Raw genomic sequence first — 144,179 nt, forward strand, 5'->3', positions numbered from 1 at the left:
GGTTGGGGGGGAATCTATGTATGACAGGGTGAGAGGAATGATAGTAAGGTTGGGGGGGTTCTGTATATGACAGGGTGAGAGGAATGATGTTAAGGTAGGGGGATTCTGTATATGTCAGTCAGGGTGTGAGGAATGATATTAAGGTTTGGGGGGATTCTATGTATGACAGGGTGAGAGGAATGATAGTAAGGTTGGGGGGGTTCTGTATATGACTGGGTGAGAGGAATGATGTTAAGGTAGGGGGATTCTGTATATGTCAGTCAGGGTGTGAGGAATGATAGTAAGGTTGGGGGGGATTCTATGTATGACAGGGTGAGAGGAATTATATTAAGGTTGGGGGGATTCTATGTATGACAGGGTGAGAGGAATGATAGTAAGGTTGGGGGAGGTTATATGTAGTAATAAATAAGGTTGGAAGGTTCTATGTATAACAGGGTGAGGAATTACATGTACATACAAAAAGGTTGCGGGAGTTGGCTAGCAGTTAATGTGTACTGGCAGTAAGGTGTGGAGGGGCTGTCAGTACCAGCAGTGATGGGGGGGTCTCTGACATACAGCAGCATAGTGTGTGTTGGGGGGTGCAGGCCAGGGTGTGACTGAGCATTTCATTCATTTCTCCATTCACCTCGATCTGTGGAAGAGAATTTTAAAACACCAGCAGCACCTCCCTGTGATGGTACCCCCTTCCCCCTCCCCCACCATACCGAACCTCCTCCTCCCCCATGCCAGTCTCTCCTCCCCTCTCTCTCTCCTGGATCCCCCTAGAGCTGAGTCAGGCATTCGCCTTCCCTTTCACACCATTGCAGCACTCAGCCACTGAACAGCCACATCCTGCACCCAGCTCAGCACCATGGCCAGCACCGTGTCAGGTAGGACTGAGCCCCCCACCTGCTAACCCCCCTCATCCCAGGGACCCCTGGATCCCCAGCCGTTTATATCTTCCCTTTCATAAAATATCTCATACAGGTCATGGGATGATTGGCTGCAATCTATTCAGAATCCTTAGATTTTAGCATTTCTGACAGGATGCTCAGGGGAGCCCTAGGGTGTGGTGGGTGAAGGGCATATGGCTGGGCAGCCCAAAGGAATGGGCATTTAATGCGCATTTCATAGAGATTGAAGCATTTTTTCCTGCAGAAACGCCCTCCATGTATCAGAGGTGGATACAGGAGAAGTGGGAGCTGGAGGGATGGGCTGGGGAGACATGCAATGTGTTACAATGTATCATGTGTGTGCACATACACAGGAACAGATGTACATGTGTGTGTACCTGTATGGGGGTGGATTGATGGATAGACACATACATAGATATGATTGTAATTCAGAATTAGGGGACTGGACCTAGTGAATGATTTGTGAGACATTTTGTTTAATTTAGGCTTTTTGATTTTGGGGGATTCTATAGCCATCCATCTATTAAGTATGTATAAATATTAAGCAATTATGATCATACATATTTCCTGTAGAAACATGCATATTTATTTGCACACTATGTGTGCTTTTGCCAATACACTTCTTTCTTCCCCCATTTCATATTATATATTATTATTATTATTATTATTACTCCTCTAAATACCGAGACACGTATTCAAGAATCCATGAATCCAAGAATCCACCAACCCCCAATTCCAGCTTCACTGCGGGGTGATCTGTCAGCTGCATCACTGGGACTACCCATGTGGGAGTCACTGCAGGCAGCCACATGTTGAACCCCCATTCTGCTATCCACTGGCAAGGATAGGGTTAACCCTCCAGGCAGTCATTCACCCTCGGGGTAGCATTACACACAGTTGGGTGATGGGTTTTTCTGACATATTCTATTCTTCCAGGGATTTTATTTTATTTTTTTCACACTGTAAATATACATGTCTCACCAACCAGTGGGATTCTATTCTTCCAGGGATTTATTTTATTTTTTTCACACTGTAAATATACATGTCTCACCAACCAGTTGCATGCATTTCAGGGTGTGGGGGGATCTGGAGCCGTGAATGTATTAGGGTGGATTTTCATATCCCCATCCCCTCTCCCTATTGTGTCTCTCTGCCATGCGTACTGAGCATGGACACCCCACAGCAGCATTGTGAGCAGTGGGTGTGGATAGGAGAGAACACAATAGGCAGGAGATGGAAAGGGGGAGATTGGCTAAATTGAACGCAGTCCAGGCACGTTATGAAAGGCTGCCTATTCTCTGTTCACATGGGAGCTGGTGTGAGCCAGATAGATGGGGACTTGGCAGATCTAAGCATACAGGGCTGCTGTCAGGCTGCAACTTCTGTCACCCTTAGGCAGAGTATGATGGCTGAGGTTCATGTCATGTACCTGTCATGTACCGGTATATGGAGCTGCAGGGGTGGGCAATGGGTGTCCACTTACAGTCTGATATGGCTCTGGGATTAGCCAAGAATTAGCATTGTATTTTGCCCTGCCTGGAGCCTTGCCATATTCACCATTAGCTTCTATGTAAAAAGGGGGGTCTATATTCTGGTTACAGCAAGGATATTGGAGGGAGGAGGAGTGCATAGCATAGTGCAGGTGGGTGTGGTATGTATATACCTCTATTGAGTAATATACCAAATACTATAGTATACTACTGCAGCCAGGTGTTTAGTGTATGCATCTGTACGGGTCACTATATAGCAGCCAGGTGTTTAGTCTTCTAGGCCTCTATGGGGTCACTATATAGCAGCCAGGTGTTTAGTCTTCTAGGCCTCTATGGGGGTCACTATATAGCAGCCAGGTATTCAGTCTCTGCCTGCATGGGGTGACTATGTAGCAGGCAGGTATTCAGGCTATGCCTCTATGGGGGTCACTTTAAAGCAGCCAGGTATTCAGTCTATGGGATTCACTATATAGCAGGCAGGTATTCAGTCTATGCCTCTATGGGGGTCACTTTATAGCAGGCAGGTATTCAGTCTATGCCTCTATGGGGGTCACTTTAAAGCAGCTAGGTATTCAGTCTATGCCTCTATGGGGGTCACTTTGTAGCAGCCAGGTGTTCCAGTTATGCCTATGTCCTTCAGTATGTTCCTCTGTGGAGGTTATACCAAAACACTGCAGCCAGATAATCTGTCTGTGTATACCTCTATGGGGGTCTCAGTACAGAATGTTAGACAGATAATCTGTATATACCTTTATGGGGGTCTCAGTATAGAATATCGGCCAGATAATCTGTGTATACCTTTATGGGGGTCTTAGTAAAGAATATCAGACAGATAATCTGTATATACCTTCATGGGGGTCTCAGTAGAGAATATCAGACAGATAATCTGTATATACCTTTATGGGGGTCTCAGTATAGAATATCAGACAGATAATCTGTTTATACCTTTATGGGGGTCTCATTATAGAATATCAGCCAGATAATCTGTGTATACCTTTATGGGGGACTCAGTATAGAATATCAGACAGATAATCTATGTATACCTTTATGGGGGTCTCAGTATAGAATATCAGACAGATAATCTGTTTATACCTTTATGGGGGTCTCATTATAGATTATCAGCCAGATAATCTGTGTATACTTTTATGGGGGTCTCAGTATAGAATATCAGCCAGATAATCTGTATATACCTTTATGGGGGTCTCATTATAGAATATCAGCCAGATGATCTGTGTATACTTTTATGGGGGTCTCAGTATAGAATATCAGCCAGCTAATCTGTGTATATCTTTATGGGGAATAGAAAAATCTCAGGCACTCACTGCGAATTGTATGCCAGCCAGATTTATTGAATAGTATAGAATAGCAGCCAGATATAGATTGAGTGAAAAATAACTCTTATATAAACATATTAATTAATATGTGTGCTGTGTGCTTCTAAAATGATGCTAAATAAATCAGTTTGACAGCACCTGACGCAATTAATTTAAATCCCCCACACACAATTATGTTGCACATGGAGATTAATGCTAAACTGTCTGCTAGGTGGTAGTGCAGAAATGGCCAGTGACACGGCACATGGGGCTCGATTATATCCAACATGAAAGTTACTACCATCTTCTTGTTACTGGGCCGATGCACAGGAGCTTACACATCTGTGACCAGCAGTGCATCATGTCTGGTGCTGGGTAATTAAGGCTGATAGCTGGCGCCAGTCTCTCCAGTCCCCAGACACACAATAGCTTATTAGGAGAGGTTGTGTGGAAACGTCTTGGCTGTCCTTAGTGACATGTCTGAGTTTTAGAGCACCAGGTGTCAGGCATGGAAGCACAGATGTCAGGACTATTCAGCAGCTTCCTTGGTCCATATTATTGGAATCATCACTGACTGGATCCCTGAGACCATCGTCACACAGGGCCAGTGCTGCCAGATACTGACTGGATCCATCAGAACATATTCACACAGTACCAGTACTATCAGATACTGACTGGATCCCTGAGACCATCGTCACACAGGGCCAGTGCTGTCAGATACTGACTGGATTTATCAGAACTTATCCACACCGGACCAGTACAGTCAGACACTGACTGGATCCATCAGAACATATTCACACAGGACCAGTACAGTCAGATAATGACTGGATGCACAAGAACATCTTCACACAGGACCAATACTGTCAGATACTGACTGGATCCATCAGAACATATTCACACAGTACCCGTACTATCAGATACTGACTGGATCCCTGAGACCATCGTCACACAGGGCCAGTGCTGTCAGATACTCACTGGATTTATCAGAACATATCCACACCGGACCAGTACAGTCAGACACTGACTGGATCCATCAGAACATATTCACACAGGACCAGTACTGTCAGACACTGACTGGATCCATCAGAACATATATTCACACAGGACCAGTACAGTCAAATACTGACTGGATCCATCAGAACATATTCACACAGTACCAATACTGTCAGATACTGACCGGATCCATCAGAACATATTCACAAAGGACCAGTACAGTCAGATAATGACTGGATGCACAAGAACATCTTCACACAGGACCAATACTGTCAGATACTGACTGGATCCATCAGAACATATTTACACAGGACCAATACTGGCAGATACTGACTGGATCCATCAGAACATATTTACACAGGACCAATACTGGCAGATACTGACTGGATCCACCAGAACATATTCACATAGGACCAATACTATCAGATAATGACTGGATCCATCAGAACATATTTACACAGGACCAGTACAGCCAGATACTGACTGGATCCATAAGAACATCTTCACAGAGGACCAGTAAAGTCAGATACTGACTGGATCCATAAGAACATCTTCACACAGGACCAGTACAGTCAGATACTGACTGGATCCATAAGAGCATCTTCACACAGGACCAGTACAGTCAGATACTGACTGGATCCATAAGAGCATCTTCACACAGGACCAGTACAGTCAGATACTGACTGGATCCATAAGAGCATCTTTTCACAGGACCAGTACAGTCAGATACTGACTGGATCCATCAGAACATATTCACACAGGGCACGTACTGTCAGATACTGACTGGATCCATCAGAACATATTCACACAGGGCAAGTACTGTCAGATACTGACCGGATCCATCAGAACACAATAACACAGGACCAGTACAGTCAGATACTGACTGGATCCATCAGAACATATTCACACAGAACCAATACTATCAGATACTGACTGGATCCATCAGAACATATTCACAAAGGACCAGTACTATCAGACACTGACTGGATCCATCAGAACATATATTCACAGAGGACCAGTACAGTCAAATACTGACCGGATCAACCAGAACATATTCACACAGGACCAATACTGTCAGATGCTGACCGGATCCATCAGAACATATTCAAACAGAATCAATACTGTCAGATACTGACCGGATCCATCAGAACATATTCACAAAGAACCAGTACAGTCAGAAACTGACTGGATCCATAAGAACATCTTCACAGAGGACCAGTACAGTCAGATACTGACCGGATCCATCAGAACATATTCACAAAGGACCAGTACAGTCAGAAACTGACTGGATGCATAAGAACATCTTCACACGGGACCAATACCGTCAGATACTGACTGGATCCATAAGAACATCTTCACACAGAACCAGTACAGTCAGATACTGACTGGATCCATAAGAGCATCTTCACACAGGACCAGTACTGTCAGACACTGACAGGATCCATCAGAATTCAGAACATATCCACACAGAATCAATACTGTCAGATACTGACCGGATCAATCAGAACATATTGACACAGCATCAATACTGTCAGATACTGGCTGGATCCATCAGAACATATTGACACAGGACCAATACTATCAGATAATGACTGGATCCATCAGAACATATTTACACAGGACCAATACTATCAGATACTGACCGGATCCATCAGAACACAATAACACAGGACCAGTACAGTCAGATACTGACCGGATCCATCAGAACACAATAACACAGGACCAGTACAGTCAGATACTGACTGGATCCATCAGAACATATTCACACAGGACCAATAGTATCAGATACTGACCGGATCCATCAGAACATAACACAGGACCAGTACAGTCATATACTGACTGGATCCATAAGAACAGCTTCACACAGGACCAGTACAGTCATATACTGACTGGATCCATCAGAACATATTCACACAGGACCAGTACAGTCAGATAATGACTGGATCCATCAGAACATATTCACACAGGGCCAGTACTGTCAGATACTGACTGGATCAATCAGAACATATTCACACAGGACCAGTACTGTCAGACACTGACTGGATCCATCAGAACATCTTCACACAGGACCAGTAAAGTCATATACTGACTGGATCCATCAGAACATCTTCACACAGGACCAGTAAAGTCATATACTGACTGGGCACATCAGAACTTATTCACACAGGGCCAATACTGTCAGATACTGACTGGAGCCATCAGAACATATTCATACAGGGCAAGTACTGTCAGATACTGACCGGATCCATCAGAACATAATAACACAGGACCAGTACAGTCATATACTGACTGGATCCATCAGAACAGCTTCACACAGGACCAGTACAGTCAGATACTGACTGGATCCATCAGAACATAATAACACACGACCAGTACAGTCAGATAATGACTGGATCCATCAGAATATATTCACACAGGGCCAGTACTGTCAGATACTGACTGGATCCATCAAAACATATTCACACAGGACCAGTACAGTCAGATAATGACTGGATCCATCAGAACATATTCACACAGGGCCAGTACTGTCAGACACTGACTGGATCCATCAGAACATATATTCACACAGGACCAGTACAGTCAAATACTGACTGGATCCATCAGAACATACTCACACAGTACCAATACTGTCAGATACTGACCGGATCAACCAGAACATATTCACACAGGACCAATACTGTCAGATACTGACCGGATCCTTCAGAACTTATTCACAAAGGACCAGTACAGTCAGAAACTGACTGGATCCATAAGAACATCTTAACAGAAGACCAGTACAGTCAGATAATGACTGGATGCATAAGAACATCTTCACACAGGACCAATACTGTCAGATACTGACTGGATCCATCAGAACATATTTACACAGGACCAATACTATCAGATAATGACTGGATCCATCAGAACATATTTACACAGGCCCAGTACAGTCAGAAACTGACTGGATCCATAAGAACATCTTCACAGGGGACCAGTACAGTCAGATACTGACTGGATCCATAAGAGCATCTTCACACAGGACCAGTACAGTCAGATACTGACCGGATCCATAAGAACATCTTCACACAGGACCAGTACAGTCAGATACTGACCGGATCCATCAGAACACAATAACACAGGACCAGTACAGTCAGATACTGACTGGATACATCAGAACATATTCACACAGGACCAGTACAGTCAGATAATGACTGGATTTATCAGAACATATTCACACATGACCAATACTGTCAGATACTGACTGGATCCATCAAAACATATTCACACAGGACCGGTACAGTCAGATACTGACTGGATGTATAAGAACATCTTCACACAGGACCAGTACTGTCAGACACTGACAGGATCCATCAGAATTCAGAACATATCCACACAGAATCAATACTGTCAGATACTGACCGTATCAATCAGAACATATTCACACAGCATCAATACTGTCAGATACTGACTGGATCCATCAGAACATATTCACACAGGACCAGTACAGTCAGATAATTACTAGATCCATCAGAACATATTTACACAGGACCAATACTATCAGATCATGACTGGATCCATCAGAACACAATAACACAGGACCAGTACAGTCAGATACTGACTGGATCCATCAGAACATATTCACACAGGACCAATAGTATCAGATACTGACTGGATCCATCAGAACATATTCACACAGGACCAGTACAGTCATATACTGACTTGATCCATCAGAACATAATAACACAGGTCCAGTACAGTCAGACAATGACTGGATCCATCAGAACATATTCACACAGGGCCAGTACTGTCAGATACTGACTGGATCCATCTGAACATATTCACACAGGACCAGTACTGTCAGACACTGACTGGATCCATCAGAACATCTTCACACAGGACCAGTAAAGTCATATACTGACTGGATCCATCAGAACATATTCACACAGAACCAATACTGTTAGATACTGACTGGGCACATCAGAACTTCTTCACACAGGGCCAATACTGTCAGATACTGACTGGATCCATCAGAACAGCTTCACACAGGACCAGTACAGTCAGATACTGACTGGATCCATCAGAACATAATAACACAGGACCAGTACAGTCAGATAATGACTGGATCCATCAGAATATATTCACACATGGCCAGTACTGTCAGATACTGACTGGATCCATCAAAACATATTCACACAGGACCAGTACTGTCAGACACTGACTGGATCCATCAGAACATCTTCACACAGGACCAGTAAAGTCATATACTGACTGGATCCATCAGAACATTTTCACACAGAACCAATACTGTTAGATACTGACTGGGCACATCAGAACTTCTTCACACAGGACCAGTACTGTCAGATACTGACTGGATCCATCAAAACATATTCACACAGGACCAGTACAGTCAGATAATGACTGGATCCATCAGAACATATTCACACAGAACCAATACTGTTAGATACTGACTGGGCACATCAGAACTTCTTCACACAGGACCAGTACAGTCAGATACTGACTCGATCCATCAGAACATATTCACACAGTGCACGTACTGTCAGATACTGACTGGATCCATCAGAACATATTCACACAGAGCAAGTACTGTCAGATACTGACCGGATCCATCAGAACATAATAACACAGGACCAGTAAAGTCAGATACTGACTGGATCCATCAGAACATATTCGTACAGGACCAATACTATCAGATACTGACTGGATCCATCAGAACATATTCACACAGGGCCAGTACAGTCAGATAATGACTGGATTGATCAGAACATATCCACACAGGACCACTACTGTCAGATACTGACTGGATCCATCAGAACATAATAACACAGGACCAGTACAGTCAGATAATGACTGGACCCATCAGAGCATATTCACACAGGACCAGTACTGTCAGATACTGACTGGATCCATCAGAACATATTCACACAGGACCAGTTCAGTCAGATACTGACTGGATCCATAAGAGCATCTTTTCACAGGACCAGTACAGTCAGATACTGACTGGATCCATCAGAACATATTCACACAGGGCACGTACTGTCAGATACTGACTGGATCCATCAGAACATATTCACACAGGACCAGTACTGTCAGATACTGACTGGATCCACGAGAACATATTCACACAGGACCAGTTCAGTCAGATACTAACTGGATCCATAAGAACAGCTTCACACAGGACCAGTACAGTCATATACTGACTGGATCCATAAGAACATATTCACACAGGACCAGTACAGTCAGTTAATGACTGGATCCATCAGAACATATTCACACAGGGCCAGTACTGTCAGATACTGACTGGATCCATCAGAACATATTCACACAGGACCAGTTCAGTCAGATACTGACTGGATCCATCAGAACATATTCACACAGAACCAATTCTGTTAAATACTGACTGGATGCATCAAAACGTCTTCACACAGGCCCAGTACTGTCACACACTGACTGGATGCATCAGAACATATTCACACAGGACCAGTACTGTCAGACACTGACTGGATCCATCAGAACATATTAACACAGGGCCAGTACTGTCAGATACTGACTGGATCCATCAGAACATATTCACACAGGGCCAGTACTGTCAGATACTGACTGGATCCATCAGAACATATTCACACAGGGCCAGTACTGTCAGACACTGACTGGATCCATCAGAACATATTCACACATGACCAATTCTGTCAGATACTGACCGGATCAATCAGAACATATTTACACAGCATCAATACTGTCAGATACTGACTGGATCCATCAGAACATATTTACACAGGACCAATACTATCAGATAATGACTGGATCCATCAAAACATATTTACACAGGACCAGTACAGCCAGATACTGACTGGATCCATAAGAACATCTTCACACAGGACCAGTACAGTCAGATACTGATTGGACACACCAGAACTTATTCACACAGGACCGGTACAGTCAGATACTGACTGGATCCGTAACAGCATATTTACACAGGGCCAGTACAGTCAGATACTGACTGGATCCATCATAACATATTCACACAGGACCAATACTGTCAGATACTTACTGGATCCATCAGAACATATTCACACAGGACCAGTACAGTCAGATAATGACTGGATTTATCAAAACATATCCACACAGGACCAGTACAGTCAGATAATGGCTGGATCCATCAGAACATAATAACACAGGACCAGTACAGTCATATAATGACTGGATCCATCAGAACATATTCACACAGGACCGGTACAGTCAGATACTGACTGGATCCATCAGAACATATTCACACAGGGCCAGTACTGTCAGATACTGACTGGATCCATCAGAACATATTCACACATGACCAATTCTGTCAGATACTGACTGGATCCATAAGAACATATATTCACAAAGGACCAGTACAGTCAGATACTGACTGGATCCATACGAACATATTTACACAGGACCAGTTCAGTCAGATACTGACTGGATCCATAAGAACATCTTCACACAGTACCAGTGCAGTCATAAACTGATTGGATCCATCAGAACATATTCTCACAGAACCAATACTGTTAGATACTGACTGGACACATCAAAACTTCTTCACACAGGACCAGTACTGTCAGATACTGACTGGATCCTTCAGAACATATTTACACAGGATCAGTTCAGTCAGATACTGACTGGATCCATAAGAACATCTTCACACAGTACCAGTGCAGTCATAAACTGACTGGATCCATCAGAACATATTCTCACAGAACCAATACTGTTAGATACTGACTGGACACATCAAAACTTCTTCACACAGGACCAGTACTGTCAGATACTGACTGGATCCTTCAGAACATATTCACACAGGACCAGTACTGTCAGATACTGACTGGATCCATTAGAACATATACTTACAAGACCAATACTGTCAGATACTGACTGGATCCATTAGAACATATACTTACAAGACCAATACTGTCAGATACTGACCGGATCAATCAGAACATCTTCACAAAGGTACTAGTACTGTCAGATATTGACTGGACCAACCGAACATATTCACACTGGATCAATGCTAGCAGCATATATTCATACAGGACCAGTACTTTCGGATACCGATTGAATTAAACAAAACATCAATTAACAAAAGATCAGTACTGTCAAATACTGCCTAGATAATTCTGAAAATATTCACACAGAACAATTACAGTCAAGTACATCTGTATCCATCAGAACATGTTTACACAGGACCAGTACTCTAAGATACTGACTGGATCCAATAAACTGTATTCACACAGTATTGTCAAGGTCTGACTGGATTGATCAGAACATGTTTACACTGGACCAGTACTGTCAGATACTGACTGGATACATCAGAACATATTCACACAGGACCAGTACAGTCAGATAATGACTGGATTTATCAGAACATATTCACACATGACCAATACTGTCAGATACTGACTGGATCCATCAGAACATATTCACACAGGACCGGTACAGTCAGATACTGACTGGATGTATAAGAACATCTTCACACAGGACCAGTACTGTCAGACACTGACAGGATCCATCAGAATTCAGAACATATCCACACAGAATCAATACTGTCAGATACTGACCGTATCAATCAGAACATATTCACACAGCATCAATACTGTCAGATACTGACTGGATCCATCAGAACATATTCACACAGCATCAATACTGTCAGATACTGACTGGATCCATCAGAACATATTCACACAGGACCAGTACAGTCAGATAATGACTAGATCCATCAGAACATATTTACACAGGACCAATACTATCAGATCATGACTGGATCCATCAGAACACAATAACACAGGACCAGTACAGTCAGATACTGACTGGATCCATCAGAACATATTCACACAGGACCAATAGTATCAGATACTGACTGGATCCATCAGAACATATTCACACAGGACCAGTACAGTCATATACTGACTTGATCCATCAGAACATAATAACACAGGTCCAGTACAGTCAGACAATGACTGGATCCATCAGAACATATTCACACAGGGCCAGTACTGTCAGATACTGACTGGATCCATCTGAACATATTCACACAGGACCAGTACTGTCAGACACTGACTGGATCCATCAGAACATCTTTACACAGGACCAGTAAAGTCATATACTGACTGGATCCATCAGAACATATTCACACAGAACCAATACTGTTAGATACTGACTGGGCACATCAGAACTTCTTCACACAGGGCCAATACTGTCAGATACTGACTTGATCCATCAGAACAGCTTCACACAGGACCAGTACAGTCAGATACTGACTGGATCCATCAGAACATAATAACACAGGACCAGTACAGTCAGATAATGACTGGATCCATCAGAATATATTCACACATGGCCAGTACTTTCAGATACTGACTGGATCCATCAAAACATATTCACACAGGACCAGTACTGTCAGACACTGACTGGATCCATCAGAACATCTTCACACAGGACCAGTAAAGTCATATACTGACTGGATCCATCAGAACATTTTCACACAGAACCAATACTGTTAGATACTGACTGGGCATATCAGAACTTCTTCACACAGGGCCAGTACTGTCAGATACTGACTTGATCCATCAAAATATATTCACACAGGACCAGTACAGTCAGATAATGACTGGATCCATCAGAACATATTCACACAGAACCAATACTGTTAGATACTGACTGGGCACATCAGAACTTCTTCACACAGGACCAGTACAGTCAGATACTGACTCGATCCATCAGAACATATTCACACAGTGCACGTACTGTCAGATACTGACTGGATCCATCAGAACATATTCACACAGAGCAAGTACTGTCAGATACTGACCGGATCCATCAGAACATAATAACACAGGACCAGTAAAGTCAGATACTGACTGGATCCATCAGAACATATTCGTACAGGACCAATACTATCAGATACTGACTGGATCCATCAGAACATATTCACACAGGGCCAGTACAGTCAGATAATGACTGGATTGATCAGAACATATCCACACAGGACCACTACTGTCAGATACTGACTGGATCCATCAGAACATAATAACACAGGACCAGTACAGTCAGATAATGACTGGACCCATCAGAACATATTCACACAGGGCACGTACTGTCAGATACTGACTGGATCCATCAGAACATATTCACACAGGACCAGTACTGTCAGATACTGACTGGATCCATGAGAACAGCTTCACACAGGACCAGTACAGTCAGTTAATGACTGGATCCATCAGAACATATTCACACAGGGCCAGTACTGTCAGATACTGACTGGATCCATCAGAACATATTCACACAGAACCAATTCTGTTAAATACTGACTGGATGCATCAAAACGTCTTCACACAGGACCAGTACTGTCACACACTGACTGGATGCATCAGAACATATTCACACAGGACCAGTACTGTCAGACACTGACTGGATCCATCAGAACATATTAACACAGGGCCAGTACTGTCAGATACTGACTGGATCCATCAGAACATATTCACACAGGGCCAGTACTGTCAGATACTGACTGGATCCATCAGAACATATTCACACAGGGCCAGTACTGTCAGACACTGACTGGATCCATCAGAACATATTCACACATGACCAATTCTGTCAGATACTGACCGGATCAATCAGAACATATTTACACAGCATCAATACTGTCAGATACTGACTGGATCCATCAGAACATATTTACAGAGGACCAATACTATCAGATACTGACTGGATCCATCAGAACATATTCACACAGGGCCAGTACAGTCAGATAATGACTGGATTGATCAGAACATATCCACACAGGACCACTACTGTCAGATACTGACTGGATCCATCAGAACATAATAACACAGGACCAGTACAGTCAGATAATGACTGGACCCATCAGAGCATATTCACACAGGACCAGTACTGTCAGATACTGACTGGATCCATCAGAACATATTCACACAGGACCAGTTCAGTCAGATACTGACTGGATCCATAAGAGCATCTTTTCACAGGACCAGTACAGTCAGATACTGACTGGATCCATCAGAACATATTCACACAGGGCACGTACTGTCAGATACTGACTGGATCCATGAGAACATATTCACACAGGACCAGTTCAGTCAGATACTAACTGGATCCATAAGAACAGCTTCACACAGGACCAGTACAGTCATATACTGACTGGATCCATAAGAACATATTCACACAGGACCAGTACAGTCAGTTAATGACTGGATCCATCAGAACATATTCACACAGGGCCAGTACTGTCAGATACTGACTGGATCCATCAGAACATATTCACACAGGACCAGTTCAGTCAGATACTGACTGGATCCATCAGAACATATTAACACAGGGCCAGTACTGTCAGATACTGACTGGATCCATCAGAACATATTCACACAGGGCCAGTACTGTCAGATACTGACTGGATCCATCAGAACATATTCACACAGGGCCAGTACTGTCAGACACTGACTGGATCCATCAGAACATATTCACACAGGGCCAGTACTGTCAGATACTGACTGGATCCATCAGAACATATTCACACAGAACCAATTCTGTTAAATACTTACTGGATGCATCAAAACGTCTTCACACAGGACCAGTACTGTCACACACTGACTGGATGCATCAGAACATATTCACACAGGACCAGTACTGTCAGACACTGACTGGATCCATCAGAACATATTAACACAGGGCCAGTACTGTCAGATACTGACTGGATCCATCAGAACATATTCACACAGGGCCAGTACTGTCAGATACTGACTGGATCAATCAGAACATATTTACACAGCATCAATACTGTCAGATACTGACTGGATCCATCAGAACATATTCACACAGGACCAGTACTGTCAGACACTGACTGGATCCATCAGAACATATTCACACAGGGCCAGTACTGTCAGACACTGACTGGATCCATCAGAACATATTCACACATGACCAATTCTGTCAGATACTGACCGGATCAATCAGAACATATTTACACAGCATCAATACTGTCAGATACTGACTGGATCCATCAGAACATATTTACACAGGACCAATACTATCAGATAATGACTGGATCCATCAAAACATATTTACACAGGACCAGTACAGCCAGATACTGACTGGATCCATAAGAACATCTTCACACAGGACCAGTACAGTCAGATACTGATTGGACACACCAGAACTTATTCACACAGGACCGGTACAGTCAGATACTGACTGGATCCGTAACAGCATATTTACACAGGGCCAGTACAGTCAGATACTGACTGGATCCATCATAACATATTCACACAGGACCAATACTGTCAGATACTTACTGGATCCATCAGAACATATTCACACAGGACCAGTACAGTCAGATAATGACTGGATTTATCAGAACATATCCACACAGGACCAGTACAGTCAGATAATGGCTGGATCCATCAGAACATAATAACACAGGACCAGTACAGTCATATAATGACTGGATCCATCAGAACATATTCACACAGGACCGGTACAGTCAGATACTGACTGGATCCATCAGAACATAGTCACACAGGGCCAGTACTGTCAGATACTGACTGGATCCATCAGAACATATTCACACATGACCAATTCTGTCAGATACTGACTGGATCCATCAGAACATATATTCACAAAGGACCAGTACAGTCAGATACTGACTGGATCCATACGAGCATATTTACACAGGACCAGTTCAGTCAGATACTGACTGGATCCATAAGAACATCTTCACACAGTACCAGTGCAGTCATAAACTGATTGGATCCATCAGAACATATTCTCACAGAACCAATACTGTTAGATACTGACTGGACACATCAAAACTTCTTCACACAGGACCAGTACTGTCAGATACTGACTGGATCCTTCAGAACATATTCACACAGGACCAGTACTGTCAGATACTGACTGGATCCATTAGAACATATACTTACAAGACCAATACTGTCAGATACTGACCGGATCAATCAGAACATCTTCACAAAGGCATTAGTACTGTCAGATATTGACTGGACCAACCGAACATATTCACACTGGATCAATGCTAGCAGCATATATTCATACAGGACCAGTACTTTCGGATACCGATTGAATTAAACAAAACATCAATTAACAAAAGATCAGTACTGTCAAATACTGCCTAGATAATTCTGAAAATATTCACACAGAACAATTACAGTCAAGTACATCTGTATCCATCAGAACATGTTTACACAGGACCAGTACTCTAAGATACTGACTGGATCCAATAAACTGTATTCACACAGTATTGTCAAGGTCTGACTGGATTGATCAGAAAATGTTTACACTGGACCAGTACTGTCAGATACTGACTGGAATGATCAGAAAATATTCAGACAGAACCAGTACTGTCAGAAATTGGCTTTAGCCATCAGAACATTGTCATGCAGGACCACTACTGAATGGACCCAACAGATAATATTCACACAGGCCCAGTACTGTCAGATACATACTGGACCCATCAGAACATCTTCACATACAACCAGGTCTGTCAGATATTGACTGAAATGATCAGAAAATATTCACACAGGACCAGTACTGTACTGGATCAATCAAGTTGTATTAACACAAGACCAATACTGTCAGATACTAACTGCATTATTTTAGAACATAATCACAAAGGGATACTACTTTAAGAAACTGACTGGACCCAACAGACCTTATTTACACAGGACCAGTGCTGTTGGATACTGCTTGGATCCAACAGAACATCTGCACACATGACCAGTACTGTCAGATACTGACTGGACCCAACAAAACATGTTCACACAGTACCAGTATGGACATATACTGGCTGAATCCATCAGAACATGTTCACACAGGACCAGTACTGACATATTCTGATTGGACCCAATAGGCCATCTTTACACTTAGGACTATTAGAGTCGGGTACTGACTGGATCCATCAGAACATTATCACACAGGACCGTTAGATAATGAGTGGAGCTAACAGACCATCTTCACACAGGACCAACACGGTCAGATTCTGACTGGATCAATCAGAACATGTTCACACATGACCAGTACTGTCAGATACTGAGAGGAACCAAAAAAACTTTATTCACACTGGACCAGTACTGTTGAATACTGACCGTATTGATCAGAGCATATTCACACGGGACCAGTACTGTAAGATACTTAATGGATCCAACAAAACATTTTCACACAGGGCCAGTACTGTCAGATACTGACTGGATCCATCAGAACATATTTGCACTGGACCAATACCATCAGAATCTATTCACACAGGACCAGTACTGTCAGATACTGACTGGATCCATCCAACTGTATTCATACAGGACCGTTGAAGTCAGATACTGACATGATCCATCAGTACATGTTCACACAGGACCAATACTGTCACATACTAATTGGACCCAACAGGACATATTCACACAGGACCAGTACTGTGAGATACTGACTAGATTCATCAGAAAATATTCACACAGGACAATTACAGTTAGATCCATCTGGATCCATCAGAACATGTTCAAACAGGATCAATACTGTCAGATATTGTCTTTATCCATCAGAACATCTTCATATAGGATCACTACTGTCAGATAGTGATTGGACCCAACAGACCATAATTACACGGGACCAGTACTGTGAGATACTTACTGGGCCCACCAGAACATCTTCACACATACCAGTACTGTCAGTTACTTACTGGACCCATCAGAGCATCTTCCTACATAACCAGTACTGTGAGATACTTACTGGACCCATCAGAACATTTTCCCACAGAACCAGTACTGTCAGGTACTGACTGGATTGATCAGAGCATATTCATAAAAGACTAGTACTTTAAGATACTGACTGGATCCAACAGAACATATTCACACAGGATCGACACTGTCAGAATCCATCAAACCATCTTCACACAGGACCAGTACTGTCAGGTACTGAATGGATCCATCAGAACATAGTCACACAGGACCAGTGTTGTTAGATATTGACTGAATCAATTAGAACATTGTCTCACGGGATCAGTACTGTTAGATACTGACTGGATCCAACACAGGTCCAATATTTTCAGATTCTGACTGGATTTAACAGAACATCTTCATCAGCAGCAGTACAGTCATATACTGACTGGATCCTTCAGACTTTATTCACACAGGATCAGTACTGTTAGATACTAACTGGATTTGACAGAACTTCTTCACACAGGACTATTACTGTCACATTCTGACTGGGTCCAACAGAAAATCTCCTCTACAATCAGATACTGACTGGACTCATCCTTTTTTATTTGTCTAAATTTTCTTTAAATGGTTTTTTTTAAAGATTTGGCAATTGACATCAAAATCCAGGGCATACATAGCATTGAAGGAGGAGAGACGGAAACTTTGTTTCTCTCCCTCTCTCTGTTGTGATAAATTCATGAGGCTAAATTTATATAAAATATCATCAATTAAATCTTGTAGACGACCAGGAATACCATGTGAATTGAACATAGAAAAAAATCCTGTTTCACTGTTTTATTGGCACTAAACGTTTTAGAAAATTAACGCACCCTTCACCAGAGATCTGGCCATACGTCTGACTACATTTTATTATAGGGGAAATATCAGATATGACCAGATCTGTCAAACCGTCAATCGTCAAAGAAAGCTGACATAATCCACAACCTTCGATGAAGATTTACCAGCAGTTTGGCAAACGTTTCAATCAATCAATTTCAAATCAATTTTATTTAAAAGATATACCATTTGCCCTGAGATAAATTGTCTAGGTATCCAGAGATGATTAGACCTGGTTCCAGCGAGATCAGCTGCAATATATCATATTGTATTTTTTTTTTCTGACTTTGGGATGCCTTTATTTCCTATTATAAAACTATTCACACCCTGCCCCTTCTCGGGAGGACAGGAGTAGAAACCTGAGATAATCTAAAAGTGTATATTATATCGAACAATACCTAGAAATTATATAACTCAATCTGAGGGTGCGCAGGATTATCACTTCGTTCACCAAAATCTGTCTTGAGACATACCTACTTTAGCCGGGTTAATTTGTTTGTAATATATATATATTTTTATTTTTCATGTGTTCACTGCGACTATTCTTGTTCGTTATAAACGTTCCTTTATTAAATTGTGCCTTTCAATCATTCTACAGAAGAGACAGCTAAAATAGTATTTTGCTATAATATAGCTTTTTACCAAACCGCGTTTTGTTTTCTGTCTAATCTGGGCAGGGTAATAATATAGGACTAACATTTTTAAATTGCCCTTGAGGTGGCAGTTTTTTTTCAGAACATGTATGGATGATATTAACAGGGATATTTTAATGTTTCTTTTGGGTTTGATGCATATGAAAAGAGATTTTTGATTGTTTTTTTAATCCGTGCATTTACATGACCAAAGCACAGTGCGCCTGGAGCGGCCTTGTTCGTATACTCTGTATGCTGATTGACAGGTGCCAAGGGCAGCGTTTATAACAATGATTGACAGGGAGCCAAGATGGAGACACTCAGTCGCGCAATAGAGCTAAATACAGCAGGATTGATTTATATATTTAATTTTATTTTGCAGATGTCACAAACACCACCTATATCACATATAAAAATCATGAGAAGTGGTAGTTCCTCTTTAGTGGTTATGGTGCTTGACATTTTCCTTTAAAGAATATTCCTTTTCATCGTAGGAAAAACAGCATGTCGCTAATTTTAAAACAACTCTGGATGTGGTATAATTGCAGAGTTAACACTTTTTTTGAAAGTCTTGTTGTTTATCTGTTATGTTAATCTTTTCCACTTGCAGCCTACAAGGATAAAATGAAGGAACTCTCCGTGCTCTCCCTGATCTGCTCCTGCTTTTATTCCCAGCCGCATCCCAACACCATCTATCAATATGAAGGTCAGTGAATGCATTTGTCACAAGTTCATTTCTCTTTTCACAAAGGAATACGCCATGCAACCGAAATTAGTCTTACTGAGATATGGGGGAAGGGATTGCACAATAAAATGGAAGTGCCACCTTCGCTATCCGAACTTCAATTATACAAAAAGTTTGATAGTTTGCAAGAAATTGTTAATTTGTTAATATTTTATCTCTGCAAAACTCTGCTTTGGTCCTTAATGTAATATTAACACATAATCAGCTAGCATGTACCCTTCATCTTTCCAGCCTTGTGTTTAAGAGCTTTTCTGGGAAACTCCCACCCTACCTGAGCAAAATGCTCTCCTCGGCTGTTCCCACCTCCTATAACCTCCGATCCAGTACCTGCACTTTATTTAGTCTACCTCAATACAAATACTTCTCCTACAGAGCGCCGCAATTGTGGAACGACCTCCCTAAAGTCCTTTAAGAGATCCCTCTCTACATACCGCAAAACAGAATGCATGTGTCATGGTTGATTATATATTTCCTACCTGTTCTATGTAAAATTTTGTATATATTGTGTATTTAATATTGTTTTTGTATTTTATTGTACCATAATGTATCAATGCAATGTTTTGTGGACCCAGGACATACTTGAAAACAAGAGAAATCTCAACGTATCTTTCCTGGTAAAATATTTTATAAATAAATAAATGTAAGGGCGGAAATAAATGAACATGGAGAATATAATGCATGTCAAGCTAAGATGGCTGACTCTGCAAGCTGAATTTTTGGGAAACGTGAGAGCCTAATTTATTCATTAAAATAAGTGGAGAGTGAGTTAAATAGCCAACAAAAGTTTTTCAAAAGACACTCCAAGCATCACAATCACTACATTTTATGTTGCGACTTTGGTGCATAGATGCCTTTTGTCTGGGTGTGTAAAACATTGTCGTTTCAGAGGAATAGCAATGTTTACATTTTGCTGCAAAACATGCCTCTAGTACCTGTCAAACAGAAAGTCACTAGAGGTATTTAGACTTAAAAGGCCTGCAATTTTCAGAGGTTGTTGTCATCAGACATCAACGCTGCTATTGGTTCTCATAGAGAAGTACTGGACTCAGTGCTTCTCTGTGTGAAGTATTGGATTGGCATAGTGCAGCAAATGCTGCGCATGTGCCCTTTTCCCCCAATGCTTCTCTACTGCAGCAGCTAACTAGACAAACATCATCCAAACTGATGACTTCATTGGAGGAGCAGCTGCAGGAAGGAGTCTGTCCTGCCAGTGGTTACAGGCAAGCTTTTTATAACTTTTTATTTTTTTTTAAAGGAACACTATAGTCACCTAAATTACTTTAGCTAAATAAAGCAGTTTTAGTGTATAGGTCATTCCCCTGCAATTTCACTGCTCAATTCACTGTCATTTAGGAGTTAAATCACTTTGTTTCTGTTTATGCAGCCCTAGCCACACCTCCCCTGGCTATGATTGACAGAGCCTGCATGAAAAAAAACTGGTTTCACTTTCAATCAGATGTAATTTACCTTAAATAATTGTATCTCAATCTCTAAATTGAACTTTAATCACATACAGGAGGCTCTTGCAGGGTCTAGCAAGCTATTAACATAGCAGGGGATAAGAAAATCTTAATTAAACAGAACTTGCAATAAAGAACGCCTAAATAGGGCTCTCTTTACAGGAAGTGTTTATGGAAGTCTGTGCAAGTCACATGCAGGGAGGTGCGACTAGGGTTCATAAACAAAGGGATTTAACTCCTAAATGGCAGAGGATTGAGCAGTGAGGCTGCAGGGGCATGTTCTATACACCAAAACTGCTTCATTAAGCTAAAGTTGTTCAGGTGACTATAGTGTCCCTTTAATATACATATATATATATATATATATATATATATATATATATATATATATAAAACAAGGTGGCCCCAGTATTCTAAACTAATAAAGGAACCCTCTGTTAACAGTAGATATATATATTTATATATATATATATATCTTTTTTTTTTTTTTTTTTTAATTTTTAAACGTTAGTATGCACCTTTAAATGACTCTCTATATAGGTTATGACAGTCCCTAGCCTTACAGACGTTTTGAATAGGTCAGCATCTATTTTTCCTGTAATTTGAGATTTTAAATTTACCTGGAAACAAGACGGATTGTTAGAGATATAACAGGATAGTCCTTACTTAACAAAATGAGTTGGAATATATATTCAAGTAAAAATATTGTCTTTAATTGGTTTTCTATTCCTTTAAAAACTGACTCTCTTTACAGACATGGAGGTGAAGCAGTTAAATAAAAGGGCGTCTGGCCAGAGCTTCGAGGTCATCTTGAAGTCTCCCTCCGACTTGTCACCAGAGAGCCCTCCAGTTGCCGTGTCCCCCAGAAAGAGGGACATTTCTCTAGAGGAGCTGCAGAAAAGGCTTGAGGCTGCAGAAGAGAGGAGGAAAGTAAGTTTTGGTCAAATGCAAATACCAGGATTAACGGCGACTAAAAGAGTTACTCGCTAGAGTGAGGATTGTCGGGAATTCAAAAGTGAATTCTAAAATTAAGGCCAAACCAAAATTAGCTATATTAGTCTAAATTTTAAATTTCACTTTGAATTCACAGCAGTTCTCACATTACTAAATAACCCTGTAAGGGGAGATGACATTGGTTTTGGCTGCTTTTGTATAGGTATAACAGTTTGGTTCCACCAGATAAATAGAGGAGACTTATTTCTAATAGACAGGTGAGTTTCTTCGAGCTGAGGGGCTTTATGCGTTGGAGTGTTCCGTTAAATATGGAGTTGTACATTTTTAGGTTATATTGGCCAAATTATAAAGATTCTCTTACTCATTTTTTTTCCAATTCTGCAGTTATGACTAAATATGTGGAATTTCCTTGTCAGTTTAATAAAGATTTGAAACGAGCAAAGTTATCATTAAACACCTGCCTAGAAATGTAAAAATTAAAGGGACAGTATAGGTGGTACTTAGCTGATGTAGTGATTACGGTGCCATTAGGCTCTTTTCTAGATCCTTTTTATCTTTCTCAAGTTGGTTTCAAGTGGTTTGACCAAAATCGAGGGTTCTTAAGACACCACTGTTGCACCCTGTGTGACCATTGCTAATACGTTACTTACACTTCCATAGTAGCAATATCAATTTCATGCATTTATTTATTTAAAAAAAAAATCTTTATTTATATCTCACTCCACTCGTGAGTATGACAACATGAGCATAGCACATTGAACATAGAAATAACATTCAAACATCATGTTTGGAGAGAATCCAGGTCAAAATAATGAATTGAAACCCATAAGGTCAAAAAATAAAAATAAAATTAGCAACAGAAAAGTAAATGGAAAAATTGTAATGACATATTGGGTATCACAAGAAAAGCAACAGAGGCCTCAGATTGCCTTTCAAACTTGGTGATGTACACTGCCACTGCCTGAGGACAGCGTACAAGGTACCAGTCAGGTGACCGCCAAAATGGATGAGTGTCCCGGGGAAGACGGAGGTGTATTAATGCATATTTTAACACCATTCATTGGCTGAGCTTGTCAGCTGACGCATATAGCAGCTACACTGCTCCTTTGAGTTCCAGTAAAATAGCTTTACATAAGTCGTTTTGCTTTCCAGAGTTAATCAGTTATTGTTACTACTGATTGAAATGAAGACCTTGGACACAGAGGAACAAAGGATTCCTTTATGATGACTGATGGACATAATGAGGGCCTCATTGTAAACATCTGTTCCTTAACAGTAGCAACACTTGTTTCTTCTCCCCAAGCTCTTCTTCTGAAAGCCTGCCAAATTAACAAAAAATGTACCTGACCAATAACACTCCCAAGGTCTCCTTCTCCAATGTCACATTACTGCAGTGCACTTATAACATTTCCTTGTACTCTGTGTCAGGAGAGATAGCTCAGTGGATAGAACTCCATCTGCGGTGTCTGAAAGTCAACAATTTTATTAATCCTTTAGATTAAATTTCAACCGTCAAAGGTCCATGAAACAAATACTATCATTTAGACCACAGTGCTTGGAAATGGACAAGGTCATACATGTAGTTTTCCTAATTAAATGCTTAGATATTATTATATCAGCTAGGTTGCCAAGAACATTTTGAAAAGTCCGTGTCTGATGTCACCCACTCCTCTTGAAGCTAAAAATCCATATTGTTTTATACATTCTACTTATGTTAATTAAGTCTTTTAATTAATGTTAACTAACTCTAATAGAATTTTAACTTAAAGGCATTAGTGTTTTGAGTTAATTAAATGTATTTAGTTATAAAATATATATTTTATATATATTAAGGTGCAATCTGGAGTTGTTGAAGGGGTTACCTGGCTATTTAGCCTCAGGCAGATTGTCCCACCCACCTCTGCCTTTTATTATTTTTTTCAATCATTTCCTTGGTGGGCCCTCTTTATTCACAGGTCTACCAGACCGCTGGTTTCGCAAAGCACAACAACCTTTTCACCTAAAGTCTTGGCCTTTGTGTCTGACTACAGATATTTACTTATCATAGTTAAATACTGACATTTAAAAATTATATTAAAAAATAAAATAATATACACACAATATTTGTGGTGGAAAGATTCAATTTTCCTTGGACATGTTTGCAGCATTTGATGGATTCTTCAGTCTGCTTGTGAGATATTTATCTCACACAGGAGGCTGTGGGCAGGCAAACTGCCAGCATTAACAGGAAATTACGTTTTTTTTTTTTATCTCTGAGCAGAGAGATAAGAAAGTCTTTTCACCTTTTCCCTGCAAGCCCTAAAGTAAAAAAAGGTCCACTGTTTCTGAAATGCAAGATCCATGCAAGGTTCCAAATAACCACCTCTTTTCAGAAAGTGTGTAGGGAGGCTATAATCAAGGGAGGTCGTGCTAGGTCTGCAGATATAAATTTTACTATTAAATGGAAGAGAATAGGACTAAGAGTAAGACTGCAGATATGATCTTTGCACAAATTTATTAAGATGGTGTGGTTTTGGTGCCTAGAGTGACCCTTTAACATTTGCTACAAAATTTATTTTCCTCTAGGAAGATCTATGCAGGCTTTATTTCTGTACAAAGCACCACGTTTGGGATAAAGTTTAAACCGATTTTTCAACTTCTAATCTCATTGATAAATTATTATCCAACCATATGCCGAGATATCTTTAGGAACTCACCTTAGTCAGATTACAATTAGACTTTGTCATAATGCTTAATTGGGGATTAGGTAGTATAAGCAATTTGGGATTTGTTTCGAATACCATTGCAACTGTTTTTCTAGTATTTAAGGAAAGCTTATTTTTAGCAATCCTCATTTCAACCTCTGAGTTAGAATTCATTTTAAATTATCTATTAATAATTAGTATCATACTATCCAAATGAGTATAAACATGTTTTCTAACTGTTTTGTTGTTGTTCTTTAATTTAGTTTGGTTTAAAGGGACACTATAGTCACCAGAAGCACTACAGCTTAAAAGGACACTGTAGTCACCAAGACAACTTTAGCTTAATGAAGCAGTGTTGGTGTATAGATCATGCCCCTGTAGTCTCACTGCTCAATTCACTTTTGTGAACAGCCTGCATGAAAACAAAATGGTTATTTTCAATCAGATATTACTTATTTTAAAAGTTTTTATCTCCTGCTCTGTAAATTGAACTGTAATTACATACAGGGGGCTCCTGCAGGGTCTATTAAGCTATTATCAGAGAATGAGATAAAAATTCTAAATTAAACATAATTCGCAATAAAGGAAGTGTAAACATTAGATGACTCTTTACAGAAAGTGTTTAGGAAGGCTGTGTAGGTCACATGCAGTGAGGTATGACTAGGGCTGTATAAACAACGTTATTTAATTCCTAAATGGAGGAGAATTGAGCAGTGACATTGCAGAGGCATTATCTATACACTAAAACTGCTTAATTGAGCTAAAGTTGTTTTGGTGACTACAGTGTCCTTTTAATATAGTGATGTTGTGCCATATAGCCTGCCTAAGTCCACCTTTAGTGGCTGTCACTTGGACAGCCACTGGAGGGACTTCGTGGATGAAGTCCTGAAATCTTGGCACGACCCATGTTCAGTGTCTTAATGACCTGCATGAAGATGCTAAACGCTTTCCATAGAGATGCACTGAATCAATGCATCTCAATGAGCAGATGCTGATTGGTGCCGTGCCGCGAATTGCTGCACATGTACACTAGCCTTTCAGTGCTTCTCTATGGGGAAGCATTGGATTGGCTGAGATCATCAAGTTCGAACCCAGCCAAGGAGGCGAGAAGAGATAGAACAGCATGGCGAGGGAAGAAAGGTAAGCAAATCTGTGAATAGTGAATAGGACACTATAGCGTTAGGAACACATGTTTGTGTTCCTTAAATCTTATTTCATTTTCAGCAAACATAGCTGTGGTTAACAGTAATTTAATCGTACATGTGGGGATAACTGTGAAAACTGTGTTTATTAAGGCACTAATATTTGCACATCTAGTTGGTAAGCAAATCAATCTTATTTAGAATATTCATGATTCATTTTTTACGAAATTATTAAAAGTTCCCACATGGAGGGGCGGAGCTAGCAGCCGAGCAGAGCAGACGTGTGTAAGGCGAGCTACCCCACACTAAGCCAGAAAAAGCGTTTTTAAGCAACCAATTTCAAATACCTACAACCCAGAACTAGCCAATTCACGATGGGCAAGAAGTCCAAACATCAGGGACCCGTCAAACTAACGGGGGCCCGCGAAATAGGAGACCTTTTCCTCCGTACAGCTAAGGCCTCGGGAGACCACGCGCTAAAAGAAAATGGCGACCATGGACGAGCTGGATGAGTTCCCAGACACAGGGGGTCTACACCAACATTCCTCAGATGAGGATAACGAGTTACCCTCCACAAAAGGTGACATTAAGGCGCTACTCCGAAACATCCGCACAATGTTCACGGCGGACCTCGCTATAGTGCGGGAAGAGATACACCACGTGGAAGGCCGAGTTAGGAAAGTGGAAGAGGACACGCAGTGCCTTAACGCAAGCTACCTAACGATAAAAGCGCAAAACAAAGAGCTTCAACAAGCACAGATAATACTCACAAACCGCCTAGATGCCTTGGAAGATCGGCATCGGAGCCGGAACATAAAAATCAGGGGAGTCCCGGAGACGGTACCCCAGGAGGAACTACCACACTACGTCAGAAGGCTCCTGACCACAGTACTAACCTCAAAACAAGCCAAAAAAGCCTTAACCCACAGTGTCTACCGCATCCCAAAAGCACCCAGACCCCAACGGGGTCCCCAAGAGATGTCATCCTGCAGCTCCAAACAAGGTCTGCACAACTAGCCTTCATGTCAGCAGTGAGGGGACAGCCATCCTACTCGTTTGAAAATGCCGACTTGACATTCTATCAGGACCTGTCCAGACTCACCTTGATATGGCGGAACCTGTTCAGACCACTTACCAGCACACTGCGCCGACATTCCATCCTGTATCGCTGGGTATACCCTAGAGGCCTGGCCATCTCCCATGGAAACACAACTATCCGCATACAGGAACCAGCGGAGATGGACAATGTACTTGCAGCACTGGATTTACCACCCGACGCAACACAGGGGACCACTATACCGCCTCCGAAGACCCCACACACCTGGGACATATCCAAACTAAAACCGTTCCAACCATCTGGATCTGCCACGGGACCAACCACCTCTACCGGACCGCGGAGCACAGGCAAGCTCCCTACGAACACCTGAAGAATTAGGTGAGAGGCCAGAACCAGGGGACTTTGGACGTACCACTAACAAGAGGACTCTTACCTAAACTTGCTCCACACTTTATTACCTAGACTTTACATTAACTCCAATATGATTTTGATAACTCGCACTCAAATCCATCCACACGCTACTCACTCAGAACTGCAATACTCAGCACACAGACAACACTCCCCCAGCCACCGAAAGGGGTAGACCTTGAAGAGAAATACCCGTCAGGACTACCTCCAATGCAGATCACACTCCTCACGCCCCTCACCCATAGCTAGATCCCTAATGCACAAACACCTCCTCCTATCGCATACATACTAAGCCACTTAGAGCATAGCCATCACACAACGAGCAGACTAAAAAGACCCACCGGTCTGCCCACCCCCCCATGAGCTCGGGGTAATAGAGCCCTTCTCACGGCACTTAGACCACACACGCACACAACACGCAGAGAAGCACTCCACTGCGGCTTCACCAAATCATCCGAGGAACCTAACCTCCCCTCCTGTCAGACCACACAAAAAGCGGGCTCCCAGGGACACACACTGATAGGATACCTAAGGGTATAGAGCACCGCCATCATCCCTACTTAAGCTGCTCCTGAAGGGCCTAGCTGGCCATTAACCTCACTTACCTATCATGCTCACAGGTAGACGCACCATACAGGCACGCAAGCCCTCGTATACCACAGAAACGAAGATCCACGGAGACCCATCGAAACACCCCAAACTATAAAACAAGTGCAGTACTAGCACAATGCATTATGACTAACTCATAGCACCAGCGATAATATCTGTAATACTGGGCATTATATTGCGGGTGAACTGACAACGTCTCCGCATACACTGCCTACAGATCAAAGACATACAAAACATCCAAACTAATAGGGGAACACACAAAACATTCTTTACTGAGCTGCAGCAGGGACGACTCACTTTCAGTGCACACTTAGCTAAGCATACCTCCATTAAAGCTGGGTGCCCGAGCAGAACACGATGTAAATGCAGTACTTAATACACGTTGCCCGTTGGTAATGTTATACCACCTGATATAGCCTACATACCTACATACCCGGTACCACGCACCATAACCCCTTAAGGACCAAACTTCTGGAATAAAAGGGAATCATGACATGTCACACATGTCATGTGTCCTTAAGGGGTTAAATAATGCAGGGAACCTCATACGAACCCTGTAAGCTACATATATGTACATAGCCATGCGTATATACCACAATCACTCCTAACCCACACAAACACTCGAACGCTGTTACCATGTTGTCATCATTATAAAATGTGCCGATACAGAAATTGCCACAATACCTAATGCAAATGATTACTAATTTGCCCTGGAAACGCTGTTGTGGCCAATCAGGGATGCTTGTTCAATGCTGTGCACAATAAAATAAAGAATTAAAAAACAAAACAAAAAAAAACCTAGGTTAGACAGCTCATTAGGGCAGCATGCTTATATTTATAAATACCTGACGCTAGATCAGCTCAGATGTCCTTCCCACCCCCCCTTTTACTCACTACTTACCAAGCGCTCCAAGTTCTGTCTACTTATCAATAATTTGCCTAGCATGTTAACCCAATCGTTTATAAAGACAAAGTTTAAGCCTCTATGTTTTACATTCACATGCCTATTGCAAATGCCACTATGTACAACCTTTTAAAACTGAACATACGATGATATCCTGTAAAGTTGCTATATATAAAAAATGTGCAGAATGTTCCACATGCTGACCAAATGTTAACATATGTTTAGTAATATGCTTGTCAAAGCCGTTGGGGCATGTCAAGCCCACTTGTTATATTTCCATGCACACTAAAATAAAGAACTAAAAAAAAAAAAAAAGTTCCCACATGTAGGCTATAGAACCTAAATATTTAGATTATACTTTTCAGTCCCAGGAGGCGCAAGTGCTGAAACAGTTGGCCGAGAAGCGAGAGCACGAGAGGGACGTCCTACACAAAGCGATAGAAGACAACAATAACTTCAGCCGGATGGCGGAGGAAAAACTAAACTACAAAATGGAGTTGAGCAGGGAGATTCGTGATGCACACCTGGCCGCATTGAGGGAGCGTCTCCGTGAGAAGGTAGGTGTTCTCTTCCTGGGCTAAATTCCATTCAAGGCAACTGGGCACAAGGCATCAGTACCACCTATTTCATATCATGTAATATATTTTATAAAAATAATGGGAAAATATGGAAAATGGGATCTAAAAAAGGTCCACACATGTAAGACCCTCACTCTGACTGAATCTACACAGAAATATCCAAAGCTGCACTTTAGAACCAATCGGTGTCTCCTAAACACCTAAGTTAATTTGAATAGTGTATCATGGGGATTGGAGAACAGTTCTTTAACTCTTCAACTGCCAGAGTGGCCTATGAGATCTAGAGCACAACAGCAGATCGAATTATGTTGTTTCTTAAAGGGCTACTCGCAATACTTTTTAAATAAATGTATTTTTAAATTTACAATGCATATTGGGCATAAGCTATATATTAACATGTAAAATAAGAATATACTTACCTGGAATCCAGCATCGGGTGAAGCTTTCCACACCCTGTCTGACATTTCTGCCTCCGTTATGAGGTCCAGTCCAATGCTTCTCATAGATGTGAGTCAAGGACGGGGAGGGAGGTACGGAGTCGGGTGAGGATGGACAAAGGAGAGAGGGGATAAAAAAACAAAACAGAGCATTCTTAAAAAATGGAGGGAGGAGGAAACGGCTGGAAGTTTTCACAGCAGCAACAGAGGGGAGATCGAGACGTCCCCTTACAGGTGAGCTCCCAGCACTACCTACAAGGGTTGAAGCTCACTACGTCTGTCACCAGAGTGCAGTGCGCACTGATGACAGAATACTGGGCTGCCTAAGCCATGTGTGCCAGGGGTGCAACTAGCCACCAGGACAAAACTGCAAATATCTCATTTCAAGCAGAAACAGTGCACATACTGATTTCTACCACTATGACCGAATGTAAAAGCAGAAGTGGTCATGGTATATGGATTAACTCTTTAACCATTTAACAGTTAAGATTGCCCTTTCTAATCTTAAGATATTTTCATTCCATATGTCCATTGTTATTGCTATCAGTCTATCTGATAACCTATTGCTATATTTACAGGAACTTCACGCAGCGGAAGTTCGCAGGAACAAAGAGCAGAGAGAAGAGATGTCTGGATAAAAGCCAACATCACACACGCTTCCACGTCAATTCCCTAAATCAGCAAATTATTTTATTTAAAGTTCATTCATCATTCACTCCATGTCACCAAACCTTTGTCTTTCCCCCATGGCTCCTTTAATCTCACCTTCATGACATAACCAACCTGGGGGGTTGTTTAAAATCCGTAGGATATTATATATGTATCGCACGCCTAGAAAAAAATATCTTCAAGAGAAGTGAGCCCCTTCCATATTTTATTCTGAAAAACCATATAAATCCAGATGACCGTGTGAGTCCCTTGTCGCTCGTTGGAAAAAAAAAATAGATATTTTGCACTAAGGAAGTTATGGATCAGTAAAGATTGGCAGGTGGACGCCTCTGAAGACCTTAGTGAGATCAATTCGGTCTGTTTAATGTCCTATGGATTAGTTTAGCATATTTTATAATGAAACAATGCAACAGCGTGCAATTTCTTTTAGCTTGTGTTGTATTTCAAACGAAAATTGAATCTGGTTATTTTGGTGGTAATATATCTTTAGTTTTGGTTATGTAAGAATAAAACTCTTGAGTATTCGATGAAAAGAAAAACAAAAAAAAAGGGAAAACATAACTTAATAATGGCTACATTAAAACGGAAGGATGTCAGACGGATTGGGAAAAAAAATGAAGGTAAAATAAAACTTCTCAGTTTTAACTCTGCGATTAAGATGAGAAATTAAATTTGGCCTTTACAAATCTATCTTATGAATTGCTTCCATACTAGGGAGATGTCAAGGATATGCAAGTCTTTTTAAAGTTTAAGTTTTTTTACCAATGAATTGTACCAAGAAATTGTCTAACCAGGCTCATGTGAGGCTCATGCCAGGCAAGTAGAAATTCACACCTGGTGAGTGTAATATGGACCACCCAGGCTTGCAGTGGCAAGTAACTTTTAAAGCCTGGTTGGTGGTGTAGGCTGCTGGCACTATATATAGAGAGATTGAGATTTGGATAGTCTATTGATTGGTGCAAAATGTTTGCGGTGACAATGATGCTCTGTGGGTCACACTCACAAGAGTGTGCTTGAGTAGACTCATTAGGCTTATATGTATCAAAGAGAAAAAAACATAATAAATGAAAGAAAACAGAATTATATCTCTAGATAAAATATTGTTTCTTCATTATATCAGATCATTCTCTCTTCATGTGATGTGTATGGTCCATCAAGCCTTTACTTTGATGTGTTTGAAATGATAAATAGTGTATGTTGATACAGAATATTATAGAGGTCCCTCGTGTTTGGAAGCCTAAGGTGGGAGGTTGCTTGGAGGCCAAGTTTGATTTCTTCTGGAGGTAGCTTGAAGGCAGCAGTTTATGTAACATAGCACTAGTGGTGGACTTGCTTGACTATAGACTTCCTAACTGTCTCTACAATGTTTCTCAGGAGTGACTACAGAGGCCTGTTAACTGGATGTATAGTTTAGTTTTCCAGTATCTATCTCTAAATTTAGTCTTCTAGTGTCTCTTATGGTTCTAGCATTTACTATTCAATACATTTCTCTAAGTATCATACCAATTTTGGGGTCTTGAAGTCTCTTGTCAGAATGAAGATATACCTCGAGGAGACTTTGTAGTATGTCAGGTTTGGCTCAATTTTACTGTTAGAATAACTGTTGGTGATGGCCAGTGATTGACACCAGTTCAACTTTCTGGGCATATACAGGCACACATATATTTTACACATAAAGAAATCTGGGTCACGATCATTCGGAAAGGTTTCAAAAGTATTTGGACAGACTACAAGATCCAGAAGAAAGACTGAAGGTCAAAAACATATAGGAAATGTACGTACATGAGAGTGGTGGATCTGTGCATTTGGAACAGGAATAATTTGTTAAATGGTCTTACTGTTTGTTGCCTAATCACTACTGAGAACCTTTAGACGCTAGAGAAGAGCCTGAATTTGCTACCCCCCTAAAAAATGTCAACAAGATATTGATATGTCAAACATATTCCTACACAGGAGGGGTGGAGGGGTTCAGTCTTTTTCTGTTTTGTTTCCTTCTACTTATCATGGTACACATTTGTAATGAAAGCATGAAAATAGGCCTTTCCCTTATTCCTAGCTGGACAGGTTGGTGGGGATGTCAAGGTCCAAGATAAGCTTGCAAGTGGTGGAAATTTCAAGCCAGTAAACCAGATTGTTGGTGTAACCATTACCCATTTAAGGTTGGACGTTTTAATTATCTGAAAGTACGTGGGCACAATGAAGGTATTATTGTCCTTTCCTCCTTTTAATGTTTTAAATATTGGGTCAGTGTAATTTGTATTGCTATCAGACCCCTGAATGCTCTCTGTATCTTCCTGTACTAAATCCTGTTGTCTGGTATGGTTCATAGCTTCTCATTAAAGTGCATTATCTCGAGTCATTCCTACAGGCATGGTGTGATATGTGTCTCATTGCACAATTATGTAAGTTTGGGGGGGGACAAATCTGCATAGACAAAATACATATATTGACAGCTGGTACGGGAAATCCAGAGATTACAACCAAAAGGGTCACTTACAGATCAATATATTACAATAAATAAACAAATCAACTTGGTGATTTTAGAGTTCGCGAGTTAAGGCTTTTAAAGTTAGAGGTTAGCTATAAGGTTAGCATTTGAGACTTTAGGTTTAGGGAAAAGAGTTTCGTATATGGGGTGATAGGATTAGGAAGTTAAGTATTTTAGTGTCAGGAGGTCATAGATAATTCAGAAATGTGTAAAATAAACAGCCTGTGTTAAAGGAAAACTCTTAGCTCCTATGGTATTACTTCCACTCTCTAACCCTAACAATCCAAACATCTGGATTCAAATTGGTTCCGAAGAACGAACAAAACAGTGTGATATTTGATCAGCTACATGCATGCTTCCAACTTGGGATCACTGAAATTACAACGTTCAGGAAGCTAAATCGGTGTGACTTGACGACTTTCCTTTTAAGCAAGGCTCTGTTTAGTAAAGCTAAATCGGTGTTCCTCTAAAATAATGATTGTGACTATTTATATAGATGAGGATCATAAAATAATCACAGATTGATACATGTATGCAGAGTTTAGGAGTCAGACCGAACAAGTTAGGAACTAGGGAGGGATGGATCCAAAAAATTTGCACTGGCCTTAAAATGACTTTTCTAGTGAATAAAAACCTTACATTTAAACTGGTGAGTTAATAATCTACATTTGGGCACAAAGGCAATCAAATTCCAATTCTACTCCAACAGAATTAGACTTTGATCACTAGAGGGCAGCACTAAGTGAGCTGTAAATAATATATGGTTCTATACCATAGAGATTTGGTAAGTATTAACACAATAAGCATTATACATCAAAAACAATACAGGGTTATTCACTAGCCTCGGTTGTGTGAGGACATGTACAGGGAATTTCAAATTTTAGGAAAAAGCAGCAGAATGGGAAAATAACAGAATTGCAGAATGCTTTGCAATTTTTGATAAACTACCACCCTGCCATTGTGTATGCCATGGTAGAGACGTATTCCAAAGGTGTTTGCCCCTTTCATTTAAAGTGCAACTCTTAACCCGACAATTTTTCACACAAATGAGTTTAAAACAATAATGCTAACAGATTAATATTATTTTAATCTAAATAAGCTAGTGTACGTTTAGCAGGACGTGTTACCGTTTCGTCGTAGAGGCCACCATCTTGCAATTGCATTAAATTGCTTTAAATCCTCAGTGACAGGTACAGCTTTAAAAAAAAAAAAAGCTCCCAGCTTCCCACAGTTCAGGACATGATTATTTGAACTCTCCGAAGATGCTCTGTGCCTAACATGCCTAGACTTAGTGAGAAATATTTGATTTGGGTTTTATATATATATATATATATATATAAAAAAAAATCTGCTTGAAAATTTTCAGCACAAAGTATATACAGTTATCTGTCTTATAAGCATACACCATTTATGATGACAGAGACACTTGTTTACACCTTGTTTACATCTGTGTATGATGCGCTGCCCTTGAGATGAAATTTGTAATCGTTGTAGGACTCAATAGCCAAGAAGACCTGGAAAAATGGCCTCCATAGATGCTGCTAGAAGGCCTAACATTCTCGACAGTTGTTTGAGAGAGAGTTGAGAAAGGAAGTTTATGCAATAACCTTCCACAGTGTGAAGAACCTGAGCCTGCCCCCCATTATCAGTAAGGAAGAATGGAAATTGTGAAGGCTTACCATAAGGTCTATAGGTGTATTTGAAATATGAAATGTTTAAATGTTTAAAAAAAATTACCGTATTTATCGGCGTATAACACGCACTTTTTCTCCCTGAAAATAGGGGGAAAATGATGGGTGCCTGTTATACGCCGATATACCATATTTACTTACCTGTCTTGAAGCGTGGGCCGGTGTTCAACGCGCACCGCAGTACTGGAACTTCAATTTCAGGTTCAGGTGGGACTGAAAGGAAGTGTGCACACTTCCTTTCAGTCCCGCCGGAAACCGGAACCTGAAATTGAAGTTCCTGTACCGCGGTGCGCGTTGTGAAGCGGCCCACGCTTCAAGACAGGTAAGTAATTATGGGACAAGGGAAAGTGCACTATGGGACAAGGGGAGGGGGGACACTATGGGAGGGGGGGGAGAACACTATGGGATGAGGGGGGGAACACTATGGGAGGGGTGGAGAATACTATGGGGGGGAGAATACTATGGAAAGGGGGGTAACACTATGGGATGAGGGGGGTAACACTATGGGATGAGGGGGGCAACACTATGGGAGGGGGCGGAGAATACTATGGGGGGGGAGAATACTATGGAAAGGGGGGGAACACTATGGGATGAGGGGGGGAACACTATGGGAGGGGGTGGATAATACTATGGGAGGGGGTGGAGAATACTATGGGAGGGGGTGGAGAATACTATGGAAAGGGGGGGACACTATGGGATGAGGGGGGGAATACTATGGGAGGGGGGGGAAATTTCCTGGAATTTCCTTCTTAAAATGAGGTGCGTGTTATACGCCGGTGCGTGTTATACGCCGATAAATACGGTATATTTCAAATACAAACATACCCAAAAATCATTCAAATCCGTTCAGCCTTACGGGAGATAGATATAAGTCACCTTTGACCGACCGCAAGCACATTTTCATGCCCAAAAGAGTTCCATAGAGTTGGGCTGTGCGGTCGGTCATTTCACACAGAAAAATGTCTCATTCGAATGCACGAACGGGGCCGTTCGTGCAAATAGCCCAGTCTAACAGTGCGTTCGAATTGTCGAATGCACTTCGATTCCAGCCGAAGGGTCAAAGTTCATGAAAAAGTAAGGGTCAGCGATGTTCTGCAAATGTGTAGCCGATTTTAGTTCTATAGATTCAGTGGCACGCACCGCTGACCGCGTTTGACTTAATTAAAATGGCCGCCGCCACGTGTTCGGTTTTCGAATGGCGGCCACTTCGACTACATCCGAAATGCCAGTTTAAAAATACAAATCCTTTTTCTGGAAGTTAAAGGGCCAGCAGCAGCACAATAAAAATCCATTATGCCCAAATCCTGTATTTAAAGGGCCAAACCTCCCAGGGACCATAATCACATGGTAAGAGGCTAGCAAGTAGTCCTCTCCAGGCACAAGTAGTGATGTTAATTTCACCACAAGAAAGATCCTCTGAATCCTCCATATAGGACTCAGGGTACTCCTCCTCAATATCACTGAGCTCAAATTCAGAGTTCAGTTGGGCTTTTGCCCTTTTCCAAAGTCTAGTCGATTTTGCCCGACTAGTGGCTATTTTGCACGGTGGTAAATTAATTGCGCCATCTGTCACATGTATGGTACTGTCCATCTCTATTGTCTTGGAGGAGTGTTTAGCCTTATATAAGGCCTTGCGGCAAGGCTGAAGCAGAGCAGGTGTGAGTACAGGTACACCTCCATATAGGACTCAGGGAACTCCTCCTCAATATCACTGAGCTCAGATTCAGAGTTCAGTTGGGCTTTTGCCCTTTTCCAAAGTCTAGTCGATTTTGCCAGACTGGTGGCTCTTTTGCGCGGTGGTAAATTAATCGCGCCATCTGTGACATGTATGGTACTGTCCATCTCTATTGTCTTGGAGGAGTGTTTAGCCTTATATGAAGCATTGCGGCCAGGCTGAAGCAGAGCTGGTGTGAGTACAGGTACTGCCCCCTGAGTAGTCGGCTGAGCCGATCTCTGTGACGGTAACAGGGTCTGGGCAAATATATGTGAAAGTGAATCAGACATAACCCCCGTCACTGACACCAGGGCCAATGTCATTGTTTTTGTCATGGAAGTGTCAATTAAAGCCTGCATGTCAGCAGGATCAGTAAAATCAGCCTCATCTCCAAGGATACCTGGAGACGTTTCTAAAGTAACCTGCATGTTTGCTGTAAACCCAAAAGGCACAGAAAGGTCCTGCCAGGCTGCATCGTAAATATACAGACAAACCTAAGCGAATGAATAAAGTAACATAATACCAAAAGGAAAGGGTTGAGTAACCCTCAAGTAAAAAATAAATAAATAACTAAACAGGATAAAGAAATTAAAGTACTCACAATAGTGAAAAAATAGCAATTGTAATAGAAAAACGCAGGAGCTGCCCGGTGGCCACTACAACTAAACCCCAACTTAGATTTCAGGCAGTTGGGGGGCAGAGCAGCGGCCAGACAGGTGAACGGAGGGAAAAAACAGCGTGATAGCACTGTGCAAGGGATAAAGATCCTCAAAGACGCCCCTGAGCCTCAATTGATGGTAATCTTGGGGCCAGAGAGGCCAGAGGGGAAAGAAATTATCAAAGGATATACAATAAAGCATATAACTGAAGCAAATGAAGTAAATAAATCAAATTAAGTTAAAATGAAGTAACTAAATTATATTTATAAATATGAAAATATTATAATTAAAGGACAACTGTAGGCACCCAGACCACTTCAGCCTAATGAAGTGGTCTGGGTGCCAGGTCCATCTAGGGTTAACCCTGCCTGCTATGTTTCACTGAGGGTTAATTCATCCTCTAGTGGTTGTCTCACGGACAGCCGCTAGAGGCGCTTCCGCGATTCTCACGGCGAAAATCAATGAGAAGACGCTAGACGTCCATAGGAAAGCATTGTTAAATGCTTTCCTATGGATTGACTGAATGACTGACTCTTGCCGCGCATGCGCATTCAGCGGATGACACCGGAAGAGGGAGGAGAGTCCCCAGCACCGAGGGAGCCCGACGCTGTAGAAAGGTAAGAGTAAACTTTAACCCCTTCAGCCTGGGGGGAGGGGGACCCAAAGACCCTACAGAGCCAGGAGTTTGTTTTCCTGGCACTATAGTGGTCCTTTAAAATGGAAAAATTATAATAACTATATTAACCACAGTAATGAGATTAATAAAATAAAAGATCCCACAGTTAAGAACCGTGGGACCCAGTGTCACTTAACTGAGGGAGCAGCAAAGGAAGAGGAAGTACTACACTGGACAACGCCTAGTATGCTATGAAGAGGATGCTGATTGGCTGTTCCTGTTGCTAGGAAGATATACCTCTCATGTTATTTACTGGTTTCTTTTATACTGATTTAATGTTCTTTTTCTTTGCTGCTGAGGGAAATAAAAAAAGAGTGCAGCATAATACTCGCCTCTGTGCCATTAATAAAATCTGTAGTACCCACCACCACCACGACCCCTTTGAGTCTGGTTTGCATTTCTGGGGACTCTGCACACCAATAATGTTAGTAAATGATATTTCCCATGACGCTCAGCCAGAATTCACAAGCATCTGGTAAAGAAGATTAGCTACTAGCAGAGTGTAATGTAAATGGAACCACACATGTGGAGAAGGAACCAGAACCTAAAAATCTTGGGTCGGACAGTATTTGAAAACCGACAGTCTCTTTACTCTTCCCAGCTTCACTCCCGGCATCGAAGCAAGGAAGACCATAGAGACTGTCGGTTTTCAAACACGGTCAGACCCAAGGTGCATGTATACGGCTTAAGGATCCTCTCATATTCTAAAGGTAGGGTTACGTTTTAATAATTTTTTTTTTTTTTTTTTACATTTACAAAATGAAATCTCCTTTCAAAACCTAACATATGGTTTAGAGTATTATATTTAAAACAATAGTTAAGGGGTGGCAGTTGTCCTTTAAAGGAACACTATAGTGTCAAGAATAGAAATATTTGGCAACATACAAATGTGTATTCCTGACACTACAGTGTTTAAAACACATTGTAGGTGGCTTGCCCCCCTTAAAAGGGACTGAAATGTACTTTTATCCCAACACCGTGCTGGTCCATCGTGGCTGGCTCTGTGCCGCTCCGCCTCCTTTGCTGAGATCATCAGAATTGATAATCACAGCCCCTCCAATGCTTTCCCATGGGAAAGTATTGGGAGGCTATTGCACATGTGCGCTGTATGGGGAGACGCTGAGCACTGACCCAGGAAGCACCTCTAGTGGCCGTCTGAGTGAGAGCAATAAAAGGCAGTGTTTAAATCACAAAGCTTGCATGGACAGACAGTAGACACCAGAACAACTGCATTAAGCTGTAATTGTTCTGGTGACTAAAGTGTCCCTTTAAGGCACGCTCAGCATCACGGGAATTGTAGTTCAGAACAATCTGCACAGAGCTGTATAATCTGCAGCGCCTGTACACCTGCACCACCACAGCGACACCCGGTGGCCGGCATGGGCATTGAGTTTCATTACAGCGCATGCGCCCCAGCACGACTCGGGCCCAGATCCCCCTCCACTACCGATCACGTGGGCGCGCTTCCCCCTCCCTGTGAGATCGCGGGAACGCGCGCGGCCTGTTCCTTCTACCGATACGACCCGATCCCCGGCCGGGAAGTGCCTCGGGACCCCGCAGCCGGCGGCCTTGTAGCCAGGTGAGTGCCCCCAGCGCCAGCCTCCCCGTCCCCGCCCTCCTCTCTCATCACGCACCGGCGTCCGGCCGGCGGGTCCCTGCGGAGCGTCAGTACGTGACGGCGGCCCGGGGGGAGGGGGAGAGCGCCAGGCAGCCAGGCCGCATCTATGTAACCAGCCGTGTACCCAGCGCTGCCATGGCAACCGCACGGGGGGGGGGGGGGGGACCGAGCCCCGAGATAACCAGAACCCCGATATCTGATACCGCACCGGGGGGGACCGAGCCTCGTGATAGCCGATATCCCTGCATTATAATTGCATCCCTGATACCGCACCGGGGGGGGGGAGGAGGGGGGCGATGCACCCCTATAGCTAATAGGGCACAGGGGGACCGAGCCCCGCGATAGCTAATACCGCACCAGGGGGAGGGGGCACCGCAATAACCAATACCACAATATCTGAAACCGAACCCCGAGACTGCCTACAGGGAGACTTACCGCACCCCGAGACTGCCTACAGGGAGACTTACCGCACCCCGAGACTGCCTACAGGGAGACTTACCGCACCCCGAGACTGCCTACAGGGAGACTTACCGCACCCCGAGACTGCCTACAGGGAGACTTACCGCACCCCGAGACTGCCTACAGGGAGACTTACCACACTATGATACGTTGGTTATAAAGGGGTCATTTTCTGTATACAGCGAGGTTTATTGCATCCCTAGACTTTATATAAGGAGACTTAAAGCTGCGGTATCCAGGACCTTATACAGGGATACCTTAAAGACTGCACCCTCTGTTATACAGGGAGATCTCATAGCGACTGTACCCTTAGTTATCGTACAGGGAATACCATATTTTATGATTCCTGGGATTCAGTAGTGACTGCATTCCAGGTTGTTGTTCAGGTGGATCCCATACCGACTGCACTCCAGGTTATTATAGGGGGATCTCCTAATGCCTGCACTCCAGATTATCATAGGAGGATCTTGTAACGACGGTGCTGCACATTATTATAGGGTTGTCTCATAGCGACTGTGCTGCAGATTATCATAGAGGAATCTCATAATGACCACACTCCAGGTTACTATAAAGGGAGATTTCATAATAAATGCATTCAAGGTTATTATATAGATGCCACATTCCAGGTTATTAGGTAGGTAGTTGCCGTAGCAACCACACTCCAGTTTATTATACAGGGGCATCTCATAGCGACTGCACACCTGAACTACTACCAGGGGTTTCTGGAGCACGGGGGCCTGAAAAAAATACAGGGGCTCCCAGCATAGTGACACCACCCTAGGAATAAAGTGTATCTCAAATAGCATACAGGAAGAATACAGTGGTCACCTTAAAGATAAGTAGAAAGAATGTTTCCTATAGAGACTACACAGGTTTCCAAGGATATAGGATGTGTTGCACAGCAACTACACCCAGCACAGTTAGTCTTGGCATCGAATGGAAAATACAGAAGATCTCGTATTGCACAGATCTCTGGCATTAAAATGCTGGGTCTCTAATAGCAGCATGCTTGTGAATTAGAGCAGTCTCTGATAGTAATAAGATTTGTGAGAATAATACAGAGGGGTCTCTGATAGTAATAGGATCGTGAGAATAATACAGAGGGGTCTCTGATAGTAATAGAATCTTGAGAATAATACAGAGGGGTCTCTGATAGTAATAGGATCTTGAGAATAATACAGAGGGGTCTCTGATAGTAATAGGATCGTGAGAATAATACAGAGGGGTCTCTGATAGTAATAGGATCGTGAGAATAATACAGAGTGGTCTCTGATAGTAATGGGATCGTGAGAACAATACAGAGGGGTCTCTGATAGTAATAGGATCGTCAGAATAATACAGAGTGGTCTCTGATAGTAATGGGATCGTGAGAACAATACAGAGGGGTCTCTGATAGTAATAGGATCGTCAGAATAATACAGAGTGGTCTCTGATAGTAATAGGATTGTGAGAATAATATAGAGGGGTCTCTGATAGTAATAGGATCGTGAGAATAATACAGAGGGGTCTCTGATAGTAATAGGATTGTGAGAATAATACAGAGGGGTCTCTGATAGTAATAGGATCGTGAGAATAATACAGAGGGGTCTCTGATAGTAATAGGACAATGAGAATAATATAGAGGGGTCTCTGATAGTTATAGGATCATGAGAATAATACAGAGGGGTCTCTGATAGTAATAGGATCGTGAGAATAATACAGAGGGGTCTCTGATAGTAATAGGATCGTGAGAATAATACAGAGGGGTCTCTGATAGTAATAGGATCTTGAGACCAATACAAAGGGGTATCTGATCGTAATAGGATCTTGAGACCAATAAAGAGGGGTCTCTGATAGTAATAGGATCGTGAGAATAATACAGAGGGGTCTCTGGTAGTAATAGGATCGTAAGAATAATACAGAGGGGTCTCTGATAGTAATATGATCGTGAGAATAATACAGAGGGGTCTCTGATAGTAATAGGATCGTAAGAATAATACAGAGGGGTTTCTGATAGTAATAGGATCTTGAGAAGAATACAGAGGGGTCTCTGATAGCAATAGGATCTTGAGAAGAATACAGAGGGGTCTCTGATAGTAATAGGATCGTGAGAAGAATACAGAGTGGTCTCTGATAGTAATAGGATCGTAAGAATAATACAGAGGGGTCTCTGATAGTAATAGGATCGTAAGAATAATACAGAGGGGTCTCTGATAGTAATAGGATTGTGAGAATAATATAGAGGGGTCTCTGATAGTAATAGGATTGTGAGAATAATACAGAGGGGTCTCTGATAGTAATAGGATCGTGAGAATAATACAGAGGGGGTCTCTGATAGTAATAGGATCGTGAGAATAATACAGAGGGGTCTCTGATAGTAATAGGATCGTGAGAATAATACAGAGGGGTCTCTGATAGTAATAGGATCGTGAGAATAATACAGAGGGGTCTCTGATAGTAATAGGATCTTGAGACCAATACAAAGGGGTATCTGATAGTAATAGGATCTTGAGACCAATAAAGAGGGGTCTCTGATAGTAATAGGATCGTGAGAATAATACAGAGGGGTCTCTGGTAGTAATAGGATCGTAAGAATAATACAGAGGGGTCTCTGATAGTAATATGATCGTGAGAATAATACAGAGGGGTCTCTGATAGTAATAGGATCGTGAGAATAATACAGAGGGGTCTCTGATAGTAATAGGATCGTAAGAATAATACAGAGGGGTTTCTGATAGTAATAGGATCTTGAGAAGAATACAGAGGGGTCTCTGATAGCAATAGGATCTTGAGAAGAATACAGAGGGGTCTCTGATAGTAATAGGATCGTGAGAAGAATACAGAGTGGTCTCTGATAGTAATAGGATCGTAAGAATAATACAGAGGGGTCTCTGATAGTAATAGGATCGTAAGAATAATACAGAGGGGTCTCTGATAGTAATAGGATTGTGAGAATAATATAGAGGGGTCTCTGATAGTAATAGGATTGTGAGAATAATACAGAGGGGTCTCTGATAGTAATAGGATCGTGAGAATAATACAGAGGGGGTCTCTGATAGTAATAGGATCGTGAGAATAATACAGAGGGGTCTCTGATAGTAATAGGATCGTAAGAATAATACAGAGGGGTTTCTGATAGTAATAGGATCTTGAGAAGAATACAGAGGGGTCTCTGATAGCAATAGGATCTTGAGAAGAATACAGAGGGGTCTCTGATAGTAATAGGATCGTGAGAAGAATACAGAGTGGTCTCTGATAGTAATAGGATCGTAAGAATAATACAGAGGGGTCTCTGATAGTAATAGGATCGTAAGAATAATACAGAGGGGTCTCTGATAGTAATAGGATTGTGAGCATAATATAGAGGGGTCTCTGATAGTAATAGGATCGTGAGAATAATATAGAGGGGTCTCTGATAGTAATAGGATCGTGAGAATAATACAGAGGGGTCTCTGATAGTTTTAGGATCATGAGAATAATACAGAGGGGTCTCTGATAGTAATAGGATCGTGAGAATAATACAGAGGGGTCTCTGATAGTAATAGGATCGTGAGAATAATACAGAGGGGTCTCTGATAGTAATAGGATCTTGAGAAGAATACAGAGGGGGGGTCTCTGATAGTAATAGGATCATGAGAACAATACAGAGGGGTCTCTGATAGTAATAGGAACGTGAGAATACTACAGAGGGGTCTCTGATAGCAATAGGATCATGAGACCAATACAAAGGGGTATCTGATAGTAATAGGATCTTGAGACCAATAAAGAGGGATCTCTGATAGTAATAGGATCGTGAGAATAATACAGAGGGGTCTCTGATAGCAATAGGATCTTGAGAAGAATACAGAGGGTTCTCTGATAGTAATAGGATCGTGAGAAGAAAACAGAGGGGTCTCTGATAGTAATAGGATTGTGAGAAGAAAACAGAGGGGTCTCTGGTAGTAATAGGACAATGAGAATAATACAGAGGGGTCTCTGATAGTAATAGGATCGTAAGAATAATACAGAGGGGTCTCTGATAGTAATATGATTGTGAGAATAATACAGAGGGGTCTCTGATAGTAATAGGATCGTAAGAATAATACAGAGGGGTTTCTGATAGTAATAGGATCTTGAGAAGAATACAGAGGGGTCTGTGATAGTAATAGGATCTTGAGAAGAATACAGAGTGGTCTCTGATAGTAATAGAAACGTAAGAATAATACAGAGGGGTCTCTGGTAGTAATAGGATCGTAAGAATAATACAGAGGGGTCTCTGATAGTAATATGATCGTGAGAATAATACAGAGGGGTCTCTGATAGTAATAGGATCGTGAGAATAATACAGAGGGGTCTCTGATAGTAATAGGATCGTAAGAATAATACAGAGGGGTTTCTGATAGTAATAGGATCTTGAGAAGAATACAGAGGGGTCTCTGATAGTAATAGGATCGTGAGAAGAATACAGAGTGGTCTCTGATAGTAATAGGATCGTAAGAATAATACAGAGGGGTCTCTGATAGTAATAGGATCGTAAGAATAATACAGAGGGGTCTCTGATAGTAATAGGATTGTGAGAATAATATAGAGGGGTCTCTGATAGTAATAGGATCGTGAGAATAATATAGAGGGGTCTCTGATAGTAATAGGATCGTGAGAATAATACAGAGGGGTCTCTGATAGTAATAGGATCGTGAGAATAATACAGAGGGGTCTCTGATAGTAATAGGATCGTGAGAATAATACAGAGGGGTCTCTGATAGTAATAGGATTGTGAGAATAATACAGAGGGGTCTCTGATAGTAATAGGATCGTGAGAATAATACAGAGGGGGGTCTCTGATTGTAATAGGATCGTGAGAATAATACAGAGGGGTCTCTGATAGTAATAGGATCGTAAGAATAATACAGAGGGGTTTCTGATAGTAATAGGATCTTGAGAAGAATACAGAGGGGTCTCTGATAGCAATAGGATCTTGAGAAGAATACAGAGGGGTCTCTGATAGTAATAGGATCGTAAGAATAATACAGAGGGGTCTCTGATAGTAATAGGATCGTAAGAATAATACAGAGGGGTCTCTGATAGTAATAGGATCGTAAGAATAATACAGAGGGGTCTCTGATAGTAATAGGATTGTGAGAATAATATAGAGGGGTCTCTGATAGTAATAGGATCGTGAGAATAATATAGAGGGGTCTCTGATAGTAATAGGATCGTGAGAATAATACAGAGGGGTCTCTGATAGTAATAGGATCGTGAGAATAATACAGAGGGGTCTCTGATAGTAATAGGACAATGAGAATAATATAGAGGGGTCTCTGATAGTTTTAGGATCATGAGAATAATACAGAGGGGTCTCTGATAGTAATAGGATCGTGAGAATAATACAGAGGGGTCTCTGATAGTAATAGGACAATGAGAATAATATAGAGGGGTCTCTGATAGTTATAGGATCATGAGAATAATACAGAGGGGTCTCTGATAGTAATAGGATCGTGAGAATAATACAGAGGGGTCTCTGATAGTAATAGGATCGTGAGAATAATACAGAGGGGTCTCTGATAGTAATAGGATCTTGAGAAGAATACAGAGGGGGGGTCTCTGATAGTAATAGGATCATGAGAACAATACAGAGGGGTATCTGATAGTAATAGGATCTTGAGACCAATAAAGAGGGATCTCTGATAGTAATAGGATCGTGAGAATAATACAGAGGGGTCTCTGATAGCAATAGGATCTTGAGAAGAATACAGAGGGGTCTCTGATAGTAATAGGAACGTGAGAATACGACAGAGGGGTCTCTGATAGCAATAGGATCATGAGACCAATACAAAGGGGTATCTGATAGTAATAGGATCTTGAGACCAATAAAGAGGGATCTCTGATAGTAATAGGATCGTGAGAATAATACAGAGGGGTCTCTGATAGCAATAGGATCTTGAGAAGAATACAGAGGGGTCTCTGATAGTAATAGGATCGTGAGAAGAAAACAGAGGGGTCTCTGATAGTAATAGGATTGTGAGAAGAAAACAGAGGGGTCTCTGGTAGTAATAGGACAATGAGAATAATACAGAGGGGTCTCTGATAGTAATAGGATCGTAAGAATAATACAGAGGGGTCTCTGATAGTAATAGGATCGTAAGAATAATACAGAGGGGTTTCTGATAGTAATAGGATCTTGAGAAGAATACAGAGGGGTCTCTGATAGTAATAGGATCTTGAGAAGAATACAGAGTGGTCTCTGATAGTAATAGAAACGTAAGAATAATACAGAGGGGTCTCTGATAGTAATAGGATCGTAAGAATAATACAGAGGGGTCTCTGATAGTAATAGGATCGTAAGAATAATACAGAGGGGTCTCTGATAGTAATAGGATCGTAAGAATAATACAGAGGGGTCTCTGATAGTAATAGGATCGTAAGAATAATACAGAGGGGTCTCTTTTATAGTAATAGGATCATGAGAATAATACAGAGGGGTCTCTTTTATAGTAATAGGATCATGAGAATAATACAGAGGGGTCTCTTTTATAGTAATAGGATCATGAGAATAATACAGAGGGGTCTCTTATAGTAATAGGATCATGAGAATAATACAGAGGGGGTCTCTGATAGTAATAGGATCGTAAGAATAATACAGAGGGGTCTCTGATAGTAATAGGATCTTGAGAAGAATACAGAGTGGTCTCTGATAGTAATAGAAACGTAAGAATAATACAGAGGGGTCTCTGATAGTAATAGGATCGTAAGAATAATACAGAGGGGTCTCTGATAGTAATAGGATCGTGAGAATAATACAGAGGGGTCTCTGATAGTAATGGGATCGTGAGAATAATACAGAGGGGTCTCTTTTATAGTAATAGGATCATGAGAATAATACAGAGGGGTCTCTTATAGTAATAGGATCATGAGAATAATACAGAGGGGTCTCTTTTATAGTAATAGGATCATGAGAATAATACAGAGGGGTCTCTTATAGTAATAGGATCATGAGAATAATACAGAGGGGGTCTCTGATAGTAATAGGATCGTAAGAATAATACAGAGGGGTCTCTGATAGTAATAGGATCTTGAGAATAATACAGAGGAGTCTCTGATATTAATAAGATCATGAGGACAATACAGAGGGGTCTCTGATGACTGCAGCCCTGACGTCATACAGCTGTCTGACTTAGCAGTGCATATGTAACATTAAGTTGATAAGTTCCTGCCCCAAAGAGCTTACAATCTGAGTGAGAGGCTCGCAGATAGAGCCTTGATGCTAGAGAAGTAAAGTTTCTGACCATTCTAATGCAATAAAGATAATGACGAGTCAATTTAATGTATACCTAGTTATGTATATGATTGGAGGTCCAGGTTTTCTAATATATGCAATATGTCTATTGAGATTGTTTGGTTGCGACTCCAGAATACATTGATGCTGTTCGCATACTCGTGTTCATTGAAAGAACTCTCGACTCATTTAAAATTCACATGACACTTATGTTCCTATGCACGGCCCCATATGAATAGTGGGTCCTGTATTATATAATATTGGTTACATACAACTTTATCTAGACTATGAGCTGTGATCTGCAAATATTGAAATACATCCACATAAACCCAATAAAATTTATTATTTAGTCATTGGATTTGTCCCCCCACCCACCCCCCTATAAAAAAACACAATTCTGAAATATTTGCTATATACTTAGATTTCTGTTATAATTTTCATTTGTACACATTATTCTTTCAATAAAGTTTAATTGCAAACAAACACAATATTCCAAGCAAATCTACAGCTTTTTCATCTAACCGAGGCGTAGTGTAAATTAGCTCGGATGTTTAGATGGTCATTTTTCTTTGTTTATGGGGGGCACAATTCTTATACTGCCTTTAAAGTAAAATTTCACCTTTACAGGAAACCATTCACATAAGGTGCAAAAATGTTTCTGATTCAGGATGAGGAATCATTAACAGAATATTCCAAAATTATTATTATTATTATTTTTTTTTTAAAATAATGCTAGGTACAAAAAAAGAAGAAAAACACAACTTGCTCCTTAAAGTGGATCTGTCACCTCAAACCGACTCTTTCAGAATCTTTTCTGATCTATTTCTCTTTAAAACAGAAGAAAAGTAGGGACTACTTTGTCTTATATATTTTTCCCACGCTTGACAATTGTGACAAAATGGTAGAGCTTCAGACAAGCTCTACTTCCTTTGTCAAGCTAACAAAGGGTGAAGCTTGCTTTAACCCCTTAAGGACACTTGACATGTGACATGTCATGATTCTCATTTATTACAGAAGTTTGGTCCTTAAGGGGTTAAAAGAGCACTCCACATTCCAAAAGCTGCTTTATGGGTGAGTTTATAGCCACAGTTTCTACGGGAAATTGGCACTTTTTTTTTTATAAATGAACTAGGGAACTCCCCCTGGCTGTCAATCAAACAGCCAGGGAGGATTGCTTCCTGCTTCTGTTAGAGGGCAGGTATGCTCTATTTCAGCGTGCCTTCCTACCTCACAGACATCACACCAGACATGCGCCCGCGTATCTGGACACCAAGTCAGAGGCTTCTCAAGGTGAAGCCTCTTATTGCTTTTATCCCTGTGAGGAGACTGAAGGTCTCTTCCAGGGGGAAAAAGGGGAGGGTTTGCTAAGGCTGCAGTTCATAGGTTTTGAAAAACGAATGTATGTATTCATTGGGGGTATATCTACTAAACAGTGATTTTTCTATTTTTTTTAATTTTTTTAATTTTTTTTAGTATGAGCCAGTGGAGTGCTCCTTTAAGCTGCACCCTTTTATCAACATAGCCAAGTGTAGTTAAAATTCACAAGACAAAGCAGTCCCTACTTTATGTTTTAAAGAGAAATAGATCAGAAAAGAAGAGGAAACGATAGGGGGAAAGGTAAGTTTGAGATGACAGAGCCACTTTAACATACTTAAAGAGACACTACAATAAACAGACGCTTTAGCTCTTTGTAGTAGTTTTATGCCTGTGGACGCCTTCCCGTCCAATTTAGAGTAGTTTAAAAAAATAAATAAAAAAATGGAACTTTGTAATATGGAATTGTTATACGTTAAAAATTTGGTAAATCTTCCCACGAATCACCCTTCAAACTGCCTAGAAACAACAACAAAAAAACCCAGACCCGACTGTGTTTTCAACAGCCAATCAGAACAAGTATTTTCCAAGTTGAGCTGATTAGGTGCCAGGTTCTGAGCTCTAAATGAATTCAGTGCCAGACCATAGAAAAATAGCACAAAATAGATTTAAATATTTTTATTCATTAGAATCAAAAATGCTGAGTAGATATAAAAAAATATCAACACATTCAGGATATTGGTTAAGATTAATTTAGTGGGGGTTATGCAATATTAAGAGTTTTTTTCTGGGACAATATTCTAAAACTGGAGCCGTTACCATGGAAACCAAATAGACCAGCCCTGTTGATTGTTTCACTTTGAGACGTTTGCCTGATAGTTATACAGAAACACTAGTCATCAACAATTCTATTAAAAGGATACTATAGTGCTAGGAATATAAACTTTTATTCCCCCCCTCTGAAGTTACCAAATGGTGGAGGGGCCCTCTAATGTGAGCGCGTTAGGCCCTACCCCTTGGAAAGCATTTCTTCAATGCTTTCCTATGGGGATTTTACTGCTGCTGGATGCCCTTATGCAGAGCTAGGGTTGCCACCTGACCAGTATTTGAGGCTGTGTGGCCGGTGGTGGTATTGCAGGAATACCGGCAATGCAGGGGCCGGTATTTCTGTCTGATGGAACTCTGAGAGGAGAGATACATACTTGCAGACATTGGAAATACTCTCAGATCATGTTTAGCTCCACCCATCTTTCTGTACTCACACTCAGTGGACAGTGAGGACGAGTGTGCTGTGCAGGTTAACAAGCAGAGCAGATTGTATAGCTCTATCTGCAGCATTCACCCCTCCTCCACGGACAGAGAGAGATAAACTTCTAACTTCTTAGTAAGTAGCCAGATCTCTCTGCTGTGAGGGTTTATAGATGGAGAGCAGACCTGCTCAGTGATGAAGATGAGGACACTTAGAGACATAAAAAGTAAGCATGCAGCAACATCTCTATTTGTGAATTGTGACTGCATGTATGTCTGAGTATGAATGTCTGTGTATGACTGTGTCTGTGTGACTTTTTTATCACAGTGTCTGTATGACTGTCTGTGCCTGTATGCCTGTGTGGCGAACGTGATGCTGCCATGGGCTCCTGGAGGAGCGTGCTTACCAGCCTTCTGCCGAAAGACTATGGGCCCTGTAAAAGCCATGGGAAAAGACTTGATTTGTGGGATTTTGTTATTGGTTCGGGAACCGAACCAACCCCCGAACTAAAGACCACCAGGGAGTTTGTTAAGCCCAATTGACACCTTGTAACGAGTTCCACCGCAGTTTTCTAATTGTTCGTCTGGGGCCATCTTGTTCGCATGAACGCAGGCAGCGGTTTTTGGTCGTCGAGTTCATGGAACTGAAATCGGACACTCAACCTCGCGAACACCGCTGAACTTCCATCCTGCCTGCGTTCGGTACTTTACATCCTGGAAGAGTGCTGTTCGCTGGAATCATTTGTCTGAATGAGGTGAACAAGCTCCACGTTATATTTAGGGATTATGTATGTTTTTTTGGACGCAGGGAACTCCCGAACGGAACCGTCCGCAACCCCTGAATTCATAGAACTGTTTTGGGCATTGGACCACGTGTGCGGCCGGTCAGAACTTTACCACGGTGGCGTTTCGACTGTGTTCGTGGGATCTGAGCGCTTTTTGGATCTGTTGGGTGCTCAGATCCATGCTATCCAGGGATGTATAGACTGTGGGGGTTCCCATGTGGAAAATGTGTATTTTTATGTGTTTTTAATATTTTGTACTTTATGCTCACAGTGACACTATTTTATATGACATTGTGGGTGTGTTTGGGGGCATGTCACTGTGCTCAGATTCTGTATATAAGGGGGTCATTTGGCCATATTAAACAGAATACCCCCAGCATTCAGTCTCAACTAATGTCTGTAGGGGAAAGCTATACCTGCTATAATCACTTGCTATACTGCTCTTTGGATTGCTATACTCTCTTGGAGGAGAGGTCTTCCCACTGGGAGCTGGAACCAGATGTTAGTCCAGGGTGGGATGGGACAGCGAGACCCTAGCCAAGCTGAGGTGGCTAAGGGGACTACGGTACTTATGGTGTCCGGTGCTTATAGTACTCGGTGGTACTAGGAAGCAGCGATTGGCGGAGGTACCCTGTTGGGGTGCCAGGCGGTCCACCACAGCCTGAGTCTGTATGACTGAATATGACCGTGTCTGTGTGTGACTATGGCTTTATGACTATGTCTGTATGTCACACTGACTGTTTATGTAGGACAGTGTCTGTGTGTCTGTATGAATGTATGCCTGTGTCTGTTTGACAGTGTACCTGTATGTGTAGATTGTATGACTGTGTGCCTGTATTACAGTGTTTGTTTGATTGTGTGTCTTTTATGACTGTGTGCTTGTATAGTTGTGTCTTTGTGCATGTATGTCTTTTTGCCTGTATACCTATGTCTGTATAGCTGGGGAGGAAAGAGACACACGAGGTGACCTGGTACACACTGTAATTAGTATTTTTGTGATTTAGGGAACATTCATCTTCTAAATGTTATTTTTCTCTGATGTTACGTAACATCCAGTGACATCATGTCCTAATTCATTATGCAGATTAGCATGGCCAGTATTTTTGCCAAGCCTATGCAGAGCATGAGAACGTCAGGCGACTAAAAGTCGCCTAGCATGCAGGAAGTGCTCTAGTGGCTGTCTGATTGATAGGGTCACTGCACCCAAACCACTTCAATTAGATGAAGTGGTCTGGGTGACTATAGTGTCCCTTTAAATTTGGTTGTGGAATTGTATTCATAAATAATGGATTGTAGTTTGGAAAGTGTAATTAAAAGGGCCCTGAAAATGACATTAAAATAATTCACATAATGCATTAGGTATAGGAATATAATTTAGTATGTTTGAACATTTTATTTAACCCCTTAAAGGATCGCCCCACACACATAAAAGCATTTCAGCTAGCTGAAATGCCCAGTGCGTGAAGAGGTATTTTTCCGAAAAATTTAGATTTCTATTAATTTATAAAAAATGAAATTTTTATAAATTGCCTTGTCGCTCCCCACACTCCCACACTCCCACACTATCAATCACACAACAGGTCCTGTTAATGCATGGTCATTTAGGTCAGTGGCACCTGCCTTGCACAGACTTGAGCTGCTTTGGGAAGTTTGTGATTGGACAGCCACAGAAAGTCTAGGCTGGGTTAGAAGGGGAGGGCTTTAACCCCTTAAGGACACATGACATGTCTGACATGTCATGATTCCCTTTTATTCCAGAAGTTTGGTCCTTAAGGGGTTAAAGACAGCAGACAAGAGACCTGCAGACTTTGCATGCTGTTTTTAGATATATCCCCAATGAAAAAATGCATGATTAAATGCATGCATGTTTTCATTGTGTAATCAAGACATTCTATTTTGGCACAGGGCTTTAGGATGTTTGTCTGACCCCTTTAAATATCACTGGGTAAATCGATTGGAAATTGAATTGGACCAATATAACACTTTAAAGGGTAAATGATAATGTATTTTTTTTTACCCAAAAGTAATGCTGCTTACTGTTTTGTCCAACAACTAAAGAAGATTCCAAACTATGTGAGATCACATCGATGATTTAACTTTAATACATACTTTGTTTAGAAAACAAAGAAAAATATGCAGAAAAACACAAATGTTCCCTGTAGCCGAGGATAGCACTGATAAGCAGAAGTCAAGGATTACTTAGAGCAACACAATTACCGTTAGAAAGCCAGCTAGCATCATACGCAGCTCTAAAATACAACCCAGAAATCCAATAATCTGAACTCTGATATGCTTTTAAAGGAGCAATCTAAGCACTATAACCACTACAGCTCATTGTAGTGGTTATGGGCCAAAGAGTCTGGGAGTGGCATCCCCCATTTTCTTTTTTCCAAACCATTTTAAGCAGTTTGATATATATGTTTTTCTAGTTTTGAAGTGGGCTTTGGGTGGTTATATCTCTGCAACTCAAACCTGGATATCTTTTGTAGAACGTTTTAAAAACTTTGACAAAAGACAGATGGGAAGGCCCTGAAGATTATGCCATATAACAACTACTATGAACTATGAGTTAAGACTTCCATAGACCTCTAAGAAGTCTTAAACACCACCATAATTCAGATCTTCCATGTAGGCCACCACATCGGTGTCTTTGTTTAACTCCTTCCAGGCTTTTAATGTGCATTCTCTTTACCTTACCATAGCTCTGCGTGGGACCCTGGGCAACCATGTCTACCCCAGATGTCAGCGTTCACGTGGAAGAAGTGGTCGTTGTGACCACGCCAGACAACATCATGGATGGCAGCGGCATGGAAGAGGTGAAGGCTGTCCTGGTGACCACAAACAGGTAGGTATTACCCCCATCCTATGACAATGTATAACCCCTCCCGCCTGTGTACACAACCCAGGTGACCAGGAAAGTATAACACAACCCAACCATGTTGTTGAAATATAAGAAAATATTTGGAAACCATTTTGTCTTTGAGACTCTGTCACGCGACAAGAACCCTTAGTGAGAATGGAGATAATGGAAGGTGTTACACTGAATTGGAGACCGATATTCATCCTTCATATTCCAATTCATATATAAATGTGTGGTAGGTATATTTATATGATTTGTATGTTTATTGTTTATACAAGATTGCTGTGTTTGTGTCACTTGGCTAATGAACTTAGACAGACACTTTAGGAGAAGGTATTCTGTGAAGCATTGCCTTATAATGCATGGAACACAAAAAAGAGACTTAATACAGCGGGGATTATTGTCTAACAGCAAATTCTGGAGATTTGAAACCCAAATTGTTACATTAAAGGGACACCTAATCTCTATAGCTAATTGTAGTGGTTATGGCGCAAGCAGTCTTAAGGTGCAGTCCTGTTTATGTCAAACTGTTTACAAATATATATACATAGTAATTACATACTAGGCATACAGACTAGCTCCTCTTCTCTTATTGAGACACTTCCCTCCTCGGCTATTTTACCCAGCTGCGTAAATGGTTTAATATAAATCCAGAGGATGGAACCCATGTACTCTAGAATGAGCTGTAGTGGTTATGGTGGTTAGAATGCCACTTTAAGACAATATGTGAGGCTATCGGCTATCATTTCTAACAAATGCTGACAGGTGATATATAAAAAGTGCGGCCCTGCAAAATGTAACATTTTCCCTACAGCACAGGGGGGGAGTAATATGTCCAGTAAAAAACTGTGGATGTAGAACCGTACTATAGTACCAGTCTATATGTGAACCCCAAGAATGATTGCAGGATAACCAATGACCTTCCAAATTTCAGGAGTATATAGATCGTTACACCTTGACACAATCCTACAGAAACTTATAGTCCAGACACTAAGGGCTTGCTAAGGCCAGAATAATATGTCCTTTTGTTTGGACTGCACACATGCACAAATTGGTACAGTGAGTCTCATTAACATACATAAAGGCAGAGGAACACAGGATGGTTTCATTCACATACAAAGGTGTGTTGGTTTAGTCTCATGCACATACAGAGGTGTCATCGGTATCATTCACATACAGAGGTTTTAACGGTGTGGGATCGGTCTCATTCACCACCAGAACAGTTAGGGGTGGGGGATCGGTTTCTGTCACATAAAGACGTGTGGAGTTGGTCTTATTCACATACAGAGGTGTTGGCAATGTGGGATCGGTTTCATTCACATACAGAGAAGTTAGCTGTGTGGGATGGTCTCATTCACATACAGAGGTGTTAGCGGAGTGGGATCAGTCTCATTCACATACAGAGAAGTTAGCTGTGTGGGATCGGTTTCATTTACATACAGAGAAGTTAGCTGTGTGGGAATCGGTTTCATTCACATACAGAGAAGTTAGCTTGTGGGATCGGTTTCATTCACATACAGAGAAGTTAGCTGTGTGGGATCGGTTTCATTCACATACAGAGAAGTTAGCTGTGTGGGATCGGTTTCATTCACATACAGAGAAGTTAGCTGTGTGGGATCGGTTTCATTCACATACAGATAAGTTAGCAGAGTGGGATCAGTCTCATTCACATGCAGAGTGGGATCAGTCTCATTCACATACAGAGAGTTAGCTGTGTGGGATCGGTTTCATTCACATACAGAGAAGTTAGCGGAGTGGGATCGGTTTCATTCACATACAGATAAGTTAGCAGAGTGGGATCAGTCTCATTCACATGCAGAGTGGGATCAGTCTCATTCACATACAGAGAGTTAGCTGTGTGGGATCGGTTTCATTCAAATACAGAGAAGTTAGCGGAGTGGGATCGGTTTCATTCACATACAGAGAAGTTAGCGGAGTAGGATCGGTTTCATTCACATGCAGAGAAGTTAGCAGAGTGGGATCGGTTTCATTCACATACAGAGAAGTTAGCGGAGTGGGATCAGTCTCATTCACATACAGAGAAGTTAGCGGAGTGGGATCGGTTTCATTCACATACAGATAAGTTAGCGGAGTGGGATCAGTCTCATTCACATGCAGAGTTTGATCAGTCTCATTCACATGCAGAGTGGGATCAGTCTCATTCACATGCAGAGATTTAGCTGTGTGGGATCGGTTTCATTCAAATACAGAGAAGTTAGCGGAGTGGGATCGGTTTCATTCACATACAGAGAAGTTAGCGGAGTGGGATCGGTTTCATTCACATACAGAGAAGTTAGCAGAGTGGGATCAGTCTCATTCACATACAGAGAGTTAGCTGTGTGGGATCGGTTTCATTCACATATAGAGAAGTTAGCGGAGTGGGATCGGTTTCATTCACATACAGAGAAGTTAGCGGAGTGGGATCGGTTTCATTCACATACAGAGAAGTTAGCGGAGTGGGATCAGTCTCATTCACATACAGAGGTGTTAGCAATATGTGATCAGTTTCATTCACATACAGAGGTGTTAGCAATATGTGATCAGTTTCATTCACATATAGAGAAGTTAGCTGTGTGGAATCGGTCTCATTCACATACAAAGGATTTAGTGGTGTGGAATAGATCTCATTTTACATTCAGAGGTGTTAGAGCTGTGCAGGTTTGGTCTCATTCACATACAAAGGGATCATGATCCCTCCCATTCACATAAAGAGAGATGTGTAGAAGCACCGCATGCAGAGACAGAGAGGGATATGCTAGGATTTCACTACAGAGATCTGATATGCCTGGGGCTTCACCCGACTGCACAGACCTACCTCCCACTGCTTTGTCATGGCAACTAGTTCCTGTGAGGGCTTGATTCCTATTGAGACCCAAGACACAGGCTTCAGCATTTCCATGTGGGCTCAGCTCTAGGATGATGTTCTATGAGGTCATGTTTCCTATCCAGCTGGTAATTTGCTGATGTTCAGCATTAGCTGTGAAACCGATATTAAACCTTATACTGATTGGTGCCTGCACACTATGGATTAAATACATACTTAGAGAGAACGTGCAAACAGATTACTAACCCTGCAAAAATCGCCCTGTTCAAACATACTAAATATCATTTTATTTAACCCCCTTAAAAGATCACCCCACACACATAAAACATTTCAGCTAGCTGAAGTGCCCTATGCGTGAAGAGTTCTTTTTACTAAGAGTGCAGATTTCCATATATAATATCATTGTATTTTTACCAGAAAGGGTATATGGAGGGTTTTTATTTATGTTCAAGTATATATACTAGAGCATAGATGATGTTATCTATTACCCGACCCCATGATATTCATTTTATCAGTCTCAGAACCTTGACAGGCTTAGTTAACTCTTCCTGGAATAGATCTAGCAAATGTGAGTTCTGCGCACCAGAGTATACAGTTGGTGAATTAATGAGCTGAGACACCAGAATGAGTTCTAGACTTTCTCCATGACTGCTGATCTGTCCCTTCAGCAGAGCTCTCTCCTCCTCCGCAGCAGAGCTATCTCCTTGTCAGCAGAGCTGTCCGCCTGGCCAAGTCATGAGCTGCAGAGTAATCTCCCCAGATACCGTGCCCAAATTAGAACCTGGATGTCCACTGACCCAAATTTAACCCAAAAATGCATTAATTCCTTGGATAATGTATGGCTCACACAGCAAATTTGATGCAGCATGTTTTTTAAACCGATACACTTACAGTTCAGAGATCCTTGTATTTCCAGTGACATTGTTTGGGACACAAGGCTATCTCTCTGCAGTTATTCAAATAGGAACTTTTGCATACATTTGAAAACTTGTAACATATAAAAACAGCTGCTAGTAACTGAATATTGACATGTGTGATAGCTGAACTATAGCAGTTTAGCATGATTGCCATTGTGAAGTGCTGAGCTAGTTATGTGTACAGATCTCTGGGTACCATGTGGTATTTTAATGCTTCGTTCTTTGCTTTCTACAGGAGCTTGGCAGAGGACACCCTCGAGTCAGACAATGTGTCATTTTCTTCATCCACAGAGCTGAAAGAGGCTGTCTTAGGTATGGGAAGGGTCCTTGTCTCAATCCATTTCTGTCCCCACCCTGTATGTCCTCCCTGCCTCCTTTTATATCCTCACTATGTGTGTCCTCACCGCATCCTTTTATATCCTCACATTGTATGTCCTTACTGCCTCCTTTTATATCCTCACTATGTGTGTCCTCACTGCCTCCTTTTATATCCTCACTATGTGTGTCCTCACTGCCTCGTTTTATATCCTCACTATATGTGTCCTCACTGCCTCCTTTTATATGCTCGCCCTGTATGTCCTCACTGCCTCCTTTTATATCCTCACTATGTGTGTCCTCACTGCCTCCTTTTATATCCTCACTATGTGTGTCCTCACTGCCTCGTTTTATATCCTCACTATATGTGTCCTTACTGCCTCCTTTTATATCCTCACTATGTGTGTCCTCACTCCCTCCTTTTATATCCTCACTATGTGTGTCCTCACTGCCTCCTTTTATATCCTCACTATGTGTGTCCTCACCGCCTCCTTTTATATCCTCACTCCCTCCTTTTATATCCTCACTTTGTGTGTCCTCACCGCCTCCTTTTATATCCTCACTATGTATGTCCTCACTCCCTCCTTTTATATCCTCACTATGTATGTCCTCACCGCCTCCTTTTATATCCTCACTATGTATGTCCTCACTCCCTCCTTTTATATCCTCACTATGTATGTCCTCACTCCCTCCTTTTATATCCTCACTATGTATGTCCTCACTCCCTCCTTTTATATCCTCACTATGTATGTCCTCACTGCCTCCTTTTATATCCTCACTGTGTGTCCTCACCGCCTCCTTTTATATCCTCACTATGTATGTCCTCACCGCCTCATTTTATATCCTCACTGTGTATGTCCTTACTGCATCCTTTTATATCCTCGCCTTGTATGTCCTCACCGCCTCCTTTTATATCCTCACTATGTATGTCCTCACCGCCTCCTTTTATATCCTCACTATGTGTGTCCTCACCGCCTCCTTTTATATCCTCACTATGTATGTCCTCACTGCCTCCTTTTATATCCTCACTATGTATGTCCTTACTGCCTCCTTTTATATCCTCACTATGTATGTCCTCACTGCCTCCTTTTATATCCTCACTGTGTATGTCCTTACTGCCTCCTTTTATATCCTCACTATGTATGTCCTCACCGCCTCCTTTTATATCCTCACTATGTATGTCCTCACCGCCTCCTTTTATATCCTCACTATGTGTGTCCTCACCGCCTCCTTTTATATCCTCACATTGTATGTCCTTACTGCCTCCTTTTATATCCTCACTATGTATGTCCTCACCGCCTCATTTTATATCCTCACTGTGTATGTCCTTACTGCCTCCTTTTATATCCTCACTGTGTATGTCCTTACTGCATCCTTTTATATCCTCACTATGTATGTCCTCACTCCCTCCTTTTATATCCTCACTATGTATGTCCTCACCGCCTCCTTTTATATCCTCACTATGTATGTCCTCACCGCCTCCTTTTATATCCTCACTATGTATGTCCTCACCGCCTCCTTTTATATCCTCACTATGTGTGTCCTCACCGCCTCCTTTTATATCCTCACTATGTGTGTCCTCACCGCCTCCTTTTATATCCTCACTATGTATGTCCTTACTGCCTCCTTTTATATCCTCACTATGTATGTCCTCACCGCCTCATTTTATATCCTCACTGTGTATGTCCTTACTGCATCCTTTTATATCCTCGCCTTGTATGTCCTCACCGCCTCCTTTTATATCCTCACTATGTATGTCCTCACCGCCTCCTTTTATATCCTCACTATGTGTGTCCTCACCGCCTCCTTTTATATCCTCACTATGTGTGTCCTCACCGCCTCCTTTTATATCCTCACTGTGTGTCCTCACCGCCTCCTTTTATATCCTCACTATGTATGTCCTCACCGCCTCCTTTTATATCCTCACTATGTGTGTCCTCACCGCCTCCTTTTATATCCTCACATTGTATGTCCTTACTGCCTCCTTTTATATCCTCACTGTGTATGTCCTTACTGCCTCCTTTTATATCCTCACTATGTATGTCCTCACCGCCTCATTTTATATCCTCACTGTGTATGTCCTTACTGCATCCTTTTATATCCTCACTGTGTATGTCCTCACTGCCTCCTTTTATATCCTCACTATGTATGTCCTCACCGCCTCCTTTTATATCCTCACTATGTATGTCCTCACCGCCTCATTTTATATCCTCACTGTGTATGTCCTTACTGCATCCTTTTATATCCTCGCCTTGTATATCCTCACTGCCTCCTTTTCTGTCCCTGTCCCATTCTTTATTCCCACCACTTTACCTTTCTATCAATCCTCCCTTGAAACTTCACAGCTTTCACTTTTTATTCCCCCCTAATAGTCTCTTTCTCTCTTACCCCATTGTGGTCTATCCCCACTACACTCTCTCTCTTTCAATCATCATTGCTGTGCTTCTATCCTATTCCATCCGTTTAACCTTTCTATTTCCCCATTCCCCCTGCTTCCCATTCTCCACCATATTTCCACCAACTCTTCCTTTCATTTATTCCACAACTCTGTCTTCCGGTCTCATTCTCGATTTCCCCAAGTCCTCTTTTATTTCTCTGCACTGCTATTGCTGTCTCTACTTCTTGTGTGTGAGATTAAGAATTCATTGGGTCCAAGTGCTAATAACGTTGACCCTCTTGTTGTTTCCCTCTCTTTCTCTCTTACTTCCTGTTGTGCCCAACATTTTGAATGAGAAGTGAAGATGGAGGATGAAGATGAAGAGGAGACAATTGAGGCTGAAATTGCTTATCCTATCACCTGCGGAGAGAATAAAGCCAACTTAATCTGGAGGAAGTTTGTCTGTCCAGGAATCAATGTCAAGTGCGTGCAGGTGAGTGCCCCCACTGCAGTGCTTTATGTGGGTAGAGTGTGTCTGTATTTTTTTCTGTTTTCTTTTTATAAAAGTGCAGATTTCAACAGAAATCAACACTTTTGTAAGTGAACCTGGTTATATCTCCCCGGGTGTCGGACATCTGACCCTGTAGCTTCCTGCTAGTTTAACTCTGTGTCTAACGAAGCAAACTATATATTTGGTTTAACGTTAACAAAATGGTATAAAGGGGGTGTCCTAGCTTTGTAGCCATGACATTATTACCTTCTCTCTGGGTTTGTTTGTCCTTATTGAGATGGCTTTCTGCTTTTAGGGCTTATTCACTAAACAATGCATTGTGTTGGCGTAAAAGCTGAATTGCAAAACGCAGGGTAAAATTGCTAAGCAGTGACTGAAGCGGAGTCGAAGAACATTTCCAGATCTGCATACATTTTACAACTCTAACACACAAAATTAAGTCCTGCACTTAAACTCCCACTACTTCTGGCTGGCAGCAATGACTAGAGTACACATCAGCCTCAATACATACAATAAAAACCAAAGAAAAAGTGACTTGCTCGCTATCCCAAATCCCTATGGATATTTAAATAACTGCAGGTTTTTTTAGTTTCACTCCAATGGTCATTAAATGTAAGCCCACCTGCCACGTCACGGCAAAACCTTTTAGTTGTGTCCTAGACGAACAATTCACCTTGCTTCTTTAATCTAAAAGGCAATATTTCTAATGGGACAGAGAGGGGTATTTTTCTAAACCTCTGCATACTTTTTAACCCATAATATGGTTTTCGATCCATGCAGTGTTAATGTTTCGCCTACATTTTGAGTCTGCTGTTACCCTCACCTTATACAAAGTCTTAGTGTGATGATAAAATGTTTCATTCCGGATACATTTGCTGATGAACCACTTTTTTATTTTATATTGCACAGTTTGTTAATGCAAAAAATGCACCATTATTCAGATATCTCCCACAATCACTCTTCCTCTTTCTCTCTTAGTACAATGACCATTTAATTAGCCCAAAGGAATTCGTTCACCTGGCTGGAAAATCCACCCTAAAAGACTGGAAAAGGGCGATCCGAATGAATGGAGTCATGCTCAGGTATAGAGACGTGTTTATTATCAGGGTAGCCCTGCTTTATTAATAATAACTGGAGGAGGGTGTTTACTGGGTAATAACTCTATAATGTGTCCATTCTACACCAGGAAAATCATGGATTCAGGAGAGCTTGATTTTTACCAGCATGCCAAGGTATGCTCGAACACGTGCCGAAGCACCAAGATTGACTTAACAGCAGGTCGAGTGCCACTCTGCAGTCAAGTGTCCACAGAGTATATTCCCATCACTCCGGCCACAGGTGACAGTAAGTCATGTAAAATGCATAAAAGATTTAGAAATTCCTCTCACGAATTTCCGCAAACATTAATATTGTTGAGCTCTCCCTAGACCAGGAAGTGACTTGAAACATCACAGCCAATCCTAGTCTTGCTAAAGTTCTCAGTGGAAGACTATCCCATAAATCGATCCCAATGGGAGATCGAGGAATGTACACTTTAGACCCGGCAGCTGTTCCAGGCAATGTAAATACATGTAGGAGACTGATGGATAATATGACATTTTTGTTTAACTTGCCAGGTAGCCCAATTATGTTTTTGCAGTGCAGTGCAGGCTCTTTTGTTGAAAACGAAGAGGGCGTATTCAATGTGCAGTATGAAGTAAGGCCTTGATTTGTGTGTGTGCCACACACCATACAAAAACTTGTACTGGCAGGATGAGGATTTCACTGTGGGTGGGCAGGCTTATATCTGCAGAGGCCTTTCCAAACTGTGACTGTTGAAGACAGATGGAACATAGGGACATGTAGCCCTTTGTAAGATAACCTACCCAAGGAGCCTAGATTACGGTGTCTCATTTAATGCTTTACTAATACTAATGTTTAATACGTTCCCCTGTTGGTCACTTTTTCATGAAAGGGAAACGTTCAACATGTAAAGCTTTCAGAGCATTTGTCCTGTTATAAACAAGATAATTCATTCAGTTAGTAAACTTGTAGTTTAACCTTGTCTCACTTGGCTATATCTTAGAATTCCTGAGACCCAGAAACAAATATGGATGTAGAAACATTCAATGGTCAAAGAGGAAGAATACCTTAAAACGACACGTTCTGAGTTCACAATCAATAATCTGGGCCTCATCATGGGTCCAAAAATGGATAGATTGTTAGAGCTGGCACATGTTTGTGTAATACAGGGATGATTAACGGCAGACTCTGAACTGCAGTGATATTTTACCTGCCCTTGCTCCAATGTGTATCCCTACACTGCTTATTTCTAATGTTTACTAGGGCGTTATTAATGTAGGCTGAAAAAAAACTACAGAAAGTATTTCCCTTTCATTTCGTTTAAGTCTTTTTAGTGAAACTAAATGTAAAAGATGTTTTCATAAACATATACTGTAGGGTTTATTTACTAACATTGGAATTGCACGATTTAGGCAAAATTAGTGAGAAATCATTTGCCATGATTTTACAATTCTTCACTATTCCTGTTTTCTTGACAAACCCATCAGTGATAAGGCAAGGTGCCCTAGCTTAATATGAAACTTGGATATATTAAAGCTGAGAGATTGGTCCTGCCTCACACTTGTTTATGCAGCGGAACTATGATTGCTCCAGAAATGTCTGACTACCACTTTATTACCTTTTTGTAGATTTTACCGTGAATGGGAACCCAACAACCATTACTATTGAAACTTGCGATGGTTCAGGAGACTGGACTGGAATGATAGGAGGTAAGTGTGGTCTCTTCAGGGTGGGTTTGATTTTGATGGCTGGAAATGGACAAAACCGAACAGAGGTGTGGGTATCCACGTCGACATACAAATTCAATTCCATATTCACTTGCCTTAAGGGCAGATTGCATTTTTCCCCTATAAACACAATAGACACCATTGTATATTTGAACAGAATTTTTAAAGGGCCAATCCAGGCTTGACATGATCCACATGTTTGTATATTGATAATACATTAAAATAAGTAACATTTAAACATACGCACACCTTTTAAGTTACTGATGCTGCTCTCTACTTGCACAGGAAGCTGCAGCAGACACCAGGAAGAGGCTCCACCAATTAGGAGCCCCGTATTCTGCCCAATTGGGTGTGATCCTAATCCCATAAATCCCCGATCAGCAGAGATTTAAGGGTTACTGTCAGCCCAATATGCAGTTCCATTTATCAGGTCTGAGGAGTGATCGCTCTGAATAAAATGATAGCAGCAACATTGTGGCTGCTGTCAGTGTCATTTCCCTGTCCACAGTTTTATAAATGAGGCTGTGTGCAGTATTCTAAGCAGCTCATCGTGTGGATGCAGCTCGACTCTCTTGGAGAGCTGGAGGACTGAGATAAAAACTTGCAAGCTCTATACTCACAAGTAATGCAATGAAGGACGTAAGAAAATATTTCTTTAATGTTACTCACTGTAGCAATTAAAAGCAAAGATGTTCAGGGGCACATTGACAGGAGACATCCATGCACTGCAACCTATGCAGAAGATGGATAACTTGTCTAGAAGGTGTATAACTTGTCTCATTATATGTTATCATTGAGCTCTGTTCCATGCTGTGCACTGACCCCCATCTTGTCACCTTTCAGATGAAACACTGCATTTCTGGCAAGGCCTGAGGGACGCGGGGCTCCTTGGAGACGTCATACAGGAGTTTCACCAAGAGCTGCTGGAAACAATGAAGGGGCTTAAAGAGAGACTTCAAACGCCCCCCATCCAGTTACAGGGTAAGGAATTATCCTCTCCACAAACAGAAATTAGGATCATCATTTGATCCAAGTAATGATACATACTTCACCATCATTTTACCATGTTTGGAAATTAACCCCTTACAGAGCATCAAGATGTTAGGCACATCATCAGAGAAAGGAATCGGGTGTATCACCCGAGCACGGTTTATTTTCTATTATAAAGTACAAAAAATAAATCACACGTTCCTTTTATCGATACGAACCAATAATTAAAAAGGAAGTGAAATTTGAGAAAAGAATGTGTTTCAAGTTAAATTGAAAATAAAAGAGGAACTGTATATATTACACAACAGTTTCCTATGTAATAAACACAATAAATACAGCAACACAAAGTGTCTGTTTGAATCAATACGCATCCAGCGTGTGTACTCTATCCTCAATGACAACTTTTATTCATGAGGAAACCCTATAGTCATTTAAATTGGATTTTATTGTTGGTCCATGTAAACTTTCAGTTTTCCCCAACTTTTTGACTCGTGGATTCAAATTTGTAACACGGATAACCCTTTAATAGTGCTACATTTGGATCAGGAATACTTGTAAAGGCTAGCAAAGCTTCATGGGAATTGTAGTCCTGGTGATATCTATTTTTTGGCCACCCTTGCAATACAGTCTTTTAGTGCTTTGAGTGATAGATCCAACTGTACTGAAATCCTGTAGAATCAGGGCAATAATTCCCATAATAAATCCCGTGCTCTGACAACCTGTAGCCTGACCTTTTTTTATTCCTATACCTGTGGCTAGTAAATGTGCTCAAATGTTGTAGGTTAAGATTTCCCTGCATATTCTCTGTAACCCACACATTTGTTCTATTTTACTTAATCTCCTATGTGCTCCCATTGCTTAGATGCCATGTTACTCAACAACATTGTCCAGAATTTCGGAATGTTGGACCTCATTAAGAAGGTGCTGGCTAGTCACAAGAACCAGATGGACCGATCAAGAGAGCAGTATACGCGAGACTTGGCAGGTGCGTACAGCGTCCTGAGAGCATATCTCGTAGTTTGAGTTGGAGCAGACCAATTACATGTTTCAGTTAACAATTCCTTAAGAGCTGAATTAGGTTGCATGTGCTGTGTCCTCTGCATTATATGTACTCCATAATCTTAAATGTGGCTTGTTTGCTTTGTTTTTTTCGACTGGTTCAAATAAAGAAAAAGAAAACTGATATTTTCCTCTGACTGGCTCCTTGCCTATTCTAACATAAAAGTCCTGTGTATGATGTCAGCCTGTTATTGGCATCTATGACCTGCGGTTGGTGCGGTCAAATGTCAGCCATTGAAGTTTGTGTACTGCCTTTAAACTTTGAGGTTTGTGTAGCGAACACAATATTTCCTGCTGTGAGGCTGCCAATGAGAAGCGGGAGTCTGCTGGTCGAATCGAGAGGGGAAAAAAAGAATGAACGATGCCGATGTTTTACTGCTTACCTTAATTTACTTTATTTGAATGATGTATTCAGTTAAGGAAATACTCTATATTTATTTTTTTGGTTTCTTACTGTGAAAGTCACAGGTTGAGCATCCATTCAATGCCAACACTACCTCGGTTTTGTAGTAACCCATTGGAAATAACATCTACTAAATTAAACTGGCACAAATGGTGCAATGTCATGTTCAGATCTATCCAGTTACGTACTTTAGCTATATCAGGCTTATTACGCCACAGTATAAAAAATTGACATGTTTTATTGTTTGTTTTTTACCACTTTCCCTTCCTTCAGCTCTGGAGCAACAGTGTGACGAACACAGGAGACGGGCCAAAGAACTGAAACACAAATCACAGCATCTTAACAATGTCTTGATGACACTGACCCCAGTCAGCCTTCCCCCTCCGGCCAAGCGACCAAGATTGACGAGAGCCACGTCCGGCCCTGCGGCCATCAGCTCACAGGTTTCGCAGCCCACACAGATTACCCTTCCCCAAGGATTGACTTTATCTCAACTAACCAGCCTACCTTTCAGCAAAGTTGTGTCCACCAGCATCCCGAGTTCTTCCAACTCCACCATGCTGAACAAAAATTCAAGTTCCCAGTCCACCTCACCTTCCTCTCCTCTCTTAGGAGGTTACACTATCCTCACCCCATCAGGAAGCAACTACCCCGGCACTTTGGAGATTCATCCCGACTCATCCAACCTTGCCGTCTTGAGTACTGCAGCCATGCAAGACAGCAACACTGTTTTAAAGGTGATGAGCCCCATCCAGCTCCTCACCCTTCAGGGCCTAGGTGCAACAATACAAAACCTGGCTCAGATAGCACCAGCTGGCAGTACCATTGTAGCCATGCCCTGTGACTCTGGAGACGGAGAGGATGAACAGACCACTATTGAGGTGACTTCACTGTCTGAGGATCAGGAGCAGAAATAGACTTGTAGCCTTCTTTCTTTGCATTGCAGCTTTGGCTGCCGTATTTGGACTAAAGTTGGGGTAAGCCTAATGATGGGAGAGAGAGCAGGTACAGGTTGCAAAAGCTGAAGAACCAAAGAGGGATGGGTTAATCCTCTTTAGTAGTAGATATATCTGCTCAGCATTGCACAGGACTATGCCACAGGCCATTCTGACACTAAATAGGACAATGGGTTCTGCATAGTTTGGCTTGTAGCAGGAAATCATATTTGTGGCAAAAGCCGAAATTATCCAGAATACCCAGACTCTGAGGCTTCCAAGGGCCATTAAACCTTCTCAGGACTTGACCAGTTAGTAACATACAGAGATGGGGCAAATTTAAGGCCTACAGCTCTGCAGTACTACTGAGGTCAACTGCCCTCCGCTATGTACAGCGGTAATAATATAAGGAATTGCAGCTTTAAGTTAGCAAAGGTTTGCCCCGTGCTCACCTAGACAGGGCAGAACTCTTCAATGAACTCCCAGACTCATTCATCTAGTATCAAACAGGAACTTTTCTGTATTTGTAATAGTAAAGGAATGTCAATAAAGTTTTGGAGCCAAGCAGCCATGTTGAAGGGCAGAAAAATAAGAGGTCCAACAAAAAAAATGAAAAGTCATAGGAACCGATGCACTGAGACTGTTTTGTCTTTGTGTAGTTTTGTGTTAACCGTTTTAGAGCCAGGGGGTTGTGTGTTATCATGCTTAAGCAGTTGGATTGTCAGCCCTCGAGTATTCAGTGATTTAAAGACGTGTTTAGTTATCTGGTAATGGGATGCCTGCCCTGTGTTTTACCAGTCATGGATTCTGATGAACCGGACTCCAAAGATAGGCTGTGATTGTTGAAGACACCAGATAGGGCAATGTGCGAACCCCTGCCAGTTACAACAGTTAGAATTTCAGTATAGTTTCTACAACTACTTATCTGATGCTTGTCGATTTGTCTGAATAGTGATTGGATAAAGGGACAGACAGTTGGAAACTGGATTATTTTAATTTGTTTTCAGGTACACAAAATGACCCGAAATTGTTTGTGGTTAGCCATCAAGTTGCAATTATGCAGCTTATGCAACTACATCTCCCATGATGCTTTGCTAGCATTTCGCCTGCAAAGCACTACAACAGCTAGAGGGATATCTGTTGGCTACCCGTGGTTAAATAATTAAGGTTGTGTCAACACGGAAATACATTTTTGATGAGGTCACACATTGCTATGCATATAGTGTTAGTTGAGTGCAATCGTTGAGTGTCTGAGTATTGCAAAGTAGAGGAGCTTTGGATGGGGAAGGAATAGAATATTCTCTAGGAATTATGTTCAGCTCTGTCTCTAATTGCATCATTGATATCAGCCTCCATTCCTACTAAACACATATATCCTTTACCTGAGATCGGCACCAGTACATTATAGGGTGCCTTGTGCTGATTGGATTCTTTTGGTGATATCCCAATCTGTATTACAAAAAGATGGCCTCAGCATGGTTACCTTAGTGGGTAAGTACATTTTGTTTTGGTTCGATTTAATACCCCTCAAGGTGGGAATTCCTGGGTGAGCACACACCTGCCAATGCAGGCATAACCGGTCTGACTTTTTAAAGAAGTCACTATGACAAACAAGACAAATAAAACATCTACAAATGCTGCTGGCTTTGTGACTGTCTGTTTATCGGCATTAATACAGAATGGGATTTACTAACAATCTCAGTTAGAGAAGCCTGTTAATCCCTTTCTCTAGCATGATCACGGCCTCCCAGAGTAGATCTAACACACAGTCTGACTATTATATTAAATGCTATTACTGTACATATACCAACAGCCTTATTAACTAAAGTGAGACTTGCTAGGGATTCAAAGTGAACGCAAAATTAACTTGGAGAATTTCTTGAAATCACCTATTTTGGCCTAAATTTTACAACTTATTACAATTCTCAGCAATTCTTACTGTAGAGAATAACCCCACAAATGTTCAGCAGTTAAAACATTTAGAAAAAAATGACTTCCTTGATTGCATTCCTTAGAAGCTTTTTAAGTTCTACCCCATATATCCATAAAACTGTTATTCCATGAGCTCTTCCCATTTACGAGAGGAGCAAAAAGCCACCCTCATTTCTAGAAAGCAGTACTTTCTCCCAAATTTGGGTTCTACATTTTCATTTAGAATTCCAGGGCTGATTATGGTTAGATGACTTGCAATTGTTTTTTTTTGTTTTTTTTCCCCTTATTAACTTGATGTGATTTTGGATGACAGGAGTGGTAACTGCTCAATATAGGAACAGGTTTTACCACTCTTGTGCAATAAAAGCAGAATGTTTATTTAGTCTTCTTATCTTAGTAAACAAGTATATGGCGTATCGACCTTGTGTACTTAGTCATGTATACCACAATATAAAACCATGATATACACTTTCCTACAGTCAGTCATGTGATTCATCCATAGCAACAGTTTAAAGACTCTGGGAAAACAACAAACAATTCTTAAAGGAACACTATAGGCACCAAAACAACTTTAGCGTTATAAAGTAGTTTTGGTGTATAGATCATGCCCCTGCAGTCTCACTTCTCAATCGCCTGCCATTTAGAAGTTAAATAGCTTTTGTTTCTGTTTTTGCAGCCCTAGCCAAACCTCCCCTTGCTGTGATTCACACAGCGAGAAGAAGAAGAAGAAAAGTGGTTTTATTTTCAATCAGATGTTGACTCGCTTTAGAAGTTTTTATCTCCTGCTCTGTAAATTGTCCTTTAATCACACACATGACCTCCTACAGGGTCTAAATGGCTATTAACAGTATAGAAGATAATAAATTCTACATTAAACAAACGGTGCAATAAATGAAGATTAAACATTAGATGACTCTTTGCAGAAAGTGTTTAGGAAGGCTGTGTAAGTCACATGCAGGGAGGTGTGACTAGGGCTGCATAAACAAAGTGATTTAACTATTAAATGGCAGAAAATTGAGCAGTGAGACTGCAGGGGCATGATCTACACACCAACACTGCTTCATTAAGCCAAAGTTGTTTTGGTCCCTATAGTGTCCCTTTAAGGAAAACATGCAAGTGAAATGTGTTATTTAAAGCGGTACTGTCATTTCTTTTAGCTTATCTTTTCCTTCTGCTCCTTGCATCTTAATGATTACACTCCTGCCATTGTTACATGCCTTTATTTGTATATCTCTTCTTCGTGACCTCAATATCTAGGTGCCTTAATTTTGTTCTCCTCTCTCAATAATGTCTGCAGTTTGCAATCTGTGGGACTCTTTTGTCTGAATTTTGTGTGCAAGTTAGCTTAGCAACAGAAATTTAACTTTGCTCAAGCTCCGCCCATTGCCAAGGATCACGTTTCCCCTGATAAAAAGTAGTCCCTCCTACTTCTGATATATATAACAAAAAACTAATATGGACTAATAAATAAAACCAATGAGATATAGGGGGACAAAAGAGAAATAAAAAGAAGAGTTGGAGGTAGCCGTTCTAAATAAATTAACCAGGGGATCTCTTAGATGGTATGCTGGATCCAAAAAGTATATAAGAAATAAAAAAATAAAACGTCACTTTTAATCGAGTAGCTAAAAGCCCCCTTACTACCAGGGGCAAATCAAAAAATACACGCTTAACACAGAAACACTAAATAAAGAAAGTAAATAAAAAACAAATATCATAAATTCAAAATAGTGTTGATTGTAATTCCCAGTAATTGTCTAGTGACAGGATTTTATCAATAAAGACTGCAGTAAATACTGATAAATCTTCCTGGAATTCATCTAAGTTAATGCTTATCAGTGTAGCTGACGTGGACAAAGATAAGTCACTGAGAACAGGGCTATAGTATGATAGTAATTAATAAACCACGCTTTGTCTGAATATTTCTTGTGTAAAATACACGTAGTTCCAAGCAAGGAGATCCAAAAGAGGATTCAGTTAAAAGCAGAACCAGCAGAACAGAACCACTTTAACTTCTTAGGAACCTTAAATCTTTATATTCCTAACACTAAAGGGTTAATTGTAACAATTCTAGCCATGGTTACATTTTAAATTTAGTGGATCACGTGAAATTTCTAAAATTAGACGACTAGAACAATCCTATAACATTCTAAATAAATTATTTAGAATATTTTAATGTATTTATTTTATATTTTAATATATTCCTGATATGATTTAGTTTATAAAATAAAGCTTAGCTTGCCTTTCCTTCTCTTGCTGACAGCATACATTCTGATGATTCTCCATGGAGAAGCGTTGAGGGTCCTACTGCGCATGTGCGACAGTCAGTGGACTCCTACAATAAATGAATGAATGAATTTAACTAGAGCAACAGTGTAAGCATTAACTTTCATTTAAAGGAAAACTATAGGGTCAATAACACAAACGTATTCCTGACCCTATAGTGTTAAAAACACCATCTGGCCCCCCCTGTGCCCCTAAATATAGTAAAATCTTACTTATTTCCAGTCTTCTGCTTCTGCTGTGCCCCTGATCTGCCTCCTTGGCTGACATCATCGGAAGTAGTGATCTGAGTCAATCACAATGCTTTCACATAGGAAAGCATTGGATTGGCTTAGAACGTCAAGGAGGCATCTCTATGAGGAAAGTTCAGTGTCCCTGGAGACACTGAATGTAAGTCACACTGTGCAGCACTGACCCAGGAAGCACCTCTAGCAACCATCTGAGGAGTGGCCAGTGGAGTTTTCCCTAGGCTGAAATATAAACTGCATTTTCTCTGAAAAGACTGTTTTACTGCAAAAAGGCTGAAGGGAATGATTCTACTTACCAGAACAAATTTGATAAGCTGTAGTTGTTCTGGTGACTATAGAGTCCATTTAAAGGAGAGCTAACGGTCTGCAGAGAGGAGCCATACAGAGAAGAGAAACGAGCATGTTTATAATATTTATGAATAAACATGTTGTTTTCTGAAATGTGGCTTAAAGTACTAAAGGTGGGGCAGTCATTATGGAAACCAGTGGAACGATCAGTCACATTCCATGGGTGATTAACCCTGTTTTACGTGTTTAGACCATATTTTAGAACACAACACTTTTATACGGAACCCCCAGTGTTCCGTGCTATTTCTACTCTGATTTCCCCGCCCTTTGCTTTGTCTGAACCGGAGCGTCTCATGTAAAAAATATTCTTTTGAAAAACGAAGTTTAACAGAAGTTATAGGTGATTTTCTATATGATAATAAACAACGCTATTTCCATACAAATGATGGTGCCCCTTCCAACGCATCATGACGACTAACGTAAACGCCTTCCGAAAATTAAAGTGATCCAAGGAGAGAGTTCCTCTAGTGACTAAAAGACACAGTAAAAGTGCAATGCTTTCATTTTTCAGGGTGCACCAACACCACAGTAAATTATGTTTTGTAGTTGTTTTTGTTGCTTTAAGCTCCCACTTACCATCTTAATATACCGTATATATTCGAGTATAAGACGAGTTTTTCAGCACATTTTTTGTGCTGAAAAACCCCAACTCTGCTTATACTCGAGTCAATGTCTGTATTATGGCAATTTACATTGCCATAATACAGACTGAGGGCTGGCAGAGAGCTCTTACCTCACCTGCAGCTCCCTCCTCCTCAGCGCCGGTCCGGTCAGCTCCCCTGTCAGCTCCCAGTGTAAGTCTCGCGAGAGCTGCGGGGTCATAGTGCGGCTCTCGCGAGACTTAGTGTGAGCTGGCAGAGGGAGCTGACCGGACCGGCGCGGAGGAGAAGGGAGCTGGCAGGAGAGGTAAGTAAACGCTCTGCCAGCCCCCTCCACTGAACTGCCAATGCCACTGGACCACCAGGGAGTGAGAGCCCCCCTCCCTACCATGTATCAAAAAGGGGGGGGGGGACGAAAAAATTAATAAAAATATAAATAATAATAATAATAATAAATAAAAAAAAATTAACAAAAAAAAAAAATGTAATAATAAAAATTACAATTAAAATGCCCACCCCCCACCAAGGCTCTGCAACACGCACTCATACACACACTGCACTCATATACACACACTGCATTCATTATATACACACACTGTAAATAAATATTCAATTAATATACTTTTTTTAGGATCTAATTTTATTTTGAAATTTACCAGTAGCTGCTGCATTTTCCACCCTGGTCTTATACTCGAGTCAATAAGTTTTCCCAGTTTTTGGGGTAAAATTAGGGGCCTCGGCCTATATTCGGGTCGGCTTATACTCTAGTATATACGGTATGCGTATCCTCTGCAGACGAGCACCGCTTATCTGCCACGTTCTTTGCATTTGCATGGTCTGCAGCCCTAAAGTTCAAAGATAGCAGATTAACTAGGTCATATTTTATTTAATGTCGTTCTGTGTTTTTGTTGGCCCTATCACATGAAACTAGTTTACCTACATGTATAATGTTTATTGGCCCTTTTTGCATAGATAAGACAGCTGTTTAATCATTCTGCTTGCTAAATGATTCTAAACTGCGATAAATATCTTTCGTTTCTGTATCGGACTTTTTTGTTTTTTCCTCCTTCATCACTGATTTAATTCTGCCCTTTGTTACTGTCAGTCAGCAGAGACAGGGGAAATGAAACAGAAACAAAACCGTGAGCTTTATTGGAGTGTGGCTGAAAAAATCTGCCTTTTCTGTTTTTTTTCTTCTGGTGTGAGTCATAACTTCTGACGATCTCGTGAGACTGCAACAGTTGCAGTGGCAGAGTGACAGCAGAATGCAAATCTGGGTTGTATTATTAAAGCCTGTGACATTCACAGTTATAATTCAAGATTTCTGCAAAAAATAAAATTTGACGTAGAAGTCTGTTATGAAATGGGCAAGTGATTGTCGTCGTCTCTGGACTCTACATTGTCGAATAAAACATTGAAAGTCGCCTATAGAACGGACATCAAATATTTAGCAAATGACGTATTCCTATTCAGACGAGGCAAGGCCAGGGCACACATTGCACATGAAGAAGATAAATATGAATAGAAACATTGTTTAATTTCTACTTTTATCTGGATATTTCCCTATGCCTACTGCTCGGTGCAAAGGACAGATTTTATGACCATGAATGACAGGAAGCTAAGGTGAAAACACACGACTGCCAGAGAAAAACTTTCAGATTTCTGTATTTAAAGGGTTTCTCCAACCCCTCCCCCTTTTCACTAATGATAGAATAATGCCCTACTGGAATCAACCAATCCACGGTGATGTATATTGATGGTTTGTTTGTTTAGAGAAAATTCTACTATTTTTAGCTGAGCAGACATGTTAGGTCACACTCTGGCTGTTATCTGACCAACTACTGCTCGACTTAATTTATTGCTGCTGCAGTTTCACTCCGTGCAATCGCTGCAACAGGCAGGTTAGGCTGAGCAGCAGGTGGTCAGATAACAGCCTGGCCCAACATGGCTGCTCAGCTAGATAAAAAAAAAAGTGAAATTCTGGGGGCGTGGCCTGACTGTTGACTCGCATGGCTGCATAATCTGAGTGCTCCCGCTCCTCCACTTTGAATCCAGCACCTACCAGAAGGATGAGATTCTAGCCTAACAGTGGCAGACCTTTTCGCAGCCTCGCGCCCAAACCAGGCTGCACAAGATGGTTGCCGTCTAAGCCTGTGTGGCTCCCTCTCACCAGTATCCACAATAGGCAGCGAGACGCCTGAAGGGACAACGGGAGCCGCATCGCAAATACTCACCAAGCTGATGGAAGAAGTCAGGAACTACCTGGCGGAGGAAATAGCACGAAGCTCACGGGAAGTGAAGGCCAAAATTCAAGCCCTAGGGCTGCGCATGATGGACCTGGAAAACAGGGTTGAGACCATAGTGCAGGCCCACAACACCACCGTGACCCACTCAAATTCCATGGACAGACAACTGGAGATGCTCGTATAAGATCTAGCAAATAGATCCAGGCGCAACAACCTTTCGGATTCAGGGCCTACCAGAAGCGTCCAATGAGGGCTCCCTGGTGGAAAAGATGGAGCACTATTTCAAACACCTTTTACCAGATGTCCCTGAAGACAAATGGGTGATAGGGAGCACCACGCACTGCAAGCGCCCGAAGAAAAGAGGGCTCCATGCCCAGGGACATTATTATGCGTTTTCACTATTTTTCCACAAAGGAAGCAGTACTGCAATATAGCAGAGAACATAAACAGACCTACCAAGACGCTACCATAGCAATTTACCAAGATTTCTCCCCATCCACCCAGCAGAGACGCCGGGAGTGGAAGCCCATCACGGAACTATTGCGACATAAGGACATTCACTACACCTGGGGACACCCATTTAAGCTAGTAACATTTAAAGATAGGAAAATCACAACCCTGCTACTGGGAGAAGACTCGACCCTGTTCCTTGCTAAACTGGGCATCGAAGCACCAGCGGAGATGACTCTCCCCAAGCCAACCCGCCCTGAACTTCCCTCTCTCCCAAAATACTAGTATACCACAAAAGGCGCAACACAGTACCACACCTGAATGACACCGGCGGCGTCTGTAACGGCGCACCTGGGCCAACACTTACCTCACGAACTGTCTGGTACTTCCGAAGCTGAAACTCAGCTAAGTGTATCATAAAGGGGGTTTTGTGTGATACGGGACAATGTGGGCTCATGTGGTTATGGAAGAAATGTTTATTAGACAAACAGCGGGAGGGGGCAGTAGGGAAGCGGGGGTTATTACAAAGCTGAACCAAATACACAGTAATGTTAGAGGGTAACACAGCTCAGGGGACGACAACTTAAAGCACACAACTAAACTAAACACCAGCTTCAGGGCGCTCCGGCCTAAATATGTCGCCGCCCACTTACAGTGGGTAACAGGAAAAATGGCGGGAGTATTGACACCACTCCTTAGGAGTAACTCCATCCCGATACGCGCACTGCGCGCTCTCACCCATGCCTATCCCCACAGAGGCCCAACCCAAGTGCAGTTCAAATTGAGACGATAAACCCGAACCTTCATAACACGCACCCGACCGAACCGGTACAACCTCCACACAATATGGGCCACCTCGCTGATTACGGACATCCCATCCGCCCCCGTTTTCAGTATGGTTTCACACTGTACATAGTTACTTCTTCCTTTTCTTTCGCTCCAACTGTATGCTCCAAGCAAAGTAATGAGATCTCACACGGTACGGAGACCCAGATGGGAAACCCACCTGGGATAAGAGACGGAAAAGACACCTATGCACAATAGAATAGACAGAGTGGCAATTCTGCGACTAAGCCCTATGCATACTGTTCCCCTTCCCGGCTCATAACTAGAAGCCCAGGCACATAACCCCAACTCTGCCGAAAGGCAGCCAGAGTCCACCCTTTATATAACTCCTCCAGAAAAGAGGACACACGTGAACAGTCCATTCCATTACCGGGGTAGACCCGGAAATATACCAGAGCATAAGGATTCAACCAGGCCCGACACACGGACCTACTCTAACGTAATCAGAGCCCACAGAACTAGACATATGATGCAAATGCACAGCCTGTGCACAGATAGTGGATTAGAGCGGGGGTCAGCCACTCCAAACTGGGGGCAGCTTGCTCTACTAGTAGGGGGGCTCCCACCCCCACCTTATTCTGGCGATCTGGAAGACAAGAAAACAATGTGGATTTATGTAGTTTATTGATGTATTTGGTTTTGGTTATCAATTTATGGTTCTATTTTACTTATGGCTCAAACTGGCGATTGCAAGGTACGAGGTACAAATCTCACCCCCACAAACTCTCCCACAGAGGCGCTACCTCACAGAGGGGAACGCGACCCATGCCCCCATGACAACAGACCCTTAGAAGACTAACCCTCCACAACCATGGCCCTTACGATAATATCACTGAATGTTAAAAGTCTCAACACCCCCAACAAACGTAGACTTATGCTAAGGGAGCTGACATAGCATTCCTCCAGGAGACACCTCCCCAGATCGGCACCCACCTCGCTGAGAGACAGGAGGTACACTATAAAACACGATGCGCGACACACCAGGAAGAAGGCAGGGGTGGCAGTGCTCACCCATAAATGCTGCCCCATACATGATCACAACTAGCCAAGCGATATGTAATGGTGACGGGAACACTTCATAATATAAAACTTATCATCATTAATGTCTATGCCTCCAATGACCCAGGTGCCTCCTTCTGGACCTCATTGGAAACACTCACAACAAACCTTGGTGGGGGTATGGGGTGGGAGGAGACTTCAATGCGGCGCCATGTCTGACGATTGACAGGAGTAGGAAACCAGGGACCTTGAGATCCCAAGGCAGAGAGGGGTAGGACAAACTCCTTTTATGAATTCTTGACCCATATGGGCCTCTTAGATGCCTGGAGACTACAACATCCCAATATGCAAAACTACACGTTTTACTCAAACCCACATGACACTTACTCGAGAATCTCCAACATATTCCTGAACGACATGGACATGCATAAAGTAATTCACTCAGAAATTAATAGCATCACATGGTCTGATCATGCAAAGGAAACTGCAATACAGCTCTAACTGGACAAGCTAAAAAAAAAAAAGGGAACGTAGAAATAGCACACCAACCCTTTAAAATCTCAGCATACGTGGACAATGTCCTGCTGACCCTCACAGACCCTATACAAAGCATGCCCAACCTTTTAACCCTAGTAGATCAGTACAGAGACCTCTTCGGCTATAAAATCAATCTCTCCAAATCAGGGGCAATGCCCTTCCATCTTTCAGTCCCGGACACGGCCACCATCAGACAGGCATACCACAAAATAGAGACCTAGGATTTTAAATACCTGGGAGTTAACTTAAGAGCAGACCCTGCCTCCCTATATAGGAGAAATTATACCCCACTATTCCGCACCCTCATAGGCGACCTAGAGAAGTGGACAGAGGTGGCCATCTCGTGGCTGGGGCGCTTACATTCTGTGAAAATGTACATCCTATCGAGACTACTGTTCATGTTCCAGTCCCTGCCCATCAGAGGAGATCTGACGTCTTTGCAAAAAGAAATAGACTTTTATATGGCAAAAAAAAAAAAAGGCCCAGACCGGCCCAAGTGCAGAGGAGGACTGAGTCTCCCCCATCTGTACCACTACTACCTAGCGGCCCAACTGACCCAGATCATACACTGGTAATTGAATCCTTACTAACAGGGGCAGATCTACCCAAATTCTACCTATGGGTCCCTAAAACACAGGACTATACTAAGAACGACATGCCCAGCTATTCTAAACTCCATCCAAATATGGGACCAAGTAAAGCAAAAATATGGACTAGGGAGGGGCGGAGCCTGATCACGAGCCGGAGCGGTCGCACCACAGCACAGCTCCGGACCAAAACCCGCAACAAAGCTTTCCAATTGAGGCTTAAAACCCCCAATTGACCCACTCCTGACCAGGGGCACCATCTGTGCACAGCCCAGCAGCCCCTCATGCCGTTTGTGTATCCGGCACGGGTAAACCAACGAAAGTGCAGACCCGCGGCCTACAAACCAGTAGCAGCCCTCGACTGGTCGGCGTTCCTGGGCGGATTTGAACAGCCTGAGGATCCAGCAGTGGAAGACCTTCCCACAGCACCCTTACCTACCCAGGCAGCGATAGGCCGCCGGCCCCAAAAACCTACACCGGAGACGACATCAGGTACCATGCTGCAGCAACAACGGCCGCCAGCTAAAATGGCGGGAGCAGCGGAACATGACACCATGCAGGTACCAAAAGACCCCATACAGCCTGACCAACCCCCAGAACTGACACAAACACCCAAGGGGACCACGGATGGGTCTGCCTCAGTCACCCAGCGGGACTTTCAACATTTAATTGGGGAAATAAGCGATCTGTCACAATTGACTACAGTCCTCAGAAACAGAGCATTTCTCCCGGGAATGAGGGCTAGAGACTTCAAGGGCATAGAGCCCACAGGGCTACAAAGGTACATCCACCTGTACATCAATGGCAACATAGTCACCTGTGACTACTAATGAACTTAGTCCCCACTCCAGACGAGAGACTATTTCTGCTATCTGCAGATTAGGGACTTTGCACGCACCAAAGAGATCCAAACAGCAGCAGAATGCAAGTTAATGTTCTTTGAGAAAATCTATTATGAGGAAACAACCCAGACCAAACTCATTACTCTGCTTTACCAATACATTAGCTCAGAATTAGGGTAATGGGGGACTCTCCGATACACTGACCGATGGGAGGCTGACCTGGGGGAGGTTCTTGAGGGAACTGATTGGAAGGAGAGATGGGAGGCGTGCACCAAGGTATCCATGTGCGTCCTGCTTCAGGAGCAATGCTATAAATCGCTCTTTGGGTGGTACACGACACATGAAGCTGAGTAACACTGATACCTGCTGGCATCTTTGTGGAGATAAGGGAAGTCATATACACATGTGGTGGCAGTGTCCCAAAGTGACGGAATATTGGAGGAGAGTGGAGACCTTAGCTCCAAAGTTCTTCAAGGAAGATTAGAACTAGACCCCTGCGGATGTCTTCTCCCCAGACCTACTGAGGGACTCAATAGACACAAACAAAAATTATTAAACATGCTATATATAGCAGCACGACGGGCACCAACACAAAAATGGGCTAGCCCAGAGTTACCACACATATCCATGGTACTAGCGAAAATCAGGGACTACTATCTCATGGACAAGCTAACAGCACAGGTCCGTAACATGACCGCCACCTTTAATAAAGTATGGGAACTCTGGGAACAATATGACGATTAGCCTCGTAGATACACAAGAGATACACGGAAACCCTCATATTCCCACCCACACAGGTGCCCGACCGCTCATGCACATAGCACAAGACCGCTCATGCACATAGCACAAGAACAAGACCCCTCTGGAATCGCAGAGCCAATTGTTTTATGTTCAGTTTTGTTTTTTTATACTTCTTTTGTTTCTGTTAACTTAAAATCTGACAGACTGTGGGGGGCGGAGCCTAACTGCAAGAGCGAGCGGTCGCACTACTCGAGAGCTCCGGGCTACAAACGAGGAAAAACGGGGGAAAACATCCGCCCAACAACCCCCAAGACATAAATTACAGCTCCCAGCGTGTCTCAGACAACATGGGCCGCAAAACAAGGAAAATAGCCACGGACAAACCGTCCCCGGGGCTCACCATTGGGGAAATGTGGAGACAGGCACGAGGCCCAAGCGGGTCCAATATGGCGGCACTCCACGGAGGCTGCTCTGACTTCTCCGATGACCTCTCCGGAGAAGAGTACCTACCCCCACCCGCAGCGGGACAGCCCTTACAGCAGCGCAAAGCCGACCCGGACTCTGCCCCGGTGACTACAGTGATCTTAAAACGACTACTCACCGATCTACAAACGACACTGCAAAAAGACATCACAGCGGTACGGGGAGACCTGAAGGGCCTGACGACCCGCATGGGCGCCCTCGAAAAGGCGGCCACAACCAATACCAGAGATATCGGGGAACTTCAGCGGGCGGTAAACGACCTGCAAGCTCAACAGCGCAGCCATGCCCTACGCCTTGCAGACTATGAGGACGCTAGGCGGAGTACCAACCTGAAGGTACGAGGAGTTTCGGAAGCAATATCCGATGCAGAGCTCCCACAGATAGTCAAACGACTGCTCGCCGACATACTGGCACCCTCGCAGGCAACCAGTATTAGCCCTGAACGCATCTTCAGGATCCCCAAACCTTCAAGAGCGCCGACCACGGCCACCAGAGACTTAATCGTCACCTTTCGTAATATCCAGGACAAAATGACGGTACTCAAGGCCCTAAGGGGCAAAACGCCACTTCAACTCGACAACATGGCACTAACCTTCTTTACAGACCTCTCGAATGAGACCCTGGCCTGGCGGCGCTCCTTCCAACCGCTCACCGCATTACTCCGAAAGCACGGCCTTCAATACAGTTGGCGGCCTTCCCACACGCTCACAGTCCGCCAGGGAACAGAATCCCACAAGGTACAGGACCCAGCCGACTCAGCGCAGCTACTGCAGGCCTTGGGCCTACCGCTGGACTCCCTCACCCAGATGGGCCTACAAGGCAACAACTCGCCACCACACTCCTGGGACCCGACGAGAACAGTCCCATTCATACCTCAGGGCCTGACTCCCGACCCCTACGTAGCGGTCACTACGTAAACTGAGACTGGCGACCATACACCCAGTTGCATGCGGACGACTCTGGTACCTGAGGCCAGGGCAGAGCCGGAGGTCCTTTACTTACCCATAGTTTATCCCACGCCAGCAAGAAGCTTTCATTAGGCTACCGTTAAGCCACACAGTTCGAATATGATTTTAATACACCGGACGCCTACGCCTCGATCACCACTTGAATAGAGAGGCACAGGCAACCCCACTCACCTCCATTGAGCAGCGAACTACCTCTCAGAGCTCAACACTCTCGGACGCACCACTTGTCCAATTGAGCTAAGTTTTGTTGTGTTCCTGTTTTGTTTTAAAGCCACTACTGGGACACCGACATGCATAGGGGGAAATCGGGCAATTAATGTACCTGGCCCACCTGTCTAGCCTTCAGAACCGGCATTGACTAATCAGGATGAACTGCACCAGAGACGGACTATGCTTCCACTAGCCCTGTGAAGATTTTTCTATATCTTTGAAAGCATTTTTCCTTTTACGCCTAGTTTAAGCGTTTTTCATTGTCTTGTATGCTCTAATATCTTAAGATAAGAACCTCATACTGACACTTACTCACATAGAGAGTGCAAGTCTTAGGATGAGCAGAATCACTCAACTGACATCGCTGTATTACTGTATTATATTTCTACTGATGTTTGTTTAATGTCTTCAGGTATCACAGCGTGCAGGATGCTTAGCACTCGGAGGTAGCATGTCTTCCCTGGGCTTACTATGTGCCCCAGCAAATTAGTTATGGGTTTAACTCCCCAATTACTTACTACTACCCCTTTTTTCTTTTTTTTTTTTTTTTTTAGCCTACTATTGCATCCGTATAGGTTTTGAACGGGTCATCCCCCCACTGAATTACCTAACTCCCTAGCGTAGTTAACATGCGGGGTTAAGAAGCTTTAATATAGTACTTAGGACAACTCACACGCCATGACAAGCGGAGCAGAGAACAAACTTTCTAGTTTTCTTCTTTGGCAAAGCGACAACACTGTATACAAACCTGTGCAGCTTCATCCCATACCCACCCAGCATATACCCAGCTTAGTATAACCGCTCGATAGGCTGTGATAACTAGGTAAAACTGAGCAGCAGCATCTAAATCTCTAGAACTACTCTTTTGTTATTTCACGTTATTCATGTTATATAGTTAATCTTGTATCCTCCCTTTTTTGACGAGCTGAACAGGATAAACCAACTGTCAAGCGACCATAATGTATATAAACATGTGCAGAATCCTCAAAAACAAACAAAAATGTGTTGTCCAACTGTATGCAACGACAAAAGATCCACTATCTCTTCTTCAGCTACTGTCCCCACACGTTTGTGTAATCCATCTTATACAGTCAGCTAGTACCCAACCTGTTTTGTTATTTACTGTATAAAAAAAAAAAAAAAATGTGCGCACTCACAAATGCTTAACACCTGTCCATACTCTTGAATGTTTTTATTACGTAAGAATGCTGTTGTGGCATTACAGTCATGTGATCGTTTATACATGCACATCAAAAATAAAGAATTACAAAATCTGACAGACTGTGAACACGCTAAGCTCAGATAGTTGATGCACTGCCTGCATGTAACCCACCTCTTTTCAGTCCTGTAATGTAATAGTAATGACAAATTTACAGAAATCGGGCTTCTGCGTAAACCTCTTTATAATGCACTGTTTCAGTCAATGTCAATGCAAAAATAAAGATAAAAAAATAAAAGATGTGACATTCTCTTAAACAAATCAATCTATATCATTAAAATATACACATTAAGTCTCAATAAATGTAGTAAACTTTAAAAATTAATTAGGTGGGGGCGGAGCCGATCAGCCAGACTGAACAGACGTGCCGAGACACAGCTCCTGAGCCAAATCGTCTTTTTATGGGGTAAAACCCATGCAACTCGGCACGTCCAACTCCAAGTCATCTCTTAACAAGCGGGGGACACCCAGGCAAATAACCCGATACCAAAAACGAGCAGTTCGACAGCCGGGTGCCCCGATCCACCTACTGAGGCCTGCTGACACACCGCACGGCACCAACATGCGGCCTGCTCACACAGGCAGAGCGGGAGAGACGGTCGCTCTCCCGCTGCCTTCATATCCGGCTGATTTACAGCTTAGCCCACGTTCCCCCCCCTATGGACCGGTGGGGGTCATCCCGGTCCACATTACACAGGGCCACAAGCTCCCACAAACTCCTGTGATCGCAAGCAACCCGCAACTGCCAATCAAAATGGCGGCCGCCATCCACGCTCCGGGGCTTACACTCACCAAGTCTCCACAAGTGAGACCAATGAGTGGGATTTCCAATGAGGACAGTATAAAAGCAGCATTTGACCAATTTTGGGACCAGCTATGGGCCACGCTGGCACAGACCCAAACAGCCGTGCGACAGCCAAGCACCCCCCCTGCACATAAACCAGCTCTGAAAAGCACCACGGAGCCACTAAACGATAAGAAGCAGGAGAGCAGAGCAAGGGCTTCCCCCCGACCCTTAGGCTGCAGACCACGCATCAGACACCACCTACCTGGGCCTTGACGTGGGCAGAGGGCCCACACGCAGGGCCCACCGCTGCTCAAACTAAAGAGATACTCCTGGGGGGGCAACCTTCAGCCGGCTAGCGTACCACAAGCGGGGGAACAGAGGCGGAGGCCTCATAAAGCGTCCGGACGCAAATCTGACCAGGGGGCGCACTCAGCTCCACACCGCATATCTGACGAGCGGCGGAGACCACCAACAGTTCCTAAAGCGGCACCTACATCGGCAAAATTGATGAAGTAGCAGAACCACCTGAAGGTTGCCACCTACCACAATCCGCTCAACACCCGCTATGAGAATAGCACACAACAAAGAGATCAGGAGCCAAGACAGGGGATGGGGTGAACTCCTAACAAGGTATTGCCTGGGCATTTCAGTGACTACCATGCTTTTACTACATTGACCGATCTGCCCCGGCCCTTGCCTGAACTGTCTGTGCCAAATCACCTGCTAATTTGACCTCATTGGACTTCCTTTGCAACCCTGATGGTACCGAAGGGTCGGGGCCTACCCGACCTGAACAGCAAAGCTTAATGCTTAAATTTTATTGTTATTGTTTCACTACACTCACCCCACAAGCTACCAGGCATGCCTGCCTACACTACCGTGTCCCTAGCTTAAGCCACCCGGTGGAGCGGAGCTTAGCCTTAACACTCGACACACTAGCCCAGCAAAATACAAGCAGGGTACACCGTCAACCAGTAATACACATCTCAGAAAACTAACTCGACCATTGTAAAGCCTGACAGCTGACCAGTACCCACCTCAAGCTTTTGAACCAGCAACGTTACACACACAAAACTTACACATAAGCTACTGGTAATAGAGCCGATCCCTCATATAAACATAAACATGTGCAAGCATCAACATGTACCCCACTGTAATACTTGTTATTGATAGTATGTGGATTGCCGTTGGGGTACCACATACACGTTGTGATATCTTTATGCACTGCAAAAATAAAGAATTAAAAAAAAAAAAAAATTAATTAGGTAAAAACTGTTGTGAAATGTGTCCTTTAAATAGGTGTATGCAGTCATCTATGCATTTCACCACCAGTGAGGCTGTGGAATAAGATTTGGACGTTAGTCTGAGAACTCACCACATGCATCATACCATCTCACTGTGCTCATACAAACCGTGCCCTCAACCAGAGCATCTCTGTTCCCAGAGCATGTAACCTGTGCCTCTCAACGACTCAAAGAACTTAGGTCAAGCTTTACAAAAGGCAAGGACCAAAAAGAGCAGTCTTCACTGGTGACCCGGCTTAATGCAATGCCTAGGTACGCGGAACAGCCAAGAAATAGGCCAGGTGTAAGTGTTAAACTACAAGCCAGAGTTAAAGTGGCACTGTCACTCCACCAAAATGAGTATTTCATAAAGGTATTGACATCCATTCCTGGCAGCTGAAGCCCCAGGAACAGAAGAGGACCAGCCAAACATGATGGTGGCACCAGCAAGGGGAAGATTAAGTTACTAAATCTCATCTTTCCCTGCAACCCCTTCCAGGCCACCGGACCACCAGCAGCGATGTCAGCATCAGGGCTTTCTCAAATTATGCAAAGTCCCCAGAGGCTGACAGTTCTGCTTTAAAGGGATATAGAGTATGATATAATCAGAGTAAGAGGCCAAAGTCTAGGACAGTCCCTGTTTTGGTCCAATGACCTTCCTTTTCTAGGACCCTTATAATGTTGGTGTGTCTGAGTGTATAACAGAGCTCAAACTACAATAAATGTGGTTAGAAATCAGACTGTAAAAAGATGCATTGTTCTTTTTCTAAATTACATGTTGATACCGGAGAAACTGACGGAAGCCAAGCACAGAGAGATGGACACAGGTTTCTTCAGGAAGGAAGAGATTCTTTATTGGATCACCGATCGGGACTCAGAGGGACTAGCGTCACCAAAATACAGCAAGTTCTGAGCCCCGGACAATAGTGCAGGCCCCTTATATAGGCATATAACTCCTCCCATATTAAGCTCCACCCGCACATTCTCTTAACCAATCAACACAAATAAGAATTAACTTCCTGTTTGACCGCATGGCCTGTCCAGCACAATGGAGGAGGGGAATACTATATCCTGTATTCTTGCACATGCTCCGTACACTACTGATCGTATCTTGCCTCGTGCAACCAACTGATCGATACGTCAGCATATGCACGTACACATGCCACGTGGTAATCTCGGCCTACTAAATTTATTTTTACCGAGATTCCACCACATTCCCCCCTTTGATGCCTCTTGATATTTTACAATTACTTGAGGCATCACTTAACCTTGGTTTGCATACACCGCAAGTTACCTTGAACCAGACCAGACTTATCTTATGATGTGAATCTTCAACACTCATCTTCCTGCATTGGTTCTCCTTGATCTAGAGCCTTATACTTATAAATCGCCATTATCTGTGCAGCAGCCTTCCTCTCTGCTATACTTCCTATCAGGCTTTGCACAGACCTGACTACTAAGGGTATAAGACACGGTAGGAGTAGACACAACAGTAAAATCAGTAGGACTCCACCTACCACTGCCTTAAGCCCTCCAAACCACTCATACCAGCTACCAAACCAACTACTTGGATTGTACCCTTTCCATACCTGAGTAGGCACATGCGCTAGTTTAACCATATGGCTAGTAAGCTCAGCTATTGCTTGCCCTTCGTCGTCTATTTGAAGACAGCAATTGCTTAGGTTAAACTTCCCACATACACCTCCCTCTACTGCCAAAAGGTAATCCAAGGCTAATCTATTCTGGTATACTGCTGTCCTCATCCTGGTATTATGTTTCACTAGGAGATTGAGCGCTTGTGATGTCTCATTTGTGATAATCTCAACCACCGCCTGTAATCTTATAATGCGGTTGAGCATATAAATAGGGGTTCTATAACCAAAGGTACCATCTTCTGCCCACGTGGCTGGCCCATAATAATCTATGATACGCTGGGGAGGCCATTCATTATCTTCCCAGGTACCTATCTCTAGGGGTCCCCTTTTCTTCCTATGATTCACATCATACACTTTAACACCTAAAGTCTCACCTGTTTCAATAGGTAACAAGAAGAAGGATGGTTTGAGCATACCCAACACACATGCCCCTTCCCAGTCCTGTGGCAGCTCCGAATAGGCCTTCTTACCACAGATCCAGTACAAATTTGCTGGGGCTCTCCAGGTAGATGTGATGGATAAATCAAACCACACATCCTTTAAACTGGCATATCTAGCAAACGGGTTAGATGGTTCTGAGACATTTGAAGCCGACCACCAAGTTGTATTTTTAGTATCATCATCATAAGCTTTTTGCCCTAGACAAGTTAATTCTCCTACAGAAGTATTATACATTATTCCTTTCCTTGCTATGCAAACATAACCTATGATGGAGGTCTTTAATCTCCACTCAGATTTACCTCTAACACTCATATGATAATCGGCTTGTGTAGATATTAGTTGGTCAACTGCCTCAGAACCAGACATTACCTCCTTTGCTTCCCAAGGCCATTGGTCTCCCATGTTAGTACCTCCACACACATAGCAGTTGGTAACATTAAGACTACCGGCAATACTTTCAGCTAGGTCTATGAACAGGTTTTTAGCGCTATGGGGGATCTTATTATCTATACTCATCTCTTCATAAAAGGAATGGTATACTTGATGAGTCTGGGAGGATACCGTATCAGTCTCTATCCCTATAAACAATAATGTCCCAGGATCTAAACCCGTCCCGTATATTTGAAACCCAAATAAATTTCCATACTTATCTAAGAACTTGTCGGGGTTATTAATAAGTATATGGACTGGGTTGCATTCCATAGACTTACAATATGGGCTAGTCGGCAACTTAGTCACTATCATGTCTTTATCTACTGTCTGTCCCCAAGTCGCCCACCCCACACAAGACCAATATGGACAAAAGTTATAGTCTTTATTTGGGCATCTAGGACTCACATATTTATTTTTGCTACTGGGACAAATGTATTTATCGTTAGACCCATACGTCCTCTCCCATCTAAGATCCCCACATACATTCCACGGCTTTCTACCACTTGATATCGCCTTACATGCATCAAATAGCAGAACACCCGAAGAATATACGGATTCTAACACCGTCTTATTAATTAGGGTCCCCTGAGGATCTCCATTCCTGAGAGTCAACCAAATTGTACGAGGTTGATACTCTGGACTGAAGCACTTAGGTTCTCCTACTCCTAAATGGCACACACTATAGTCTATATTTAGGTATCTACATTTTGATACCTCTCCTTTACACTCGTACTGTGAATGCCAAATTAGGGTTTGGGAAATATGGTTACCTGTTCTCGTAGTCTTAATGCATACCTCACAGCTAGGAGTGTCGGTACCTCTACCTTCCTGAATATAAAAACACATGTAAATAAACACAATCAAAAGCACATCTTTCGCCGTCATCCTCAGTCTTCGTCCGTGCGATGGAACCTCAGCTTCCAGGATGTGAGGGCTGCAGGGAATGGAGTTCTGCTCGTCTTCACAGGTGTCCCTTCGAGACTTTCCTGGCTTATACACTATGTGATGGTAAGCGGACAGGCTTTATTATGGCCTTCTCACTCACACCTGTAACAATAAAATTTGTAATCCACAATAATTCCTCGTTACTCCGACTGAGTAGTGCGTTTCAACCGGATCCTGCAGGGATTCTCTGGATCTGCTGTAACTTGCCAAGAATCGACTGCTGCTGGTTTAACCCTGGAGTGATGTATCCACGGAGTCACTTCGGCTACTTTTATCGCTGTAGGGGTAGACAAAAGAACAACATAAGGACCTCTCCACTTGGGCCCTAACGGTACATTATTCCACTCTTTAATCCACACTTGATCTCCTGGATGATAACTATGAACAGGGGGATAAATATTCACAGGTAATCTATCTTGTACCCATTTCTGTACCTCCTCCATAGTCTTACCCAACTCTACAACCTGCTGCCGGGTAATTCCTTCTCCCAACTGACTCAAATCCCCCCTTAAGTTACCAAGTACGGGAGGTGGTCGCCCATACATAATTTCAAAAGGAGAGAGGCCTATAGGTAAGAGAACGTTCCACTTAAGTTGGGTTTCCTGACACATTTTAGCCAACTGGTTCTTAATAGTTCTATTCATTCTCTCTACCTTACCAGAACTCTGGGGTCTATATGCAGTATGAAGCCTCCACTTTATACCAAGCATATGAGTCAGTTGTTGTAGGCACTGGTGAACAAAAGCTGGACCATTGTCCGATCCTATAGAACAGGGTAGTCCATATCGGGGTATTATTTCTCGTAGCAGGAATCTCACAACTTCTCCTGCTTTCTCTGTACGAGTAGGACATGCTTCTACCCAACCTGAATAGGTGCACACAATTACCAACAGGTAACGATGTCCACCCGATTTAGGCATCACTGTAAAGTCTATTTGTAGATCGGACATGGGGAGTCCCCCCATAAACTGGACTCCTGGTGGCTTTACTGGTCCTTGTCTTGCATTATTTTTAGCACACGTTACACATCTACGTACAATGGCCTGAGTCAAGTTGGACAATCTTGGTATGTAGAAATGTTTCCTGAGAGATTCTTCTGTACTGTCTCTCCCAGAATGTGTCCCGTTATGATAGTTCTGGACAATTTCTACTGCTAGTGATGCTGGTATAACTATTCTTCCATCTTCTAGCTGATACCACTTGTTCTCCAAATACTTTCCCGGTTCAGTCTTTAACCACTCCTCTTCTTGAGCTGTATAAACTGGAGTCCATTGAGACAGTGGAGTTGGTATAAGAGCAGCTATATGCCCCACATACTCCTGTCTTCCTGATTCAGCAGCACGCTTAGCTGCACTATCTGCCATCCGATTTCCCTTGGTTACATCACCATCTCCTCTCAGATGCGCTCGACAATGTATGATACCGACTTCTTTCGGCTCCCACACTGCTTCCAATAGTTGTAGGATTTCAGCTGCGTATTTGATTTCTTTGCCTTCTGAATTCAGTAGTCCTCTTTCTTTATACAAAGCTCCGTGGGCATGAGTGGTTAAAAACGCATACTTAGAGTCCGTATAGATATTCACTCTTAAACCTTCAGCCAATTGTAACGCTCGTGTTAGTGCTATTAATTCTGCCTTTTGTGCTGATGTTCCTTTTGCCAGTGGCCGAGCTTCTATCACCTTGTCTATTGTTGTTACTGCATATCCTGCATAGCGGATCCCTTCTTTCACATAACTACTGCCGTCGGTGTAATATTGAACATCGGGGTTCTGGATGGGAAAATCACGAAGATCTGGTCTACTTGAAAATACTTCATCCATTACTTCCAAACAATCATGTTGACTTTCAGTAGGTTGTGGCAAAAGGGTAGCTGGATTTAAGGTGTTTACAGTCTCTAAATGCACTCTTGGGTTTTCACACAACATTGCTTGATACTTGGTCATACGGCTATTACTAAACCAATGATTTCCTTTGTAATCCAACAACGTCTGTACTGCATGTGGGACTCGTACATAAAGTTCTTGACCCAGAGTGAGTTTATCGGCTTCAGCTACTAGCAGGGCGGCTGCAGCTACTGCTCTTAGACAAGGTGGAAGTCCGCTGGCCACTGCATCCAGTTGCTTAGACATGTAGGCAACAGGTCTTTGCCATGATCCCAAGTACTGTGTCAATACTCCCACAGCCATTCTTCTTTGCTCATGTACGTATAAGTAGAATGGTCGTGTGTGATCAGGTAGACCTAATGCTGGGGCACTCATCAAAGCCTTCTTCACATCTTCAAATGCCGTTTGCTGTTCTTGGGTCCATAAGAAGGGGTCATGCTCTGTACCTTTGATGGCTGCGTACAGAGGTTTTGCCAGTATCGCATAGCTGGGAATCCATATCCTACAGAAGCCTGCTGCCCCCAAGAATTCTCGCACTTGTCTTCTATTCTTGGGTATTGGTATTTGGCAGACAGCTTCTTTTCTCTCTGGCCCCATAATCCTTTGACCTTCAGAGATATGGAATCCCAGATACTTGACAGTTGGCAAACACAACTGAGCCTTCTTTCTAGACACCTTGTATCCTGCCTTCCAGAGAATGTGTAGTAGATCGTGCGTTGCTTGCTGACATTTTTCTTTTGTAACTGCTGCTATCAACAAGTCATCTACATACTGTAACAATACACACTCTCCTGGGATGGACTCGAAATCCAATAGATCTTGACTTAGGGCTGAACCAAATAGGGTAGGTGAATTTTTAAACCCTTGGGGCAGTCTTGTCCAAGTCATTTGGCGTTTTGAGCCCGTTACAGCGTTCTCCCATTGGAAAGCGAAAATACATTGACTTTCTGTGGCAATTCGGAGGCAAAAGAAGGCATCTTTGAGATCTAAGACTGTGAAGTAAGTAGCCCCGCCCGGAATTAAAGCAAGCAGGTTATATGGATTGGGTACAACTGGATGTATACTAACAACCGCATCATTGACTGCTCTTAAGTCCTGCACAGGTCGATACTCATCTGTACCGGGCTTTTGAACAGGCAGCAATGGGGTGTTCCAGGGGGAAGTACAGAATTTTAGGATACCATACCGTATGAATTTATCCAGATAGGATTGGATGTTCTTCTTAGCCTTCTGTGGGATGTGGTATTGTCTTAGGCTTACTGGATAAACCCCAAGTTTTAGTTCAATTTTTATAGGTGGAATATTGCGGGCCAGTCCTGGTGGGTTGTTCTCTGCCCAAACTCCTGGTATGTTAAACAATGTCTCATCACTCCTAGGGTTTTGGCTAGTCAACACTGTATAAAGTCGCCACTCTTCTTCCTTTGGTACAGATAAAGTCATAATACCTGAAGGTCCATTAAACTTTAAAGATGTTGTTCCATTTGGTAGGAACGTAATCTGCGCTTGTAATTTTGATAGCATATCACGTCCCAGCAATTGGACTGGACATTCAGGCATATAAAGGAATTGGTGTTTTACTACGTGGCCTCCCAATGTACAGAGTCGACTTTTAAGAACCGGTTTTTCAGCACTTCTTCCAGTTGCTCCTATCACAGTAATAGTCCTTCCAGATGGAGGAGCAACTAGATTAGTCACCACTGAATGTTCAGCACCAGTGTCGATCATGAACGCACTCCTTTTCCCCCCTATTGATACATCGACCATAGGCTCCGCTCGACCAAGGGGGATGGAGCCCGGTCGGTATCAATAGTCCTCCATGACCGTGTCAGCCAATCCTACAAAGTCCCTACCTTCTCTATCGCGGGACCTTTGCGCTGCTGGAATATACCTGTCTTCCCTAACACTTCCTCTGTTCCCATTACTCCCTCTATAACCATTACTCCCTCCGGGGCCTCCTCTACCTCTCGCTCTGCCTCTAAAGTTTCCGTAACCTGACCTAGGTCTGTCTCTCTCAGACTGTTCCCTTCGCGGGCACTCATTTCTCCAATGCCCTTCTTCCCTACAGTAAGCGCACTGATTCCTACTTAGAGGTTCCTCATTCCACTTACTATCGCCTCTATCCGGGCCCCGTCTATCTACGCCTGCGATCGCTACCGCTAGCATATCAGCCTTTTTACGCATCTTGCGCTCTTCCTCTTTCTTACTTTCTGTATCCCTGTTCATATAAACCTTATTTGCTACCTCCATTAGTTGGGTGATGGACATACCTGCAAACCCTTCTAACTTTTGTAGCTTGCGCTTAATATCTCCGTATGCTTGGCTGACAAAGGCGGAGTTAACCATTCGGGAATTGTCTGCGTCTTCCGGATTAAAGGGGGTGTACAAGCGGTACGCCTCCAATAATCGGTCATAAAAGACACTGGGTGCTTCATCGCTTTTCTGGATCACCTCAACTGTCTTCGACATGTTAATGGCTTTCTTTCCTCCTGCTTTCATGCCAGCAATTATAGCGTCTCTATAGGCTCTGAGTTGAACCATATCAGCACCATTTACGTTCCAATCGGGATCAGTATTGGGATAATGTGTTGCGGCCCATGCTGCTGGATTAGCTTGGTTCAAAGCACGGGCTCTATCTTCTAATGCTTTAATGGCTGCTTGATTTATTCTTGTCCTTTCCTCATTGTTAAATAAAGTCATTAGTAACTGCTGGCAATCAGCCCATGTCGGATTATGCGTCTGTACTATTGAGGTGAACAGATCAGTCATGGCTTGTGGTTTCTCAGTATACGAGGAATTATGGGTCTTCCAGTTTAAAAGGTCGGTAGTGGTAAATGGGACATATACGAAGACTGGGTCAGCGTGTGCCATTTGACCTGCGGCATCGATATAAGCTGACCCGGGATTTAGGCGAAGAGGCATCTGATAATGCTTTAATTGTTGGGCACCAGTCAACTGTCGGGTTTGGATGGGGCTACGTAGAGAGGCGTCAGTCATGGGTTCCGGTCGGGGAGAGATAGGGTATGGGGATGTGGGAGGTTGGTTTTGGGAAAAGGTTGTAAATAAAACACTTCGGGTCGAGCTAGATGAAGCTTGACCGGAAGTCTGAAGTGGCGCCAAATCAGGATATTCGTTTCTAATGGGGGTGGGTTCTGGTTCCGGAAGGGGAGATTTAGTACGAGGGGGGGTGGATCCTGTACTGGAGGAGGAAGCGGAAGTGGATGAGGGTAATGAGGGGAGGGGTGCAGGGCTTCCTGCGTTTGCGTCACTTCTTCTTAACGGAAAGTAAGGGGGCGGCAAAGGGATCTCGGACTCAGGGGGCGTGTCCAAAATGGGCCTAACACCGGTCCTAGTGGACGAACAAGTCCTAGCTACCATGAGGCGACACTGCTCCTCGTGGCATGTCTGGAGCCATTTTGGCGAGTCATTTACGGCCTGTCTCCAACAGTCAATATAAGGAAACTGGCCGTAAAGTTCAGGCCTACCCGATACAGCCACGTGTAAGCGCTGTACCAGAGTTGGATCCAAACTGCCACGTGGCGGCCATGCCGCAACCAAAGTAGGCCACTCTCTAGTACACAAAGTAACTAAACGCACAGGAGACATCTTTACCCCAAAATCACAAATTTTAAATCCCTTTTTAAAATTCTTCACCATACAACCTAAGGGATCCGGAATCGTTGACTGCGACGCACCCATACTTAACAATGGAACGTCGTCGACAACGAATACTATACACGCGTACTATTCAACAGTCACACCCGTTTCCTCTGGCAACAGCACCACGTGGTACGGTTACCAAGTGAAACGTACACAATAACAATAAACACTCAGGGAATTCCCGTACACACACAGCTGTTACACCAGTCACTATATAATCAATATTATGCCCTTTGGCGTAACTATACAGTCACCCACGCTATAATTCTCTATATACGAATTACCCGTCTATAACACACCCCAGTAACATCGTCTTTTACAAATAGCGGTTACAGTACGGTTAGCATAGGTCAAAGCACAAGTTAAGGTCACAATACAATTATTAGTGGTTATGGTGTTAAACATGCAATGGACGACAATGATTAGTACTTATTATACAATGTCAGTAAATATACAGGGTTATGGTACCGTGCACTATAATACAGCAACACACTATTAACACTCTCGCTAGACGGCTGAGCTCGCGCTATCTAACAAGATATACACTTTACTAAAACAATCGTTAACACATTTACAATTCCCAACTAAACTATTGGCCAGTACCTTGAATGGACTACCTAAAAACAATCTACATACGTTTTGGTTAGCCACACTGCCCAATCACCACATATATAGCGAGCTAGAGAACCGAATTTACACAGACGCCTCTTAGTCGCACTATACAACGAGCTAGAGGACCGAATTTACACAGACGCCTCTTAGTCGTACTATCAAAAGTCTAGTGGGTTCCAAATTTACACGCCTTCCCACTTAGCCCAGATAGGATGAGAACTAGCGAACCGAATTTACACAGACGCCGCTTAGTCTCCCGGTCCCTCCGACCTAGCGAACAAAATATACACCCTAGAACGCTAGTCTAGACAAGACACCGGTGTCCGGCTAGGGCTATTTTACACCAGAGCGCCCCGCCTGACTAACAGAATCAAACGGTCTGACTAAAGAGCGTTCGATCGAGCGGTGCGCCTTCGCTCCTTCCCTCCGACAGAGGGGGCAGATACACAGATTCAAAACCCCTTTGGGCCTACCGCACAATCGGTATACCCCTAGTGGGTCCTGCCGTCTAAAACAGCAGTTGTCTTACCTCCTCGTTCCTGAACCTGAGTTCACACTCATCGACGGGGACACCCCAGCACTTCTCACGTAGAGGCCGATGATCTCCTGGACAACGGCCCAGTGGCGCCGAGACGAAGGGAGGTCCACGCAGAAGTTCAGGGGTGCAGCCGTAGAGAACGTGGGCAAAGATAGACCGTCTCACGCCTCTGCCTCTCAGCTACCGTTGAACGATGAGCTTCCCGGCCAATGCACCAAATGATACCGGAGAAACTGACGGAAGCCAAGCACAGAGAGATGGACACAGGTTTCTTCAGGAAGGAAGAGATTCTTTATTGGATCACCGATCGGGACTCAGAGGGACTAGCGTCACCAAAATACAGCAAGTTCTGAGCCCCGGACAATAGTGCAGGCCCCTTATATAGGCATATAACTCCTCCCATATTAAGCTCCACCCGCACATTCTCTTAACCAATCAACACAAATAAGAATTAACTTCCTGTTTGACCGCATGGCCTGTCCAGCACAATGGAGGAGGGGAATACTATATCCTGTATTCTTGCACATGCTCCGTACACTACTGATCGTATCTTGCCTCGTGCAACCAACTGATCGATACGTCAGCATATGCACGTACACATGCCACGTGGTAATCTCGGCCTACTAAATTTATTTTTACCGAGATTCCACCACAATGTTAGTTGGATAAATTGTTATTAGTAAATAATTCATTTACTAATTACCCCCTTCTCCTCCCCCCCACTGACACACCTAAAATTAAAATATTGGGAGTAGAGGCATCGGGCTGAATCTTTTTGTCTTCTACCTGCTTCCTGGTCTTCTCAGTGAGCCTAGGAGTGGGACGAAAGCGGAGTGAGAGTGTCATTATCCCTGTGTGTCTCTATCACTGTATTTCATCCGCTTCTGGAGGAGACTCACTGAGGAGAATGGACACTGCAGGAATGCAGAGAGACCATCTATTGTGTATACTGATCTGTCTATGCTTCTGTGTGTACGTGTCTTTGTCTGTCTATGCTGTTGTGTGACTGTGCCTGTCCATGTACCTGTGTGTGCTTGTGCATGTCTTTGTGTGTGTGTGCCCCTGTCTGTGCATGTCACCATCTTTAGCCATCTGTGCAAATTACCCTCATGTACCACCTCCTGTCTGGGCATCTCACCCCCATGTACTCCCTGACTGTGCTTCTCACCCCATGCACTCCCTGACTGTGCATCTCACCCCATGCACCCCCTGACTGTGCATCTCATCCCATGCACCCCCTGACTGTGCATCTCACCCCATGCACTCCCAGACTGTTAATCTTACTCCCATGCACCCCCTGACTGTGCATCTCACCCCATGCACCCCCTGACTGTGCATCTCACCCCATGCACTCCCTGACTGTGCATCTCACCCCATGCACTCCCAGACTGTTAATCTTACTCCCATGCACCCCCTGACTGTGCATCTCACCCCATGCACCACCTGACTGTGCCTCTCACCCCATGCACCCCCTGACTGTGCATCTCATCCCATGCACCCCCTGACTGTGCCTCTCACTCCCATACTCCCTGACTGTTAATCTTACTCCCGTGTACTCCCTGACTGTGCTTCTCACCCCATGCACTCCCTGACTGTGCATCTCACCCCATGCACTCCCAGACTGTTAATCTTACTCCCATGCACCCCCTGACTGTGCATCTCACCCCATGCACCCCCTGACTGTGCATCTCACCCCATGCACCACCTGACTGTGCCTCTCACCACCATGCACTCCCTGACTGTTAATCTTAGTCCCATGCACTCCCTGACTGTGCATCTCACCCCATGCACTCCCTGACTGTGCATCTCACCCCCTGACTGTGCATCTCACCCCATCCACCCCCTGACTGTGCGTCTCACCCCATGTACCCCCTGACTGTGCATCACACCCCATGCAGTCCCTTACTGTGCATCTCACCCCATGCACTCCCTGACTGTGCATCACACTCCATGCTCCACCTGACTGTGCATCTCACCCCATGCACTCCGTGACTGTGCATCTCACCCCCTGACTGTGCCTCTCACCCCATGCACCCCCTGACTGTGCATCTCACCCCATGCACCCCCTGACTGTGCATCTCACCCCATGCACTCCCTGACTGTGCCTCTCACCCCATGCACCCCCTGACTGTGCATCTCACCCCCTGACTGTGCCTCTCACCCCATGCACTCCCTGACTGTGCATCTCACCCCATGCGCCACCTGACTGTGCATCTCACCCCCATGCACTCCCTGACTGGCCTTCTCACCCCATGTACTCCCTGACTGTGCATCTGACCCCCATTCACCCCCTGACTATGCATCTTACCCCCATGCACCCACTGACTGTGCATCTCACCCCCATGCACCCCCTGACTGTGCCTCTCACCCCATGCACCCCCAGACTGTGCCTCTCACCCCATGCACCCACTGTTTATCCCAAGACCCATCTGTTCTCTCTGTTTGTGTGTTTAACTGACACGTGCAATTGCCAGGGAGGGACTGTATTACGTCACTGTCATGAAGCCGAACCATTATCTGAAAGCAGGAAACGAAACTGGAAAAAGGAAACAAAAACAAAAAAGCCGGACATATATATTCACAAAGAATCAGACACAGAGAGAATCAGACACAGAGACTGATACACACAGAGAGACTAAGGTAGAGCCTTCCATATACAGAGAGACTCACTCAGAGACTGACAGACAGAGAGACTCACACAGAGACTGACTGACAGAGAGATTCACACAGAGACTGACTAACAGATAGACAGATAGATTCACACAGAGACTGACAGACAGAGAGACTAACAAAGAGACTGACAGACAGATAGATTCACACAGAGACTGACAGACAGAGAGACTCACTCAGAGACAGACAGAGAGACTCACACAGAGACTGACAGACAGAGAGATTCACACAGAGACTGAGAGACAGAGAGACTCACTCAGAGACAGACAGAGAGACTCACACAGAGACTGACAGACAGAGAGACTCACACAGAGACTGACAGACAGAGAGATTCACACAGAGACAATTCTGAACAGGCTACAATTACTAAACAGGGGAGAATCCCGACCTCAACCTTCAGGTAAGATTATTATAACCTGTCTCTAATACAGAACCTGTATCTTCATATAATACTGATTGCTAAATATATCCTAATACAGAACCTGTAACTTCATATAACACTCACTGCTTCTGGTAATTAAATATATCTCTAATACAGAACTTGTAACTTCATATAATACTAACTTTCCAGTTTAGAAATCTCTTCTTCGGTTATTGTCACAGTCTGGTGTTTAATTAATATACCCCTCTTTGTGAACTTACCAGTACTGTGGCTTTTTTCACATGATACAAAAATTCGCAACAATGTAGATATTCCTGAATGAATTAATGAGTAAAGGCAACTTTTGGCACTCCCCCTGGTCCTTTGCCAGAATTTTGGCTGTCAGAGCATTATGGGAGATGTAGTTCAGAGCATCTGGAGTGCCAAAGGTTGCCTACCCCTGCTCTAATTGGCCAAACCACGTCATCTTTATTTTGGTCCATAGACCCCGCCCATCTTGTCTGACACGTAAACCACGCCTCTAGCGGCTGTCAGACAGACAGCCATTACAGGCATGTCCTCATTGAAGACCTTGAATTTGCAAAGGGCTTCATGTTCAACGTCATCACACACATCGAACGAACAAAACTTATCAGAAGTTATGACGTCTTCAGAGGCGGAGAGGCTGCAGAATATAGACTGTCTTAGCAAAGGTTTAAAGATAGGTGGATTTGCTTTTTATTTTTATTTTAACAAAGGGGGGGGGGGTTGGATCTAAATTAAAAAGACAACACGCCAACGTAAAAATAAATATACTTAAAGGACCACTATAGTGCCAGGAAAACAAACTTGTTTTCCTGGCACTATAGGGTCTTTGGAACCACCCCTCCCTCTGGGTCCCACTCCCGCCAGGCTGAAGGGGAGGAAGGGGTTAATCACTTACCTTTCAACAGCGCTGGGCTCCCTCAGTGCTGGGGACTCTCCTCCCTCTTCTGACATCATCCGAATGCGCATGCGCGGTCAGTCCATAGGAAAGCATTTCTCAATGCTTTCCTATGGACGCTGGCGTCTTCTCACTGTGATTATCACAGTGAGAAGTGCCTCTAGCGGCTGTCAATGAGAGGCCACTAGAGGCTGGATTAACCCTAAAGTAAATATAGCAGTTTCTCTGAAACTGCTATGTTTACAGCTGCAGGGTTAACCCTAGATGGACCTGGCACCCAGACCACTTAATTGAGCTGAAGTGGTCTGGGTGCCTATAGTGGTCCTTTAAATATATTTAGACAATGTTAGAGTGTACCTTTTAAGCGACCTACAGAGTGTTGTTTCATTTTTAGAATTTTCTATGTGATGCAAAACCCCCCAAAAAATTGTACATTAAGAACACGAAAGACACCAACAACAAAAAAAAAAAACAGCCCAGAGCATCATGGGATTTATTAGTACATATATGTAGACGGTCCTACATATAAATAGCTTTTTTTTTTTTTTTAAACATTCTGTGTTTACTGAGTTTTCTTTTGTTTGTCAAAAGGTAGCATTACAGAAAGGAAACATGATTGATTTTTCATATACAGTAACAGGTTGTGGTAGCAGTTAATTGGATACAATGTCCGTTAGTAAGTCAGTTTATTGCCACGGTTATATAGTATCTTAGAGTCTTTTCGACTTTAGAAGGTTGGGTTTATAGGCCCGTGGTTGACGTTTCCAGATTGTGGCTGGCGTAAATTGTAGTCGTATACATATTGTTGTTGTTTCCAGTACACAAGACATAAACAACAATACTTAAAGAAAATAGCTTTTTTTATACGTTCCCAAGGCACAGCAAATGTCAGTAGCAAGCAGACACCTTTTTAAATGGAGTCTTTCATTCTCGTCTATAGGTTATGTGATCGTGTAGCATAAACTCATATCCAGCAGGGAATCATGGGATAAGTTGTTTATACACCCTAATTTAATGACTGCTAGAGGTCTATAGGTACTGAGCCGGTCACACTATGCTGGGATAGTCTGTGTGCTTTCTATACAGTCCTATTAATGAGAGCTAGAGGTCTATAGGTACTGAGCCGGTCACACTACGCTGGGATAGTCTGTGTGCTTTCTATACAGTCCTATTAATGAGAGCTAGAGGTCTATGTGTATTGAGACGGTCACACTATGCTGGGATAGTCTGTGTGCTTTCAATACAGTTCTATTAATGAGAGCTAGAGGTCTATAGGTACTGAGCCGGTCACACTATACTGGGATAGTCTGTGTGCTTTCTATACAGTTCTATTAATGAGAGCTAGAGGTCTATAGGTACTGAGCCGGTCACACTATGCTGGGATAGTCTGTGTGCTTTCAATACAGTCCTATTAATGAGATCTAGAGGTCTATGTGTATTGAGACGGTCACACTATGCTGGGATAGTCTGTGTGCTTTCAATACAGTCCTATTAATGAGATCTAGAGGTCTATGTGTACTGAGACGGTCACACTATGCTGGGATAGTCTGTGTGCTTTCAATACAGTCCTATTAATGAGATCTAGAGGTCTATGTGTACTGAGACGGTCACACTATGCTGGGATAGTCTGTGTGCTTTCTATACAGTCCTATTAATGAGAGCTAGAGGTCTATGTGTACTGAGCCGGTCACACTATGCTGGGATAGTCTGTGTGCTTTCAATACAGTCCTATTAATGAGATATAGAGGTCTATGTGTACTGAGCCGGTCTCACTATGCTGGGATAGTCTGTGTGCTTTCAATACAGTCCTATTAATGAGAGCTAGAGGTCTATGTGTACTGAGCCGGTCACACTATGCTGGGATAATCTGTGGGCTTTCTATACAGTCCTATTAATGAGCGCTAGAGGTCTATGTGTACTGAGCCGGTCACACTATGCTGGGATAGTCTGTGTGCTTTCTATACAGTCCTATTAATGAGAGCTAGAGGTCTATAGGTACTGAGCGGGTCACACTAAGCTGGGATAGTCTGTGTGCTTTCTATACAGTCCTATTAATGAGAGCTAGAGGTCTATGTGTACTGAGACGGTTACACTATGCTGGGATAGTCTGTGTGCTTTCAATACAGTTCTATTAATGAGAGCTAGAGGTCTATAGGTACTGAGCCGGTCACACTATACTGGGATAGTCTGTGTGCTTTCTATACAGTTCTATTAATGAGAGCTAGAGGTCTATAGGTACTGAGCCGGTCACACTATGCTGGGATAGTCTGTGTGCTTTCAATACAGTCCTATTAATGAGATCTAGAGGTCTATGTGTACTGAGACGGTCACACTATGCTGGGATAGTCTGTGTGCTTTCAATACAGTTCTATTAATGAGAGCTAGAGGTCTATAGGTACTGAGCCGGTCACACTATACTGGGATAGTCTGTGTGCTTTCTATACAGTTCTATTAATGAGAGCTAGAGGTCTATAGGTACTGAGCCGGTCACACTATGCTGGGATAGTCTGTGTGCTTTCAATACAGTCCTATTAATGAGATCTAGAGGTCTATGTGTACTGAGCCGGTCACACTATGCTGGGATAGTCTGTGTGCTTTCAATACAGTCCTATTAATGAGATCTAGAGGTCTATGTGTACTGAGACGGTCACACTATGCTGGGATAGTCTGTGTGCTTTCAATACAGTCCTATTAATGAGATCTAGAGGTCTATGTGTACTGAGCCGGTCACACTATGCTGGGATAGTCTGTGTGCTTTCAATACAGTCCTATTAATGAGATCTAGAGGTCTATGTGTACTGAGACGGTCACACTATGCTGGGATAGTCTGTGTGCTTTCAATACAGTCCTATTAATGAGATCTAGAGGTCTATGTGTACTGAGCCGGTCACACTACGCTGGGATAGTCTTTTTGCTTTCTATACAGTTCTATGAATGACTGCTAGAGGTCTATGTGTACTGAGTCAGTCACACTATGCTGGGATAGTCTGTGGGCCTTCTATACAGTCCTATTAATGAGAGCTAGAGGTCTATGTGTACTGAGCCGGTCACACTATGCTGGGATAGTCTGTGTGCTTTCTATACAGTCCTATTAATGAGCGCTAGAGGTCTATGTGTACTGAGCCGGTCACACTGTACTGGGATAGTCTGTGTGCTTTCTATACAGTCCTATTAATGAGAGCTAGAGGTCTATAGGTACTGCGCCGGTCACACTATGCTGGGATAGTCTGTGTGCTTTCTATACAGTCCTATTAATGAGCGCTAGAGGTCTATGTGTACTGAGCCGGTCACACTGTACTGGGATAGTCTGTGTGCTTTCTATACAGTTCTATGAATGACTGCTAGAGGTCTATAGGTACTGAGCCGGTCACACTATGCTGGGATAGTCTGTGTGCTTTCTATACAGTCCTATTAATGAGAGCTAGAGGTCTATAGGTACTGAGCCGGTCACACTATGCTGGGATAGTCTGTGTGCTTTCTATACAGTCCTATTAATGAGAGCTAGAGGTCTATGTGTACTGAGCCGGTCACACTATGCTGGGATAGTCTGTGCGCTTTCTATACAGTCCTATTAATGAGATCTAGAGGTCTATGTGTACTGAGACGGTCACACTATGCTGGGATAGTCTGTGTGCTTTCTATACAGTCCTATTAATGAGAGCTAGAGGTCTATGTGTACTGAGCCGGTCACACTATGCTGGGATAGTCTGTGTGCTTTCTATACAGTCCTATTAATGAGATCTAGAGGTCTATGTGTACTGAGACGGTCACACTATGCTGGGATAGTCTGTGTGCTTTCAATACAGTCCTATTAATGAGATCTAGAGGTCTATGTGTACTGAGCCGGTCACACTATGCTGGGATAGTCTGTGTGCTTTCAATACAGTCCTATTAATGAGATCTAGAGGTCTATGTGTATTGAGACGGTCACACTATGCTGGGATAGTCTGTGTGCTTTCAATACAGTCCTATTAATGAGATCTAGAGGTCTATGTGTACTGAGCCGGTCACACTACGCTGGGATAGTCTTTTTGCTTTCTATACAGTCCTATTAATGAGCGCTAGAGGTCTATGTGTACTGAGCCGGTCACACTACGCTGGGATAGTCTTTTTGCTTTCTATACAGTTCTATGAATGACTGCTAGAGGTCTATGTGTACTGAGTCAGTCACACTATGCTGGGATAGTCTGTGGGCCTTCTATACAGTCCTATTAATGAGAGCTAGAGGTCTATAGGTACTGAGCCGGTCACACTATGCTGGGATAGTCTGTGTGCTTTCTATACAGTCCTATTAATGAGCGCTAGAGGTCTATGTGTACTGAGCCGGTCACACTGTACTGGGATAGTCTGTGTGCTTTCTATACAGTCCTATTAATGAGAGCTAGAGGTCTATAGGTACTGAGCCGGTCACACTATGCTGGGATAGTCTGTGTGCTTTCTATACAGTCCCATTAATGAGCACTAGAGGTCTATGTGAACTGAGCCGGTCACACTGTACTTGGATAGTCTGTGTGCTTTCTATACAGTCCTATTAATGAGAGCTAGAGGTCTATGTGTACTGAGACGGTCACACTATGCTGGGATAGTCTGTGTGCTTTCTATACAGTCCTATTAATGAGCGCTAGAGGTCTATGTGTACTGAGCCGGTCACACTGTACTGGGATAGTCTGTGTGCTTTCTATACAGTTCTATGAATGACTGCTAGAGGTCTATAGGTACTGAGCCGGTCACACTATGCTGGGATAGTCTGTGTGCTTTCTATACAGTCCTATTAATGAGAGCTAGAGGTCTATAGGTACTGAGCCGGTCACACTATGCTGGGATAGTCTGTGTGCTTTCTATACAGTCCTATTAATGAGAGCTAGAGGTCTATGTGTACTGAGCCGGTCACACTAAGCTGGGATAGTCTGTGTGCTTTCTATACAGTCCTATTAATGAGATCTAGAGGTCTATGTGTACTGAGACGGTCACACTATGCTGGGATAGTCTGTGTGCTTTCTATACAGTCCTATTAATGAGAGCTAGAGGTCTATGTGTACTGAGACGGTCACACTATGCTGGGATAGTCTGTGTGCTTTCTATACAGTCCTATTAATGAGCGCTAGAGGTCTATGTGTACTGTGCCGGTCACACTGTACTGGGATAGTCTGTGTGCTTTCTATACAGTTCTATGAATGACTGCTAGAGGTCTATAGGTACTGAGCCGGTCACACTATGCTGGGATAGTCTGTGTGCTTTCTATACAGTCCTATTAATGAGAGCTAGAGGTCTATAGGTACTGAGCCGGTCACACTATGCTGGGATAGTCTGTGTGCTTTCTATACAGTCCTATTAATGAGAGCTAGAGGTCTATGTGTACTGAGCCGGTCACACTATGCTGGGATAGTCTGTGCGCTTTCTATACAGTCCTATTAATGAGATCTAGAGGTCTATGTGTACTGAGACGGTCACACTATGCTGGGATAGTCTGTGTGCTTTCTATACAGTCCTATTAATGAGAGCTAGAGGTCTATGTGTACTGAGACGGTCACACTATGCTGGGATAGTCTGTGTGCTTTCTATACAGTCCTATTAATGAGAGCTAGAGGTCTATGTGTACTGAGCCGGTCACACTAAGCTGGGATAGTCTGTGTGCTTTCTATACAGTCCTATTAATGAGATCTAGAGGTCTATGTGTACTGAGACGGTCACACTATGCTGGGATAGTCTGTGTGCTTTCTATACAGTCCTATTAATGAGAGCTAGAGGTCTATGTGTACTGAGCCGGTCACACTATGCTGGGATAGTCTGTGGGCTTTCAATACAGTCCTATTAATGAGATCTAGAGGTCTATGTGTACTGAGCGGGTCACACTATGCTGGGATAGTCTGTGTGCTTTCTATACAGTCCTATTAATGAGATCTAGAGGTCTATGTGTACTGAGCCGGTCACACTATGCTGGGATAGTCTGTGGGCCTTCTATACAGTCCTATTAAAGAGAGCTAGAGGTCTGTGTGTACTGAGCCACTACACTGGGATATTCACACAAATAATCACATAACAAGTAATCACTGTAGTGTTTCTAATTCCTGATCTCTTATTACTTTAGGACCAGTGATGGGACAGTTCTCTGGTCCAGAGATTGCTAATTTGTCCCAGCTTCAGGAGAAGGTAGAGCTTCGATTGGCTTGTGAGATCTGCAGTAAAAGGGAAAATGAAATCACTTTCGTTCTGCGACTCTTCGAGCACAGCTGTAAATGCCAAGTACTGATTGCCAGGCTAAGGAATGGGCAGAATGGGGGGCACTGGCACGAGGTTAGAGTCCGTCCTACTTTTCCAGTGCCAGCCCGCTACGCAGTTTGTTGGCACTACCAACCAAACAAAGGATGTATCAAGCATTCTCAAAATTGTACATTTGCCTGGAGTGAAGAGGAAATTGAAGTTTGGGCCTTTGAGAAAACATGTAATCTAGACAGAAACCAGCTTCAAGGTATGTTGATGCCCACCCCCTACACTGGTGCTGCGCCTGCTAAAGATTTGAATGGCATCTTGGAAAAGTTCGGAGGGCATTTTCAGGAAGTGTGTGAGCAATGTTTTTACCAAAGCCCTCAGAAGATCACCAACTACCGGCATTGCCAGACTCACCCTCGCGGCATACCTCTTCTTGCACATATTGTGACTGGTGAAAGCAGGACAATATGTCACGCAGTCCACCCATTGCCCCGTCAGCAAGCCATTCACCTGTGCCACCAATCATCACGTGGAATCCTGTGCCGAGTGGAAGGTGGGCATTGCCCGCATGCTCACAGCGAGGTAGAGCTAGCGGTATGGAAGGCGGAGAGAGATGATGGGCTCAGTCGTGGGAATATTGTGCAGCAATTGGAGCAAAACGAGGGTTTTTATTGTCGCTTGTGCCTTGTCACTGCCCCGACACAGGAAAGCTTTGAAATGCATTGCTCTACGCCGGAACACAGGCGTATGATGGAAGATGACACTCTGACCATGTGGAATCATCGCAAACCACCTACTGACATTAACGACTTCACCCTCTGTGAAAGGTAATCAGAGAGCGTTCCAGTGACCCTGTTTGTCTGTCGCTCTCCTGTACACAGTGCCTGTGTCTGTCTATCCCTCTCTTGCACAAAACGACCCTGTCTGTCTGTCGCTCTCCTGTACACAGTGACCCTATCTGTCTCTCCCTTCTCCTATACACAGTGACCCTGTCTGTCTGTCCCTCTCCTATATACAGTGACCCTGTCTGTCTGTCCCTCTCCTATACACAGTGACCCTGTTTGTCTGACCCCATCCTGTACACAGTGACCCTGTCTGTCTGTTCCTCTCTTGCACACAGTGATTCCCTCTCCTGTACACAGTGACCCAGTCAATCTGTCCCCCTCCTGTACACAGTGACCAATTCTGTCTGTCGCTCTCCCGTACACAGTGACCCTGTCTGTCCCCATCCTGTACAGTGACCCTGTCATTCTGTCCCTCTCCTGTACACAGTGACCCTGTCTGTCCGTCCCCATCCTGTACACAGTGACTCTGTTTGTCTCCATCCTGTACACACTGAGCCTGTCTGTCTGTCCCCATCCTGTACACAGTGACCCTGTCTGTCCGTCCCCATCCTGTACACAGTGACCCTGTCTGTCTGTCCCTCTCCTGTACACAGTGACCGTGTCTGTCTGTCCCTCTCCTGTACACAGTGACCCTGTCTGTCTGTCCCTCTCCTGTACACAGTGACCCTGTCTGTCTGTCCCTCTCCTGTACACAGTGACCGTGTCTGTCTGTTCCCCTTCTGTGCACAGTGACCGTGTCTGTCTGTTTCTTGTAATTCGGAGTACACTATGACTGTGTATGTTTGTGTCTATGCAGTCCGTTGTCCTGTGTTTTTGGGAACGGCTGTCCTAAAGCCCACAGCAAGGAGGAGCTGGAGGAATGGATGCTGAGAATGAAGGTCAGCAAGAGGAACAAGCAAGTGGTGGAGGTGGAGGGACTGCAGTCTTACCAAAATCGACTGATCGAGGAATACCGGCTGGACGATGAGACAGTGAGTTCTTTAACAATGATATCATAAGAGTCAATGAGAAACACTCGCTGTCTATTTTGCACATTGTAACCAGAGAATGATGTCAGTATGAGCCACAACCCCTATCATACTTGCATTACTGAACATCACGGTCTCCCAGCACGGGGGGGGAGAGGGGGGGGGGGGGGTCTGGGACCTCCTAGAGTGGCTCTTTTGGAGACAGAAACAATGTGAAAGGTGGGCATACACAAACTCATTGACATCCACAGCCTATCACTCTCACTCACTGACACGGGTATATATACACACATTCCCAACAGGGGGTCATTGTGAAAAATCCATTTACCGTATGTGCTGGGAAATATTATGAATGTGAAATATTTGCACTTTTTATTTTTAAAAAAAATATATGCTTTTGGGTGCATTGGTGTCTGCAATGTAGCTGACTTAGGACAAGATAATTTAATAACCTACCAGACACCAGGGCGCCTAAAAATAATAACCACAAAACGACATGTTCCCCTACAGTTACCTCCAAGTTTCTTACGTCCCCAGATAGCTCTGAACAAGGAGTACAAACAGTTTGAAAAGATCAGATTTAGAGTCCCAGTCATTGTTAATCCTGGTCGGGCTTGCTGCACCTGAGAGAGCCTTTTGCGAATCCCTGAGAGTCAATTCTTATGAAGTTATTGGGCATTCAGAGTGAATTTGACATTTTACTACAAAATAGCCAAACTGCAAAAGAAAATCCCTTTTGTTTTCAGTTCAGGTATCTAAGTCTACAGTTTGATAATTACTTTGAATTCTAAAGAATTCACACTTTGGCATTTTAGTGTCACATTACCAGTGGCAATATTTAGGCACCAATCAAATGTCACTTCCACACGATCGCACCATTTATAACCCGATGTCAGTCCAGTCCCACATACTGACCCATGACTTGTTACTTCCTTTCCAGCTGTCAGAAGATGTTGAAGGGGCTAGAATTTCCTGTGACCGATCCCTAGACCTCCACATCCCCGAAAAACCAGTAACAACAACGTGGACATTTACTGTACATTCAAAGGTAAGGAATGGAATGTTTCGACACAAATACCGCGACTATAGATAGGATTTCCCCCATCTCCTCCCAGCCTCTCCAATTCTCTTTCCAAGGTTTTCTTATTTCACTGTCCTCCCAGACTTCCCTACTCCCTTCACCTGTCCTTCTCCTCTCCTTCTAAACATTTTTACCAACCCTTTAGAGAGAGAAATAGAGGGGGAGGGAGGGACAGTAGCTGTCTGTGTGTATGTGTGTGTGTGTCTCTCTCTTGAATTTGATCAGTTTGATGCTCCTATTTATCACAAAATTTCCAAGCCATCAAATTGCTAGTTTTCTTTTTCAGATGTCTCTCGTGCATGTGGCTCTGTTGAAGAGAGATCCCGGAGTTTCCTTCTCGTTGTTGGCACCTGATCTCCCGGAATCTTGTCATTATGCACAGGGTTGCAGCTTCCAAGTTGAGGCACCTCGGCTCCAGTATACCATCAAAGTGCTTGCAGAGGGAACAGTATTTGGGCTTTTTGAACAGTGGTTGGTTTTAGACTTTGGAGAGCGTCCAGCTTTAGTGAAGAAGATCTTCATGAAGATTGGGGGCCATGATATAGCACCGGTTTCCCAAAACAATGCCTCTCGTCAAGAGATCGATTCACTTCCAACCACTGAACGGTGGTATGCGGACACAAAGCTGTGTGTCCCGTGCAAGGAGAGGACACAGGAGGAGAAAATTCTCATGGACCTTTATAAACCACCAAAGATACTAAATCAACAGCACATGTCAACAAACAAAAACTCACTCACAACTGAAAACTACAGAAGATATATTCATGATTGGCTACTCCAGGAAGAGGCAGCTAGGGAACAAGTGATAAGCCGGTGAGAGAAGGAGAGACTCACATTCTTTTGTAGTTAAAAGACAGTAGATATTACAACCATTTCATCATATTTAGTTGGTTATATAGTGCCTGGAGTCCTCCAGCTCGTTCCCTCCATTCAGTGTTTACTCATGTTCAAGCAGCTTACCACTGAATGAGGGTCCCTGGCCAACCACAGACTGGCCCCAATTGGAGGTGTGGCTAAGGCAGAGATTACACACTTTCTTCTAGCCATACCAATTTATACCAGCAATGTGCACTGTGATAGGCTGAAAGCAGCCAGCTGACACTCTCAGCCAATCACAGCCATTCATTGCTGTTTAGGCTAATACTTCCTTATTAGTCCAAGCAGCACAGAGGGAGGGGCTGGAGCACTCATTTAGCATTAAAAACAGTTTAACTCTTGGCAGGAGGACTCCAAATACTATTCCCACTTCAATAAGGTGCCTACAAACATGTTTTTCTGACACTGTAGAACCGATGTGGCAGTTTAGTTGACCGTCCTGCTACGATTACGCTAAAAAGATGATTTTACTCGCCTTTTCTCCCATGCCACGCTGGTCTTGCCAGGTCTGTACCCGCCTGGCTCCGCCTCCATGGCTGAGATAAGGCAATCTTGATGATTTCAGCTAATCCAGTGCTTTTCCGTAGGAAAGCATTGGGAGGCTATTGCACATGCGTGGCAAAACGTTGTACTGTGCCACTCAATGCATCTCTATGGGGAACGTTCCACGTTTCTATGCAGAGCGTGGAGACGCTGAACGTAGATACTGTACACTGTGCAGCACTGGACTAGGTAGCACCTCTCGTGTTTCTCTGGAATGTCAGCCTTTACATTGAAATGCCTGCAGGGGCATACTATACACAACAGAACCACTCCATTAAGCTGTGTAAATATGACGTTTCCCTTGCATTTGAGAAGATATTATTTGTGTAGCAAGAGACATAAAATCCTTTCAGCACAGTTTCCCAATGTTCACCTAAATTATCACTTTTCTGTATACCTTTTAGAGTCAGTGTATGGTGCCTGCTCAGACTGATTTAAAATGCACTATAGCGTATGCACAGTGCAGCGCTAAATCAGTCCATGTACATGCAGCGCGTTGGTAGCAAGAGGTCCATGTCTGGATTACCCTTTGAGCATAGCGAGAGTAAAAAACAAGTTGCAACAGAGTACTGAGAACGGACCACAGCTCAAATAGCCTGCCATTCAGTGGGTCCCTGTTTAGATCTCAAACTGGTTCTAGCTCATCTTGTGCCGTTACAAAAAGAACCACGATATTTGCATATCAGACTGATCCCACCCAAAAGGGCAGAACAGATCCAAAATGCAGGCCGGCTCTCTCTGCACGAGAGATACAACAACCCCAGACATTTATTTCAACCATGTTAGGCATCGTCAGTGCGGTATAGCCGATATCCTTCCAGGCACCGTGAGCAAGGGGTCCAGTTTCAGTTCAGAATTAAACCGTCTTGCCCTTGTGTACAAAATAACGAGTATTACCCAGTGTTCCATTCAGTGTAAAAGTAGTGGATAAATAGGGTGAATTAGCTCGCTGGGTGTTTATATTCAGCCTCCGCCAGACGTTTTACTGGGATCAAATTCGATTTCTTGCGGGTGAAAAATGAAAAACGTGAAAAATGTTTTGCACAAAAAAAATCACAATAAAACAAGAGATGGTGATTGAATTTCTATCAAACTGATTCATTTAATTGGCTACTGGAATATACTAAAAATGATCTTTTGGAACTGTTTTGGAGGCCTTGTCTTATAATGTATTAATATATGTTTTTGAGTGTTTTTTTTATTTATTTATTTTCGTTCCTCTCTCCAGGCTGAACATGAAGGTCCCTGTATCTCTAAGTAAGATGGTGACAACCTTGCAGGGCATGTGGTTTCCTCACATTGGTGGGCTGTGTGCAGAAGTTCTTCTACCGAAGGGCATGACAAAAGACACAGAAGAAGGATACTTACTCAGTAGGTCTGTGAACACAGCTCTACTGGCCCCTTGCCCACAGCAAGATGATAAGGTGTATGAAGTGCTTGTAGTTAACAGTGTTGATCTGGAGAGCAGCATTTTGCTTGAGATACCAGAGCGTTGCTGTCGAGAGTTGGCCATTGAGGAAAGAACATCCCCCTTGATGGAGATCCAATTCCAGATGGATCGGTGGAATTTCTGCTTGTACCACAAGGCGGTGGACCTGCTGCAGGATGAGAAGCTTGTGCTACCAGAACTGGCCAACTGTTCGCTTCCCACATTCAAGGGTTCACTGTCATGGGGAAACTCTAAACAACAAATGGCTGCATCTTATATCATAGGATCTGTGCCAGAAGGAAAGCTGGTGGCTCCTCTTCTTATCTACGGACCCTTTGGAACTGGGAAAACCTATACAATGGCCAAGTCAGCTTTGGAGGTAATCAAGCAAGACAACACCCGAGTGCTGATCTGTACTCATAACAACAGGTACTATTGACAAGTATTTACATTTAAATAATTCCCAACATTCCAAAAAACATTTTCTCACCTCTACTTGTATTTGGTTTGTATTTGTAGTGTTGCAGATCTTTACATTCGAGAACATTTCCATCCTCATGTGATGTCAGGTCATTCAGACGCCATCCCTCTCAGAGTGAAGTATAAGCTAAGCAACATAAGGAGGACTGATCCTATCACATTGCAGTACTGTGCTTTGACAGAAGATGGTTTATCTTTTATCTCACCCCATCGAAAAGACCTAGATCAACATCGTATCATCGTGGTGACTGCTGAAACCTCCCGTGACCTAGAGGTGCCCCGTGGATACTTCAGCCACATATTTCTAGACGAGGCGGCTCAGATGCTGGAGAGTGAGGCTCTAATTCCCTTAGCACTGGCCAATAACTGGACCCGCATCATCATGGCTGGAGATCATATGCAGGAATCTCCAAGACTTTTTTCCCAAAAACACACCGACTGCCATGAACAGCATGACCTGCTCACACGTCTCTTCTCCTTTTACCAGAGACAAGATTGTCCTGCAGCAAAAGGTGCACGTATTGTCTTCCACCAAAACTATCGTTCTGTTCCTGAGATCATCTCCTTTATTTCCCGATGCTTTTATGTTGGCCGAGGTGATTCTATAGATGCCTGTGCTAATGATACAGAAGCTCCTCCTGCAGGTCAATTTACCTTTGGCCTTTGCCATGTACATGGACCTTGCAAACGAGAAGGAAGCTCCTGGGTGAATGAGTCTGAGTCATTGCAGGTTTTGGAAGTAGTCCGAAAGGTACTTGAACAGTGGCCGAAAAGCTGGGGACCTGTCAGGGCAAGCAATATCTGCGTAGTGTCCCAAGGAAGTCAGGTACGGAAAGGGGTAATAATTGGTTTTAGTAGTGGGATCTTTCATCATGCATTCATCCTACCGACCATCCCAAATATTTAATATATTTATATATTGTTCCTCTGGTCTTCTCTGCCCACTCGCCTTCTTTTCTTATTTACCCCAATGTCTACTACTGTCCTAGGTGTAATATGTATGTCCTTGTAGGTGCAACTAATACGTCAGGAGCTGCGCAAAATAAACTGCCGTGACATCACAGTGACAACTTATAGCAACATCATAGGTATGTCTATTTACATTACCTAATTTGATACTTCAAGAGCCTCTCAGGCACTGTGTACCTGTCACCACACTGCATACATCCTTCTGACACTGCGTATCTATCATGACACTGCACACAGCCTTCTGACCCTGTGTACCTATCATAGTACGACACGCAGTCCTCTGACAAGAAACTAATTTCTACATTACTACCTCTCTTCCATTTTTTTTCCTTTTGATCTTCTCTCTCTTCTCATCCTTGAGAGAACCTTTTCTTACTAGTTGTATACTTTGGTTTTTTTTTTTTTTCAGGGTGTGAATACCAAGTCATTATCTTGAGCACAGTCCGTTCTGTAGAAAGTCTTCCACCTACCTCCCAAGTTTCATCCAACTTCAGTCTCGAAGTCTTCTGTGACCCAAGAATTCTTAATACTATTCTTACACGTGCACGTTCTCAGATTATTGTGGTGGGAGACATGGTGGCCCTGTGCTCTTTTGGTGGATGTAGCCGTATCTGGAGGCGTTATGTCCGGGAGTGTGTGGAAAGGGGTAGTACCTCACCATCAACACTTAGTATGGAGGAAATAAAACAGGCAGTGTCCAACCTGCAAGCCTGGAATCAACAGCCAGAAAACCTAGAGGAGGTGGATGACAGTGACTCCTGGATTTCTGACCTAGACATTAATTCAGAAGATCAGATACTGCAAGAACTGTTGGAGAGCAAAACAGAAACAGTTGTGACCGTGTCTGAAGAAGGAATTCTGGAAGTCAGTTCAGGAGAATGTACTGAAAGTAAAAGCGAGAAGTACACAAATTTCTCTACACATATGTTAGAGCAATATTTGCTCACTGAACCTAACAAGTACAAAAAATGTCATTTTGTTAAGGAAACATTTGAATCTGGCCATGCACTCACCGTAAATGAATGTCCCCAGAGACTAATAAAAATTAAAGGCCGAATGAACTGTGGCATGGCATTTTCTGGGGACCAAGTTGTTGTCCAACTATCAGGTTCCAGCACCCATGAAGGGAAGGTGGTAGGAGTGATGAAAGCTAAAGAAAAGGGCCGACGTTTTGTCTGTTTTATGGATCAACACGATAAGTGCACCATGATTCCTATTGACAGGTCAGTCACTAAGATCTTTTGCCATGCGTTTAAAGAGAAGCCAGGTTACATACCTATCCGTAGCCTTATAAATGGAAAGGGCAAGACTCATGGATTTGTAAAACTGACACAGGAGATGAAGCAGAATAGTCTTTTCCTGGTGCAGGTAGTCAAGTGGGATCAAGGTTTCTACTATCCAGTGGGTTTTGTAAATCGCATCCTCCAAAAAATACAAACTGTGGAGATGGGTCTTGAGATGCTTGATCTGAATTGTGGCCTGGAGCATACTGGTAAATACCCAAAATTGGCATCCTTGGAAGCTACGAAATTGCCTTCGCAAATACCCCTTACAGAAGGGCGCCAGGATTGTCGAAATCTTATCACCTTCACAATTGATCCAACAAATGCCAAGGATTTAGATGACGCAGTCTCAGTTAAGGACCTGGAAGACTGCTATGAGATTGGTGTTCACATCGCTGATGTGGCCGCGGTTGTACTTCCAGGAAGTGAGCTAGACAAAGAGGCAAAGGCCCGAGGAGTCACCTATTATGACCATAAACGTGAACCCAAACACATGCTTCCACTGAAACTAAGTGCCGATCTGTGCAGTTTGAAGTCACAGTGTGATCGACGGGCACTATCCCTTTTTGTCCAAGTGGAAAAGAACACTGACAAGATGGTAAAAGGCTACTTCTGCCGGACACTTATTCGATCTGACCGTCAACTGACTTATGAGGAAGCAAATGATATTCTACGGATCCAGCAGGGGCCCCCATTGGTTTTTAACAGTGTAGAGGACTGTGTGAGGGTCGCCTATCACTTTTCACAGGTTCATTGTCGTTATCGCTTGCAGGAAGCAGCTATTTACAAGCAGCCTGATGAAGGTCGTCGCCCTGGTGATCGAAGTGCCCAAAGGATGATTGAAGAGCTTATGATTATGTACAATAATTGGGTGGCAGAGTACCTGTGTGAACAGCAGTCGCTAAGTGACCTAGTACCTGTCAGATGCCAGGATCAGCCCAGTTTTGAAAAGCTTGAGAATCTAAGAGACAAATTAAAGCAACTTATACCTCTATCCACCTACCTCTCACATCACCTACTGGATATTCCTGTTCAGGAACATCCTTCCTCTGAATTTGAACATCCTTCCTCTGAACTGAAGGTACTTATGCTAACTTCTGTGTGGAAAGAGCTACAAGATGCAGCACAAAAAGAGGACTATGTCAAAGTAATTGATCTCCTGTCTACAGATGACTTGCACCCACAGCTGTGCAGTGCTGCTCGTGACTTTAGAAGAAGTCTAGGTGGTGCCCGTTTCCGAAGGTCCACTATGCCTGGGTTTACTGGGCATTACTCCCTGCAGCTATGTTCTTACACCTGGGCCTCATCTCCCATCCGTCGCTACATTGACATTGTGTTGCAAAGACTCCTTCACAGCACCCTTACCAAAGTAAAAGCACAGATGTCCCCTGAAGACATAGAGATGCTCTGCCATGAATTTGACAGACAAGTGCAGCAGGAATCAGCCTATGAGAAAAAAGCTTATGCCCTTCAGTTGGCACTTTCATTTTGCACTCAGGTTCAGCAGAAGACAGCAATCGTGGTTTCAGCTGAACCCAATCAAAAGGGGTTAAAGTTGGTTTTCCCGATGAATGGAGACTCTTTGTCCAGTCCAGTGGAAGTTGACTACAGCATGCTTCAACCTGTCATCCAACCTGAGGACATTAACGGGGGAACGCGACTATCCTGGCGTCGCAGAGTGTATTCATATGAGTATTTCAGAGTCTTGCCTTACAAGCATATCTCCCAAAGAGGCATCATCGAGTTCAGTAACACTGCCTGGTGTGATGCTGTGAGTTTAATGAGAAAGGGTTACCCAGAGCAGCTGCTTCCTATCCTAAGAAAAGGAATAGAAATGCCAAACTCCAAGGACATTGTGCAGCAAAGTAGTTGTGGTCACTACATAGAACTGAGCATTGATCTGCACCCTGGAGATCCCTTCCTTGTCCAGCTCTGCAGTACGCTGGATCGTGGTTTACCAACTCCAAGCCCCCAGCTATTCTCTCCAGCCTCTACCATCCAGTTTTGCTTGGAGCATACTCATAAGCCAGTAGACTGCTTTGCCAAGCAGGCTCAATGGGCACCTCGCCAGCATTATAAGAATGCCACAGAGTACCAGCAGGTGTGGTACCCCCTCTGTGAGATGGAAGCTGTGGTTTCTGCGGTAAGCGAGGGAGGGGGTGTGCTGCTCAGGGACGTACCGGTGAAATGGAAAAACAAAAACACCATTAAGGAATCCGTGGGATTGAAGGGAGTCTTCAAAGTCTCAAAAGACCTAATCAAGGAGTGCGACCTTGACATGGACTTCAATCACTGTTACCTTTGCTTGCGGATGGAGAAGCTGCGTGCCGCTGATAGCCCAGGACTGCTCGATTCCCATACCTACACCTGGGTAGTACACGCACTGACAAAGGAACAAAACAATGTCACAAAGGAGGATGGAGGCAAAGTCGAATTTCACATCCATCAAGCTACAATGCAACGTGTCCCTCAAGAAGCGTTGGAGAGAACAGCCCTGTTCACCGTGGAGATTATCCCCAAACTGCTGCCTGATATGTAAGAAATGGGGGCAGGGGACACTAACACGCATTAACCCATTCTATGCTATGCCTTAACAATTGGGTTAACAATTACACAAAATACTGAGATTATAACTACAGAAGCAATTCTTAAACACTTAACAAAGCATTATGTGATTTTAATTAATGATTGGAGCTGTGTTATCAAACCATACCTGTAATGGAAGGAGAGAAAGAAGGGGGGGGGGGGTTGTCCAAACAAAAATAGTGGGGCCCAAATGACAACGGACAGTCCTGACTCAAATTAAGAACTGTTTCCTTGTATGATGAGCAGGGATGAAAAACCTTGTCACTGCAGATGTTGGGATATACATTTCCCAGCATCCTCAGGCATCTTTTAGCTGTTCCCAGACATCTACAGTGCCGTTGTTAAACACTCCTTGCATCATAGACACTGCGGCACGCTGTAGTGGTTATGGTGCCAGCAGTGGCCAGTTGCCACTTAATTGCGTAAGTATGGTCTCGGAACACAAGGGTGGTTTCTAGCAGATGTATTGGAACGGAAACATACAATGTTTCAGCTGGAAAAGGAACATGAGAAAGGCTCCTTTTGGAGCCGAAATGTTGTATTTGTCGTTTCCAGTACATCTGACAGAAACCACCCTTACGTACCCAGAACATTTCTTTCTTAATTCTACAACACTGTAAGTAGTCCAACTATATTAGAACATGGGGTCGGCCCGGTGCTGCTTCCCACCTCCACTCCTGAGCCAAGCTCTGCAGTACAATGGCTAGCTCTTTAACTGATCACTCTCAGCCAATGAACTGAAGTCCTGCACCGTCAGGCTTAGATCAGTTTAACCCCTTAACCCCTTAAGGACACATGACATGTGTGAAACGTCATGATCCCCTTTTATTCCAGAAGTTTGGTCCTTAAGGGGTTAAGGACCAAACTTCTGGAATAAAAGGGAATCATGACATGTCACACATGTTATGTGTCCTTAAGGGGTTAAAAGATCAGTTTAAAAAGCTATGTGCTGCGTCTGAAGTAGTGAAAGCAGGGAGTGGTGTCTGGAGGGGTGCTGCCAGGGCGTTCCTGATTGCATAACCACTACATTGAGCTCCCATACATGACAACTATCCAAAATCCAGCTGGACAGTCCTGATTTTGTCTGTTGTGCTTTCCTGGGGTTGATTCTCCGTTGTCCAGCTTCTGGGCACACCAGGGAAAGTCTCCATAATGTGCAGCATCTGCACTCGGATAGCTTTACCAAATAAGCTTAGAGCATTATCAGTGATATGAGTTACTGTCACCCCCTTCCATCAAGACTTCCAAAAAAAGTCATTCTGTACAAGAAAAGTGCTGTCCTACAGTATGTATAATTTAAATGTTGCAGGGAAATGTAAATAAATTTAAAGAGTTTAAATAACTATAACGTTATTTAGTAGAGGTATTGTCAAACACTCACTCACCCTCTTTGTCTTCACAGACGAAAAAAGACAGCCATACGTCTGCTGAATTCTTCCTCTGAGCTTGCCAAGAATATTGCACTAGGACAAAGGGTCCCTGACAAAAGTGAGTGACAGAGCTGTGTGCACGAAAGTGTGCAGAATGTGTTGTGAAAGTCTATTGTATTCGAGGTCAGTGCAGGGAGAATAGTGGCGGAGTTGTGTCTAACTGATCAGAGCAGGGAATATAGTGACTGAACTGTGTTTGAGGTCAGGGCAGGGAGTATAGTGACTGACTGTGTGTACATGGTCAGAGCAGGGAGTATAGTGACTGAGTTGTGTGTTCAAGGTCAGTGCAGGGAGTATAGTGACTGAGCTGTGTTCGAGGTCAGTGCGGGGGGGGAAGTGACTGAGCTGTGTTCGAGGTCAGTGCAGGGAGTATAGTGACTGAGCTGTGTTTACATGGTCAGAGCAGGGAGTATAGTGACTGAGTTGTGTGTTCAAGGTCAGTGCAGGGAGTATAGTGACTAAGCTGGGTGTTCATGGTCAGTGCAGGGAGTATAGTGACTGAGCTGTGTTCGAGGTCAGTGCAGGGGGGGAAAGTGACTGAGCTGTGTTCGAGGTCAGTGCAGGGGGGGAAGTGACTGAGCTGTGTTCGAGGTCAGTGCAGGGAGTATAGTGACTGAGCTGTGTTCGAGGTCAGTGCAGGGAGTATAGTGACTGAGCTGTGTTTTGAAGTCAGTGCAGGGAGTATAGTGACTGAGCTTTGTTTAAGGTCAGCGCAGGGAGTATAGTTACTGAGTTGTGTGTTCAAGGTCAGTGCAGGGAGTATAGTGACTGAGCTGTTTTCAAGGTCAGTGCAGGGAGTATAGAGACTGAGCTGTGTTCGATGTCAGTGCAGGGAATATAGGGACTGAGCTGTGTGTTCAATGTCAGTGCAGGGAGTATAGTGACTGAGCTGTGTTTGAGGTCAGTGCAGGGAGTATAGTGACTGAGCTGTTTTCAAGGTCAGTGCAGGGAGTATAGTGACTGAGCTGTGTGTTCAAGGTCAGTGCAGGGAGTATAGTGTCAGGGTACCTGAAGTCTCTACCTCTGAGAGAGGTAGAGACTTAAAAGTTTATCCGTCCAGAAGGGCTGTTTCCTCCGTCCTTCGCGGTCCTTCCGGTCATTTACACGCCGGCCGTGAGGGATCCACTTCCTTTTGTAACACGACGCCCAGCAGTCGACGTCATGACGCCAACCCGGACCGACCTGTCACTCAGTTGTCTGGAAACTAATCAGGACTCGTCGGAGGCGTGTCTACTCTCCTGAGCCAGGGTATTTAACAGTGCTTCTTCCATTTGCTCATTGCCCTGTCGTGGTTCTAGCCTGTCTAGTCACTCAGTGCTCTTGTATTCCAGTTATCCTTTTGGTTCCGACCCGGCTTGTTTGTATTACTCTGCTTATCTCTGTTACCCTTTGACTCGGCTTGTTCCTCGCTTACCTGTCTTCTCGTTCCCTCGACCTCGGCTTGCCTTTGACCATTCTCTCTATCTCCGTACGTTAGTCCGGCCATTCTAAGGTCCGGTATACGTACCTTTCTACTGTCTGTACTCTGCGTGTTGGATCCCTGTCCCGATCCTGACATTACGACAGGGCCAATGGATCCTGCAAGTACAAACAGTCAGCTTGGTCCTTCCGATCCTAGGTTTGAAGCCATGGAACACAGAATGGATCAGATGGCCCTAGCACTACAGGCGTTATTATCTCGTGCTAATAACCCACCAGAGGAGACGCGTACTACTTCTATTTCCCCTGTGAGTTCAGGCCTAGAGGTAGCCACTGTAGGTGCCTCTTCCCGTATTACCCCACCAGTACATTATGGTGGTTCACCTGAGAAGTGTCGTAGTTTTTTAAACCAGATCAGTATCCACTTTGAATTACAACCTCGCTCCTATCCTACAGATAGGGCGAAGGTTGGATTTATTATCACCTTACTCATTGAGAAAGCTCTGAGATGGGCCAACCCATTATGGGAGAATGATAACCCGTTAGTATATAACTATAATGCCTTTGTAGCTGCCTTTAGAAAAACTTTCGACCCTCCTGGTAGAAAGGTCAATGCAGCTAGATTACTTTTGCGCCTGAGACAAGAGAACCGAACACTTGTGGATTATGCACTAGAGTTCAGGTCTTTGGCGGCAGAAGTTAAATGGAATGAGCAGGCTTATATAGATGTATTTTTGAACGGGCTATCAGATGTAATCCTTGACGAGGTTGCTACTAGAGAGTTCCCTGAAAGTTTGGAGGATTTAATTTCGTTCATTTCTCGTATTGATGAGCGTTTAAGAGAGAGACAGAACACTCGAGAGAGGAACTTTAGACCTTCCTTTAAATTAGCTCCCGCATTTCAAAGACCTGATTCCACTACCTCACTGTTTCCTGAACCTATGCAGATAGGCAATACTCGCCTCTCAGTAGAGGAAAGACAGTACAGGAGAAGGGAGGGATTGTGTATGTATTGTGGAGTCAGAGGTCACTTACGCCTGAATTGTCCTAATCGCTCGGGAAACGCCCGCACCTAAGTTTCTTTAGAGGACAGGTCTTGGGTGTTTCTATTTTGTCCTCTACTCATAATTATAAAGATCACAGGCTTCTGCTACCAGTTTCTTTAACTTGGGAGAAGGGAGTACTAAAGACCATGGCTTTAATAGATTCCGGAGCTGCTGAGAATTTTATCGACCAGGCCTTTGCTACTAAACACACTATCCCATCCCAGTTAAGGGATACACCCTTGGCCGTTGAGGCCATAGATGGTAGACCTTTACTTGAGCCTGTTATCTTTCGTGAAACCATACCCGTTAACTTAACTGTTGGTATCTTACACGAGGAAAACTTATCGCTTATGCTTATTTCGTCCCCTTCTGTTCCCATAGTCCTGGGTTACCCATGGTTAAAGAGACATAACCCTATTATTGATTGGGAGTTAGGGGAGATACTCTCATGGGGCCAGGGTTGCCAGGAGAAGTGCTTACGGAGGGTTTCTCCATTGGGTGTAATTAACACACCAGGTAGTTCTACCCAGTCTACAGATATACGGATACCGCCTCTGTACCTGGATTTAAAAGCAGTATTCGACAAAAGGAATGCTGATACTCTACCTCCACACAGGACTTTTGATTGTAAAATGAATCTACTACCTGGTACCATGCCTGCGAGGGGCAATGTATATCCTCTATCCACCAAAGAGAATTCAGTTCTAGAGGAATATATTCGGGAGAATCTAGACAAAGGATTCATTAGGAGATCTTCTTCTCCTGCCGGGGCTGGTTTTTTTTTTGTTAAAAAGAAGGATGGTTCCCTAAGACCTTGCATTGATTACCGATGTTTGAATAAAATAACCATCAGAAATGCCTATCCGATTCCCTTGATTACCGAGCTGTTTGATCGCCTAAAGGGCTCTAAAATTTTCACCAAGTTGGATCTCAGAGGGGCATATAACTTGGTGAGAATCCAGCAAGGACACGAGTGGATGACAGCGTTCAATACCTGTTATGGGCATTATGAATACACGGTCATGCCTTTCGGTCTTTGTAACGCACCGGCAGTATTTCAGGATTTGATTAATGAAGTTCTTAGGGAATTTCAACATGATTGTGTTATTGTGTACCTGGACGACATACTTATACACTCTAGAGAGATTGAGACCCACCACAGACAAGTCAGAAAGGTATTACACAAACTTCTTCAACATGGCTTATACTGCAAATTGGAGAAATGTAGTTTTGACCAGTCTTAGATAGGCTTTCTTGGTTACGTGATTTCTGGGGAAGGCTTTAAGATGGATCCCGACAAACTCCAGTCTATTTTAGATTGGCCATTGCCTAAGGGACTCAAGGCTATTCAGAGGTTTATTGGTTTCTCCAATTATTATAGGCGCTTCATTAAGGGATACTCTTCTATTATTGCGCCTATTACCAATATGACCAGACAGGGGGCTGACACTAAGACTTGGTCTACTGAAGCTCTCGTTGCTTTCAAGACTCTCAAGGAACTTTTTGCTTCTGCTCCAATTTTAGTCCATCCTGATACGACTCTGCCGTTCCTACTCGAGGTCGATGCCTCTGAGACAGGCGTAGGTGCTATTCTGTCACAAAGGTTAGGGGTGGACAAACCACTACACCCTTGTGGTTTTTTTTCCAAGAAACTGTCTGGGCCTGAGAGCAGATATGACATCGGTGACAGGGAATTATTAGCGGTCATTATGGCTTTAAAAGAGTGGAGACATTTATTGGAGGGGACCTTACATCCTGTTACCATTTTAACGGATCACAAGAACTTGTCCTATATTGGGGAGGCTAAGCGACTGTCCGCCAGACAAGCTCGTTGGTCCTTGTTCCTGACCCACTTCAATTATGTGCTTACTTATAGACCTGGTTCTAAGAACTCTAAAGCCGATGCTTTGTCTCGCCAATATGAACCTTCTACTATATCTGAACCTGTTCTTTCCTCTATAGTTCCGAAATGCAATATTATCGCTAACACGAATCTCAGGATTCACTCTCCGTTACTTGCCGAGATCTTAAAGCTGCAACATCTAGCCTCTAAACAGACTCCCGGGGGTCGACATTTCGTTCCCCCTGCTCTTCAACTGGAACTGTTACAATGTTTCCACAACAGCAAGGTGGCTGGACATCCTGGCATTCGCAAGACGTGCGCTTTGATCTCTAAAGACTTCTAGTGGCCTGCTTTACGCAGGGATATTAAAGATTTCATCGGTGCGTGTGAGGTTTGTACTAAGACCAAGCAACCTCATACGCTTCCATGTGGATTTCTGCATCCCTTAGAGGTTCCAGAAAAGCCATGGTCCTGTTTGGCTATGGACTTTATTGTCGATTTACCTATATCTAAAAAACAGACTGTTATCCTCACCGTGGTTGAAGGATTCACCAAGATGGCTCACTTCGTTCCTCTGCCTAAACTTCCGTCTTCTCCCGAGTTGGCAGAGATATTCGCAAGTGAGATTTTTCGTTTACATGGGATACCCTCCCAAATTGTATCTGACAGAGGTTCCCAATTTGTTTCTCGTTTTTGGAGATCCTTCTGTTCTCAACTGGGTATCAAATTGAATTTCTCTTCCGCCTATCATCCTCAGTCTAACGGAGCTGCTGAATGCACCAACCAAAAGATTGAACAATATTTACGTTGTTTTGTTTCCGAACACCAGGACGATTGGGTCGGTTTGATTCCTTGGGCGGAGTTCGCGCACAACAATCTCGTTTGTGATTCTACTCATTCAAGCCCCTTCTTCATGAATTATGGCTTTCATCCATCCATTCTTCCCTCGGTTTCTCCTTCCCAAGGGGTACCGTCGGTTGATGTTCATGTTGCCAATTTGAGGAAGTTGTGGGATCAGACTCGACAAATTCTTCTGCACAATTCTATGCTGGTTAAGAAACACGCTGATAAACGTAGAAGGTCGGCTCCGGTTTTTGTTCCAGGCGATAGAGTATGGTTGAGTACTAGAAACATTCGTTTAAAAGTGCCTTCCATGAAGTTCGCTCCTCGTTATATTGGACCTTACAGGGTTCTGACTCGAATTAACCCAGTTGCGTATCGTCTAGCTCTTCCATCTGCCTTACGCATCCCTAACTCCTTTCATGTTTCATTGCTGAAACCGCTAGTCTGCAATAGATTTTCCTCCACGGTACCCTCTCCTCGCTCTGTTCAGGTGGAGGGTCAGGAGGAGTATGAGGTCAACTCTATCATCGATTCTCGAATCTCCCGGGGGAGAGTACAATATCTGGTCGACTGGAAAGGATATGGTCCTGAAGAGAGGAGTTGGGTACCTCAAGAGGATGTTCATGCTCCTCGCCTCCGCAGGGCGTTTCACTCCCGCTTCCCATCTCGCCCCGGTTCCTTCCGCCCGGTGGGCGTATCTGAGAGGGGGGGTACTGTCAGGGTACCTGAAGTCTCTACCTCTGAGAGAGGTAGAGACTTAAAAGTTTATCCGTCCAGAAGGGCTGTTTCCTCCGTCCTTCGCGGTCCTTCCGGTCATTTACACGCCGGCCGCGAGGGATCCACTTCCTTTTGTAACACGACGCCCAGCAGTCGACGTCATGACGCCAACCCGGACCGACCTGTCACTCAGTTGTCTGGAAACTAATCAGGACTCGTCGGAGGCGTGTCTACTCTCCTGAGCCAGGGTATTTAACAGTGCTTCTTCCATTTGCTCATTGCCCTGTCGTGGTTCTAGCCTGTCTAGTCACTCAGTGCTCTTGTATTCCAGTTATCCTTTTGGTTCCGACCCGGCTTGTTTGTATTACTCTGCTTATCTCTGTTACCCCTTGACTCGGCTTGTTCCTCGCTTACCTGTCTTCTCGTTCCCTCGACCTCGGCTTGCCTTTGACCATTCTCTCTATCTCCGTACGTTAGTCCGGCCATTCTAAGGTCCGGTATACGTACCTTTCTACTGTCTGTACTCTGCGTGTTGGATCCCTGTCCCGATCCTGACATATAGAGACTGAGCTGTGTTCGATGTCAGTGCAGTGAGTATAGTGACTGAGCTGTGTGTTCAATGTCAGTGCAGGGAGTATAGTGACTGAGCTGTGTTTGAGGTCAGTGCAGGGAGTATAGTGACTGAGCTGTGTTCAAGGTCAGTGCAGGGAGTATAGTGACTGAGCTGTGTTCGAGGTCAGTGCAGGGAGTATAGTGACTGAGCTGTGTTCGAGGTCAGTGCAGGGGGGGAAAGTGACTGAGCTGTGTTCGAGGTCAGTGCAGGGGGGGAAGTGACTGAGCTGTGTTCGAGGTCAGTGCAGGGAGTATAGTGACTGAGCTGTGTTTTGAAGTCAGTGCAGGGAGTATAGTGACTGAGCTTTGTTTAAGGTCAGCGCAGGGAGTATAGTTACTGAGTTGTGTGTTCAAGGTCAGTGCAGGGAGTATAGTGACTGAGCTGTTTTCAAGGTCAGTGCAGGGAATATAGTGACTGAGCTGTGTGTTCAATGTCAGTGCAGGGAGTATAGTGACTGAGCTGTGTGTTCAAGGTCAGTGCAGGGAGTATAGTGACTGAGCTTTGTTTAAGGTCAGCGCAGGGAGTATAGTTACTGAGTTGTGTGTTCGAGGTCAGTGCAGGGAGTATAGTGACTGAACTGTGTGTTCAAGGTCAGTGCAGGGAGTATAGAGACTGAGCTGTGTTCGATGTCAGTGCAGGGAATATAGTGACTGAGCTGTGTGTTCAAGGTCAGTGTAGGGAGTATAGAGACTGAGCTGTGTTAGAGGTCAGTGCAGGGAGTAAAGTGACTGAGCTGTGTGTTCAAGGTCAGTGCAGGGAGTATAGAGACTGAGCTGTGTTCGAGGTCAGTGCAGGGAGTATAGTGACTAAGCTGTGTTTGAGGTCAGTCCAGGTAGTATAGTGACTGAGTTGTGTTCGAGGTCAGTGCAGGGAGTATAGTGACTGAGCTGTGTTCGAGGTCAGTGCAGGGAGTATAGTGACTGAGCTTTGTTTAAGGTCAGCGCAGTGAATATAGTGACTGAGTTGTGTGTTTGAGGTCAGTGCAGGGAGTATAATGACTGAGCTGTGTTCGAGGTCAGTGCAGGGAGTATAGTGACTGAGCTGGGTGTTCAAGGTCAGTGCAGGGAGAATGGAGACTGAGCTGTGTTCGAGGTCAGTGCAGGGTGAATGGAGACTGAGCTGTGTTCGAGGTCAGTGCAGGGAGTATAGTGACTGAACTGTGTGTTCAAGGTCAGTGCAGGGAGTATAGAGACTGAGCTGTGTTCGATGTCAGTGCAGGGAATATAGTGACTGAGCTGTGTGTTCAATGTCAGTACAGGGAGTATAGTGACTGAGCTGTGTGTTCAAGGTCAGTGCAGGGAGTATAGAGACTGAGCTGTGTTAGAGGTCAGTGCAGGGAGTATAGTAACTGAGCTGTGTTCGAGGTCAGTGCAGGGAGCATAGTGACTAAGCTGTGTTTGAGGCCAGTCCAGGGAGTATAGTGACTGAGTTGTGTTCGAGGTCAGTGCAGGGAGTATAGTGACTGAGCTGTGTTCGAGGTCAGTGCAGGGAGTATAGTGACTGAGCTGTGTGTTCAAGGTCAGTGCAGGGAGTATGGAGACTGAGCTGTGTGTTCAAGGTCAGTGCAGGGAGTATAGAGACTGAGCTGTGTTCGAGGTCAGTGCAGGGAGCATAGTGACTAAGCTGTGTTTGAGGCCAGTCCAGGGAGTATAGTGACTGAGTTGTGTTCGAGGTCAGTGCAGGGAGTATAGTGACTGAGCTGTGTTCGAGGTCAGTGCAGGGAGTATAGTGACTGAGCTGTGTGTTCAAGGTCAGTGCAGGGAGTATGGAGACTGAGCTGTGTTCGAGGTCAGTGCAGGGAGTTTAGTGACTGAGCTGTGTGTTCGAGGTCAGTGCAGGGGGTATAGTGACTGAGCTGTGTGTTCAAGGTCAGTGCAGGGAGTATAGTGACTGAGCTGTGTTCGAGGTCAGTGCAGGGAGTATAGTGACTGAGCTGTGTGTTCAAGGTCAGTGCAGGGAGAATGGAGACTGAGCTGTGTTCGAGGTCAGTGCAGGGAGTATAATGACTGAGCTGTGTTCGAGGTCAGTGCAGGGAGTATAGTGACTGAGCTGTGTGTTCAAGGTCAGTGCAGGGAGTATGGAGACTGAGCGGTGTTCGAGGTCAGTGCAGGGAGTTTAGTGACTGAGCTGTGTGTTCGAGGTCAGTGCAGGGGGTATAGTGACTGAGCTGTGTGTTCAAGGTCAGTGCAGGGAGTATAGTGACTGAGCTGTGTTCGAGGTCAGTGCAGGGAGTATAATGACTGAGCTGTGTTTGAGGTCAGTGCAGGGAGTATAGTGACTGAGCTGTGTTCGAGGTCAGTGCAGGGAGTTTAGTGACTGAGCTGTGTGTTCGAGGTCAGTGCAGGGGGTATAGTGACTGAGCTGTGTGTTCAAGGTCAGTGCAGGGAGTATAGTTACTGAGTTGTATGTTCGAGGTCAGTGCAGGGGGTATAGTGACTGAGCTGTTTTCAAGGTCAGTGCAGGGAGTATAATGACTGAGCTGTGTGTTCGAGGTCAGTGCAGGGGGTATAGTGACTGAGCTGTGTGTTCAAGGTCAGTGCAGGGAGTATAGTGACTGAGCTGTGTGTTCGAGGTCAGTGCAGGGGGTATAGTGATTGAGCTGTGTGTTCAAGGTCAGTGCAGGGAGTATAGTGACTGAGCTGCGTGTTCAAGGTCAGTGCAGGGAGTATAGTGACTGAGCTGTGTGTTCAAGGTAAGTGCAGGGGGTATAGTGACTGAGCTGTGTGTTCAAGGTCAGTGCAGGGGGTATAGTGACTGAGCTGTGTGTTCAAGGTCAGTGCAGGGAGTATAGTGACTGAGCTGTGTGTTCGAGGTCAGTGCAGGGAGTATAGTGACTGAGTTGTGTGTTCAAGGTCAGTGCAGGGAGTATAGTGACTGAGCTGTGTGTTCAAGGTCAGTGCAGGGAGTATAGTGACTGAGCTGTGTGTTCAAGGTCAGTGCAGGGGGTATAGTGACTGATCTGTGTGTTCAAGGTCAGTGCAGGCGGTATAGTGACTGAGCTGTGTGTTCAAGGTCAGTGCAGGGAGTATAGTGACTGAGCTGTGTGTTCGAGGTCAGTGCAGGGAGTATAGTGACTGAGCTGTGTGTTCAAGGTCAGTGCAGGGAGTATAGTGACTGAGTTGTGTGTTCGAGGTCAGTGCAGGGAGTATAGTGACTGAGCTGTGTGTTCGAGGTCAGTGCAGGGAGTATAGTGACTGAGTTGTGTGTTCGAGGTCAGTGCAGGGAGTATAGTGACTGAGCTGTGTGTTCGAGGTCAGTGCAGGGAGTATAGTGACTGAGCTGTGTGTTCGAGGTCAGTGCAGGGAGTATAGTGACTGAGTTGTGTGTTCAAGGTCAGTGCAGGGGGTATAGTGACTGAGTTGTGTGTTCAAGGTCAGTGCAGGGAGTATAGTGACTGAGTTGTGTGTTCGAGGTCAGTGCAGGGGGTATAGTGACTGAGTTGTGTGTTCGAGGTCAGTGCAGGGAGTATAGTGACTGAGTTGTGTGTTCGAGGTCAGTGCAGGGGGTATAGTGACTGAGTTGTGTGTTCGAGGTCAGTGCAGGGAGTATAGTGACTGAGCTGTGTGTCCATGGTTTGTGCAGGGTTTATAGCGATAAAACGTGGCTGAGGTCAATGTAGAGGGGTATAAAGATAAATTGACAGTTGAGGTCAGTGGAGATGGTGAGCAGAGGGTGCTGTGCCTATCTGTAAGTCTTGGATGAATGCAGAGGGTAATTGGTAATTATAAATATGATGTAGTTATAGAGGGCTCTTTCTCTGTATCATGCTTATTATAATGTGAGATGCATTGATTTTTCTGTGGGATATGGAATGTATCAGTCAGTGGCATCGACAGTGTCTGCTGAACAGAATGTTTTCATTTGGATTTTTATAGAACATGTAATCAATGCCTTGTGCAGACAGTAACTCCCACTGTTTCCTTACAGATATTAACCTAAAGTTCAAATCCCAGATATCTTTTGATATTTCTGAGAACCCTCGTAAACTGAATACCAGCCAGACCAAGGCCGTGAAGGCTGCACTCACTCAGCCGTTCACGCTCATCCAAGGACCACCAGGTGAGTCCCGCAAAGAGAGCGCGTTGCTGTCACATTACAATCAGTGTTTCTCTGCATCTTCCTGTTTCTTTGACCACTGATTTTATTAAATAACCAGTGAAATAATAACTACATTGTAACAAAATGGCCAATTTGCACCTAAAAAAAACAGTGAATTTCTAATTGACTTAGAGAATGTTTGCAGCTCAGCTATTCTCACCTTGAATTTTCAAATTAATTTGGTATTCTCGCTATACTGAATAACGCTGCTAGTTTCAGTGTTCATAGATAGTTATTTCATGGAAACCAAAACAAATAATCTTGTTGGAATGGAAAAGTAAAAAAATAAAAGAAATTCTTGAAAAAACGAATAATGAAGTCAATAAAACAGTTAAAGAAACACTACAGGGTCAGGAACACAAACATATATTTCTGACCCTGTAGTGTTAAAACCACCATCTAGTCCCACTGGTCCACTCCTGCCTCCCTAAATATAGTAAAATCGTACCTGTATTCAAGCTTGAAGCTGCTGGCTCTGCCCCTGTCTGCCTCAGAACAGCAAGCTGCCTGATGACATCATCAGAAGTGTTGTTCTGGGCCAATCACAATGCTTTCCCTGTAGGATTGGCTGAGACTGACAAAGAGACAGATCAGGGGCAGAGCCAGCATGATTCAAACACAGCTCTGGCCAATCAGCATCTCCTCATAGAGATGAATTGAATCAATGAATCTCTATGAAGAAATTTCAGTGTCAGCATGCAGAGGGTTGAGACACTGAATGTCAGTCACACTGTGCAGCACTGCCCCAGAACGCACCTCTAGCAACTAGGTTGTAATGTAAACACTGTATTTTCTCTGAAAAGACTGTGTTTACAGCAAAAAGCCTGAAGGTAATGATTCTACTCACCAGAACAAATTCAATAAGCTGTAGTTGTTCTGGTGACTATAGTGTCCCTTTAATGAAAACCTTAAATTACAAAAAGTAATTTCTCAACTTTATTTTGGGGTGTATCTGTCCGTCCAAGATTGCTGGCTTATCCACTAAACTCTGTTTTAATTTGGTAGATGTGGGGGCATTTTATTTGTTAACTATATTTACTACAGATTGACAGACAATCGGCCGATATTCAGAATTTTCAGCAATATCGGTATCGGCCTATAAAGATACAGATTGTGAACCCTGTTCTGTGCTTACCTGTGTCAAGATGTTGGATGCTGTGTGTCTGGCTGCCTATAACCTGCTCTATTTATTGCTATGAAAGGCTGCCCTCTAGTGGTTCAGTGAAGGTTTATTGATGTGTTTGATGCTGTGAGTGTGGCTGCCTATAACATGCTCTATTTATTGCTATGAAAGGCTGCCCTCTAGTGGCTCAGTGAAGGTTTATTGATGTGTTTGATGCTGTGTGACTGCCTATAACCTGCTCTATTTATTGCTATGAAAGGCTGCCCTCTAGTGGCTCAGTGAAGGTTTATTGATGTGTTTCATTCAGCGTGACTGCCTATAACCTGCTCTATTTATTGCTATGAAAGACTGCCCTCTAGTGGTTCAGTGAAGGTTTATTGATGTGTTTGATGCTGTGTGACTGCCTATACCTGCTCTGTTTATTGCTATGAAAGGCTGCCCTCTAGTGGCTCAGTGAAGGTTTATTGATGTGTTTGATGCTGTGTGACTGCCTATACCTGCTCTGTTTATTGCTATGAAAGGCTGCCCTCTAGTGGCTCAGTGAAGGTTTATTGATGTGTTTGATGCTGTGTGACTGCCTATAACCTGCTCTATTTATTGCTATGAAAGGCTGCCCTCTAGTGGCTCAGTGAAGGTTTATTGATGTGTTTGATGCTGTGTGACTGCCTATAACCTGCTCTATTTATTGCTATGAAAGACTGCCCTCTAGTGGTTCAGTGAAGGTTTATTGATGTGTTTGATGCTGTGTGGCTGCCTATAACCTGCTCTATTTATTGCTATGAAAGGCTGCCCTCTAGTGGCTCAGTGAAGGTTTATTGATGTGTTTGATGCTGTGTGACTGCCTATAACCTGCTCTATTTATTGCTATGAAAGACTGCCCTCTAGTGGTTCAGTGAAGGTTTATTGATGTGTTTGATGCTGTGTGACTGCCTATAACATGCTCTATTTATTGCTATGAAAGGCTGCCCTCTAGTGGCTCAGTGAAGGTTTATTGATGTGTTTGATGCTGTGTGTCTGACTGCCTATAACCTGCTCTATTTATTGCTATGAAAGACTGCCCTCTAGTGGTTCAGTGAAGGTTTATTGATGTGTTTGATACTGTGTGACTGCCTATACCTGCTCTGTTTATTGCTGTGAAAGGCTGCCCTCTAGTGGCTCAGTGAAGGTTTATTGATGTGTTTGATGCTGTGTGACTGCCTATACCTGCTCTGTTTATTGCTATGAAAGGCTGCCCTCTAGTGGTTCAGTGAAGGTTTATTGATGTGTTTGATGCTGTGTGACTGCCTATAACCTGCTCTATTTATTGCTATGAAAGGCTGCCCTCTAGTGGTTCAGTGAAGGTTTATTGATGTGTTTGATGCTGTGTGACTGCCTATAACCTGCTCTATTTATTGCTATGAAAGGCTGCCCTCTAGTGGCTCAGTGAAGGTTTATTGATGTGTTTGATGCTGTGTGACTATAACCTGCTCTATTTATTGCTATGAAAGGCTGCCCTCTAGTGGTTCAGTGAAGGTTTATTGATGTGTTTGATGCTGTGTGGCTGCCTATAACCTGCTCTATTTATTGCTATGAAAGGCTGCCCTCTAGTGGCTCAGTGAAGGTTTATTGATGTGTTTGATGCTGTGTGACTGCCTATAACCTGCTCTATTTATTGCTATGAAAGGCTGCCCTCTAGTGGCTCAGTGAAGGTTTATTGATGTGTTTGATGCTGTGTGTCTGGCTGCCTATAACCTGCTCTATTTATTGCTATGAAAGGCTGCCCTCTAGTGGTTCAGTGAAGGTTTATTGATGTGTTTGATGCTGTGTGACTGCCTATAACCTGCTCTATTTATTGCTATGAAAGACTGCCCTCTAGTGGCTAGTGGCTCAGTGAAGGTTTATTGATGTGTTTGATACTGTGTGACTGCCTATAACCTGCTCTATTTATTGCTATGAAAGACTGCCCTCTAGTGGCTCAGTGAAGGTTTATTGATGTGTTTGATGCTGTGTGACTGCCTATAACCTGCTCTATTTATTGCTATGAAAGACTGCCCTCTAGTGGTTCAGTGAAGGTTTATTGATGTGTTTGATGCTGTGTGACTGCCTATAACATGCTCTATTTATTGCTATGAAAGGCTGCCCTCTAGTGGCTCAGTGAAGGTTTATTGATGTGTTTGATGCTGTGTGTCTGACTGCCTATAACCTGCTCTATTTATTGCTATGAAAGACTGCCCTCTAGTGGTTCAGTGAAGGTTTATTGATGTGTTTGATACTGTGTGACTGCCTATACCTGCTCTGTTTATTGCTGTGAAAGGCTGCCCTCTAGTGGCTCAGTGAAGGTTTATTGATGTGTTTGATGCTGTGTGACTGCCTATACCTGCTCTGTTTATTGCTATGAAAGGCTGCCCTCTAGTGGTTCAGTGAAGGTTTATTGATGTGTTTGATGCTGTGTGACTGCCTATAACCTGCTCTATTTATTGCTATGAAAGGCTGCCCTCTAGTGGTTCAGTGAAGGTTTATTGATGTGTTTGATGCTGTGTGACTGCCTATACCTGCTCTATTTATTGCTATGAAAGGCTGCCCTCTAGTGGCTCAGTGAAGGTTTATTGATGTGTTTGATGCTGTGTGACTATAACCTGCTCTATTTATTGCTATGAAAGGCTGCCCTCTAGTGGTTCAGTGAAGGTTTATTGATGTGTTTGATGCTGTGTGGCTGCCTATAACCTGCTCTATTTATTGCTATGAAAGGCTGCCCTCTAGTGGCTCAGTGAAGGTTTATTGATGTGTTTGATGCTGTGTGACTGCTTATAACCTGCTCTATTTATTGCTATGAAAGGCTGCCCTCTAGTGGCTCAGTGAAGGTTTATTGATGTGTTTGATGCTGTGTGTCTGGCTGCCTATAACCTGCTCTATTTATTGCTATGAAAGGCTGCCCTCTAGTGGTTCAGTGAAGGTTTATTGATGTGTTTGATGCTGTGTGACTGCCTATAACCTGCTCTATTTATTGCTATGAAAGACTGCCCTCTAGTGGCTCAGTGAAGGTTTATTGATGTGTTTGATACTGTGTGACTGCCTATAACCTGCTCTATTTATTGCTATGAAAGACTGCCCTCTAGTGGCTCAGTGAAGGTTTATTGGTGTGTTTGATACTGTGTGACTGCCTATAACCTGCTCTGTTTATTGCTATGAAAGACTGCCCTCTAGTGGCTCAGTGAAGGTTTATTGATGTGTTTGATGCTGTGTGACTGCCTATAACCTGCTCTATTTATTGCTATGAAAGACTGCCCTCTAGTGGTTCAGTGAAGGTTTATTGATGTGTTTGATGCTGTGTGACTGCCTATAACCTGCTCTATTTATTGCTATGAAAGGCTGCCCTCTAGTGGCTCAGTGAAGGTTTATTGATGTGTTTGATGCTGTGTGACTGCCTATACCTGGTCTATTTATTGCTATGAAAGGCTGCCCTCTAGTGGTTCAGTGAAGGTTTATTGATGTGTTTGATGCTGTGTGTCTGGCTGCCTATAACCTGCTCTATTTATTGCTATGAAAGGCTGCCCTCTAGTGGTTCAGTGAAGGTTTATTGATGTGTTTGATGCTGTGTGACTGCCTATAACCTGCTCTATTTATTGCTATGAAAGACTGCCCTCTAGTGGCTCAGTGAAGGTTTATTGATGTGTTTGATACTGTGTGACTGCCTATAACCTGCTCTATTTATTGCTATGAAAGACTGCCCTCTAGTGGCTCAGTGAAGGTTTATTGATGTGTTTGATACTGTGTGACTGCCTATAACCTGCTCTGTTTATTGCTATGAAAGACTGCCCTCTAGTGGCTCAGTGAAGGTTTATTGATGTGTTTGATGCTGTGTGACTGCCTATAACCTGCTCTATTTATTGCTATGAAAGACTGCCCTCTAGTGGTTCAGTGAAGGTTTATTGATGTGTTTGATGCTGTGTGACTGCCTATAACCTGCTCTATTTATTGCTATGAAAGGCTGCCCTCTAGTGGCTCAGTGAAGGTTTATTGATGTGTTTGATGCTGTGTGACTGCCTATACCTGGTCTATTTATTGCTATGAAAGGCTGCCCTCTAGTGGTTCAGTGAAGGTTTATTGATGTGTTTGATGCTGTGTGACTGCCTATAACCTGCTCCATTTATTGCTATGAAAGGCTGCCCTCTAGTGGTTCAGTGAAGGTTTATTGATGTGTTTGATGATGTGTCTGGCTGCCTATAACCTGCTCTATTTATTGCTATGAAAGGCTGCCCTCTAGTGGCTCAGTGAAGGTTTATTGATGTGTTTGATGCTGTGTGACTGCCTATAACCTGCTCTATTTATTGCTATGAAAGGCTGCCCTCTAGTGGCTCAGTGAAGGTTTATTGATGTGTTTGATGCTGTGTGTCTGGCTGCCTATAACATGCTCTATTTATTGCTATGAAAGGCTGCCCTCTAGTGGTTCAGTGAAGGTTTATTGATGTGTTTGATGCTGTGTGACTGCCTATAACATGCTCTATTTATTGCTATGAAAGGCTGCCCTCTAGTGGTTCAGTGAAGGTTTATTGATGTGTTTGATGATGTGTCTGGCTGCCTATAACCTGCTCTATTTATTGCTATGAAAGGCTGCCCTCTAGTGGCTCAGTGAAGGTTTATTGATGTGTTTGATGCTGTGTGACCGCCTATAACCTGCTCTATTTATTGCTATGGAAGGCTGCCCTCTAGTGGTTCAGTGAAGGTTTATTGATGTGTTTGATGATGTGTCTGGCTGCCTATAACCTGCTCTATTTATTGCTATGAAAGGCTGCCCTCTAGTGGCTCAGTGAAGGTTTATTGATGTGTTTGATGCTGTGTGACTGCCTATAACCTGCTCTATTTATTGCTATGGAAGGCTGCCCTCTAGTGGTTCAGTGAAGGTTTATTGATGTATTTGATGCTGTGTGTCTGGCTGCCTATAACATGCTCTATTTATTGCTATGGAAGGCTGCCCTCTAGTGGCTCAGTGAAGGTTTATTGATGTGTTTGATGCTGTGTGACTGCCTATAACCTGCTCTATTTATTGCTATGAAAGGCTGCCCTCTAGTGGTTCAGTGAAGGTTTATTGATGTGTTTGATGCTGTGTGACTGCCTATAACATGCTCTATTTATTGCTATGAAAGGCTGCCCTCTAGTGGCTCAGTGAAGGTTTATTGATGTGTTTGATGCTGTGTGTCTGGCTGCCTATAACATGCTCTATTTATTGCTATGAAAGGCTGCCCTCTAGTGGTTCAGTGAAGGTTTATTGATGTGTTTGATGCTGTGTGACTGCCTATACCTGCTCTATTTATTGCTGTGAAAGGCTGCCCTCTAGTGGCTCAGTGAAGGTTTATTAATGTGTTTGATGCTGTGTGTCTGGCTGCCTATAACATGCTCTATTTATTGCTATGAAAGGCTGCCCTCTAGTGGTTCAGTGAAGGTTTATTGATGTGTTTGATGCTGTGTGTCTGGCTGCCTATAACATGCTCTATTTATTGCTATGAAAGACTGCCCTCTAGTGGTTCAGTGAAGGTTTATTGATGTGTTTGATGCTGTGTGACTGCCTATACCTGCTCTATTTATTGCTATGAAAGGCTGCCCTCTAGTGGCTCTGTTAGCTTCTCAGAGTTGTGTGCTTTAATTTGGACACAAGCTAAGTTATTCACTAAGGGCTCATTCCTAATGACATCACTAAGTTTTACTAAAACGTTAAAATGGCTGTTGCTAACATTATTGTTAGACGTTCTTAATAAGTAAGTCCCAGATGATAAGGCTGGCTAAATAACAATAGGACATGGAGGGTATCGTAGGTTGTTGGGCTTCAAAATAGAAGGCATAGAGCCCTGGGAAACAGTATTTTTTGGGGGAAGCAAATATCTACCAACGGTTAATAATAATAATGTGGAAAACTGACCATTGCATGTCAGATTTTAGATTGGAAAAAGCTGAATTGGAGATTATTTTCTAATTTTGGCCAAATATTTGCAATTCTTTTGTTAATACCTGACAATTTTGTGAGTGTGTATTGATTTTTGTGCTGCTTGTGTTCTTTTTCTGTCGTTGTAAGTGGTGTAAGAATGTTGTCTTTGTTAAGCTCTAGGTGCAAGTGTGGAATCAATCCGTTGCTTTGAGTAGAAGCTCACTATGTGAGTGTTTTCTCTCTCTCTTTCTCAGGAACGGGAAAGACCATTGTCGGAGTTCATTTGGTTTATTGGTTCCATCATATAAATGAGGAGCTGAATTCTCAGGTGCAGGCGGAGGCGGACGAGGAGGAGGAGAAGAACAAAGAGGAAGGGCCGAAGCATGAGAAAATGTCTAGCAGACGTGTCCTGATGTATTGTGGACCATCTAACAAATCTGTGGATGTGGTGGCTGGTGAGGAGTGGATACATACAGTGTTTAGGGGGTTATTGATACACTATTGGGGTATATTGTCCATTACGCATGGTGGGGATCTCCAAGTAAATTTATCCAAATGGATGTTACATTGTCCATGTGTCAGCATTTTGCTTACATGATTTGAATTTATACATTTAAAGGTTGTATTGGCATTTTAAGTAATATAGATACTTCCATCCCTCCAGAGATGCTGCTTCCACTTAGAAGTAAACTCCGCCCACTGCGCGTGTACAGTGAACAAATGGAACTGATGGAGTTTCCATATCCTGGGAGCAGTCTCAGAATGTCTGGATACCCCAGGGAGGGCAAACCCAATCCAGTGCTTAGGTGAGACCCTCTGCAGGATGAAAAAAAGTATAGGGTAGCTGGTGCTGGGTGTTACAGGATGATAGAGGTTACTGTGTGGGATATCTGGTGCTGAGTGTTACAGGATGATAGAGGTTACTGTGTGGGATAGCTGGTGCTGGGTGTTACAGGATGATAGAGGTTACTGTGTGGGATAGCTGGTGCTGGGTGTATTACAGGAAGATAGAGGTTACTGTGTGGGATAGCTGGTGCTGGGTGTTACAGGATGATAGAGGTTACTGTGTGGGATAGCTGGTGCTGGGTGTTACAGGATGATAGATGTTACTGTGTGTGATAGCTGGTGCTGGGTGTGTTAGACGATGATAGAGGTTACTGTGTGGGATAGTTGGTGCTGGGTGTGTTACAGGAAGATAGAGGTTACTGTGTGGGATAGCTGGTGCTGGGTGTTACAGGATGATAGAGGTTACTGTGTGGGATAGCTGGTGCTGGGTGTTACAGGATACAGGTTAGTGTGCAGGATAGAGGTTACTGTGTGGGATAGCTGGTGCTGGGTGTTACATTATGATAGAGGTTACTGTGTGTGATAGCTGGTTCTGGGTGTTACATTATGATAGAGGTTACTGTGTGTGATAGCTGGTGCTGGGTGTTACAGGATGATAGAGGTTACTGTGTGGGATAGTTGGTGCTGGGTGTGTTACAGGATGATAGAGGTTACTGTGTGGGATAGCTGGTGCTGGGTGTTACATTATGATAGAGGTTACTGTGTGTGATAGCTGGTGCTGGGTGTTACAGGATGATAGAGGTTACTGTGTGGGATAGTTGGTGCTGGGTGTGTTACAGGATGATAGAGGTTACTGTGTGGGATAGCTGGTGCTGGGTGTTACAGGATGATAGAGGTTACTGTGTGGGATAGCTGGTGCTGGGTGTTACAGGATACAGGTTAGTGTGCAGGATCGAGGTTACTGTGTGGGATAGCTGGTGCTGGGTGTTACAGGATACAGGTTAGTGTGCAGGATCAAGGTTACTGTGTGTGATAGCTGGTGCTGGGTGTTACAGGATGATAGAGGTTACTGTGTGGGATAGTTGGTGCTGGGTGTGTTACAGGATGATAGAGGTTACTGTGCGGGATTGCTGGTGCTGGGTGTGTTACAGGATGAGAGAGGTTACTGTGTGGGATAGCTGGTGCTGGGTGTGTTACAGGATGATAGAGGTTACTGTGCGGGATTGCTGGTGCTGGGTGTGTTACAGGATGATAGAGGTTACTGTGTGGGATAGTTGGTGCTGGGTGTGTTACAGGATGATAGATGTTACTGTGTGTGATAGCTGGTGCTGGGTGTGTTAGAGGATGATAGAGGTTACTGTGTGGGATAGCTGGTGCTGGGTGTGTTACAGGATGATAGAGGTTACTGTGTGCGATAGCTGGTGCTGGGTGTGTTACAGGATGATAGAGGTTACTGTGTGGGATAGCTGGTGCTGGGTGTGTTACAGGATGATAGATGTTACTGTGTGTGATAGCTGGTGCTGGGTGTGTTACAGGATGATAGAGGTTACTGTGTGCGATAGCTGGTGCTGGGTGTGTTACAGGATGGTACAGGTTAATGTGTGGGATAGCTGGTGCTGGGTGTTACAGGACAATAGAGGTTACTGTGTGGGATAGCTGGTGCTGGGTGTGTTACAGGATGATAGCGGTTACTGTGTGGGATAGCTGATGCTGGGTATTACAGGATGATAGAGGTTAGTGAGCGGGATAGAGGTTACTGTGTGGGATAGCTGGTGCTGGGTGTTACAGGATGATAGAGGTTACTGTGTGTGATAGCTAATGCTGGGTGGTTTACAGGATGATAGAGGTTACTGTGCAGGATAGATGGTGCTGGGTGCGTTACAGGATGATAGAGGTTACTGTGTGGGATAGCTGGTGCTGGGTGTTACAGGATGATAGAGGTTACTGTGTGGGATAGCTGGTGCTGGGTGTTACAGGATGATAGAGGTTACTGTGTGGGATAGCTGGTGCTGTGTGTTACAGGATGATAGAGGTTACTGTGCGGGTTTGCTGGTGCTAGGTGTGTTACAGGATGATAGAGGTTACTGTGTGGGATAGTTGGTGCTGGGTGTGTTACAGGATGATAGAGGTTACTGTGTGGGATAGCTGGTGCTGGGTGTTACAGGATGATAGAGGTTACTGTGCGGGATTGCTGGTGCTAGGTGTGTTACAGGATGATAGAGGTTACTGTGTGGGATAGTTGGTGCTGGGTGTGTTACAGGGTGATAGAGGTTACTGTGCGGGATTGTTGGTGCTGGGTGTGTTACAGGATGAGAGGTTACTGTGTGGGGTAGCTGGTGCTGGGTGTGTTACAGGATGATAGAGGTTACTGTGTGGGATAGTTGATGCTGGGTGTGTTACAGGATGATAGATGTTACTGTGTGTGATAGCTGGTGCTGGGTGTGTTACAGGATGATAGAGGTTACTGTGTGCGATAGCTGGTGCTGGGTGTGTTACAGGATGGTAGAGGTTAATGTGTGGGATAGCTGGTGCTGGGTGTGTTACATGATGATAGATGTTAGTGTCTGTGATAGCTGGTGCTGGGTGTGTTAGAGGATGATAGAGGTTACTGTGTGGGATAGTTGGTGCTGGGTGTGTTACAGGATGATAGAGGTTACTGTGTGCGATAGCTGGTGCTGGGTGTGTTACAGGATGGTAGAGGTTAATGTGTGGGATAGCTGGTGCTGGGTGTTACAGGACAATAGAGGTTAATGTGTGGGATAGCTGGTGCTGTGGGATAGCTGGTGCTGGGTGTGTTACAGGATGATAGCGGTTACTGTGTGGGATAGCTGATGCTGGGTGTTACAGGATGATAGAGGTTAGTGAGCGGGATAGAGGTTACTGTGTGGGATAGCTGGTGCTGGGTGTTACAGGATGATAGATGTTACTGTGTGTGATAGCTAATGCTGGGTGGTTTACAGGATGATAGAGGTTACTGTGTGGGATAGCTGGTGCTGGGTGTTACAGGATGATAGAGGTTACTGTGTGGGATAGCTGGTGCTGGGTGTTACAGGATACAGGTTAGTGTGCAGGATAGAGGTTACTGTGTGGGATAGCTGGTGCTGGGTGTTACATTATAATAGAGGTTACTGTGTGTGATAGCTGATGCTGGGTGTTACAGGATTATAGAGGTTACTGTGTGGGATAGCTGGTGCTGGGTGTTACAGGATACAGGTTAGTGTGCAGGATAGAGGTTACTGTGTGGGATAGCTGGTGCTGGGTGTTACAAGTTGATAGAGGTTACTGTGTGGGATAGCTGGTGCTGGGTTTGTTACAGGATGATAGAGGTTACTGTGTGGGATAGCTGGGGCTGGGTGTTACAGGATGATAGAGGTTACTGTGTGGGATAGCTGGTGCTGGGTTTGTTACAGGTTGATCAATGTATTCAATCTCTTACAGACCCCTCACTCTGCACCACCTGATTCGACAGCGCAGTAACACATATCACGGTAGTATCCTAGCAATGGACATACGGATCCAGAGAGGGGACGAGATTTCACCAGAGGAGATTGAAGCGTGAGTAGGACCAGCAGTCTGTCACTTTTGCTACACGTACATGAATGTTTGTCACATGTACAGTGTACATACACCCATTTCTATTTCATATATAAAAAACTTTTTGTCTGTCACATGTTCAATTTAGACATATCTGTCTCTTACATGTACAATATAAATAAATGTACACCCACCTCTGTAGCATGCATAATTTACACATATATCATTTTCTCAATATACACAGTCACATCTACTGCTTGTATAGTCCCATGTAACCCTCATTCAGTTACCTGTTAATCTCTTTTTACGACTCAGGTATAAGGAAACTCTTTATAAAGCCAGGTCAGAGGAGCTTGCTCGCCATGATGTCATTCTTTGTACCTGTGTAGCGGCCTCCGGTGCGTCACTGACTCGCTTGCGTGTGGCACAGCTTGTGGTTGATGAGTGTGCAATGTGCACAGAACCCGAGGTTCTCGTTCCACTTGTAAACCACAAACACGTGGACTCGGTGAGTCAAGACATATCAAGTATATCCACACATTGTATATCGATACAGTATATGCACACATTGTATATCGATACAGTATATCCACACAGTGTATATCGTTACAGTATATCCACACAGTGTATATCAATACAGTATATGCACACATTGTATATCGATACAGTATATCCACACAGTGTATATTGATTCAGTAAATCCACACATTGTATATCGACACAGTATATCCACACAGTGTATATACATATCAAGTATATCCACACATTGTATATCGACACAGTATATGCACACATTGTATATCGATACAGTATACCCACACAGTGTATATCGATACAGTATATCCACACAGTGTATATCGTTACAGTATATCCACACAGTGTATATCGTTACAGTATATCCACACAGTGTATATCAATACAGTATATGCACACATTGTATATCGATACAGTATATCCACACAGTGTATATTGGTTCAGTAAATCCACACATTGTATATCGACACAGTATATCCACACAGTGTATATCGTTACAGTATATCCACACAGTGTATATCAATACAGTATATGCACACGGTGTATATCGATACAGTATATGCACACATTGTATATCGATACAGTATATCCACACAGTGTATATTGGTTCAGTAAATCCACACATTGTATATCGACACAGTATATCCACACAGTGTATATTGGTTCAGTATATCCACACATTGTATATCGACACAGTATATGCACACATTGTATATCGATACAGTATACCCACACAGTGTATATCGATACAGTATATCCACACAGTGTATATCGTTACAGTATATCCACACAGTGTATATCAATACAGTATATGCACACGGTGTATATCGATACAGTATATGCACACATTGTATATCGATACAGTATATCCACACAGTGTATATCAATACAGTATATGCACACGGTGTATATCGATACAGTATATCCACACAGTGTATATCGATACAGTATATGCACACGGTGTATATCGATACAGTATATCCACACAGTGTATATCAATACAGTATATGCACACGGTGTATATCGATACAGTATACCCACACAGTGTATATCGATACAGTATACCCACACAGTGTATATCGATACAGTATATCCACACAGTGTATATCGTTACAGTATATCCACACAGTGTATATCAATACAGTATATGCACACGGTGTATATCGATACAGTATATGCACACATTGTATATCGATACAGTATATCCACACAGTGTATATCAATACAGTATATGCACACGGTGTATATCGATACAGTATATCCACACAGTGTATATCGATACAGTATATGCACACGGTGTATATCGATACAGTATATCCACACAGTGTATATCAATACAGTATATGCACACGGTGTATATCGATACAGTATACCCACACAGTGTATATCGATACAGTATACCCACACAGTGTATATCGATACAGTATACCCACACAGTGTATATCGATACAGTATATCCACACAGTGTATATCAATACAGTATATGCACACGGTGTATATCGATACAGTATATGCACACATTGTATATCGATACAGTATATCCACACAGTGTATATCAATACAGTATATGCACACGGTGTATATCGATACAGTATACCCACACAGTGTATATCGATACAGTATATCCACACAGTGTATATTGATTCAGCTGTGAAAATAAACCTAAAAAAGCTGTGTGCAAAAACAATAGAGTAAAATGCACACACTAAAAAAAGGGGGGAATACTTCCTGCAGGGTGCTCCAAAAAGGGAGGGCCAATCCCTGAAGGCCTCAAATGGAAGAAAAAAAAATATCCAGGCACACGCGAGGTTTCTACTAAAAGGCAGTCTTTATTTTAAACAAGGAAGTGAAGACAACGTTTCGGCCTTTACCAGGTCTCAGAGAGGAGCCGAAACGTTGTCTTCACTTCCTTGTTTAAAATAAAGAATGCCTTTTAGTAGAAACCTCACGTGTGCCTGGATATTTCGTTTTTCCCATTTATTTACTAAAAAGGCAGCTTAAAGGGGCATGACGCACCCCTAAAGTACATCAGCATGATTAGGAGGTGTCGCCCCCCCCCCCCTTGTTTGAATGACATTTGAAATAAAATTGAGGGCTTCCATATGGATGTATTACTATAATGCTTCCCTTTACAAAGCATTGTATTTGATTGGTGCATTTGTGGCAATTGGCGCACATGTGCTATTTTGAGCCTGAGACGAAGGAACCTTGGCGGAGCCCAGGGGTAGAGCAGAGCATTTCCAAAAAGACTTGATACAGGAGAAAAACTGAAGCAAGCTTTATATTTATGTTTGGCGTGTGCCTAGGAAGTATGGAGTAAAAGATCACCCCAAATGTTGAAATTGAGGATCATTTTACTTTTTAATAGAGTGTTCCTTTCATTTGTCAGTGAATTCCCCTCCTTAAACGTCCTTGCCGAATAATAAACTTTCTCTATGTTAAACATAAAATCTTTTCTCTCTCACTAATGGACACTCACGTCACCTGCAAAGTTCTATAGGTTGCTGTGGCACATAGGAACTGTAGTAAATAAGAACAACTCTCTGCGCAGGTTGTTTTGCTTGGTGATCATCGCCAGCTGCGGCCAGTGATTTTGAACGATGTGTGCCGTCAACTTAATATGGACCGCTCCATGTTCGAGAGATACCAAAACAGGGCATTGATGCTGGACACGCAGTACCGAATGGTGAGAATCTACAAGAAGGAACGGGGGAGGGGTGTCATTAGCAATTTAAGTTTTTTATGATTAAGCCCTGTATATTTTTAATTGTTCTTAGTGTGAAAATCATATTCTGTTGCTGTTTGTGAAATCTCCTTTTTTCAAGTTTCAGTGGAGACTTTTTGTTTGGTTTTTATCAGTAAGTCTTGGTAGTGACTAGTTATTTTCAGGAAACATTTTTGTCATATAACGTTTGTCCTCTTAATTCTCACAGCACAGAGCTATCTGTGAGTTCCCATCCCAGGAATTTTATGATAACCTTCTGCGTACCAGTGACCAGATACGCCTGCGCCCGAGCCTTTTCTGCCACACCGGGCAAAGGATTTGTCCAATGGTGTTCGGAGAGGTGGACGGGAAAGAGCAGAGCCTTAATGTGACCACTGAGGCGGGAAACATTAACTCCAAGGAAAACAAAGTGGAGGCTGATCAAGCAGTAAGTCTGTATTAACCCTAGATATTTTCCCTCATATATACGCCAAGCCCATAGATAAATACATCTGTGTCGTCTTAAATTTACCATACACTCATACATACCACAATTTAGCATCCCATGCGAAAGCTCTAATAGGGGGGTAGGCATCCTTCGACACTCCATTTGTTGTGGACTATATCTCCAATAACGTTCTTACAGCCTTAAGGCTGGCAAAGCCTCAGGGGAGATGTAGTCCACAAGATCTGAAGTGCCAATGGTAGTCTACCCCCTGCTCTAATACTTCCCACAGCTAACCTGCTCAGTCAGTTACTGGTACTAACATATTGTTCCTGCTGCCCTAGGTACATCTGGCATATCGTTTGACCCAGGCTTCAGTGAAGCAGGAAGATATTGCCATCCTGACGCCATATAATGCACAGGTGACACTGATAAGCAAAAAGTTGAAGGAGCACCGTTTAAATGATGTGACAATCTGCACCATAATGAAGAGTCAAGGTAACTAGCAAGGGGAGGCAGTGGTCTGTTTTTTTTATATTCAAACACAAGCACTATATACACAACTTCCCTGCAGCAATATTACTCATTATCCTGTCTATATAACTATCCCTCTCTCCAGGCAGTGAATGGAGATACGTCATATTCTCTACAGTACGTTCGATGCCCGTGAATGAACTGGACGTTCGGCCAACAATTGCTTGGAAACGTCAACATCTTGGGTTCCTG

The 144,179-nt window shown here is 43.4% G+C and overlaps 3 protein-coding genes across 5 annotated transcripts in view; all 3 read left to right on the plus strand.

The window, feature by feature from the left end:
• The first annotated feature begins 731 nt into the window (after positions 1-731).
• Positions 732-33,896, plus strand: STMN3 (stathmin 3). The gene is made up of 5 exons (XM_063459491.1): positions 732-869; positions 20,505-20,600; positions 22,854-23,029; positions 30,223-30,414; positions 31,451-33,896. Exons 1-5 carry the CDS (start codon positions 851-853, stop codon positions 31,508-31,510), a joined length of 543 nt encoding a protein of 180 aa, XP_063315561.1. The 5' UTR covers positions 732-850; the 3' UTR covers positions 31,511-33,896.
• Positions 33,897-40,198: 6,302 nt separating this feature from the next.
• GMEB2 (glucocorticoid modulatory element binding protein 2) lies at positions 40,199-69,041 on the plus strand. 3 transcript variants are annotated; one of them, XM_063459493.1, is made up of 11 exons: positions 40,199-40,348; positions 54,127-54,269; positions 54,409-54,519; positions 58,261-58,337; positions 61,077-61,210; positions 62,207-62,310; positions 62,415-62,566; positions 63,919-63,999; positions 64,861-64,998; positions 65,870-65,992; positions 66,743-69,041. In XM_063459493.1, the coding sequence occupies exons 2-11, from the start codon at positions 54,151-54,153 to the stop codon at positions 67,384-67,386; spliced, it is 1,683 nt and encodes a 560-aa protein (XP_063315563.1). In that variant the 5' UTR covers positions 40,199-40,348; positions 54,127-54,150; the 3' UTR covers positions 67,387-69,041. The 3 variants fall into 3 exon arrangements, with proteins under 3 accessions (XP_063315563.1, XP_063315562.1, XP_063315564.1); XM_063459492.1 differs by having other exon boundaries at positions 40,200-40,348; positions 62,415-62,572; XM_063459494.1 differs by lacking the exon at positions 54,409-54,519 and having other exon boundaries at positions 40,201-40,348; positions 62,415-62,572.
• A 29,107-nt stretch (positions 69,042-98,148) lies between these two features.
• HELZ2 (helicase with zinc finger 2) overlaps positions 98,149-144,179 on the plus strand; it is a 46,963-nt gene continuing 932 nt past the window's right edge. The window contains exons 1-19 of the mRNA XM_063459495.1: positions 98,149-98,245; positions 105,238-106,186; positions 107,001-107,175; positions 108,113-108,220; positions 108,540-109,066; positions 110,901-111,530; positions 111,621-112,407; positions 112,594-112,669; positions 112,960-116,368; positions 117,822-117,907; positions 128,258-128,389; positions 135,705-135,905; positions 136,115-136,256; positions 139,675-139,791; positions 140,086-140,278; positions 142,856-142,990; positions 143,238-143,456; positions 143,798-143,951; positions 144,073-144,179. The exon at positions 144,073-144,179 is cut by the window's right edge and continues 61 nt beyond it. Coding sequence (XP_063315565.1) covers positions 105,246-106,186; positions 107,001-107,175; positions 108,113-108,220; positions 108,540-109,066; positions 110,901-111,530; positions 111,621-112,407; positions 112,594-112,669; positions 112,960-116,368; positions 117,822-117,907; positions 128,258-128,389; positions 135,705-135,905; positions 136,115-136,256; positions 139,675-139,791; positions 140,086-140,278; positions 142,856-142,990; positions 143,238-143,456; positions 143,798-143,951; positions 144,073-144,179 — 8,139 coding nt within the window. The 5' untranslated portion in view covers positions 98,149-98,245; positions 105,238-105,245. The remainder of the gene's footprint in view (positions 98,246-105,237; positions 106,187-107,000; positions 107,176-108,112; positions 108,221-108,539; positions 109,067-110,900; positions 111,531-111,620; positions 112,408-112,593; positions 112,670-112,959; positions 116,369-117,821; positions 117,908-128,257; positions 128,390-135,704; positions 135,906-136,114; positions 136,257-139,674; positions 139,792-140,085; positions 140,279-142,855; positions 142,991-143,237; positions 143,457-143,797; positions 143,952-144,072) is intronic.

This window comes from Pelobates fuscus, chromosome 6 (assembly GCF_036172605.1).
Source record: "Pelobates fuscus isolate aPelFus1 chromosome 6, aPelFus1.pri, whole genome shotgun sequence".
In the NCBI taxonomy this organism is placed as follows: Eukaryota; Metazoa; Chordata; class Amphibia; order Anura; family Pelobatidae; genus Pelobates; species Pelobates fuscus.

What these genes read in the sequence shown, in the direction of transcription:
- GMEB2 (XM_063459492.1), top strand. Translation starts at nt 54,151, where the DNA reads ATGTCTACCCCAGATGTCAGCGTTCACGTGGAAGAAGTGGTCGTTGTG. An exon ending in AATTCATATATAAATGTGTG is followed by an intron (nt 54,520 to 58,260) that starts GTAGGTATATTT and finishes TGCTTTCTACAG; the next exon opens with GAGCTTGGCAGAGGACACCC. An exon ending in TCAATGTCAAGTGCGTGCAG is followed by an intron (nt 61,211 to 62,206) that starts GTGAGTGCCCCC and finishes TTTCTCTCTTAG; the next exon opens with TACAATGACCATTTAATTAG.
- STMN3 (XM_063459491.1), top strand. An exon ending in CACCATCTATCAATATGAAG is followed by an intron (nt 20,601 to 22,853) that starts GTCAGTGAATGC and finishes CTCTCTTTACAG; the next exon opens with ACATGGAGGTGAAGCAGTTA. An exon ending in GGGAGCGTCTCCGTGAGAAG is followed by an intron (nt 30,415 to 31,450) that starts GTAGGTGTTCTC and finishes CTATATTTACAG; the next exon opens with GAACTTCACGCAGCGGAAGT.